The sequence below is a fragment of the Hyperoodon ampullatus genome (genome assembly GCF_949752795.1).
Source record: "Hyperoodon ampullatus genome assembly, chromosome: 1".
Taxonomy (NCBI): Eukaryota; Metazoa; Chordata; class Mammalia; order Artiodactyla; family Ziphiidae; genus Hyperoodon; species Hyperoodon ampullatus.
In genome coordinates, this window is record NC_136914.1 from 21,455,952 (window position 1) to 21,600,130 (window position 144,179).

Consider the following 144,179-nt stretch of genomic DNA (forward strand, 5'->3'; position numbering starts at 1 on the left):
AACTCAGTGAAAGATAACAAATACAGTGTGTTCATTTTGTATAGCTTCCATTCCATTTGCACTTGATTTTGAGTTACATGTATCTTTTTGGCAGGTAAGGGGCTGTACTTATGTCTTCAAAATTAGACTTTTTACATACTAATATATTTAAGTTCATTTCTTATATTTACAATAAATGGATGAAAAGACACTTTTCAAAGTTTAAAGCCCTTAGAAGAGGAAATATTACGTGATTTATAGGTTGCTATTCTTGCCTATGAGTTGTAGCTGGAATTAGTTCCTGCACTAAGGACTGAAAACATAAATTTCTAAAACATTTAGGCCTTTGTTACTAATCTGTATCGGATTATCAGCAAGATGTAGGGGAATCTTCCCCTCCAGGTTTACTTTAAACCACATGATCCTGAAAACCAAGCGAAGGGCTCATGTGCCCACAGCACAGAAAGCCAAACGCTGACAGTGGAATTTGCATCAGAGGAAGGATTTATTGCAGGGCACCAAGCAAGGGAGTGGGAGACAAGCCTCAGATCTCTCCAACTTGGTCTTTGGGTTAGGGGTTGTATTTTTTAAGGGGAAGAACAAAAAGGCTGGGATTAATAATTAATTAATAATTTTGATGAATTATTTTATAATAATTATAATGAATGCCATTTCTGTGGCTTTTTTTTTTTTTTCTGTGGTACGTGGGCCTCTCACTGCTGTGGCCTCTCCCGTTGTGGAGCACAGGCTCCGGACGCGCAGGCTCAGTGGCCATAGCTCACGGGCCCAGCCACTCCACGGCATGTGGGATCCTCCCAGGCCGGGGCACGAACCCGTGTCCCCTGCATCGGCAGGCGGACTCTCAACCACTGCACCACCAGGGAAACCCTGTGGCATTTTTTAATCGTAGTTTTGGGAGTCATAGGATGTGTCTGGCCAGGTGGTCCATGCTCGGGGGTCTGTTAGCTCACCTTGCCCTTGAAAAACAACCTTTGTTTATACGTTAATGATGATATCTACAATAGCCATTTTAGTACATTCATGATGTTATTGACAACAGCAATCTTAGTCATCTGACTCCGGTTGATGAGTGTTCTGTTAGGACAGCATTGAGGTCAGGGGGTCCAGAAGGGGAATACAGTTTTGGATTGAGAAATTAATTACAAACTCAGTCAAGGAACTTGTTTTTAGGCAGACTTAGTTTCAGCCCTTCTAAGAAAACATAGTGAAATATACTACCAGCAATGAGAATTTAGAGAGTCCTTGTAAAAATATGAATTGTGGGGAAATATACATTGGGGTCATTCATTCGTCAAATATATATTAGTGCTTATAATGTGCCTGGCACTCCTGTGGACACAACAGTAAACAATGAAGTGCTCGCCCTTGTGGAGCTTACATTCCACTGGGGGAGGCTGAAAACAAACATAAAATACCTTATGTTGTCAGATGCTGTGATGAATGACCATCGAGCAGGTAAGGGATGAGTCTGTCTGAGGAGAGCTCCAGTGAAGAGGTGGTCAGCCAAGGACTCGCCAAGCAGATCTAGTGAAGTGAGGAAGCCAGCCAAGTGTGTATCTGTAAAGAGATACACTCACGTTTTCTTTCTCCCCTAGCGCCTGTGGTTCTAAGACTTTAAAACTAAATGAACATGTAGCTATAGGCACACTTCAGCACCTATAACTTTGACTTTACCAACTGTATGCAAATACCTTAGGTTATTTCTACACAGAGATCCTATAAAATGCCAAGAATAACTAGAAGTCTTTGCACACTTGCACTTTTGGGCAGGCATATTTCATCTAAGAAATGAAGGAAGAGACTTAGGCGGCAGTAAGTCACCTCTTCTCACATTGGCTTGTGACCGTAACTTAATCGTCATATAAACCCAAGATACAGTCACGTACAAGAGCATAGAAGATACTAGAGACTCCACAGAGACACAGCCTAAGTAAGTGATCTGATTGAACTGTACAAAGATTAGAAATGAGATAGTCTTCACCCTGCATTTTAGGTTTATTTTTATTACTGTCATATGCTATACTTGTCTGAGTGACTGTCTTATAAGCTGTTATTGGATTGAGTTGTAAAATGGTTAATACTTAATTCCTTATTTGTAAGCTTTCTCTCCATCAAAATGACTCGCAAAATTCTATCCCTTTTTTCAATTATGTGCTGAAATCTTTAAGGTGCATAACAAAGTATTTGAACATTGGCCTCCTTTGCCAGAGAATTGAATTTGGATTGTTGTCACTTCTCTGGCAGAGACACTAGAATTTTTGAGACTGTGTTTTACTGTGCTCTTATAGCAATATACAGATTAAAGACTTAGCTAAAATTAAATGGTTTTATTAAGATAGTTTGTATGTTCATTGACTGCGTGAAAATTGCTTCTGGGATTAAACATTCCTGTGTTTTGTTTTTGTTAATCAGCTGAAATGTATCCATGTTATATAAAGTAAAAGGAGCCACAAACCTAGGAGAAAGGAAATACCCAAGGTAGAATTTTTTGAAAACTATTATTTTCTATGTAAAATATTTAATTTCTAAACTAGTTTAGCATATATCAAAAGCTATATTTTCTTTTGTACTTAATGACTACATTCATATGAGTTCATATGTGGAAGTTTCTATCCAGGGTATTTGCTAGTCATCCATCCATATGTTCCTTAAGAAACTGTATACCTGCTTTTTCTTTTTTTTTTTAATGATTTGTTTTATTTATTTATTTTTTGGCCGTGCCGCGTGGCTTGTGGGATCTTAGTTCCCTGACCAGGGATCGAACCCATGCCCCCTACAGTGGAAGTGCAGAGCCCTAACCACTGGACCACTGGGAAATTCCCTATATCTTATTTTTCAAAAAGAAGTCTAAGTCAGCTTTTTATTTATCTGCTGAATCAGGAACTTCACATGGTTTGCTTTAGAGTGGGAGGAAAACAGTGGTTAGTTTTTAGAGATCCTTAAGCACGATCAAACTTTTTCCTTCTTGTTTCTATATCATTTCAGGAAATAGACACAGCTTCCCCTACATGGGATTCCTAACACAGAATGACAGTGGCAGGGCTCAGAAATGAAGCTAACAGGAAGTAAGAGACCAGCATGACACTGGAATTTGCATAGGCCAATTAAATCATATTCAGGTCTATAATCCACCTGGGTGTTATTTCTATGTATTATGGGAAGTCAAGGTCTCATTATGTGTATTTTTCCTCTTTTGTCTCCAAACCATTTTAGTCTAGTCCCTTTATGCCCCCACTGTAATATCTTGTCTGTCGTATATCTGAGGTTCTGTTTCGAGACTTCATGCACCTCCCTATATCTAGTCCTGAACAAACATCACATTACCGTAATTATGTGGCTTTATATATGTCTTGCTACCTGGTAGGTCAAGTCTTCTCCTTCTGTTCTCTTAATTTTTCTTGGCTATTTTAGCCCTTAGCATTTCCATTTGAAATTTAGGATCAGATTTATCTGTAGAGTCTCTTGGATTTTGAATATAGACAATCATTTTTATTGCAAATAAGGACAATTTTGTCTCTTCCTTTCCACTCCTTGCATGCATTATTTGTTGTTGTCTAATCTTGTTGAATTAGCTAGGCCACCCAGGACCATGTTAAATAGTAGGGGTAAGAGGGGTTTCTGGTTATTCCTCACATTAAAGAAAATGCTTCCGTTTGGTTCCCCATTATGTATGACGTTTGCTCTGTTTTTTGTAGAGACTCTAATCTATTAGATGAAGGAAGTTTTCTTTTATTCCCAGTTTACTAAGAGCTTTGGGTGTTTTGTTTGTCTTTGTCTTTTGGTTTTTTGAGAGTTTTGATCACAAATGAGTGATTAATCTTATGCTTATTAATTAAGCATTTATTTAACATCTGTTGAGAAGACAATATGGCTTAGAGTTTTTCCCTTTTAATCTATTGATGTAGTATATTATACAGATGAATGTTTTCGTGTTGAAACATCTTGCATTCCTGGGATAAGCCTCATCTTGTCATTACATGTATGATGAAGCTACTCGAGATCTTTGTACATCCCCTTCTCGACCAGGCCCCACTTCCCTCACATGACTATCCAGTTCTCTTAATTATACAGCTTAATCAGAAACTCTCTAGGTGCTTGCCCCCTGCCCCTGCTGCTGGTTTCCCTGGTAACTGATGAGCCCACCTGTTGTCAATTCCCCCTATAAATGGTAGCCTCCTTCTCCGCTGAGTAGCAAAGATCGTTGCTGTGTCCTGTTGCCGTCTGCATTACATTGTGGGATGTTTCTCCAGGACCTTTCGCTTGAGACTTGTAAGATCCTCTATTCAGTAACCATTGATGTCTCTGTCACTGACCCTGGGCTCTTTCTCTGGTCTTGTAGAGGCTGGGTAACTACAAGGCTTGCAGGCCTACAGGGTGCAGCCCAACATTATATTTAATATCTTTTTATACACTACTAAATTTGAATAGCTAAGAAGTTATTTAGGATGTTTATATCTATGTTTATAAGTGAGCTTAGTCTATAATGTTCCTCTTTTAACATCTTTGCACTCTTTCCGTTTTCTATTCTTTGAAACTACTTGTAAAAGATAAGGATTATGTTTCCCTTGAGGATTAAGTAAAAATTCACCTGTAAAATCATCTGGGCCTGGTGTCATTCATGGGTGTGACTAATTACCAATTCTGTTTCTTTACTCCTTGTTAAATGTAGGATTTCAGTTTCTTTCTTTTTTTTTTTTTTTTTTTGGTACGAGGGCCTCTCACTGCTGTGGCCTCTCCCGTTGCAGAGCACAGGCTCCGGACGCGCAGGCTCAGCAGCCGTGGCTCACAGGCCCAGCCGCTCCGCGGCATGTGGGATCTTCCCGGACCCGGGCACGAACCCACATCCCCTGCATCGGCAGGCGGACTCTCAACCACTGCGCCACCAGGGAAGCCCTCAGTTTCTTTTTGGTTTGATTGTGTTAGTTTATGTGTTTCTCAGTGTTTCCATTTAAGTGTTCAGAGTCAGTGATAGTTACTGGTAGTGTTAGCTTATGATTTTTAATCTATTTTATCTGCTGTTATGACCCCTTTGTATTTGTAATTTTAATTGTCTGTGACTTTTCATATATTTTCCTCCTTATCAGTTTTGCTAGAGTTTTGCAATTTGACCTTTTACGTATTTTATATAAAAGCCTGCCAGGCTCTAGTTTCAAGCAGTATGACCCTCCAACCTGCCATCTTGTGTGGAGGGTTTTTATTCCCCTTTATTCTGAAGAAGCTAAGCTCCTGGCTGCCCCCTGCCTCTCTCAGAATGCCGCGTCCTGCTCACTGTATTTTGTTTCTGTTCATTTGGTCCAGGTAAAGTTTATCTTGCTCTTAATTCTAACTTTGTATCTTCTTTTTATGTAATTTTCACTCTTTATGTCCCTACGGTACTTTACACACAATATTTTCATTACCATCTTACAGGTGAGGAAAGTAAAGCCAGGAACAAGTGACCTGCCCAAGGCCACTCAGATAATAAGTGGCAGGGGTAACTCCAGAACTGGTCATTTCTTTCCATCACCTGCTCTACCCTGAGCTTGATCCTCACTGCATCCCTTGGCGGGGGTAGGGATATGTTTTAATTTCATCCTTGTAGTTCATGATCCTTATGAAATAAAGGCTTTAGCAAAGTGAGATTTACTGTTAACAGATATACTGCTAAATGCTATGAGGGACAAAATATGTTCTTGTACTTGTCTTTAGACTTTACTGTAAATTTCCTTATGTTTTGATTGGCCATTGAAACATTTACTTGGAATTCCTCCTGATAGTTTTCATGTGAAAGCTTATAAAATATAGGACCTTTAGAGTCAGTAAATGTTTCCAACAGTGTTTACCTTTAGTACTTATTTTTTTGTGTTATACAATGTGCACTTATATCCTAAAAAGACAAAAGTCTTCAAGTTTGGAGTTTTCTACCTTTAAAAATCAAGAAACCAGACTTTTGCTCAGTAGAAAATATAATTATGCAAGTAACTACAGAAATGTGGTGTGCAAGTACAGCTTCATTAATGAGTTATGACAGTTGAAGGATGTTCTTGAAGGAAAGATAAGCATTTGCCAGATGTCCATTGGCCTGTGGTAGATCTTAGATTTAAAGATCTATTTGCAGAGAAATATAGACAGCTACCAGCCTGTGCTAGGAATTCTTAAATGTCTTCTTTACTTGAATGAAATACAGTATAAAATAGCATGCCTTTGCAAATTAACAACAAGCAACAGCCCCTTCATTTTCATGCAGAATTATGTGGTGTTTGACCAAATGGGAAAAGTTATGTTTAATTTTTAATGTTGACCCTATGGACATATATGAATCTATATACACACATAACATTTATAAGAAATACATAATTTCTTTGGAAGCACTAACAACTTAAAAAACTCAATTAAAAATTGCATAAAATGCTTTTCAAATAAAAACTCCAACTCAGAAGGACACTTCCACTCTGAAAGCTATTTTTGTTCTTTCAAGCTTTAAAATAGATAGACCAAGGAACAGTAACAATTACGTTTTTTATTTCCTACATAAGAGTGTTCCCTTTATTCTGATTCTGTAAAATGTTTTTTTCTGAAGGAAACTTATTACTTTACATTTTTTATTGACTCTTTTTGTGTTCTCACATCTTTCCCACTATCTCTAAGCTCAGCATTTCCAAGAAACTTGGAAAACAGTCTCATTGTTCTGATGGGCACTTCATTTAGTGCCCCAGATGTGAATTTCCTATATACATATTTCTCCTCCAAAGGAATCTGGGGCCGTAAATCTTGGAATTTTTGTTAGTTTACTCTAGTGAATTCTTGACAGAGAACATCCCCTCATGTACTGATGTGTGGCCTGTGTCACAGTTCACTTGGGTGGTGACAAGACTAGCTAATGGAAGTGGACAGGACGTGGAATGTTAGGGTGACTCTGTCTCTAACAAGGTGCACCCGCTCCATAGTATCTACACATGGAAAACCTGGGCCCAGAGAAACGGATTCGCTAGGAATCACCGTCGCCATCATTTCCTGGATCCTGAAGGGGTCTAGATAGGCAATCGGTTATTTCTGGTCGTCCTTTCCGCAGACACTTGAGATACACATGTACTTGAGATATGAGCTTAGCAATCTAGATTTTTATGATGTGTGTTTGATCTTTTATGTGATGTGACCGCAGATGGAATTTTGTTTTGAGACTTGAGCTCAACTTTTTTTTTTTAAAGAAATTTATTTATTTTATTTACTTATTGCTGCGCACGGGCTTTAGTTGCAGCGAGTGGGGGCTACTCTTTGTTGCAGTGCGTGGCCTTCTAATCGCGGTGGCTTCTCTTGTTGCCGAACATGGGCTTCAGTGGTTGCAGCACGCAGGCTCAGTAGTTGTGGCGCACGGGCTTAGTTCCTCTGCGACATGTGGGATCCTCCCGGACCAGGGCTCAAACCCGTGTCCCCTGCATTGGCAGGCGGATTCTTATCCACTGCGCCACCAGGGAAGCCCTGAGCTCAACTTTTAATCTAATATTCCGTTAATATCTCTGAAAGTCTTCCTTAGTAGAGAATAAAGTATTTAATCTCACCTCTTTAAATAAGTGTTATTTATGATTTTTATTGAATTACTATAATTATTAATTTTTAGTGTGATGTAATCGTGGTGTTTATTCTTGACTATAGAATGAATTCAAAGTTATTAACAGCTAATAATTAAGTGTTTAGCATTGTGCTAAATGCTTCACATGTGTTACCTCATTAAAACCCCAAATCCATATTAGTATCTCTGTTTATAAAAAGTGGACTTTGAAATTCAGAGAGATTTTGTTGACTAGCCCAAAGATACACAAAAACTAAGTGGAAGAACTGAACTTCAAATGAAAATGTTTCCTCAGTTGCCTAATCATTATAAGATTACAATACGTTCTACTATTAGTGCTTAAAATCATTAACTGTAAAGCTTATAAACAATGGAAATGAAATAGTACAAATCACAAACTCACAAAATTATAATGACCTCCATCTAACCAATATAGCCAGTTTTAGCAAACTTTCTAAAATGTAAGAAATGTTTGCTTTCTTTCTTCCTCGCTCCTCTATAGAGAGAATAATGAAGTATGCTCACCATTGTCCCATCCCAACAGAGGTCCCCAAGATGGGGTATGTTTGTATGTGTAAGCAACCCAATAAAACCCAGCAGCATGGATGCAGTAAAAGAAGAGAGAAATATTTCCTCAAGCCTTTTTGATTCCCTGAGGGGAAAGCAACAGGGGAGGGAAGAGAGGAGACGACAGGTTGACATGGCTGGTTTTACATGCCTTGTGTGTGTATCCTGCTCTTGCAATCCTTACCCAGCTGTCCTCACAAACTCAGCTGTGTCACCAAAGCAAACAGCAAACCAAATGTCGATACCATTCATTATATGTCTAAAGGCAGGACAAAAAATTCTTAAAATGCAGTTTTTGACTCCATTCTCTGAAGTTTGGTATATAGATACCCTAATACTCTGATGTCGTTTTACAAATAAAACTTGAATTTGATTATTTCACTGGAATTTCCATCTAGTTCTTAAAGAGAGTCAAGATTTTATTTCTATCAAGTTTTCTCCATATGTTATTGGGGTAGTGATTTATAATTCTGGTTTTGAAATATCTTCTGATATGTCTGGTTATCTCAGAAGATGCCAAAAAGTTTTCGAAAAGTCCTCCAAGAAAAATGTTGAAACATCTCTAGAGGGCTGTTAAAATAATTCCTCTATTTTTCTCCTTCCAGAATCACACCATGCCAAACTACAAACTCACTTATTTTAATATGAGGGGGAGAGCAGAAATTATTCGTTATATATTTGCATATTTGGACATAAAGTATGAAGATCACAGAATAGAACAATCTGATTGGCCTGAAATCAAGTCAAGTAAGTAGCACAAATGTAGTTCATAGAAATGTATGTAGAGAAAATGTTTCCAGAACCTTTTGTCTTTCCTCAGGGAAAGGAAAATAGAAAAGTTTTTAAATCTCATGTAGCTTTACACTGAGAAACAGCAGTTCAGGCAAGTTAAATAAATGTTATGTGACCTGGAAAATTTCCTATTGAGGTGAAAACACAAACCTGACAGTGGGAGCATATAAAAATAACACAACATGAAGCTTTATCAGAAGAGCTGAAATGGAGGAAATACTGAAGTCAAACTTTTGACCAGTGGACTATCCTGGGCTTGCTCAGATATCAATAATATTTGGATGATAGATAAGATAAGCTGCTGTAACAGAAAACAAAACTCAAATGGCTTGAATAACAAGGAAATGAATTGTACCACATAACTGAAAATCCAGAAGTAGGCCAGGTTTCAAAGGATGGCTTTATCCATTTTTCCTCCTCAGTGTGTTGGCTAAATCATGAAGCTGGTAGCAATATGTTTGCCACAATTCCAGCCTCGCAGCGTTGAAAAGCAATTTTGAGAGGCTAGAGGAGAAAGCACTGCTTCCTTAAGTGTTCCCAGAAGAATGAGGAAAAACTTTCCAGGAGACCTCAGCAAATCTCTCATGTTTCACTGGCTCAGATTGGGTCACGTGTCCATCTCTGAACCAATCATTGGCAAAAGGAGTGGGAGGAACCTTAGAATCACCTAGTCCCCCTCTGAAGTAGGGGATGGAAGCAGTTTTCATGAGGCTTTGTGACCATATGAGAGAGGGGTGGGTACGTAAACAAAACTGGGGTCTGTCTCATCAGAGGAAAGAGCAAATTTACAAATTGGGCGGGTAACACAATGAAAATATGCTGCTTAGCACTCAGGACAGTGAGAAAGAATTAGAAATATTATTAAACAAAATGTGTGGTTTTCAGTTAAGTTGTAAGTCATCCTCTAGATGCTTGCCATGTTCCCTGGAAATACTAAATATTAAGTATCTAAAATTTATATTTTTATGCTAGATTATTAAAATTTCAGATAAAGATGAAGCTGAAGAAAACAACTCTATAGCATTTGTAGGCTATCAGAAGTGGATAGTCTGCAGACCCTATTTCATTTAATTTCTCTAGCACGTCAACACGGGATGTATTATTGTTTCTATTTTATAGTTGGATGAACTGAAGCACACAGAGTTTAGGTATTTTTTCCAAGTTCACAGCCCTAGCAAGGTACAGCTGATTTTCAAACACAGGTCCATCTAATACTATAGCCCAAGTTATTTGCACTAGATAATGCCAACAAAAATAATACCATGATAATTGATGTATTCACAATAAATATTGCCACTTGACTTTTGTAAGCATGAGTTTCTCTGAAGTCACTGCCCCTGTAATTACTCTTTTTCTTATCAGAGAACTCTTCTCCGATGGGATAGAATATCTTATTTCCTGTTCTTCTGAAACTTTACCTTTAATATCCAAGCATTTCTTCTGATATCAGAATTTGTACATGAGCTTCTGTGGACATAAAATAGGTGAATATTAAATTTATCCATTAAATAAGTCAAGATGAATAGCAAGTTGTGGAGGTATTACATATAACAAATTCTGCCTTTTAGTTTTTAAATATAAGTTCTTTATATTCTTTATACCCTATTCTACCTTAACTTTTCATTATGTTATTAAAAATGGAATTACTACATTTTCTTAATGTTTTCACATATTCTTAGAATTGAAACGGATCTTAAAGTTAGTGATGGTTAAGCTACAGTTTCAAATGCTTTAGCATACACCCGACATAAAAATGTCTTAAAAGAGGATAAAAATATATTTCTTTTGCATAAAAGCCCAAGTTAGTATAGCAGCTCTGCCCCATGAAGTTGTCAATGATGAGGCTCTTTCATTTCTGTTCATCTGCACCCGTAGTGGGTTCTTATTGACACAGTGTGAATAGTTCACCCTCCTTCCATATTCCAACTCACAGAAAGTGCAGAAGAGGGAAGAGAACACACCTCTTCCTTTTAACAGCCTGACCAGAAAGTTGCACACATCACATCAGTTATATCTGTTTGGCAAGAAATTAGTCACGTGGTCGTTCATTACTGCGAAGGAAGCTGGGAAACGTTGACTTTATTGTGGACAACCATTTGCCCAGCTAAAAATCCAGGATTTTATTCCTTTGAGAAAAAAAGCAGAGAAGAGATATTGAAAAGCAGTTTCTATTACAAATTGTATCTCGTATCATCTCCTGTCCAATTTAGGGATGCTCTCTGGTGTTTGAAACTCGCTGTGACCATCCCCTCTGCTATAATCTAGAATATCATTGGATATTTCTATTAAAATTTTCTTCCTGGTCAAACCTGGTAGATTGTACACATGTGTTTAATCTCTCCTTTAATAATATTAAAGTACTTTAAAAAAAGTCACCCCCCTCCAAGGACAAAGAAATCAACCTTGAATATAATAGCACAAAATTCTGGAAGCTAGAAAGCCGGTCAAAGAATGGTAAGGTAACTTACCATTAGGGCCAGTGATGCTCAAATATAAGCCTGGAGGAGGAGAAGGCAAGCTAAATCACTCCAGAGATCCTCCAAAGGGTAAGGAATTGGTTGCAAAAGATAACTTTAAGAGCTGAGTTGATACAGCGTTGCCTGGAAGAACATGAAGAAGCAGTATGACCACAAGTTCCCTCTCTCTCCCTGGAAGAAGCATGGAGATTACTTTCAAGAGGATGGACCAGAGGATTCTAGGACACCAGGCATGTCTTGGACACAATGCTATAGTAAACATGGCATTCAGTGGAAGTCTAGAAACTAGATAGTGGGACCATCAGCCCTTTCCCCTGCTCTACAATCAATGGCAACCAGGCTAATATCCCTCACACAGGAAATGGGAGGAATTCTCTCTGGGGAAACTGACCAGTCTAAGAAAAATGTCTAACAGATACTGAACAGATGGGGATCCCTCAATGAATTTGCCTAGCCCAATCTGTGGGCAAGCCCCTCCTACGCACACTGAGATTCTTTTTTACTTTACAAAGTACTTTACCTTTACTTTACAAAGATTCTTTTTTCTCTTTACAAAGAGCTTTTACTTCTTTGCCCTTTTAAATAGTAATGGCAAGTCAAAAGTTAACCCATATTTGAGAAAAGTCTCTAATATAAAACAGACCTAAAACCAAACACCTCTGGAGATGTCAAGATGGTATAGCAAGAAAAGAAGTTCAAAAATATAAAATCCTCAGAGAAAAGAGAAGATATTCTGTACAATCTAAAAGGAATGTACGGAGACAAAAAGTTCTTGGAAATTAATGTCTGATACAAAGAAATCAATAAAATGATGAAAACTAAGTAAATCCCCCAGAAAGCACAATAGGAAAAAAATGAAAAATAAGAGAAAAAAGATAAGGAAAATTGAGAATGAACCAGTTTAGGAGGTCCAACATCTCCATGAAATTCTGGGAAGGGAGAACAAAGAAGAGGGAGGAAAACTTAAAAGAATCTTCCTTATAGAAAATTGAAATTATCTCCATGTGGCTTTCATACATTGGTCTTGGACTTACCATTTTAATCCATGGAGAACAAATTATTTTTTCTCTCACATCCAGTTATTATAAGACATTTAGTATCTTTAAGCTATCATAGAGAAAAAGCCATTGCTGTATAGTCAGTTTAATGAAAATGCCCTGAAGATAAAGAAGGTCTTTGGCTGAATTCAGAATTGAGTCCCTAGGTAACTCATTACCTGTATCTCTATTTAGATGTCAACTTTTGGAGCTTCCTTGATTGTTTCTCTGATCATCGTTGTGAAATTCAGTCCACCCTTCCCACCCCTGACTCTACTTCTTGATTTAGGTACTGTTTCCTATGGACTGTCTGAGATCTGTAATCACATCTAGGGTCAAAGGACAACGCTCTTCTCTTCCTGCAGTGTTCCATTTATTTCCCGTGGTTTGGGTTTTCTCACCATCCAAGTAGAACAAGCTTCTGTTAGACTCTGTCTGCTATTTTACGTGTAGTGCCTGTGCCTACAAGCATACGAACAGCACAGAGCAGAATGGGACCATCACTCCTGGCACAAGTGTAGACATTTTTCTAAGACGTTTTACCAAGATCACAGTAGCTATGTTGGCAGCCATATCATACTGAGGCCTTGCATTCAACACCACTAAATCTCTTAAAGCTTTTTGACAGGTGCTCCTGTTAAGTTACAACTCCAACATCATGAAATTCTTTTTTTCTGGAACCAAATAAAGGACTTAGCATTTGTCTTCTTAAATTTCTTCTTGTTAGATGCAGCCCATATTCCAGTTGTCGGCAATTATTCCAAGCTTGGCTAAAATGCTTCCAGTAGCTGAAAGCTTACCACCTCATAAGAAAACACATTCCATTGTAGTAGCTCCAAAGGTAACAGAATTATTCTTCATTTTGAGTTAAAATATGCCCTTTAGGACTTCCCTGGTGGTGCAGTGGTTAAGAATCCGCCCACCAATGCAGGGGACATGGGTTCGAGCCCTGATCCGGCAAGATCCCACGTGCCACGGGGCAACTAATCCCGTGCGCCACAACTACTGAGCCTGCGCCCTAGAGCCCATGAGCCACAACTACGGAGTCCATGCTCTGCAACAAGAGAAGCCACCGCAATGAGAAGCCCGCACACCGCAACGAAGAGTAGCCCCCGCTCGCCGCAACCGGGAAAAATCCCGCACGCAGCAATGAAGACCCAACGCAGCCTCCCACCAAAAAATTAATTAATTAAAATATGCCTTTTAAAAATTTCTTCTTGGTTCTCATTCTGCATTTTAGAGATAGTCCAAATAAGTAAGAATTTTTTCCATTTGATAGCTATGCCATATTGGAGATGGTTTTTATGTTCCACTTCGTTTGTTCTGTCTTCTTCAGTGAAGAGTGGTAGGAGTTCTTCAGCCAATCCTCATATAATGTGATTTTCAGACCCTCTGTAACTTGGATACTATCCTCTGGGCTTGCTCTGATTTTTAATGTCTTTCAAAAACATGGCTCTTAGAACTAGAAAACAGCTGAGCAAGAGTTCCAACTGGATTTCACCTCTCACTTGGCTCTCACCTCTACCAGGTGTGTGATCTGGACTATTTCTTTAACCTCTCTTCATCTCATTTCCTCATTTATAAAATGAGATGGTAGTTAATACCTACTTCATAGGGTTGTTGTAAGTACCAGAAGACTGAATGGGCACATTAAATATTTAGTACAATGCTTAGCACAAAAGGAAGCACCCCTCAAAATGTTAGGCATGTTAATTCCCTCTTGATTACATACTTTGCTTCAAATAAGGCATCACAGTTTGTATCAGTTTTATCTGGGGCTTTGTTTGGCTCACTGCAGTATCTCAAACACCTGGAATAGTACTTGGCACACTTATTAGGTAAGTGTTCAAAGATGTTTTTATTCCTGATGTGAACTGTAGTTCATCTTGTACTTATTCAGTGCATACGAAAGACGCTTGAAGGTTGATTCTAGTAGCTGTGTTACAGTCATGGGATTATGAGTGGCGCTTTATTCTTTTCCCTCTTTCCAAAATATATGTCCCAACCTAAGGCACTGGTTGGGAAAATTGTGATTAATTCATATGGCAAAAGGTATGCTTTAAAAAAGATGATGTTTTATTGACTTAGATTTTAAAAGGTATTATCAAATTTAAAAAAGTGGTTTACAAACATATATACATTATGATTTTGTTTTGATATATATATGGGAAAGCAATTAAAATATTAAAATGTTTATCATTGGTAGAATTATTTTTATTTATCTCCAACTTAGAATTTTTCTATAATGAAGAATAATAAATTATTCTCTGACAAAAATATAGTAGGTTTAGATAAGAAAACAAAGTAGGATTTACAGATAAATATTAATACACCTGCTATGAGTCTGTCCTATATTTGTACAAATATGCTTGTTGCTTACTATATACTTCAAATGATCAATAAGAATTTGGCTAAATTCCTTACCATAACTCAATATCAAACTCTTCATATTCCTCAGACTATGGTTTTAAAGAATAATTAATGTAATCTCTGAGGACTGAAAATTTAATAAGGCTTTAAAAGTTTAAAAAATAATTATATAGTAAGTATGTGAGATAATATATAATATATATCGATAGTATCACTGTAAACTTGGGGCTTAGACCCAGTTCTGTCACTAACTCTATAGCAGCTCTTCTAACAACTCTTCTTTTCCCCTTTTCTAAAAAAATTGAGGTATAGTCGCTGTTCAATATTATATAAGTTGCAATGTACAGTATAGTGATTCACAATTTTTAAAGGTTATACTCCATTCATAGTTATTATAAAATATTGGCTGTATTCCCTTTGTTGTACAATATATTCTTGTAGCTTATTTTTTAACTAATAGTTTGTACCTCTTACTCCCCCACCCCTATCTTGTCCCTCCCCTCTTCCCTCTCTCCACTTGTAGCCACTCATTTGTTCTCTATGTCTGTGAGTCTGTTTCTTTTTCTAACAACTCTCTTTTTTTAAACTTGTAAAATGTAAAGATTCCACTAGGGGATGCCTAATGTCCCTTCTAGAATAAATATTCAAGAATTCTGTAATGTTACTATCATGTTTTATTTCCACAATTATCAGTAAAATGGAAGTATTATAACTTGATTTTGTTCTGGAAGTTGATTCTTTGCTCATTTTATTTTAAGCTCTTCCATTTGGCAAAATTCCCATTTTGGAAGTCGATGGATTGAACCTTCACCAGAGCCTAGCAATAGCAAGATATCTGACCAAAAACACAGGTAATATGTTTATTGTGTGTACAGTTTTTGATAACTGAAAAAAAAACACATGGCATATATTCAATATTCATTAAGTAACTTTATTACTGAATGGGATTAAAATATAGTGCAAAGGAGAGTGGGATTCAGTGCCAGAGAAGTATAAATATACCATCTCTACCAGTTTAATTTTCCCTGAGTTCCCTAGACAATTAATTTTATACTGCCTGCAGTCTCTTCTGCCCCACACTTCGTTGTCCTCAATCCCTTATTGGAATTTAGCTGAAAAATTAGACAGATGTGTCTGAACCCAAACTTTCGCTAGCATGCATATCACAAGTTATCAAAGCAGATTAATTAATGGGAAATACATGTGGCATAGGGAGGCTGAAATGACTCATACTATTTTTTTTTTTGCGGTACGCGGGCCTCTCACTGTTGTGGCCTCTCGCGTTGCGGAGCACAGGCTCCGGACGCACAGGCTCAGTGGCCATGGCTCACGGGCCCAGATGCTCTGCGGCATGTGGGATCTTCCCGGACTGGGGCACGAACCCGTGTCCCCTGCATCGGCAGGCGGACTCTCAACCACTGCGCCACCAGGGAAGCCCGACTCATACTATTAAAATCATGTACCCAATGTCTTTCATCCTAATCATGCTAAAAAAAATAGAAGGGGAGTCTCCTTTGCCTCCATAAAGTGCCATCTGAGGCCTCCTGAGTGGGTAGTTGGCTACTGGATTGTTTATTTAGCGCATGCGCTAACGTGATGAGATGAGGAGAAATAAGGGAAACTTAGTTCTCATCTTTGCCTGGTGCCTTTCCCCATCTTATGCTCTGCTGTCTTCTCTCTCCCCTCACACTCTCATAACACCCTTTTTGAGTGAAAGGCTACATTTGGCTTCTTTTAAAGGCCCTTTCTTTATAAATAATCTGCAGTATCACCATGCCCCACTCCTGACACTGACACCCTCTTTGCTACCCCCAAAACCACTATGATCCAAGCTGTAGAGACATGGTTAGCTTACCAATAAAATGGGCCATAATTACTAGACCTTCATTTTTGGACCAAAGTAATGTATGTATGTTAAAAATACAAAAATTTGTGTTACACTAACACGTTTCAACCAACAAAATGTTTTGGAAGTTTAAAAGAGATGGAGGGATTTCCTTTGTGGTCCAGTGGCTAAGCCTCTGCACTCCCAGTACAGGGGGCCTGGGTTCGATCCCTGGTCAGGGAACTAGATCCCACATGCCACAACTAAGAATTCACATGCAGCAACTTAAAAAAAAAAAAGATCCCACATGCTGCAACTAAAAATATCCTGTGTGCCGCAACTAAGACCCAGCAGAGCCAATATATATAAATAAATAAACAAATAAATAGCGAAATATTAGAGATGGAGATGACTTCTGACTATGGAAATTTGACTTTGAAGTGAAAATGACATTTGAGTTGAGCCTGAAAAGATACCTAGAATTTCAAGAGAAAGATTTGGACTTGAGCAGTGTTTCTCAAATTTTATGTGCATCAGGATCACTTGGAGGCTCATTAAAACAGATTGTTCAGCCTTGACTCCAGAGATTGTGATTCAATAGGCCTAGGGTGGGAAATTTGCATTCTTACCAATTTCCCAGATGATGCTTATGCAGCTGGTCCATGGAACTCACTTAGAGAATCTCTGGACTAGAGCATTCCAGACAGAGAAAAAATGGCAGGAGAAAAAGAGAGGAACTTCAAAATTTGCTGGGTGGAGCGGAAGCGGAAAGAGAAAGGGATGGAAAAATAGATTGGAATCTGATAAGAAAGAGCCAGAGTATTAATGTCATCCCTTAAACAACTGTAGAGTTGTTTTTATTTTTTTTTTGCCGTACGCGGGCCTCTCACTGTTGCGGCCTCTCCTGTTGTGGAGCACAGGCTCCTGGACGTGCAGGCTCAGCGGCCATGGCTCACGGGCCCAGCTGCTCCGCGGCATGTGGGATCTTCCCCGACCGGGGCACAAACCCGTGTCCCCTGCATTGGCAGGCGGACTCTCAACCACTGTGCCACCAGGGAAGCCCCTGTAGAGTTGTTTTTAAATTGAGATATAATTGACATATAACATTACATTAGTTTCAGGTGTATGACATAATGATTCAGTACATGTATATATTGCTAAATGATCACACAGTAAATCTAGTTAACACCCATCACCTCTCATAGTTACAGATTTTTTTCCTTGCGATGAGAACTTTTAAGAACTACTCTCTTAGCCACTTTCAAATATATGGTATTCTTAGCTATACTCACCATGCTGTACATTACATCGCCAGGACGTATTTATCTTCTAACTGGAAGTTTGTATCTTTTGACCACTTTCACCCATTTTACTGCCCCTACCGCTGCTTCTGCCTCTGGTAACCATCTGTTCTCTGTATCTATGAGTTAGTTATTAGCAGTAATTTTTAAAGATTCCAATATGAGTGAGATCACACAGTGTTTGTCTTTCTCTGTCTGACTTCAACTGTAAATTTTTATCTGGAAAAGCAACATAACCCTGGCTATGAGCTTAGGAAGATTATTCTGGCCATACTTTGTTTGGCATGACTGCAGAGGTGCCTATTTGGGAAATATGAGAAAGTTTGTGAAGATAGAATCGTCCTAGGGTTAGAAGACCTACTGGCATGTGGAGGGCAGTCTATGCGAGCAGGAGAGTCAGGGCCAGGCAGACGACAGCTTGTACATAGTTCCTTATTCCCATAGCTCCTTTGCCTTATCCTCTTCCTCCTCCTCTTCTTAAAAGAAAAAGTTCCAGGCTTCCCTGGTGGCGCAGTGGTTGAGAGTCTGCTTGCCGATGCAGCAGGGGACACGGGTTCGTGCCCCGGTCCAGGAAGATCCCACATGCTGCAGAGCGGTTGGGCCCGTGAGCCATGGCCGCTGAGCCTGCACGTCCAGAGCCTGTGTTCCGCAACGGGACAGGCCACAACAGTGAGAGGCCCGCGTACTGCAAAAAAAAAAAAAAAAGAAAAAGAAAAAGAAAAAGTTCCTTAACTTGCAATATCCTTTCCATTGTCTGTCTTTCCCAGTTAGCCGTAAGTGCCATGCAGGCAAGGAATTGATCTCCTTTGTTCACTGCTGTAGCCCCAGTTGGGGCCGACCCAAAAGGATACACAGAGAACTATCCAAAAGGAAGCTGAGAATATGGTTCTGGAATTTAGGACTAAACATGTTGAATGAGTCATCTGTATAAAATTGACAGCTGAAGCCTTGAGTGTAGAAGTCAAAGTAGGGATGAAAATGAGTGAAGAGAACTTAGGATATAATTCGGAGAGATTCCTCAGGGTCAGAAAGAAGAATCAGCCTTTGAACATCACACAGGTGAAAATATAGATAGTTTACAGAAGAACGCTAATTACTAAGGCATTTTCTTTCACTTTTAACAGCTTTATTGCGGTGTGATTTACATACAGTTCACCCATTGTCAGTATATACAGTTCCTTGATTTTTAGTAAATTTATACATTTGTACAAAAGCAACCTATTTTATATTTTTATTTTTTATTAAGTTACAAGTTATAGGCGTACAATATAGTGATTCACAATTTTTAAAGTTACACTCCATTCACAGTTATAATAAAATATTGGCTATATTCCCTGTGTTGTGCAATATATCCTTGTAGCTTATGTTATACATAATAGTTTGTACCTCTTAGTCCCCTACTCCTATATTGCCTCTCCCCCCGCACACACTGCTAACCACTAGTTTGTTCTCTATATCTGTGAGTCTGCTTCTTTTTTGTTATATTCACTAGTTTATTGTACTTTTTAGATTCCACATATAAGTGATATCATAAAGTATTTGTCTTTCTCTGTCTGACTTATTTCACTTAGCATAATACCCTCTAATTCCATCCATGTTGCTGCAAATGGCATATATTCATTCATTCTTTTTTATGGCTGAGTAATATTCCATTGTGTATATATATACCACATATTCTTTATCCATTCATCTGTTGATAGATACTTAGGTTGCTTCCTTATCTTGGCAACTGCAAATAATGCTGTTATGAACATTGGGGTGAATGTATCTTTTTGAATTAGAGATTTTGTCTTTTCCATATGTATGCCCAGGAGTGGAATTGCTGGGTCATATGGTAGTTCTATTTTTAGTTTTTTGACAAACTTCCCTACTGTTTTCCATAGTGGCTGCTCCAATTTACATTCCCACCAACAGTGTAGGAGGGTTCCCTTTTCCTTTTTCTCCACATCCTCGCCAACATTTGTTATTTGTGTTCTTTTTGATGATAGCCATTTTGACAGGTGTGAGGTGATATCTCATTGTGGTTTTGATTTGCATCTCCCTGATGTTTAGCGATGTTGAGCATCTTTTCATGTGCCTGTTGGCCATCTGCATGTCCTCTTTGGAAAAATGTCTATTTAGTTCTTCAACCCAGTTTTTAGTTAGATTATTTGTCTTTTTGATGTTGAGTTGTATGAGCTGTTTGTATACGTTGGATATTAATCCCTTATCGGTCATATCATTTGCAAATATTTTTTCCCATTCAGTAGATTGTCTTTTCATTTTATTGACAGTTTCCTTTGCTGAAATGCAACCTAGTTTAGAATGCTTCTACACTGAATCATTTTAGAATGATTCCTTAGCAAAATGATGGTCAGCGAATGGCAGTAAAGAAAAAAAACAACACTTCTATTATTTTAAACTTATAATTCCCAGGAAGCAAACAAATGCTCCTGACAAAAAATTATCTGCACATGTAACAGTAATTCTTTCTACAAGATAAATGATAATGTATGTACAAGTTATTTATTGTGGTATCACTTGCACTAGCAAAAGACTGGAAACAAACCTAATCAGTTGAGGCTAGTTAAATAAATTGTGGCACTTCCACTTAAAGGAATCCCATGTACCCGAAAAAAGAGCAAGGATGCCCTTAAGGGACTTGTAAGAAAAGACCTCTAGGATATATGGGGGAGGTGCGTTTTGAGTGGGATACCTATGATTATTTTCATTAAGAAACAATGGAAGAATACAAAATAAATGAATGAAAATGGTTACCAATATGGTAGGTAGGTAAGGAAGCAAAATGAAATGAATGGGTCAGAGGTGGAAGTTAGTCTTCACTGGATACTGTTTTATATTGTTTTGAATTTTTGAACCATGTTAATATATTGCCTATTTTTAAAAAAAGTTTTACTATAGTAAAATAAATTGAGCATATTCTTGGGCATAAAATGGCCTGTCTCTATTCCATAGATTTGGCTGGAAAAACAGAATTGCAACAATGTCAAGTCGATGCAGTCGTGGACACATTGGACGATTTCATGTCTCGTTTTCCTTGGGCAGAGAGAAAACAAGATATAAAGGTAATGTGATCAGTTTGCTGTTACTGCTATTAATCATATCCACTTGCCAAACATTATGTTAGGTGCTTTTAAAAGTTCCTTTTTATCAAAGTAAGACATACATCTAGTTTTAAAATATCAAATTATATTAAAAAGTTTAAAACAAATTACTGCAGTGATTCCCAGCCTTACCTCTTCATATTAACCCTTCCTCAGATGCAACCCTCATTTTAACACTTTTAGCTGTTTCTTTAGGATTTATATATCTCTATATTTTCTATAGGATATGTAAATATAGCTTTCTTTGATTCACAAATTTTAGATAGTTTTGATAGACTTATTATAGTAATGAGAATTTATCTCTTACATAGTCATTCTCTCTGCTTCCCTTCCCCCAAACTCCTAATATAATATTAAAATTTTGTGGTGAGGGGGCTTCCCTGGTGGCGCAGTGGTTGAGAGTCCGCCTGCCGATGCAGGGGACACGGGTTCGTGTCCCAGTCCGGGAAGATGCCGTGGAGCGGCTGGGCCCATGAGTCATGGCCGCTGGGCCTGCACGTCCGGAGCCTGTGCTCTGCAACGGGAGAGGCCACAACAGTGAGAGGCCTGCGTACCGCAAAAAAAAAAAAATTTGTGGTAAAATCTATATTCAGTCATTACATTAGTATGCCTATGCAGATATTGTACAAAACTGTGCATTGTGGTATACTTTGATTATATTTCCTTTCTCACTTTCCTCCTCAAATTAGTAATTGTCTTTTTTTTCATTTGTTTAATTCTTTTTTACTTTTATTGCTGAACCTTCCCACACTATCCAATGGCCTGCCAATGCAATTTTTCACAAAGTCAATGATATCAGATAATCTACTGTTTCCATTATTTTCTTGGAGCTATCAAGCCAGAGATTTCCATTCTCCTTTGTAGAGCTGTCTAGGTTTTTGCACAGCTGTCATCATTGGGCTTTCCTTGACTGCCATCCCAGAAACGTCTTTCTCTTGAGCTGGAGTTCTGTTTCCTGGATGACGTCCTCTGTTTTTATTTACTCCCTTGTTTACTTGGGGCACGTCTCCAGTATTCATATCTCTTATCCTCAAGACTTCTTCATGTAAAATTTTGGAAACTGTTGTTATCCTCATTTTCCAGATGAAGAAATTGAGGTTCATGTAGTGTAAATAACTTACCTAAGGTTACTTAGCTGGTAAGTGGTACACAAGGAATTCAAATCCCAGACACTCTGGCTCAGACTCCATGTTCTTAACCACTGGATGTAATGCCACAGGGGTAGCAGCCATTCAGAACAGCTGTGCAGGAGTATTTATGTACATGTTATGGCTTAAGGCCTGTATCCAAAGCTACAGCACAGAACAAATAGCAGTCTTATCAACTTACTTAAGCATATTTATTCTAAATACTGTTTGTTTAATTAGGACCCTCTGATTTAAATAGAGATATTTGGAACATAAAAGTATTCACATTTACCGATTCCTTGACATAGATGTAAGGTGTGTGGGGAGACACACACAGATACATATATATACAGATACCTGACTAACCAGAACAAAGTCTTAAATAAAAACTCATCTTTGAGGATAGAAATACATTTGGGCTCTGGAGTCAGACTGCCAGGCTTGAATCCTAATTCTCTTTTTACCAGTTGTCACTTAACTCCCTATCAAATTTTCACATTCTATGTCTGTAAAGTAGGGATATCATAGAATCTGCTTCAAAGTATGTTGGGAGGATTAAATGGTAGCATAAGTACCTACGGCTAGGTGGAAAGTGTTCACTAAATATTAGTTATTATAGTGCTTTTATATAATTCAGTGCTTATTGTTTTTCCTTTTATTTGTCAGACATGATATCTATATTTCACATATCCTTATAAATGCAGAGACAAGTAGATGCATAATCCTCAATTTAGAAAAAAGTATCTAAAGGTTTTTGTTCTATGTGGGCTTGCCCTTCTCTACTTCTCTATTTTTCCATTCTCCTTTTCTCCCAAAGGAAAATGTTCTTTGAACATTTATGATAAGGGGAACTCTACCTTTGTATTAGAATAACAATGCTCTTACATGCTACCTACCTCAGAAAAACAAATTCACCGGACATATTCCAAGTTCATGAATAAATCATATGAAGGGACAACATGTTGCAGAAATAATTGCGAATAGCTAGACTATCTGATTAATAAGCAGGACCTGGCCAGAATACAATGAAAAATACACAGTTCTTTTGCATCTCATTACTTAGTCTCTCCGTAGTGGTTTGCATTGCTGCCACCTTGTGGTCAGATAAAATTTTCAAAAGCAGAATATTGATACAGTAAAGATGGATGAACAGTGAAAATAGTCCTCTTCTTATATGTTCTTTAAAAATCTATCGAGTACACATAACTATAAATGTTTCATGCTAAAAATTCCATTTCCAATTTAAAATTAAAAAAAATTAATTTAAAGGCAAAATATGTCTCTGAGCATTGGTCACACTGATAATCCTTGAATTTATCACTAGTGTTTCTGTGGTTTTCAATGCGTCTGTTTCAGTTTCCTCATCTGAAGAACAGGGCAGGGAGTTGGGGGTGGGAGGGTGATGGATCAGCAGGACTGAAGGAACATCAGTGGCCCATTTCCAATCCTAAACGATTTGGGCAGTGTGGATTTTAAAATGGTGCTTTGGAGAAATATGCAAACCTCTCTAAATCCTCTAAATGTCATTTGATAGAATACAATAGCAATGACTCTTTTTTTTTTTTTTTTTTTTTGCGGTACGCGGGCCTCTCACTGTTGTGGCCTCTCCCATTGTGGAGCACAGGCTCCGGACGCGCAGGCTCAGTGGCCATGGCTCACAGGCCCAGCTGCTCCGTGGCATGTGGGATCTTCCCGGACTGGGGCACGAACCCGTGTCCCCTGCACCGGCAGGCGGACTCTCAACCACTGCGCCACCAGGGAAGCCCAGCAATAACTTTTCAGTGTGTAAAAATCTCCTTCCTTATAATTCTCTGGGGGAGGTGGGAGGAAATTTCTGAGTCCACCAAGTATAGGAATGGCTATCTAGGGTTTATCAGAAAATGCATTTTAAAAAGGATATGTAAGAAAATTTTATCTTCTTTAGGTTATTTTGGTGAGTATTCTTTAAAATGACTCTTAAATACTAATGGTTATGCTGTTTAGCAATTTACATTTCATTAGACTGATATGATTCTCACCAAACACATAAAGAGAACCTGGGCTAAAGAACTCAAGAGCGCAGAGATAAGGTTTTTATCTGGCACTGCATATACAAAGCATTGGTGTACCTTAAGCTGTGGAAATGCACAGTAGAAAAAGTAGCAGAATTACCCAGGTGAACGCACAGGAGTTTTTGGAAAGCTGTACAGCATCTACATCCTGTTCCATTTAACTCCCTCCTGTTTCTAGCTATTCTAGGACAGCCAAGCTGGTTATTACCTCCCCAGCTGATGCTGATCTAAGCTAAGCTATGGGAAATGTCACGTGTTTCTGGGCCCATTGCCTCTTAGCTCACAAATTCTGTGGAAGGAGCTGAAGGATTCACACTATTTTATTTAGAACTATGAATATATTAACCATAGACAGAGAACCTCATGTACAAAGGTGGTATAGAACCGTGGAAAGCACATAAAGTCAAAATAATGACAAACTTCCCAACCTTCAGTTCCTGAAATGTGACAAACCTATGTAAATCTGTAATGATGCTTTTGCAAACTGTGCCCTACAAATATAAGGCATTATGTTATAATAATCTATATTACCCAGCTAAGTCATAATAGTAACAGGAAGTAAATCAGTAAATTGTTGAGGAAGTTATCCACAATTTGACTTACCTTAATAGAGGCTGGATTTTATTATAGATTTTATAATATTCATTCATTTATGAATATTAATGATATATGTATATTTTATAATATTTTGAGTTTGGTTTACATTTCATATCCACAATACAAACCAGCCTGATTTTCATATATAAACAAATAAATACCTTTTACCTAGAAAGAGGCCATGAATAAATTATTTGGTCTTCAAAGATTCAAATAAAAACACAAAGATAATTTTTTTAAATGGATATATCTGTTATTTTTTCCCAAGGATTTTATTTGGTTTGTAATAATATCTTACATATTATATCAAAAGGGGGCACCTTGGATTGATTTTACAGATGATAGTCAAGGCAGAGAAATCTCACCCTAAGGTACAATGTCAAGCCAAACAGAGGAAATCTGCCCAAGAACATTAGTATTCATTATGGATTACTTCCGTTAAGTGTAACTGTGAGATGAAAGACTGCTAAACTGGAGGAATCTTACAAAATAATAATATTTTATTAATAATAGTCTTACAAAATAAATTTTATTTACAAAATAAATTTCTTTACCTTTAGTTAAATTATTTCACTTTAAAGGGAGTGAGCCTAAAGGAGGGAATTTTAGAAATGTAAAAACATAATGGAATAATTTTCATTAACAAAAATTAAGATAAAAACCATGAAAAAATTTTATTGATGAAATATTTAGTCATTATATACAAAGAAACAATAAGAACTGATGACAATATTTATTTTTTAATCCATGAGTAACAAAGGGAAGAATAAAATCTATAGAAAATCAGACCTGAATCTCCATGCCATACATTTTAAAAAACAAACAAACAAGCAACAACCACCAATAACAGGTAGCTACTTCCTTTTTGAACTGATATGGGAGAAAGAAGATGGAAAAATCTACTTCCTCTTCAACTCACTTGTTTTTCTTCTTATTATGCTTAAAGGAATCTTTTTTCTCCCTCTCTTAGGATCAGATGTTTAAGGAGCTACTTACGTGTGATGCGTCTCATCTTCTGCAAGATTTAGACACATACTTAGGGGAAAACGAGTGGTTTATTGGTAACTCTGTGAGTATGTTTTACATCTTAAAAAATACATGCATATACATATATGGATAAACCAAAAACTTTATTAAAATGTATTGAAAAAAGTGTTACTCATAGGGAGGGAGTAGGTTAGAGAGCAGGGACAAAAGCTAAACTTCTTTGAATAAAACTTTTTCACTGGAGTTAACTTTGGAAACATGAACTAAAATATTTTATATAATTATATAACAACAACAAAAACATTTTAAAAAGCTATCACTGACAAACTAAAGCAAAGTGAAACAAATGAACTTGTGTCAAATTAGTGCACAGGGTATGTGGAGAAGTACCTGTGGACTCTATTAGTGAAACACTATCTTAAGAAACATCGTCATTTTAAAAAACACAGTGATTTGACTATACATCTCATTATAGATATTTTCTCGGGACAAAAAAATAATAATTGTACACCAGTTTCAGTTCATGATATACTTTTTCTTAAGGTAAAGAAAACAAGCATTTTGTGTCTCTTTTTCTCGAAAAAATGACCAATCTAGTTGTTCTGGCCACCCTTGGACCCAGATTCTGGTCTCTAAATACTAAAAGTAACCAGAACTTCTTGGAGAAATAGCTCATTCTCAGTTTGGGACAGGAAACGTAAAACATGAGCCAGGAATACTTTGACATAATAGAACCAAATAAATGATCACAACCCCCCCCCTCAAAACACCAGAGTTGTGTCAGAAGGACTTAGCAGTCAACTTGTAGAGGCTCTCACTGGCCAAAGATGAGAAAATTCAAGCCACAATAAGAATATTAACTGCAATGGATTGAAACAATTCAAAATGAATGAATCCATGAGTTTATGACAACCACCATCACCAAATACATACACACACACATACACACATACACACACATCCCTCAAAACCAAACAAAGCTTCATTGGTGACTTTTAGAAGATGTTATGGAGCCAAATTATTACAGATTTTCCTTGACTTATGATGGGATTATGTCCCAATAAATCCATTGTAAATTGAAAATATCATAAGTCAAAAAATACACCCAACCTACTGAACATCACAGCTTAGCCTAGCCCACCTTAAATTTGCTCAGAACACTTACATTAGCCAACAGTTGGGCAAAATCATCTAACACAAAGCCTTTATAATAAAGTGTTGAATATCTCATGTAATTTATTGAATATTGTAGTGAAAGTAAAAGACAGAATGGTTGTATGGGTACAGAATGATTGTAAGTGTATTAGTTGTTTACCCTCCTGATTATGTGGTTCACTGCCACTGCCCAGCATCATGAGAGAGTACCATACAGCATATCACTAGCCTGGGAAAAGATGAAACTTCAAAATTCAAAGTGCGGTTTCTACTGAACATGTGTCACTTTTGCACCATGGTAAAGTCAAAAAATTGTAAGTTGAACCATCATAAGCCAGCGACTGTCTGTATTCTGAAAACTGTTAAAAACAAAAAAGTTGAGGGGTTTGAATAAAGCATTTATCGTGCCATTCCTATGCCAATTATACCTCAAGATAAAAAAAATGATGGACAAAGTTTGTCTACATAAAGGTATTCTAGTTAATAAGTAAGGAAAGAGGACTTCCCTGGTGGTCCAGTGGTTAAGAATCTGCCTGCCAATGCAGGGGACATGGGTCTGATCCCTGGTCTGGGAAAATCCCACATGTCGCAGCGCAACTAAGCCCATGCAGTACACCACAACTACTGGAGCGTGCGCACTGCAACTACTGAGCCCACGTGCTCTGGGCCCTTGTGCTGCAACTACTGAGCCTGCGTGCTACAACTACTAAAGCCTGCGTGCCTAGAACCCATGTCCACAACAAGAGAAGCCACCCCAATGAGAAGCCTGCACAATGCAACCTAGAGTAGCCCCTGCTCGCCTCAACTGGAGAAAGCCCAAGTGCCACACGGAGACCCAGCGCAGCCAATAAATAAATAAATAAATAGATAGATAAATAGATAGATAAATAAATAGATAAATAGATAGATAAATAAATAGATAAATCAATAAATAAACAAGGAGAGTTTAAAATAAATCATCACCAGTTTCCAACCCATGATGAATCAATGGATCTAAGCATTGACTATCAACAATTGTTAATATCACAAAAAAGGAGAGAACCAGATATTACGGGCCTACTGACAGAGGAGTGCACTGCCACCTATGAAGTAGTCTTGCCAAGAGAAAATCAAATCTAAATCTGATTTAGAAGCTGTGGTAAGTTGGGGTCCCTACCTTCAAGGAGACGCCATTCTAGGAGACAAGATATTGCTTTTTGCCACGCTCTTATGACTTATTTTAATCACTGTCTGCTGAGTCCTGAGGAGACAGAGAAGCAAACTTGCCATATCTTTTATGTTCCTTTCTCTGCCCTTATTGATTGAACAATTTCTAAGAATGTAAAATATTTTTTTCCTTCTGCTTTTTATTAAAATTCCTTTGTAACCTCTCTCCTAACCCCATCTCTTAGTGCTCTCTCCCTTCCTCAAAGTGTTCCAAACACTCTGGTGTTTTGATTTTTCCTCAGACACAAGTCATACTCCCACCTAAGAGCCTTTACACTTGCTCCTCCTTCTGCCTGAAATGTTTAATTCCCAAATCACTGCATGTCTGGATCTTTTTTTCATCATTCAAGCCTTAGCTTAAATGTCACCTCTTAAAGGACTTCTCTCCCTACCACTTGAGAATCCCTCTCATCACTCTACTTTGTCTATATCACCTTTATCACTTTTTTTAAATTGAAGTATAGTTGATGTACAATATTATATGTCACTGGTGTACAATATAGTGATTCAAAATTTTAAAGATTATACTCCATTTATAGTTATTATAAAATATTCATTATATTCCCCATGGTGTACAATATATCATTATAGCTTATTTTATACATAATAGTTTGTATCTCTTAATCACCTACTCCTATATTGCCCCTCCCCCTTCCCTCTTCCCACTGATAACCACTAGTTTGTTCTCTATATCTGTGAGTCTGCTTCTTTTTTGTTATATTCACTAGTCTGTGCTATTTTTTAGATTCTGCATATAAGTGATATCATACAGTATTTGTCTTTCTCAGTCGGACTTATTTCACTTAGCATAATATACTCCAAGTCCATCCATGTTGCTGCAAATGGCAAAATTTCATTCTTTTTATGTGATATTAATTGTTGATAGTCAATGCTTAGATCCATTGATTCATCATGGGTTGGAAACTGGTGATGATTTATTTTAAACTCTCCTTGTTTATTTATTTATGGCCAAGTAGTATTTCATTTATATGTATACCACATTTCTTTATCCATTCATCAGTTGATGGATAGGTTGCTTAGGTTGCTTCCTTATCTTGGCAATTGCAAATAATGCTGGTATGAACATTGGGGTGAATGTATCTTTTCAGATGAGAGCTTTCATCTTTTCCAGATATGTACCCAGGAGTGGAATTGCTGGGTCATATGGTAGTTCTATTTTTAGTTTTTTGACAAACCTCCCTACTGTTTTCCACAGTGACTGCTCCAATTTACATTCCCACCAACAGTGTAGGAGGGTTCCCTTTTCCTTTTTCTCCACATCCTCGCCAACATTTGTTATTTGTGTTCTTTTTGACGATAGCCGTTTTGACAGGTGTGAGGTGATAATCTCATTGCGGTTTTGATTTGCATTTCCCTGATACTTAGCAATTTTGGGCGTGTTTTCATGTGCCTGTTGGCCATCTGCTTGTCCTCTTTGGAAAAATGTCTATTCAGTTCTTCTGCCCATTTTTTAATTGTTTGTCTTTTGATATTAAATTGTATGAACTGTTTATATACATTGGATATTAACCCCTTATCAGTCATATCATTTGCAAATATTTTCTCCCATTCAGTAGGTTCTTTTCATTTTGTCAATAGTTTCCTTTGCTGTGCAAAAGCTTTTACATTTAATTAGGTCCCATATTTTAATTTTGCTTTTATTTCCTCTGCTTTAGGAGACAGATCCAAAAGATATTGCTACGATTTATGTCAAAGTATATTATTCTGTCTATGTTTTCCTCTAGGAGTCTTATGGTTTCTGGTCTTACATTCATGTCTTTAATACATTTTGAGTTTATTTTTGTACATGGTGTTAGAGAATATTTTAATTTCATTCTTTTACATGTAGCTGTCCAGTTTTCCCAGACCCACTTATTGAAGTGACTGTCTTTTCTCTATTGCATATTCTTGCCTCCTTTGTTATAGATTAATTGGCCATAAGTGCATGGGTTTATTTATGGGCTCTCTTTTCTGTTCCATTGATCAGTGTGTCTGTTTTTGTGCCAGTACCATACTGTTTTGATTACTGCAGCTTTGCACTATAGTCTAAAGCCAGAGAGTGTGATTCCTCCAGCTCTGTTCTTCTTTGTAAAGATAGTTTTAGCTATTCAGGGTTTTTTTTTGTGTCTCCATACAAATTTTTAAATTGTTTGTTCTAATTCTGTGAAAAATGCCTTGGTATTTTGATAGAGGTTTTATTGAATCTGTAGATTGCCTTGGGTAATATGATCATTGTAACAATATTAATTCTTCCATCCAAGAATATAGTATATCTTTCCATCTGTTTTTGTCATCTTCAATTTCTTTCATCAGTGTCTTACAGTTTTCCAAGTACAGGTCTTTTGCCTCCTTAGGTATGTTTATTCCTAGGTATCTTATTCTTTTTGATGTGATGGTAAAGGGGATTGTTTCCCTAATTTCTCTTTCTGATAACTCATTGTTAGTGTATAGAAATGCAACAGATTTCTGTATAATAATTTTGTATCCTGCAACTTTACCAAATTTGATGAGCTTTAGTTTTCTGGTGGAGACTTTAGGAATTTCTATGTAGAGTGTCATGTCATCTGCAAACAGTGACAGCTTTACTTCTTCCTTTCCAATTTGGATTCCTTTTAATTTATTTTGCTTATCTCACTGCTGTGACTAGGACTTCCTAAACTATGTTGAATAAAAGTGGCAAGAGTGGGCATCCTTGTCTTGTTCCTGATCTTAGAGGAAATGCTTTCAGGTTTTCCCCATTGAGTATGATGTTAGCTGTGGGTTTGTCATATGTGACCTTTATTATGTTGAGGTAGATTCCCTCTATGCCCACTTTCTGGAGAGTTTTTATCATAAATGGATGTCAAGTTTTGTCAAAAACCTTTTCTACATCTATTGAAATGATTATATGGTTTTTATTCTTCAATTTGTTAATGTGGTGTATCACACTGATGATTGATTTGTGGATATTGAAAAATCCTTGCATCCCTGGTATTTTGCTAGTATTTTGTTGAGGATTTTTGCATCTATGTTCATCAGTGATATTAGCCTGTAATTTTCTTTGTAGTATATTTGTCTGGTTTTGGTATCAGGGTGATGGTGGCGTCATAGAATGAGTTCAGAAGTGTTCCTTCCTCAAGAAATTTTTGGAATAGTTTGAGAAGGATAGATGTTAATTCTTCTCTAAATTTTTGGTAGAATTCATCGGTGAAGCCATCTGGTCCTGGACTTTTGTTTCTTAGGAGTTTTTAAATTACTGATTCAGTTTCAGTACTGGTAAAATTTTAAATTAATTTTTATTGGGGTATAGTTGCTTTACAATGTTGTGTTAGCTTCTACTGCACAGCAAAATGAATCAGCCATACATATACATATATCCCCTCCATTTAGGACACTTCAGTGCATTAAGTAGAGTTCCCTGTGCTATACGTTATGTTCCCATCAGTAGTCTATTTTATACATAGTATCAATAGTGGATATGTGTCAATCCTAATCTCCCAATTTCTCCTACCCCACTCCTTTCCCCCTTGGTATCCATAGATTTGTTCTTTGTGTCTCTATTTCTGCTTGGCAATTAAGGTTATCTATACTATTTTTCTAGATTCCACATATATGTGTTAATCTGTCATACAGAGTGAAGTCAGTCAGAAAAACAAATATCATATACCCGTACTGGTAATTGGTCTGTTCATATTTTCTACTTCTTCCTGGTTTAGTCTTGGGAGATTGTACCTTTGTAAGAATTTGTCCATTTCTTCTAGGTTGTCCATTTTATTTGCATATAGTTGTTTGTAATAGTCTCTTATGATCCTTTGTATATCTGTGATGTTGGCTGTAGCTTCTTTTTCATTTCTGATTTTATTGATTTGGGCCCTCTTCCTTTTTTTGTTGATTAATCTGGCTAGTTTTATCTTTTCAAAGAACCGGCTTAGTTTCATTGATCTTCTCTAAATTTTTTGGTCTCTATTTCATTTATTTCTGCTCTGACCTTTATGATTTTTTTCCTTCTACTAACTTTGGGTTTTGTTTGTTCTTTTCTCTAGCTCTTTTAGGTTCAAAGTTAGGTTGTTTGAGATTTTTCTTGTTTTCTGAGGTAAGCTTGTATCACTATAATCTTCTTAGAACTGCTTTTTCTGCATCCCATAGGTTTTGGATTGTCGTGTTTTTGTTTTCATATATCTCTAGGTATTTTTTGATTTTATCTTTGATTTCCTCAGTGATCCATTAGTTGTTTAGTAGCATATTGTTTAGCCACCACATGTTCGTGGTTTTTTTTGCAGTTTTTTCCTTCTAGTTGATTTCTAGCCTCATAGCATTGTGGTCAGAAAGATGCTTGATATGATTTCAATTTTCTTAACTTTACCAAGGCTTGTTTTGTGGTCTAGCATGTGTTCTATCCTGGAGAATGTTTCATGTGCACTTGGAAAAAGTGTGTATTCTGCTGCTTTTGGATGGAATGCTCTATAAATATCAATTTCTCCTTTTATGTCTGTTAATATTTGCCTTATGTATTTAGGTGCTCCTATGTTGGGTGCATGGTGCATATATAGTTACAATTGTTATGTCTTCTTATTGGATTGATTCCTTGATCACTATGTAGTGTCCTTCTTTGTCTCTTGTAACAGTCTTTATTTTAAAGTCTGATGTAACTATTGCTACTCTGGCTTTCTTTTGATTTCCATTTGCATGGAATATCTTTTGCCATCCCCACACTTTCAGTCTGTGTGTCTTTAGATCTGAAGTGAGTCTCTTGTAGGCAGCATATATGAGTCTTGTTTTTGGATCCATTCAGCAACTCTGTATCTTTTGGTTGGAGTACTTAGTCTATTTACATTTAAGGTAATTACTGATATGTATGTTTCTATTGCCTATCTGTCAGTTGTTTTGGCATTGTTTTGGTAGGTCTTTTTTCCCCCTTTCTTTTTCTTTTCTCTTGTGATTTGATTACCATCTTTAGTGTTATGTTTGGATTACTTTTTTTTTCTTATAGATTTTTTGTTTGTGATTACCATGTTTTTATATAGCAGTCTCTCTCTGTATATATTTATGATTGTTTTAAGCTGTGATCTCTTAATTTCAAATGCATTTTAACAACCCTGCAATTGTACTCTCCTTCCCTAATGATTACTGTTTTTGATATCATAACTTGCATCTAGTTGTTTTGTGTATCCCTCAACTGCTTATTGTGGACATAGATGATTTTACTAGTTTTGTCTTTTTTTAAGTTTTTTTTTTGGCCACACCCCACAGCATGTGGGATCTTAGTTCCCCTACCAGGGATCAAACCCACGCCTCCTGCATTGGAAGGCAGAGTCTTAACCACTGGACTCCCAGGTAAGTCCCCACTACTTTTGTCTTTTAACATTCCTACTAGCTTTGTGTGTGGATGATTTCCCACATTTATTGTATGTTTGAAACCAGTGAGCTTTTTCATTTTGTAATTTTCTTGTTTCTAGTTGTGTCCTTATCTTTTTTGCCTAGAGAATTTACTAACGTTTGTTGTAAAGCTCGTTTGATGGGGCTGAACTCTTTTAGCTTTTGCTTGTCTGTAAAGCTTTTGATCTCTCCATCACATCTGAATGAGAGCTTGCTGGGTAGAATATTCTTAGTTATAGGTTTTCCCCTTTTATCACTATATATATATATATATATAGGGGATTTATATATAATGTGCCCCTCCCTTCTGGCCTGCAGAGTTTCTGCTGAAAAATCATCTGACAGCCTTATGGGCACTTCCTTGTATGTTATTTTTCACTTTCTCTTTGCTGCTTTTAATATTTTCTTTATTCTTTTTGTAATTTTAAATACAACATCTCTTCATGTGTTCCTCTTTGGGAACACACATCCTGTATGGTAGCCTCTGTGCTTTCTGGACTTGGTAACTCTTTCCTTTCCCAGATTAGGGAATTTTTCAGCTATTATGTTTTCAAATATGTTCTCAGCCCCCTTTTCTCTAGCTTCTCCTTCTGGGACCCCTATAATGCGAACATTAGTGTACCTGATGTATTCCCAGAGGTCTCTTAAACTGTCATTTTTCTTCATTCTTTGTTCTGTTCAGTATCAGTGATTTCCACTACTCAGTCTTCCACCTCATTGATCCATTCCTCTGTATCATTTAGTCTACTGTTTATTCCTTCTAGTGTATTCATTTTAGTTATTGTATTCTTCATCTGTTTGGTTGTTCTTTATATTCAAACTCTTTGTTAAAAACTTCTAACTTCTCTGCATCGATTCTCCTTGAGTTTATTAATCATCTTTATGATCATTACTCTGAACTCTTTCTTGGGTAGATTGCTTATCTCCATTCATTTAGTTCTTCTGGGGTTTTATCTTGTTCCTTTGTCTGGAGCATGTTCCTCTGCTGCCTTATTTTGTCTAAGTTGCTATTTGTATTTTTATGTATCTGGTAGATTAGTTACATTTCCCGAACTTGGAGAAGTGGCCTTCTGTAGGAGACATCCTATGCATCCCAGCAGGGCACTCCACTTTTGTCACCCAAGCTATATGCTCTAGGGTTTCCCCAAGAGGGCTGTGAGAGTCTTTCTGTTGTGGCCGGCAGGCTGACTATATGGGTGGTCTGGTAGGCTTGGTTTGTTCCTAGTCTTATTGGTTGCCAGGCCCTACCTTGTATGGAGGCTGCTGACTGCTGGTTAGTGGGGCCTGGTCACAAGAGGGATGATTTCAGAACCCCAGGGGGTCCTGGGGCTAGTGCTGGCTCACTGGTGGATGGAGCCAGGATCCAGAAGACTCCGTGGCTGTTCCTGTCCACTGGTGGGTGAAGCTAGGTCCTGGGGTTAGTGCTGGACTATTGGCAGTCACAACTGGCCCTGGAATGTGGGAATCTTGCTGCAGGGCCCAGGAATCCTAGAGCTGGTGTCAGATTGCTGTGGAGGTGGGGAGGCAGTTCTTGACACAGTTGGGTATGGGGTCTGGGGTGTCCCACAGCTTGTGTTGGCCTGCTAGTGGGCAGAGCCAGGGCCCAGCTGGCCTCAGGGCAGGGTCTGGCCTGCTGTGGGCAGGCTGGGTCCATAAGCTGTGGAATTGTGGTTTTCTTGCATCTGGTCTCTGCCCGCTGGTTGGATGAATCTGGTCTAGAGGCTAATGCAGGCTTCCTGAGGGCAAGGCCAGCGCCTGCCTATTGGTGGCTGGAGCTGGGTCTTGGCCCTCTAGTGGGAAGAGCCAGGTCTAGAGGCATGTCTTGAGTGGCTCTGGGCTCAGGCAGTCTTTAGGTAGCCTGTCTGTTGATGGGTGGGGCTGTGTCCCCCACCCCCCACCCATTTAGTTCTTTGGTCTGAGGCTCCCCAGCAGTTGCCTACAGGCTGTTGGATGGGGCCAGGTCTTGGCACTCATAAGCTGGAGGGAGGATCCTACAGTGGTGCCCACATGGTAGAAAGCTGCCAAATACGGCTACTGCCAGTTTCTGTGTCTCTAGTTTGAGCTGCAGGGGCCAGGTCTTGGCACTCATAAGCTGGAGGGAGGATCCTACAGTGGTGCCCACACGGTAGAAAGCTGCCAAATACGGCTACTGCCAGTTTCTGTGTCTCTAGTTTGAGCTGCAGCTGCCTCCTTGACTCTCCGGAAGACTCTAAAAGACCAGCAGGTAGGTCAGGCCCCTATTAAATTGCTGCTTTTGCCCTGGGTCCTGGTGTGAGATTTTATGTGCACCCTTTAAGTGTGAAGTTTCTATTTCCCTTAGTTCTTTGGAACTCCCAAAATTAAGTCCTTCTGGTCTTCAAAGCCAAATGCTCTGGGGGTTTTTCTTCTTGGTGCAGGCCCCTGGGCTGGGGGGCCTGACATGGGGCTTAGAACTCTCACTCCTATGGGAGAACCTCTGCAGTATAATTCTTGTTTGTGGATTGCCCACCTTGGGGTAAGGGACTGGATTATATTGTGAGTCAGCTCCACCTACCCATCTCATGTGGTTCCTTCTTTATGTCTTTAGCTGTAGAAGATCTTTTCTGGTAGATTCTGGTCTACTTCATCGATGGTTGTTCTGCAGACACTTGTGACTTTGGTGTGCTTGTAAGAGGAGGTGAGCTCAGGGCCTTTCTACTCCGCCATCTTGGCCGATCCCCCGTACCACACTTGACGTTTGTCTTCCTGCTTCTGAAGTAAAATCTGCACCAGAGAAGGGGCTTGCATCACATCTTGCTCTCTAGTCAATCCCAGGAGCTAGACCTGTACAGGGCACATAGTAGGTACTCCATAAATATTTGTTGACTGAACTCTGAATCCTCTAACCAGTAGACTCTACTAGTTGACAGGTGTTTAGTAAGCAAGTTCATAAAACACTAGAAATCAGCATTATTAAATTCCAAACAAAAGGAAAACTAAGAATAATCCATATTTAAACTTCATTCTTTGACTGATTTATATGGAGGCAAAGTAATGTCATCCAGATTAGTATCTAGTCATAAAAGAACAAAACAAGTGTACAAATTAAAAAAAACAGGTATACAAGAGTAGGCCTATGCTGCCATCATCCTAATACTGTCCAGTGGCCAATCTTAGGGTTACAATAATGGTCAGACATATGTCTTCTGATGTGATTCAATATAATGTATGTTAGCCAAAAATATGTAACTTGAAACTATGAACTCTCTAAAGATAACTTGCACTCTCTTCCTTTTTACTCTGCCATATAAAGGAACCGATGAAATAATCATAAAAATCCTGAGGACAGGACATTCTGCAGGACTAGTGTGGAATCTTCAATAATTCAGTGACATGGGAAAAAAAAGGGTACTGTTCTGAATTGAGAGTTAAAGGACATAACCAGGTGAAATGCATGGTCCTGGAATGGATCCTGCTTTATCCTATAAAGGACGTTTTTGGAACAGATGGAAAAGTACTGATGGTGTGTTAAATAAGATGAAAATGTATTGTCACAGGGAGATGGAAATTGAATCAAGTTACAAAAGAGCATGTACTGTAAGATCTCATTTTAGTAAAAATACACACACATGCATAAAAAAATACCATATACAGAGGTGTTAATGTGAGTAACCTCTGTGTGTTGGCAGTATGGTGTTATAATTTTCTATAATACACGCATTCTGCTTTTGTAATAACATTATTTTGAATTAAAAAGAAACTATTTTTAGATTAAGAAGTTAAGCCTTTTATGTTCTAATGAAAATTTGCTTCCTTTAAACTAGGTAACTTGGGCAGATTTCTACTGGGAAATTTGCAGTACCACACTTTTGGTCTTTAAACCTGATTTGTTGGACAACCATCCCAGGCTGGTGACGTTACGTAAGAAAGTCCAAAGCGTTCCTGCCATCGCCAACTGGATAATGCGAAGGCCCCAAACCAAACTCTAGGTGATGCCTGCTGCCTCCAAACTTCGTTATTCTTCACAGCATCACTCTCATCAGATAAGAAGCTACATCAGCGTGCTGCATAACCTGCACACTCCCCTCCCCAGCTTCATCAAGACTTTCACTCCTGCCATATTCTGCTTATCAAAAAAAAGGAAAAAAGGAGGGGGGAAGAAAAGGGTTTTGTTTCCAGTATCCTTTTTATTCAGAATAGCTTCACATTATTTATAACTGAAGAAAAATAGTTTCCAATACAGGCAGCCTTCGCTTTGCACTAGTTCTGACATGCATGAATTTCAGTCACAATGGTTTAGTTACATAACACATTTTCCAAAAAAAAAAAAAAAAAAAAACCCTGAAAAGGTTTGGACTTCAGTTTCCATGCTATATTAACTGTAACTGCATAAAGTATAAACTTTGCTGCTAGCTCTTCAGTCCACAAATCACTATGTAAGTAACAGATAGATATATGAGCAATCATGCCACTTCTTTCAAAATCTGTTAGTGACTGGTTACTGCACATCTCTCATGGGTGCACAGACAGCAAAGTGTTGTTTCTCAGTGATAAACCCACTTGACATTTTACAGAAATGGATAATTGAAAAAGGGAACTCACCAACAAAGATTAAAGTGCAATAAAGAAATGAAAAGTGTAAATGGTGGAGTGAAATTCAAATTGAACATAAATGGAAAGAGCTGGCTGTGAGAATGTTGATGCTGTTGCAGTTCAAGAGGCTCTAGATATGCAGCCAGAAGAACCTGGTGAAGGCAAACTTATTGACATAAATGAGGAAACTGGTTGTGACAAAGAAGATGAAGATATCCCAGAGGAGCTGAGACTGGCAAAAAACCCTTCACGTTAAAAGAATTGAGATCAAAAGAATGAGAAGACAATGTAAAGCAACTATACTCCAGTAAAAATGAATAAAAAAACTAAAAATTGTGAATCACTATACTGTACACCCGTAACGTATATGATATTGTACATGAACTATACTTCAATACAAAAAAAAAAATGAGAAGACAAGCCACAGACAGGAAGAAAACATTTGCAAAAGGACTTTATCCAAAATACACAAAGAACTCTTAAAAGTCAACAATAAACCTGATTACAAAATGGATAAAAGACCTGGACAGACACCTCACCAAAGATATACAGATGGCAAATAAGCATATGAAAAGATGTTCAACATCATATGTCACTAGGGAATTGCAAATAGGAACAAGGAGATACCATTACCTACCTATTAGAATGGCAAAAATTCAAAATACTGACACCACCAAAATGTCCCATTCTGGTGGAGCCCCAGGAACTTTTCTTCATTGCTGAAAGGCATGCGAAACAGCACATACACCTTGGAAGAGAGTTTGGCAGTTTCTTACAAAACTAAAATGCTCTTACCATATGATCCAGTAATCACACTCTTTGGTATTTGCCCAAAGGAGTTGAAAACAGGTCCACATGAAAACCAGCACATGAATGTTTGTGGCAGCTGTATCAACAACTGCCAAAACTTAGAAGCAACCAAAATATCCTTTAGGTTAGTGGATACGTAAATTGGGGTACATGCAAACAAGAGACATTATTCAGTGCTAAAAAGGAATGATCAAGCCGTGAAAAGATATGGAGGAAACTTAAATGGATTTTTAGGGCAGTAAAACTATTCTGTATGATACTATAATGGGTTCATTTGTCAAACCCATAGAATGTACACCACCAAGAGTGGAGCCTACTGTAATGTATGGACTTTGGGTGATTATGACGTGTCAATGCATTTTCACTGATTGTAACAAATGTCCCATTCTGGTGCAGGATGCCGATAGTGGGGAAGGTGTGTCTGTGTGGGAGCAGGGGTACATGGGACCTCTCTGTACTTCCTGCTGAATTTGCTATGAACCTAAAACCCCTCGAAAAAATAAAGTCTATTTAAAAAGAAAAAAGAACAGGGATATTTCATGACATTGAAAGAGCAATAAAATGTTGGAAGCTGATCCAAATTTAGGGTTATGACTATTTACCAAGAGACAAAAAAAAAAGTGTGCTTGCAAGTTTTATAGGAAGGTACTGTTCAAACTACTCTGATACATTTTTTACAAAAATGACTTCCTCAGTGTTTCTAGTATTTTACAGTGTATTGAATATTAGTTTTACTATTTTGTTCACTTACACATTTATAATGTGCTGACAAAATTTTTAAAGGTCATGGAAGAATCATTTTCCCCAGTGATTACACACTTTCAACTTGAATAATTTCTACAGTACCACACTACTGTGCAAGAACTGCCTGTATAAACAAGCCATTTATATAGAAATCTTCCAAATAACTATATATTTAGATTATCCCAACCTGTTTTAAACCATAACTATATTGGAACATCACATTTTAGTTCAATCTACCTGTTAATACTATTAATATTGAATAGTCTAATCTTAGTATGTCATGTTGTATCAGGAAACACATTAACAAAATAGATGGCCTTATCCGTGAACTGCAGGGCAGAGGAAGGAGAATGTAGTTGAGAAGCAAAAAGTGGGGAGAGGTTGTGGGGAGGAAGAAAGAAAAGTCAAGTCCATCTAAGTGTGACCTTGTTGAAGGTGCTTCTTTCCTCCCAACAATCATCTATGAAATTCAGGAAAAGGAAGTTAAATACTGTACACATTATTAAGGATTACACAGAAAAACAAAGTGTATTTCCCAAGTACCTTGCTTCTTTGTTTTTTTTTTTGGCGGTACGCGGGCCCCTCACTGTTGTGGCCTCTCCCATTGCGGAGCACAGGCTCCGGACGTGCAGGCCCAGCGGCCATGGCTCACAGGCCCAGCCGCTCCACGGCACGTGGGATCTTCCCGGACCGGGGCACGAACCCGCGTCCCCTGCATCGGCAGGCGGACTCTCAACCACTGTGCCACCAGGGAAGCCCAGTACCTTGTTTCTTTGGATTACATTTTCTTACCGTTGTTAGTGGCTGTTAAGAAATGACAATAGGTTATAAACGAGTCTCATTTGCAAAGTGCTGAATCATGTCATCAAGGAAGTCTAAAGAAGAAAACTTACCTTTCACAGAAGAAATTCAAATAATACTCTAATGAAGGTAGAAACTTTTCTTCCCTCTTAGGCATGTTCATTTTCCTCCACATAATTACATTCTGACAAACTTTAATGAAAACATAATTTAGTAAAACTGATAGATACAATGTTTATCTAAATTATGAAAAACTAAGATAATCAGCCCCACTTGTTTACATATCATAATTATCATAATTCCAATAGAAAATGCAACCACAGCAGGTTTTATAAGGAAGTATTTCAATCATAGCATCATCATAACCTTTAGGTCATCTTTTTTTCACTGAAAGGACAACACATTCCATTACCCCATCCTATATCTAAATTAAACATCTCCTCACTGAGCAAGTAAGCAAGTGTGAGAGAACATGAATTAATCAGAGCAGAAATGGAACTGCATATTATAATCAGAAAAATAATCATACCTTTTGGGAAGTTAAAACCATCAATTCCTTAATTTTACGGACCATTTAAGTGTCTTGCTTAAGGTCACACAAATGGAAACCAAGTCTCCTGATACTCATATCTAACCACTCTACAATAACACCAATAACTAGGAGCAATATTAATGTTTCAACATAGATTATCTATTGGTATAAAGTTACAAGTCTATGGGGTGAGAAATACAGTTATGAAAACACATACGTCTTTTATCTGTGTGTGACCTGCATCAACAAAAACATAAGTTGCTTCAGTCGGCCAAGATACTACAACAACTGTGGCTTCATAGGCTCTTTACTGACAATGGATTATGATGTTTACTGACATCAGTCCAGTAAAGGGACTGAGAATACACCCAAAGTAATAAGTACCAGTTTACTGAGAAAGAGATGATATTAAGCACACAGTATCATCTCTTTTGTGCTCACTATTATGGGTTTTTTTGGGTCTTTGTTGCTGTGCACGGGCTTTCTCTAGTTGTGCTGAGCTGGGGCTGCTCTTCATTGTGGTGCGTGGGCTTCTCATTGCCATGGCTTCTCCTGTTGTGGAGCACGGGCTCTAGGCACCTGGGCTTCAGTAGTTGCAGCACATGGGCCCTAGAGTGCATGGGCTTCAGTAGTTGTGGCACGCAGGCTCAGTAGTTGTGGCGCACGGGCTTAGTTGCTCCGCGGCATGTGCGATCTTCCTGGACCAGGGCTCGAACCCTGGTGTCCCTTGCATTGGCAGGTGGATTCTTAACCACTGCACCACTGGGGAAGTCCTTTCATATTATGCATTTTTAAGGATAAAGGGATGAAAGTTTAGAAACTACTAAGGGTGTGAAAATACAACTTATGATCACAAATATTTTTATTATGCCAAAAACATAATATGGCATTACAGGGAGAACCCAACTACATTCATTAAAGTAAAAATATGGATTTAACAACAACAACCAAAGAAACAGCCTATCGTTGAAGACACATTAGTACAGGAAAGTTATGAGAAATCCATTATGCGATTTTTAGAATATTCTCAACATTTCACTAAGCGATTTGGGTACTGTGATGCAGAAGGAGGTATTAATACTATTTGCAGGTCCCTTCAGCCCATTACACTAAAATGTGTTGAGTATATTCAATACACTTGCAAGATTGGCTAAGTCTACTGACTCATCAGCTTTCAGAGTCTACAGTATCTGAAGAATCAATGTAAGAGCTTCATTAACCTTCTAAGTCGAGGGTTATATTACCTTAAAAACTTAGGAACTCAGGAGGTCTTGAAAGTATAATCTCCAATAATTAACAGATCTTTGATTTATAAATAAGTTTATTTATAATAATATTTACATAATAAAACAAAACACATGAAACTCACAAGTTATACAAAGAAACTGATGTATAATAAAACAGCAATATAGACTGACAGGCAAAAATTTAAAGAAAGACTTAATAAAGAGTTAAATATCAAGTAGACAACTTTACCTCTTCTAAATTTCACTTTGTCACCCACACTGATTTGGAATTTAACAATGGCTCTCTCTTTAGGAGGTCCCATACTGGAAATTCTGCAAACTGCTAAGTTATATTTTGATAAGAATTTAAAGTTAATGACCTATTTCCATGCAGTAACTAATGCTGCCTTGAAATGAAGTCACATTCAGTCTGCTTTGAGGTGAAACAGCCTGTTAATCTGTTCTGCCAGGCTAGAAAAATGTCACCAATATTTTGCTGATGTGCGGAGATGTGGCAGGAATAAACTACTATTTAGAGAGTAAAGAGAACTGGAGCAGAAATGACTGGGCAACAGTTTCAAGAGAAGCAAAAGCCAGGAGAGGGAAATCAATGAAAACATGCACAAGAATAGGCAGAGTAATAAGCACAGTTAGTGCAGTTGGGAAGTGAACAGAAGGAATTAATTCATGGAGCAAGATAAGGGCTTCTTTAGTTACTATTCACTGGAAAACAACTTAGTGCCTAGCCAAACAAATCTGTTTTAACAGAAGTACTTGGGAGGACCTGGGGGTGTTAGTATATGGAATGCCACCTTTAAATTCAGGTTGAGTTCTTGTTGACAGTGGTGAACATCTGTTTCAAATAGCAATAAAATGAAAGCTATATAATCTATACAGCTGCATTCTTTAACATAATAAAAAAGAACTTCAAATGAGACGAGCAAAAACAAGACATAAGCATTGTCAAATAAGGCACATGTAAAAATCTACACATATTATCCAGTGAAAGACAATATATATATATATTTGGAGGTAGAAATAATTACAAAAATACTGACATTTCTAAAGCATTAGCGTATTTGTTACAAACAATCACCAACTAATCCCCATTCAGAAAACTGTTTTGTAAAATGATTATTTAACATCTTCAAGACTACGTATCTGTGGCTTTTTTTTGAAATTTCACATGTGAGCATCTGGAGAATTCAGTTAGTGGCAAAAAAGTTGTCCATACTATGAGAAATGTAATATGGAAATTATAAAAAGTTATAAATGTTCATAAACCCCATGGTCATCATAATGTAAATGTCCTTGAGTGCACCAAGTTGGTATTTCGTCATCAGTTAGGAATTAACAATTCTTATTTCACAGGCCCATTGATGTTTTTAGTAATGTGGCTATATCTGCTGGCATACTCCCTTCGTCACCTGCAGGTCAGAAACTGGTGTTAAAATTCTGATAAATGTATTTTATGAAACGTATTTCTTCTCTCTAATTTTCTCTACTTTTGGTGAATTCTTAATAATCTTTCAAGGCCCAGTTTGATTCAGTGTCACTCCCTGTTAAAAATATTCCCGAATTCCTACATATATTAGGGCAACTTCCTCTGTGCTTGTGTTCACATTGCCAGCACAGCAGTCTACAGCTTCTGTTTTTGATTTGACAGAGATATGCAGATATAGTTTGGATCATATCCTATTCATACAGCACATAGTACTTACTCCTCAGGTTCACTAAATAAAAACATTTACCAAAAAATTCAATGCAAGATGTAAAAGAGAATAAAAGAAGATATACAAAAAAAAATTTTTTTTTTATGTAACAATCTGAATAGTGAAAATAAAGACAAAACTCCCAAATCCAACCAAACAGAAATCATTTCATCTACACTTATTTTCAGTCCAAAGATAAAATCGTCTTAAAAAAATTTTTTTTTCAATTAAACAAGACCCCATTATCTAGACACTTATCCAGGTGTCTCTCTCTCGCTCTCTCTCTGTGTCACCACAGAGACCCCAGTTACAGTCTAAACTTAAGAGACTACTTTTATCTACTCTTCTCCTTTCAGTAAAAAACACGATTAGGAACAAAAACTACTGAATAACTCTCAGGGAATTCACTGACATGCTTGCCTCTAAGCTCGTCCATAGATTTGAAAATAGCCCATGAAATCTAAACTTAACATCAAACAAAAAAAGCAAGACGCAGAAACAACTAGTCATTCACTTAAAAAAAAACAAACCCTAATGTGTCATGTTTCTGGGGAAGCTGGGTGATAGGGTGAGAAGGAGGCTTTTGTTTGCCCTTTAATATCTTAGGAATTTTGAACTATGTGAATGTATTATATATATATATATATATATATATATATATATATATATAAAATTTAAACTTTTAAAACTTTAAAAATTATTCTCTTGAAAAAGATGGAGGAAATGGAGAGGATTCTCTTATTTGACAATTGTTTCTAGTACCCAACTGCTCTTTAATCTGAAATTATTCAATTTTTGAATAAATGCATTTTACTGCACTCTAGTGAAATGAGTATTTGGCTAGTCAAAATGAAATTAATATAAATGTGAGAGTTCTTAATAACTTAATATTATGCCATGTACTTTAAATCTTTGGATTCATAAATATTACTTAGTAAGTAAATCATAAAACTGTAGATAGACCCAATTTTAATTTATTTTTGGGATATTTTGAGGTCAGAGACGGAATTTTTCAATATCAAAGTGTTTGTATCAGTTCTGGCAAAATGATCTTAGTTATTGTAGCACTTTTGAAATAAGTATGCTTATCTTCTCCCACGTTATCCCTAAACTGCACGCCAAGCTAAGGACTCAAATCATCTTTATTATCCCCTTGCTACTGCTAAGTTGATGCCTTTTCATATAAATAAAGTTTATGCTGACAAATAACTTACCTTCATCTACTGTGGTCATATCTTGTTCTAGTTTCAATTTCTGTTGATTAATTTTTAGCATGGATTCTTCGATTGTCCCTTGACCTATTAATTTTATAACTAGTACTTCTCTAAGGAAAATACAAGATACGTCCATTGGTTACATAATATATAATTACTTAATATATATAAACGACATAACTCACCTTAGAATGCAATAAGAATAATTTGAAAATTGTTTAACAAATACATCCATAAATTTAAATTCTTTCATTCAAACTACTTGAGATTGACATTTTCTGAGCACGTCACTTTTAAACATCCTCTCCTATTGATTCAAGAGATGAGAAAAAGATATCTGTACTTTAAAATTACTGGTAGAACTGTATTACAACAAACAGTTCTGGGTTGAGGTAGGGTATTCTATTTTTAAAAAGAACATGCTTTGCTTATCAGGTTCCAAGAAATAATTTAGTACATAAAGTAAGGAAGTGTAGTAAAGTATAAAGATTACATGGGAGGTTTTAGTTCCACCTTTAAGTACTGATAAATATTTGGTTCATAAATGAACTTACCAATGTCTTTTGGAAATACAGTAAAATACTCCACAAAGAAAACACTGATTGTCTGCTGTTTACATGTGAGAATAGAGCTGAATTATAGGTATTTTCACCTCTTTATGTCCTGTGACCAATGTCTAATTTAACCTTCACCTAAAATATCTACAGCTCACATAATCTATTTCCTATGAGGTAACAAGGTAGCAATCGTATGCACATTACCCAGTCTATCTGGCTCTTACATGGTGTGACAAGCAAGTTACTAATTAGTAATTACTAATTACTAATCTTTTTCAAAGGGGCTGGACCACTGGTAATACTTAGTTTTCATTTGCTGCATAACTACTTGGACTGGGGGTGAGAGGTGGTTTCATTTATTTTTTATTGTTTTGGCCATGCCACATGGCTTGTGGGATCCTAGTTGCCTGACCAGGGCTGAACCTGCACCCTTGGCAGTGAAAGCACCTAGTCCTAACCACTGGACTGCCAGGGAATTCCCTGTTTTAATTACTAGAATATGAATAGATTACATGGTGGAGTTCATATTCAACACTGGTTGGTATAAAATACAGCAGAAGCCATGCTTTGCTGAAAATATAAAAACTAAGGCAGGACATCTGACAGATCATATTCTAATGTTCTATACAAATTAAGCTGGCATTTGATTACAAATAAATTTCAACTGCAAACACTTACTTAGTCTGGCCTACTCTATGGCATCTATCTTCTGCTTGTTTGTCATTGTAAGGATTACAGTCAATATCGTGAAGTATAACAACATTTGCTGAAGTCAGGTTTATTCCTAGGCCACCAGCTTTTGTTGACAGCAGAAACACAAAGATATCCATATCGGTATTAAACTCGTCAATTAGATGAATCCTATAAGACAAATATATTAGGTTAAATCTCACAAAAAGGTATATAATTAAAACTGAAAACAATCACTTCACATGGAAAATAAACGTGAAGATGTAAATACATGCTCTTGGTATTCTAGTTATTTTTCCCGTAGCTATTTTATTGAAAAGACCTATCCAATTCACCAACTTCTTTTCTATACCATTTATCTCCCTACTAACTCTAACTTTTAACTATTCAGATTTGATTAATTGCTAAAGGACTGTTTTGTCCTTTGTTTAATGACTTCTGACTTTTCTAAATTCTGCACATGGCTTTTCAATCTTTAACCTTCTCCAAGTCTGCCAGCTGTGACTCATAGACAATATACCCGATGAACTAAGAATCTCAAAATCAAACTATAATGATGTATTCTCTTTTAGCAAGACTTCTTTCCTTACTCTAATGCAGGAAAAAAAAATTTACTCTGGCTGATAAAAAAAAATAAACCAAAGATACGATGCAGTTTAAACACACTAGAAAAAGCATTCCAACTAAGACAATTTTTTAAACTTTGGGAATTAAAAAAGAAAACAAACAAACAAAAAACCAAACTCAAACTTACTCAATTACCCTTAAAATATGAAAAGCCCAAGATTTTAAGATAACCTTGGTTTAAAGATAAAGTGTTTTAGACTTAAAATGATTTTTAAAGAGAAAACACTGACATATATATAATTCTAGTAGTTGTTTCAAAATATATTTGTATAGGATTCAGACCAAAAATTAAATTTTCTTCATCTTAAGTTAATGAATGATTTAAAGTAACCAAACGTAAGACTCAAAGCAATACAATTCCATCAAATGCCCTAGACATTTAAAATTCTAACATTTACTCTTATTTGAGGGTAAGGTGGAGAGATTTTCTGAAACTAAAGTATACCAACCTTTCAGAAATCTGAGTCTTTCCATCTAGTCTGAGGTACCTATGCTGATGATGTTTTAAGAGAACCTCTAAAATATCCAGCATCATGGTAAATTGGCTAAATAATACAACTCTATCACCCTGTGGAAATACATATATTAATTAGACACATAAAAAATAAAATTATAAGTATCTAATGAAAAACTGCTTCTTTAATAATAATAAAGTAATCATAGCTAAGGTAAGTTTCTTATTTTAGATTACATATAAGTAAATTATCTTCTAAACTTTGACCTAAAATTGATTTTTAAGACTAATTAATGGGAACAGCTACTAAAAGTACTACTTAGATTGTGATCTTACAAATCTATTTCACATATAAATTGTAGTATTAATTTATTTTACATAGTATCAATATCTTCAAAATATTAATTTTGAAGCAATTATATAGATTGTCACCTATGAAATAATGACAATTAAAATTATTTTTAAAAAATCAATATAGATATATTCTACTAACTTCTGTTAGGTGGAAGAGTAATCAGGAAAATATATGCCCAAATATATCCAAAAAATGCTCAAACACCAGTTTCTAGAAGAATGTAGAACAAAGACTAAAGCTACAAGAAAGTCAAATCATGCCAGAACTGTTTCAAAGAAGTTGAACTGGGGAAACATATAAGGAACAGTATTCTTCTTTAGTACCTTCTGTTTCAATTCAGACAAGATGCAGCCTAAAACTCGAAATTTTCCAGAATCTAAAATCAAGTCCATGTCTAACTGGAAGTTATTAATGTGTCGATACTGTTTACAAAGTACATGTAATTCAAAGTCTGTCATAACTTCCATATCTTCAAAGATCAGGTCAGGGTTAGCCTCACAATGTGTAGGTTCCTCAAAACAAAACAAAACAAAACAGTATATACTTCAAAATGAAGATAATTTATAATATGATTAGAACAACCTAATAAAATTGTTTACATCTGATAAAATATCTAAATCATAAAATATTTTAGTGCAACAGATTTACCAAAGGAAATTAATATTCATTTTTTTAGGTACAATAAAGAGGAGAAGTTCTTATTGTTTTAGAGACAACACACTGATAAATTCACAGATGAAATGTCTAGAATTTGGTCCAAAATGATCCTGGAGAGGATTCTAGGTGAAACAAGAGAGAGCAGTGTCATTCCAGATGATAACTGTAGAAAATGGGTGAAGGTTTCATATGCGTAGAAGATTTCATTATACAATTCTCTCTACTTTTACATGTCTGACATTTTCCGTAAATATAAAAAATTTTAAAAAGGCAAATGGTTGCTCTAAACACAATGATCTGCAAGGAGAAATAGGGGTAGGTTAAGGGAGAATGAGGCAAAAATAGAGAGTAACAGCTAAAACTGTAGACAAAATAAAGAAGAAATAAAATGAAGAAAATAAACGGAGAAAAATGTCTCATAATCCAGGACATATAATCTGATGAATCTTTTTGGTGAAAAATAAATAAAAGAAGTGAATTATGGAAGTCCAGACCAGGAGTTGGCAAACTTTTTCTGTAAATATTTTAGGCTCTGTAGGCAAAATAATCTGTTTTGCAACTACTCCACTCTGCCCTCGTACTGAGAAAGCAGTCACAGAAAACAAAGAAACAAAAGGGTGTGGCTGTGTTAGAACAAAACTTTATTTGTAGAAATAGCTATTGTCATATTTGGTCCTAAGGCCATAGCTGGCTGACTCTTGATGTAGACTGTCAGTCCTTCTTGGCTCTTATGTCCCCTAAATTATTTTGAACTCTGTGTTAAAAATGTTTTTCTTGGGCTTCCCTGGTGGCGCAGTGGTTGAGAGTCCGCCTGCCGATGCAGGGGACACGGGTTCGTGCCCCGGTCTGGGAGGATCCCACATGCCGCGGAGCGGCTGGGCCCGTGAGCCATGGCCGCTGAGCCTGCGCGTCCGGAGCCTGTGCTCCGCAACGGGAGAGGCCACAGCAGTGAGAGGCCCGCGTACCACAAAAAAAAAAAAATGTTTTTCTTAAATTCGTGGTTAATTAATATGCTTACTAGGTTCAATGGTCTGATTTTTAGACTATCAATGAACCTCATGTTTACTAGTGTTAATAAAGCTTAGTGTTAGCATAATACAAAATCCTTACCTTTAGCATAAGCTGAGACATTTCCTTGAGTTTTTCAGCTGTGTAATATTGGCGATGTAATAAAGGATGATTGGCCATTTTTCTCAACTGCATCATGACATTGCACATTTCTGTGTTTTTTTCTGTGACACATTAAAAACAACAACAAGCTGATAGCTGTTTGTTGAAATACATCTCAATGCAAACAAAAGGTTTTAAAACTATTTCTTCAAATTCCAACTAATTTTAAAAAATGAGCAAATTCCACTATCATAGGACTAAATAAAATGCAGCCCTAGTACAGAATTATTTTTCATATAAAATTGTGAAAATCAGGTTATACCCATGTTATTGATAGATTTTTTCAATCTGTTGAAAAGACCCAAATAGAGTTGCTCCTGCTTCTCTGACATTGCACACAACTCAATTCGATCTTTCTTGGGGGGTAGCTGCTTGAGAACCTGTGAAAGGAAAACAGTTGAAGCAGATCATTCAAATAAAGAAGAAAACAGATTTTAAAAAAAACAATCAGAATAAAAATATGCAGATAAGAGTTACCTCTTCTTTTACTCTTCTGAGAATAAACGGTTTTATAATTTGTTTTGCATGTGCTATTCTCTCCTTTTCATATATAGTTTGCTCATCTGCTGGTTTCTAAGTAAAATAAGAACATGACCTTTTAAATTATTCATTTAAATGATCACAATAACAGTATTACACAACATGAAAATCTCCCTCACTACAATCTGAGTTATTTCCCATAGAAACTCAATTCATTCTAGATGGACTTGAATTCTGGGCTGTAATGTATTTCTTAAAGCTCCACATGTATTTTGAGGTTTTGTGACATGTAATTGTGTACTCTGCAGAGGTAATGAAATTGAACTGCACTAGGATGGTGTTCAGAAGTAATTAACTTATAAGTCATCACTGATTACATAGATAACTCTCTTGAAAAAATATGTGTGTGTTTAAGATAGTTTGGGTGGAGGGGAAGAGAGAGATAAGTAGAAAACTTGTATTTATTTGTGGAAAATGGTCCCAAAAGAAAGCTAGTGCAGGTCTACAGAAATAGGACGGTTCCTAGTCAAAACCTGTTAATTTTGGAGAAGAGGAATGTTATTCTAAGAAATCCTCCACATCCTATGATCTGCTAGGCCATCAAGTGGGATGGAATACATTAGTGAAAGTTAGAAAGGCAGTCAGTTTGCAGTAGAAGATTATCACAGAAAATTCTCGCAGAATACATGTGATTTGGGTGTGTCAAGAATCTATATTACCATTGCTGTACTGGAAAATGGAAGTTCTTGAAAACTACACTCTTACTTTTTCTAAGCAATAGGGAAAAAAATAACCAGATTTTCTTTGAAATAGGATTTCTTTCTTGTGACTTTTTAGAAATTGTTACTTTTTAATTTATGGAGTTTTAATTCAAAACATATTTCGCAGTATAGGAATTTTCTGGATATTCTACTTTTGCCCAGTTTTATAGTTTACCTATTAAAAAATGCTAATTTACCTAATTTTAATAAAGAAGATGATAGCTCACATATATATCTCAGCTACCCACTAATTTAAAATTGTCATTCTTCAGAAAGTTAGGATATTAAAAACCAAAACTTTTAGACAATGATTATAGAAGCCACCTATTTATTTCCTACTGTATTCTGGCTGACTTCCCAACTCATCCGAACATAGGGATATCAACTACTTAAATTTATTTCATAGCACATATGCTACATGAAAACAAGAAAAAGAGACAAAATAGAAAAATGGTCCAGGTAAAACGCAAAGTAAGATAGTTGAGAAAAAATATGAATTTATGCTTACTGTCTTAGAAGAAAACATTCTTCGTATTTCACTGGTGCTACTACTGAACATGTGAGGCATAACAAAATTCAACAGCGACATGAGTTCTAACAGGTTATTCTGCACAGGTGTCCCAGTGAGCAGCAAACGGTTATTTGCCTGTGAACAAAGGTAAATTTTAGATTAGTATTTTTTATTTTTTTAAAGATCCACATCCTTCTTGTTTTTTCCCTCAGTGAGGGAGAGAAAAATTAAAACCATTATTAGTAATATAACATTGTCATAAAAGATAAGTAATTTAGAAAAATTATCATATATTGTACTTTAAGATAGAATGTGTAAAACTAAGTCTCATTTTATTAAGTAGGTAACTTGTGTTCCCGCATTACTTTTTGATGAGGCAATGGAAGAAGACAGATTATATCTGATATTCATGAAGTTTGTCCTATAGAACAAAGGTTGGCAAATTGAAGATCATGAGCTAAGAATGGTTTTTACATTTTAAAAGCGTTGTTTAAAAAAAAAGAAAAAGCAAAGAACAAGTGACAGAAGCTGAATGGCCCACAAAGCATGAAATATTTACTTACCTGGTCCTTTACAGAAAAAGACTGCTGGTCCCTGATATAAAATACTATATATATTAAAATACATAATCTGAAATTTTATCATAATTGGACAAATTCACAGAACACTCTCTTACATTAATTGTCATAAGGTGCTGGTAGCGGATGGAGCCCATATTCTTCAGCATATGGCCCTCATCAAAAATTGCATAATTCAATTTCAGCCGACGAAACAGACTACGATCATCAGAACTGCTGATTGCACAATTATACCTGTTGCCAAAGAAAAAACAATCTCTAAGATCATACCTTTAAGAGCATGGACTCGTGAGATTTAATGTTTTGACAAATTATTTTTATGTATATATTTCTAATAGCCAGTAGCTAAAAGATAACACTAGACACAGTTGATACTCAAATAAATATTGATGTACTTATATCCAAAATTACTGATGTACATGTAACCAAGTTACAAAAGCTGCAATATGCAGTTAAAAGACAATTCATATGTTATAATGTAATTAGACAACTTCTACACATCTAGGAAGAGGCCAATTTGGGTACAATTTATATGTAACCTGCAATTATTACACGCTTTATGAACTGTTATATTTTACGAGGCAGTAGAAAAAAGAACATGAAGCTACGACATTTCTGTTAACAACATAACACCATTTTATTAAACTAGTAGAGTGAAACCAAGAAATAACAGTTAACAGCAACTAGCAAGACTATATATGAAAATGGAGTCCATTTTATTAAGAAAAGATGAATTTTGGATGAATTCTTTTTATCATGACCTCCTATAGAATTAACAAAAGACTGCTATCATGGTATTATACACCAAACTGAAAAATGCCTGAATCTTCAACATAGCTCATTCTATTGCTTTTGTTGCATAGTTCTTAGCATAAACTCTCCTTTATTTTACTACTAATATTTTTTAAACATTTTTAAAAAATTTAGGTGGATGTACAAAATTATTTTTCCAAAACAATTTTTTCTCAATACTTACGTGGTCACGATTACATTGTATTCTTCGTATCTACTATGAATGTTATATCTAATCTGTTTACGTTCTTCTTGAGAACCTAGAAAAATGACACACACACACTGATTGTATTTATTGTACTTTACTGTATGCTAAGATTTTAAAGAAGTCTCCAAAGTTAAAAGCATGACATATTCTTACCATAGTAACAGAGCACCTTTAAAGTGGGACACCATAAATTAACTTCCCTTAGCCAGTTATCTATGAAACAAAAGAGATATTACTTGCACCTGCTACAACAGGTAGACGTGTGCACTGAAATGAACACTAAAGTCTGAGAAGTTCTAGCCAGAAATTATTTTTATAAAATAATAGAAGATAATTTTTAAAAATCACAGACTCTTCACAATTTTACTCTTGATGATTAAAATGACTTGGAGATTTTGAGGTGGCATCAAAATGAAGAGCAGAGGGCCAACCATTATATTTATAGGTGATTACTGATTTCCAATTTAAAGAGGATTTTTTTTTTTTTTGGTACATTCATACATGCATTCGCTTACTCTAGTCTACATTCAATCAACTGAGAAACAATGAAAGAGTAATTTGAGTGGGGATGAACTGCATACATTCTTTCTTAATAAATGTTTAATTATAAATTCAAAAGTGTTTCTCTTAAATTACTCATTAAAACAACTTAAAAGTATTATGAAAACAAATGATCTTTTCAAATGGTACGTGATCTATAATAATTTATAGATAATCTATATAATAAGCTGAATAACTGACTTATATTAGAGTTATTTTCTTTAAAAAGACTTCCAGTATAATCAAACACACATATGCAAAGGGGTGAAAAGTGTAAGGAAACCAAAGAAATGAATATTCACCTTCACAAACTAAGAAATCTCACACACACACACACACACACACACACACGATTTTTCTTCCCCTTGTATAAAATACTACTGAGTCAAGTAAAGTTGTCCACAGTATTACAAACCTATAGTTGATGCTGGAACAACAATCAAATGAGGACCTTTATTACCCTCCTGATAGAGGTACGCTAGGAATGCAATCGCTTGAATAGTTTTTCCCAGGCCCTAAAATGAAAAGTTTAAAAGACAATATACTAAATTTAAAAACAAACAAAAAACCCAAATAAATATTGGGAAAATGAAAGGAAAAAGAATATTTCTGGTTTTAATTATGATTCCCCATGCAACTCTATGAGAATTTCTACTATATTCTTAGTTCTCAGTAACACATAAAACAGATCATAATCTCCAAGTGATACTATAACTTAGTTAAGAGTAGGAATGTATTTTAACTGCTAGTTAATACGTAATACACATTGATATGGAAGACCTCTGCTTGCATATAAAGGATATAATTTTGGTAACTGTTAATATAAAGCAACTATTTAATACATACTGGCTGGATGGAGAATGAGGTTCCAATGACTAACTGGAGCGGAACACATACCTATCCTATTACCCAGCAATTTTACTCTTAAAAATATATTCAAGAGATATGAGAGCATATGTCCACAAAAAGACTTGGGTAAGAATATCGATGCAGTTTTACTATAATAGCCACGCACTGGAAATAATCTAAATTGCCATCAACAGGAGAACGGATAAACAAATTGTAGCATATTTATACTATGAACTACCACAAGCCAATAAAAAAAAATAAAAACCAAACTACTGATACATGTAAGAAGACGATGAATCTTAGTAGTTTTATTATGCACCAAATGAACCAGAAACAAACAGTATATACTGTATGGATCTATTTACATAAAGTTCAAAATCAGAAAAAAGTTATTCTGTAGTCATAGGTGTCAGAATAGTAGTGGTGGTAATGACTGAAAAGGAGCATAAGGGAACTTTCTGGGATGATGGAAATGTTTATGTCAGAGACAGTCAGATGGGTGTACATATATGTAAAAAGTCACTAAGCTGAAGATTTGTGCATTTTATTTCAAGTAAATTATACATCAATAAAGTATTGCATTAAAAAAAAAAAGGCTCCTGAGGAAGTGTAGCTCCTTAGGAGAACTAAACATTGCCAACTGTTAGTAAGTGAATTGCCTCCAACCCCAAACATGTTGAAGCTCTAACTCCCAATGTTGGGGTTTATTTGGAGATAGAGCCTCTAAAGAGATAAGTAAAGTTAAATAGGGTCACAAGGGTAGGGACCCAACTTCTATCATAAAAGAAGAGATGGATGTATCTAGAGAAAAAGCCATGTGAGGACACAGCAAGGTGTCCATCTGCAAACCAAACAGAGTAGCCTCAAGAGAAACCAAACCTGCCAACACCTTGATTTTAGACTTCCAGCCTCCAGAACTGTGAGAAATAAATTTCTGTTGTTTAAGCCACACTGTCTTTAGTATTTTGTTAGGGACGCCCTAGCAGACACTACCTTATCATAAATATTGTACTTTACAGGTTACAAAAACAGTTTCACATACTATACCTCATTTGATACCAAATATAATCTTATGATACAGGAATTACCTATGTTTTATTAATATTGGCTCTGAGAGATTAGGTCATTTGGTAAGGATTACACAGCCCACGAAAGGCAAATTTGGTACCCAGAACCCAGATTTGATTTCCAAGTCCAGTTTCCACAACTGTACTACTCTATATTCTATATGTAATTTCTAACTATTTTGAAATTCTACATATATTATTCACTTTTCTATTAGATAAATAGCATCTCTGTTTTAACGACAGTATGAGGTATGTGTGGAAACTGTCTTGAAAAACCAAAGATTATTTTACTAGAAGCTAGCTAGAGAACAAGGATTATTATCTTTGTTAATTTTTATTTTGGAAATCTAATATACAATGTAATACATATATTCAATAAACATTTTCTCCATTGAACATGACTCATTTTTAATAAACACTTTTTAAAAAGCATAGCTGGAGGAAGGAAGGTAAAAGTTAGATTAAAGGTCAAGTTTCTACATGACAATACTTGGACTATTGGTTGTAATGAACTTCCTAAGCTTACCTTCAAGCAAAATGTGATTTGGAAAAGAACAGAAACTCAGAAACATCTAATAAAAGTAAAATGACTGAAATGATGGTGATGATAAACGTGTAGATTTATTTACTAACAAGGACAGGTATCTATGATAAATTTTAAAGGGAGCTATAGAAAAGCACACGTAGGGCTTCCCTGGTGGCGCAGTGGTTGGGAGTCCGCCTGCCGATGCAGGGGACACGGGTTCGTGCCCCGGTCTGGGAAGATCCCACATGCCGCGGAGCGGCTGGGCCCGTGAGCCATGGCCACTGAGCCTGTGCTCCGGAGCCTGTGCTCCGCAAGGGGAGAGGCCACAGCAGTGAGAGGCCCGCCTACCGCAAAAAAAAAAAAAAAAAAAAAAAAAAAAAAAAAAAAAAAAAAAAAAGAAAAGCACACGTAGTAAAATCTCTTTTAATATGACATATATATATGTGTATGTATATATGCATACACACACACCTACTGAGGAAAATATTCTGGAAAAAGATATATACCAAAATAGTACTTACTTTAAGATGGCAGGATTATGTGTGATTTTGGTCTTTTTTTCCTGTGTATTTTTATGTAACATCTAATTTTAAAAACACATATATTTATTAATTTAATGAGAAAGACAAAAAACCTATTTTCATTTTTGAGGAGGAAGTAGGGAGGTTAGAACTAAGATAAGCAACAGAAAACTGAGAGGAGTGAGAGGGATTATACCTTGGTAAGAGCAGTAAACTAACAGGGTCAAGGGAAATTTTCATCTTTTGAATGACAGCAAGGATGCCTATTAATGATAAATCCTAGAAATTGAGTACTACTTACCATTTCATCTGCCAAAATGCCATTAAGTCCATGTTTATGTACCAATGCCAGCCAATTCAAACCAACCTTCTGATAGGGCTTGAGTGACAAACTGGTAAAGAGAGAGTTACCAGATATTATAGATTTATACCTCTATTAGTTTTCTCTACTAGTTTTCTGAGAAAAGGTTTAGGTTTACAATGCACAAAAAAACTGAAGTATCTAGGTCTAGTCTTACCTTTTAACTTACTGTTAAAAGCTATTTACACTTACTTAAGAAAATGAACCCCAAAACATAATACATTTTAAAAAACCTCTCAAATTTTATTCTGTATTTGTTGTTTCTGGCAATAAGAATTACAAAAAAATGTTCATATTCAGTCATGATGTAATGCCACCAAATTAATTCCATAAATGATCAGAATATTAACTATGATAATGTATTACTAATATAATATTTATACTCTAGAAAAATGTATTGTACTGATTTGAATATTAGCACAGTAAGGAACTTAAAGTATTAGAGCAAAAACATATGCATAATTTGCTACTTTGCCAGGCTGATTTAATAAAACTTTCTGACTGAATGCCTACCACCTCTAATATCACTGGTATGTATAATTCTGGAGGATGTATGTTTGTATGTATGTGTGTATTTATGTTTGAACTACATATAAATGTAAACTTGCTAGGCATCAATAAATACCAGTGAGTAGAAAGCAGCAGGCATGTGTCAAAAATCTTATTTAATTTGTGAACACATAAACAGACTAATCCCTGGGAGTAACTTGCTTGGATGGCAACATGCAAGGGGTCTAATGGATGAAATGGTTAGTTTTTTCTAAAAGTTCCAAGTGGTTAAAAACTAATAGCCATTATTTACTGAACATCTATTATATACAGATATACAAAAATATCATTTTCTAGCATCACCTCATTCAATCTTTTAATATTCTGTTAAGGTAGTTATTTTTTAACAGATGAAAAAACCCGAGGCTCAGTAATTTGCCTGAGGTTGCATAGCTACAAAGTCTTATGGCTAAGATTTTAACTCAGAAAAGTCTATCTCATGCAAAAGCTTATTCTTATACTCACTAGGGAAGCATAAACCCCACATTAACATAAAAACTTAGGACAAGGCCATGCTCCTCACTCTACAGCTTTTATCCTATCCCCTTAATTTCCTGTTACACAGATCCTATCTGCACATGGAGAAGGGGTCTGATAAATGGTTCTGATAAATGGCTCTGATAAGTGGTTAAGGGGTCAAATTCTGAAATCAAGACACTTTAATTAGAACAGGGATCAAAGAGGTGAGGTAGAAAGATATCCATCTTAAATCAGAATCTATGTTTCAACTGTGGGGTACGCAATCTATAAAACAATTCTCATTTGAAAAACTGAAAGTACAGGTAGGAAAAATCAGCAGTATTGCTGAAGTCTTTACAGTTCATTTTTTAAAATGTCTTTGCCTTCTTGGCCAATATAATTTCTATGCCACTATGAAAGTAATAATAAACAGAATATTATCATAGACATTTTAAGTTTCAGGTCCAAATAAATTCTACTATACTGGTAGAGTAAATGCTAATATTGGAATTCTAGACACTATACTTTACATGCATGGGCTTTACATGCATTATTACTTTATTTAATCTAAATTATAAAGTAGATACTATTGTTATCATCTCCATTTAGAGATGAGAAATGCTCTCTGGGATTCAGAGAAGTTAAGTAACTTGCCCAAGATCACAGCTATCCAAATCCATGTCTGCAGTGGCAGAGCTGGTACTCAATCCAGTTCTGATCCAGAGCTCAGCCCTTAATCACTAAACAGCAAACATGAAAGTTTTCTCTCTGACCCACCCACTCTACAGTCGACACTTTCTATTTTTAAATAGAATTTTCATTATTTTCCTGAGTCCTTCCTACTGTCTTAGTCATCCCCCACACATTAAGGTTCACATTCCATGAAAATGATGAAACTTGATACGGTAGACATATTACATTACTTATAAATGTATCCCAAGGGCCAACATGCTACCCCAATGTAAATTTATCACAAATAGCCAAGAAATATTCTTAACAAAAATTACTGAATATATGTATCACCAACACATGTTGAGAAACGAGTCTATTAAAATAGTCTTCACTATACATAAAATTTTAAAAAGTGATGAGGAAATTTTGAGAAGCACTGAATTTTTCATTCGAATAAAATTGTTTCATCCACATTCACAAAGCAGCTATGGTAGCTGTTTTGATCAGGACATTAAATACCTGTTATATTGAAGTATTTGTTTTAAAAATATAAGTGTGTATGTGTGTATACTTGCTCCTCTGCTAGATTTATCTAAATTACAAGTAACTTTCTGTTGCTTAGTGTCACAATAGTGCTGCCCATAACACATCCTTTCTTCAGAAAGCCAGAGGAGCACTGGAAATGTAGTTCTGGCAAACAGCTTTCCAATTCCCTTGTTAAGACAAGTTTTAAAACAGGGCAACTATATTCTTTCTCTAGCAGGCGCTCATATTTAGCTGCTATACAATCATACCTTCCATTACTTTTGACATTCAACAGTTTTCTAAAAATTTTTGTGATTGCATATGAACCCCACCCACTAGTTTACAAATAAGAATGTAATCTGCTCAGGGTAAGAACTATAGCCCGGGCCTTTTGAATTAGGTAAGTGATCTCTTTTCAAAAGGGGACTACAAACATCTTTAAACTGAAGGTTTTCTCACCTCCCAATACGGAAAAAAAGTGATTTTAAGATTTTCTGAGGTCATGAAAGAAAATGAGGTAGCATGTTATTTTAAAGTTCCTTGTTTTGTTGGGGGAAAAAAAAAATCCTTCCAGAGAGTTACTATAATTTCTTTTCAGAGTGAAAATTAAATTGGGTTTAAATTTCCTGTCAGAGAAAACTAGTATCAAAATTATTCTGAAAGGTGAGAAAGGCCTGAAATAGAAAACTGGAGTATATACAATGTGCTAAATTTAAGTTTAAAATGCAGAAATAGAGGGCTACAGAAACTTTTTCACAACAGATTAGCGATGCTAGTTGACCAAAAATTTGTCCCTTAAGTATGTCATGAATGCTGAAAATACTACCACAATAATAGTTTGTACTAATAGTAGTATCCAAACTACTAAAATATTTATATCATAGTACTCTGAGTTAGTCATCACATCTGCACTATTGATTTGCATTCACATCATTGTCAAATGGTTTCACAGCAGCTGTTTAGAAACAGGATATGGAATCATCCTGTCAAGCTGAGGATGAACAAGATCACAAGAACCTTAGTAGATTTAGCCCAGAAAAAGACAGGACACACATAATTAAATATTATTTTATACTGAACATGTGAGAAACCTTTCCAGTTAAAACAGTTTAAAGCTGATAAATTTTAGATCAACAGATAAAGCTTGAGAGATGGCTACATCTATGATAGGAATAAAATAGAAGAAATACTGAGGTTTTTTTTTTTTTTTTTTTACTTTTTCCTCACTGTATTATATTTTAACTTAAGGTAATTTTAGTTTTGACATTTTAACATAAACATTATGAATGTAATGGTTTTGAGATACATATGAGAATTTTTTCCCTTGCAAAGACTTTATTTTTAACAGGGAGTTACAGCATGTGTGTATTTCTTTTATCTCTAAAAGGCTATTTTTCTTCTGTTATAATTCTTAAAAATTTCTAATAGGAAAACAGTTAATATAATTTTGCTCCAAAATAAACTTTACTATAAAGAATTTGTTCTGTTAAGCAAAAGCACAACAGCTTATTCATCAGGATAGTTTAATATTTTCCTCTGTGCTAATAAATCCTTTCCCAGGGCAAGGAAAGTACTTTAAATGTTTCTATACTAAGCAGCCATTATGTTTGGCCAGTATACCAAGTAAAAATCTGCAAGTTGCTTGTGCAACTTACATTGGCTAAAAACAAAAACCAGGACAACAAATTTCACCCCCTAAAAGTGCATTTAAATAAACTCCAAAGAGTATCTATACAGGTTTTCAGAAGTTGTACTTTGGGACTAGATCCAAGAAGCACCTAAAAAAAACCCCAAACTATTTTTCTCACCTGTTTAATATTTCATTTAAAAAATCCTCAGTCTAATGAAAAGGATAGCTTTATTACATGATCATACTATTTACAAGTAATAGGACTTTGTGGATGTGGGTTTAAGAGAGAAATTTTTTAAGTGATGCAATAAAGCACTTGATTTTTTAAACTCCAAATTATGATAAAGTAGACTCAACTGGGTAAGCCTTGTAGAGTGAAGAACTCCCCATATCCAATGCTGTAGAACAAGAAGGAGCAGCTCCAACTACACTTTTAGGAGATGAATTTGCTGACATGGTCATAGTTCTTTCTATGCAACAGAGAAAAGAGCTTCTTTGTGGGAACTGCATCACGTTTCCCTACACCATCCCATAGCACCCTAGAAGGGCACAGAAAAGATTGTAGCTTACTATTAAAGGCCAGTAACCATATCTTGTTTTTTTTTCATACCTTGACTTTTAATTAACCAATGATCAGCAAATATGCTTTGATCATTAACTTAGAAAAATATCAGAAGTATATAAAATCACCAAGGTAAATAATTTTAATGAGACCCTAGTGCTAATCTTATTAAATACCTATCAGAAATATTTTGAACAGAAATAATTCATTTTAAAAATTACATAACACTGCAGACTATGGATACACCATAAATCATTCTAACTAGTCTCGGATCTTAGCAACTTCGACTATTTCCATGTTATTGCCTCTGTATGTATTATCACAGTAAACAATTTTATACTTTTTTAAAAAAGGGAAGCATTCTGAACAGTTCTGAGTTCCCAGACAACTTGAAAATAAACTTTTAAAAGAAGTTCAAAACAACCCCCCGCCCGCCATATCCCAACATCATGCAAAGGAGGGGTGTGCACAATTACAAAACGCTGTTTTCATACATTCTGGTTGTTGGACAAATTTTTTAGTGAAAATAATTTAGTGTTTGTTTTTTGCAAGAACTTGGACAAGGTATTTTACTGACAGTAGCAGTTTGGGGAATATACTTTTTATAATTTTTCCTTATATAATCTATTTAATAAAAGTGTCCTTTTCAATTTTTATGTGTTTTTACCTCAAAAAGATTAAAAATTTTGGGCTTTTGAAAGCATTTAATCACATATATAGGATACTTCAATCATTTCACTTATGATCAAAAAGAAATTGAACTAAGACAAATTTTTACATTGATGCAGTTGAGCAGCTGACTCTCTGAAGCACTAAATTAAGAGGTAGCTAAAACCACCTTTTCAGTTTCTGTGATTATATATGAAATTATATGTCATCAGACAAGGAAAACATAGGTTACATAAGACCATACTATCTCCTCCCTCTAATTTACAATGTGATAATGGAGTAAAATATCCTGACTGGGGGGAGGCGGGGTGGCGATCAATGAAAAACAATTCATATACCACTTACGTGCCATTATAGGAAACCCTGGGTTTCCCTTTTAAACATTAGTTTTCCTACCATTTGCACATTTAAGTTTCCTAGGCACAATACAGGAATAAATTCAACATTTTTATACAACTGAGATAAAATAATGAATAGGTACATACAACAAGTATTACCTTTGGTTTAGAATGGAGGGTTGTTCTATGTTCCATCCACCTCCATTTCCAGTGAGCATGGTAACTTGTTTTGTCAATTTATTTGAAATGTCTTCACATTTGTTCATAAGCCTTATAACTACATCCCTTTCTTGGATCAGTGTTTTACAGTGCCATATCAAATCTTCTGATAAGCCATTCGTTTTGGACATCTTTGTGAACTATGGCATGAAAAGAAAAATAATTTAACAGTTCAGATCTAGTAAATAGGGAGCCAATTTCTTTCTCTGTGAGGGAAAAAAGTTTGTTAAACTTTTACTAATGACCTTAATCAAATGTGAAGAGAACCTGCATTTGCATTCTCACGTTTCACTTTGATAAATCCCACTGTTACCTCAAACTCATCATGTTGAAATAAAACATACCTTTCTCCTTAAAACGCACCATCCCAAGCTTGCTACCCTGACCCTGGTAGCTGTTCTCTTATGGGAGAAACTCTAAAGTAATTGTTAATGTCTCCTATCAGGTTTTGTCTTCAAAACCTCGGATTTATGACTATTACCAAAGGTAATACTGCCAAATATAAAAACTGCATACTAGATCTCTTGCCTCCATTTTTGTCACTTCCTATGAATATAAGATTAATTTTCCTAAAACATACTTTGCTCTATGTCATCACAGTACAACCCCTCAAGCTTTCAAAACTCCAATTATTATCTGTCACTTGATATTTTCCTCTAAACTGCGACCACTACTACTAGGAAAGATATTGTGTGAATCAAAAGTATACTGTGACCAATTCCATAATTTGATAAAACTTAAGAATAGTATCAATTTCAATACAAGACTTGTATAAATAGGTTTGTATGAAAACTCAGAATTTCTTTCAAAATGTATTTGTATTTATTTTTCTAAAGGAGACACTGACTGAATACTTTACAAGGTAAAAGCTGTAACAGAATTAGAATTTTCCCAAATAGATAGCTTTAAAAAATATATCCTGAAGAACTGTACAAGAAAATATTTTTAGTGTAAAGGATTAGAAAAAAGCCCAGTAGCTATTTGAAAGCTGTTTTTTTTGGGCAACAAGAAAAATACCATAATCCAGAACAGAATAAAGGAAACTAAACTAAAACCATCTGTTAGAATAAAGCCACACATGGTTTTGATTCATGGTATAGTATTTAGCATATTCTTTCAAGTTATGACAAGAATCCATTAACAGCTCTAAATAATCCCCATGAACACAGTATTTCTAAGTTCACAGAGAAGCTCAAGCAATAGAAATTCAATACTTAGAGGATATAATAAGAAAATTTCATTAAAAATGCAGTTTATACTAACATGTATTTTTCATATTTAACCTAGAGTAGGTTGGTAGAAATGAAACTTACTCATCTATTCCAAAGCCATGTTATTACTGTACTGCAGGAATAAAAAAACAAAACAACCAAAAACTTAGCATGCCACAAAATGGCATTGTGATATATAAAGCTATTTGTACACTACTTTATATTTTCACAAGAACAACATTCATAATCACAATGTAATCTCCCACTCTGTACTTTCCAGGGAAAAGATTTACACATAAAGAACAGGATATGTAAGAATCAGTGCCTTGAAGATTTTAATGAGGTTCTACTAGAACTTTTAATTAAAATATTTTTATTTTTAAATGGAACCCCAAAATTATAGGTCAAAAAACCAATCTCATGTCTACTGTGGGGTAGTGTGTTTGCGATATGTGTGTGAGAGAACCAACGAGAATAACCAGGGAAAAAAAAAGAAGGAACATATATTGTGTGCTTTGTATGTGCCAGAAACTACTAGGTGTCTTTTATTCACTAACTCATGAAGTCCTCACAACTGCAAGATCAGTCCACCAGTTCTGGATGAATAAACTAAGATTCAATTTCCAAGGTCACTAAGCAGGATAAAAGATTCCAAAGTCTACACTCTTCTCTTTTCACTAAAACTAGTACTTCCCAAAACAAAACAAAAAAAACCTTAAAAGTTAAAAAACACAGGGGGGAAGGGTGGGATTGACATGTACACACTGCTATATTTAAAATGGATAACCAACAAGGACCTACTGTATAGCGCAGGGAACTCTGCTCAATGTTATGTGGATGGGAGGGGAATTTGGGGGAGAATGGATGCATGTATACGTATGGCTCAGTCACTTTGCTGTGCACATGAAACTATCACAACATTGTTAATCGGCTATACTCCTATATAAAATAAAAAGTTAAAAACCAAAAACCCTTTTTTCTGTAACCAATTGCCATTTATTGTGTTGGTTTTTTTTCTTTTTTCTTTTCTTTTCTTTTGTAGTTAAGTACTACCCTGGCTGGTGAAAGTACCTGGTATACAGACATAGTCCCTTGTCCTCGTGTGGTTTACAGTCATTGGGAAAGACATGCAACATACAATTTTAAGCCTTAACAACTGGTATTATAAGGGAAAAACCAAAATTTCATGGGTACTTTTCACACGGAGAGTAATATAATCTAGGATTTAGGAAGTCCAGAAATCAGAAAGAACTGTTTTGACTCAAGTAAGATCAATTCAGTATTGTCAGAACCTAGAGAAGAGAGAAACATACATTAAAAAAAAAAGAAACAACCAGCCATTACCATTTCCTGATGAAAGAACATACCACCAACCATGTAATAGTACTGATGGGAGCATTTAATTCTAATCCTTATTCCACAGAAAATATAACCAGAGAAGCCCAGACTGGGAAGCTATAGAACAAATGATCCAGTTTCTTCACCAAAGATATTACAGGAAGGGGGGAGGGGGAGGGACGGAGAGAGAGAGAGAGGGAAAGGGAGACGGGGAGGAGGGAACGGAGAGGGTAGATGAAACAAGATCAGACATAAGCTGGTAACTGAACCTGGTGATGAGTACATGAGGGTTCATTTAGCATTCTCATTTTTATGTTTGATATTTTTGTAGGGGCCATGAAGGGGTGTGCAAAGAGCAACTCTTACTCTTACTTCATGATGCTGCAACAGTTTGATTGAGACTTTTAATGACATTTTGGTTATTTCTGAAGTCAAAGTTTCAACTTAACTCCCCGAGGCTTCCCACTCTCTTTACCCTCTTTCCATACAAGCCAACCAACATTACAGATGATCCAAATTATTGCTGCTGGTTTAGAATTTAGATCTAACTAGTAGTGGTACACTGTTCATGAATGCACGACATCAGTAGACAGATTTTCGAGGAAAAAGTTTCATTGTTTGATAAATTTGCTAGAATTAAGTTCAGTTATGGCTGACAGTAAACCCAAAACATCAGGGGTTTAACTAAAACATAAGTTTATTTCTCTCTCATGTAAATGAAGACCCCAGGGGGCAGTTCAGATCTGGTACAGTGGTTCCAAAATCAAGAATTCTTCTATTTTAGGGGGCTTCCGTGGTGGCGCAGTGGTTGAGAGTCCTCCTGCCGATGCAGGGGACGCGGGTTTGTGCCCCGGTCCGGGAAGATCCCACATGCCGTGGAGCGGCTGGGCCCGTGAGCCATGGCCGCTGAGCCTGCGCGTCCGGAGCCTGTGCTCCGCAACGGGAGAGGCCACAGCAGTGAGAGGCCCGCATACTGCAAAAAAAAAAAAAAAAAAAGAATTCTTCTACTTTGTTGCTTCAATATCCTCAACATGTGAGTCCTCATCACACTGACATCTCAACCAACAGGAAGAAGAGATCCTTTAAGGCCGCTTTCCAAAAATCGTGGTATACTTCTGCTTACATCTCTGGACAGGAATTTGTCAAATTACCAAAGGGAGGCTGAAAAATGTAGTCTTAATATATTGTGGGTAATATATAATCGTTTCTTAACATTTCACTAATAATATATACAAAACTTCCAACACAAAATATTGTGGATATCTGCAGCTAACATTTTTTAAGAGACAGACAATTGAACGGGCACTTACTTTATTTAATCCTTAGCCTTCTCCAGAGGTCAGTATCATAATTACATCCCACTTAGAGAAGAAATACAGGAACAGAGAGAGAACTTGCTTAAGGTCTTGTAAGTTGCTAGAAAATGTCAGAATTGGGATTCAAAACCAGGCTATCTAGCTCCACTATATTATTTACCCACCCTCAAGTATGGTATTTATAAAACCAAGGGAATAAATAAAGAGGCAAGAATGGAATTCCGAAACAAGAGAACCAACACAGAGAGAAAAACAACATTCCTCAGGATGTTGGGGAAATGAGATTCCAATATCACAGCTGTTCCCCTACCGTAGGTCATAAGACTCCAGAAGAGACTTTTTCCAGAAGATGAAACTGACAAAATATCTGAAGTGTCTAAAAACTGAGGGGAAATTTAGACAACTAGGGAAGAATTTAGAGCTGAAGTAATAAGTGTATACAAAACTAAGAAAACAGAAAAACCAAGACAACTAATAAGTAGGGAAAACAAAATGCTGAGCAAGGAAAAAAAGTAATCATGTGGTATATTACATGGCTCAGCTATAAAAGGCATTTGCATAGTCTAACAATGTAGATACTAAAAAATGATTTTCAAAATTACCACATTATTAACATATTGATAGGACTGGGGAATGGGAAATAGGCATGTGAGGTGAGACAGACAGCGAGAAGAGAGCTAATCCTACCACAATGCTATAATGCCTATGTCATATCAAAAGATAAGGCCTGCAACTGAAAAAGTTTTAAAAAGCATTGTCTTTATATTCCTAGATATGGAAGTGATAAGAATCAGACAGAAGATGTAGAAGCAGTTATCTGTGGTACAGGAAATAGGCTGGAGGAGGGGATGGATATGGATTTTCAGGGAGAACAAGCCTGTAGAATTTTTTAACTTGATCTAAATACACGCATAAATAATAAAAAATAAAAACATTTAAAAAAGCCCAACATTTAATTCCAAAACACTTTTATTAGGTGTGTGTGGGGCAGGGAAAATGGGTGTCTGCTCCTAAGGAAAGGTGTAAGAACACTCTACTGTTATGTTACTGCTTTCTGAAGACAAAAAGCATTTAACAATCCTGTAAGTTACTTAGCTTCACTAAAACAAGACCTAAGAAATACAAAATACTCTGTAAATGCGGGATCCACTAGGAAATCTAAAGTTATTGATGAGCACAGCAAATACGATCCTAATTACATAATATGAAATATACCAACATATTCATAAACAGATGGATGCTCAATAAAGTCTTAAGTGGGGAGTATCTTTGGTAGAATTTTGGCTAAACTTGATTTTCTTCTTTGTTCTCGCATGTACTGTTTCAATTTTAGACAAAGAAAACAAATCGTTCTTCAAAAAAATGATAAAGCTATTTTCTCAGAGAGATAAAAGAGAAAAAAAGTAATTGCTACTTAACTGGATAATTACATGATAAAAGAGCATCAACATGGCCATGATTACTATCTCTTTGATTAAAAAGTCAAGTATTACTTTAAGGTCTTTATCTTTTTAAAAAGGTCACAGACTGAAGTACCTACTCTTGCCACCATGTGTCACTCTTACAGTAAAAATAATTTTGAATTTCTATAGGAAGGGGGAAATTGTTTAAAAGCAGATTTAATTCCCCACCTAAGGAGTAACATTATTGAGGACAGGAGTCTTAAATACTATAAATACCTGGGAGCAGCCTACAAAGTACTCAAAATGCATTTATAATTTCAAAATAAATATCAAACTCAACAAAAATGAAAACAAAGCCTGAATACAGTAATCACACACTTTACTGAAGCCACCCTATTAGGAAGCAGTATGCATTACAATTCTTCGAGTCACAAATTTAGACAGACATTTTACAATAAAGCAAAAAAGAAAACCTGTGGTCTAAGTTACTAGTGGGAGCAGCACAATGACGAGAGTAATGTTTCCACATGAGGTAAACCCGGGCTGCTTGGTTAACAATAAAAAAAAACTGCATTTATGCTGATCTAAATGTTAAGGAAGTAAATGTACATATGAAAAATTTTTAGATTGAGCTATTTATGAATGAACTATTCATGAATCTTGATTTGATCAGTATACACTACGATTCTGATTAAAGTACAAAGATGCAACATAATAAGATTATCATAGACATAATAACATCTCCACCCTATTTTGCACAAAGCTAGATAAAAATTCAGTAGGTGGTTGGTGAACTGAAGCCATCAAATGTGTGAAATCTGGCAATAAAAACCCCAATTTTAGCACATTAACAGTACACATTTTTAAACTAATGACATTTTGGCTGGCTTTGTTTCCAAAGTCTACATGATTTAATGATGTGATCTCTTACCATAAGCACATACTTTACTGCTATGAAGCAGAAAAATAAGAGAAATGGAAAAATTATGAAGAAAATCTGACAAACACTATTTAGATTTTGATTTTTAAAAAGGGTATAAAGCTGCAAACATAAATACCCTTAACATAAAGAACTTATTTCGTTAAATAACCAAATTTTCTTCATGTAAATAAAATAAGGGTGACTAGACTATCTCAGAGCATTTAAATTTTTTAGAAGTGTAATTCTTTGACAATGAAGTCATAATCATAATGTACAACTTTTCAGCTTTTGTTTTAAAAGGCACTGCTAAAATAATTTTCACATTCAAATTAAGTTTATAATAACACAATGAAATACCAATGATTACATTTAACCTATCAATGTTATGGAGACTTCTGTTTTAGCAAAAAGTCATAATTAAAATATGTGTTTACTTTGATTTGTTGGCTCAGTATGCATTGTAATGAAATATTAATGAGTTTTAAAGTTCTGCCAAATTCCCCAATCCTGAAGACTAAACTAATAAGATTCAACAATAATGTTAAGAGTTTATTAGACATTTGCACATTGTTCTTAATATATAATGCCTTGTAATTTTCATTAAAGTATGACTGAGGAACAAAATTAAAATTTCAATTAATTCTCTTAAGAATTTCTAAAAACAGTAGCCATGAAAACAAAAGTAAATGCTTTTTCTTTTGTTTAATTCTGAAGTAGTTCACAGGTACATTAGCAAGCCTCTCTGATTAATAGGGAAGGAGTTAATTATATAATTTTTTTTTTTACCAAAATGTACATAATACTGACCTTTCCTTTGATGACTTTAAGACATTAAATTGATCTTTAAATCAGTCATATTCAAAATTCTAAAGTAAATGAAAGTAGAAGCTGAAAGTTCTAAACAAATTAAAACTCAAAGCTCATATACACTGACTTGCTAAACTGTTCATTTCCAGGAACTTGTGTTCACTAACTTTTTCAGAATAGCTAAGCCCTGTATTCGCTAAACTCAAGTGGCAAGTTTACTTTTTAACTGTTACATAAAATAATCAGCATTTAGATGAATGGCTAGCAAAAATTGTCTCTGTATTCAACTTTCAGAAAGAGGACAAGATGCTATAGGAGGTTTAAGTAGATAATGCATAATCTCCAAATTCATGTCAAGACTAATTTAAACTATGCCAATTAATTAGTAGGGGAAATATGCTTTCTACATGTTAAGTTACTGAATATTTTTAAAAGCATCTGGCACATATAACTCTGGTATAATTCACTTTTTACTATAAGATATGTGGGCAAGTAGTCACAGTGACTGAACACACTGGTGCAGATAATTGCATTCCTTATTAAGTAAATTAAGAATTCCAACAAGCCCGAGCAACCCAACTCTGTAATGACATAGGAGACCATTAAAGATTAAAAGAAAGAAGAAAATGAAGAAAAGAAGAACAAGAACGCCCTTCAGCAAATACTTTAACAAATAAATCACTTAGGCAAAGCCGAACAAGTTTTCAAAGGGCCTGCTTTGACAGATGTTCTCTGGAAAAGCAAAGGCTTTAGGCAAAATGAGTATCTTTATTTATTTATTTATTTTTAAAGCCATGAAGTACTAGTAATGTTGTTTCTATATTTTTCAAATATTTTAATTTTTTAGAAAATGCTATTTACAATCATCGTTCAGGGACCTTCCCACCTTGCCACTTCCAGATACTCATCAAAGGGAACTTAGGTTCACATAGATTTGTCCCAAGTATAAGATTAATCACAAAGCAACTTTACTCCCTAAGTTAGGGAATAAAACTTCCTAAAAATTTATAAAACATCAAGAGTCACTATTGATGTGACTTCACATTCTAAAGCTGTAAAAAATCATCCATACTGCTTTCACAGGAGGGCCTGTTTAGAATCCATGCTATAAAACCCCCACATTTTCACAATATGAAGCAAACTTTAAAAGACAGAGTTCTTACATTTCTCTATATGAGTAAGATTTGCTGACTGTTGACATTTATGAAACTCAAAATACAGGTATTTTAGATAAAACTTGTTTATAGCAAATGAAATTCCAGAAAATGATCATGCAAAGTGTACTTACCAGTGCTTATGCCTTCCCTTCACCTAACGCTTGAATTCTAGGCTTCCACACACTTTTCTATCTTTCCAATTAAAAACGCTGCAGCCTGCTACACTCCATAAAATGGCCGTATTGTTTAACCAAGAAAAACATGTTAGAGATTGAGCTGTCACTTTTAAAAGAAAAATAAGATAAACAATTGCTTCTTCTGTGGTGAAGCATAAAACACTTAGGCTGGCATTTTAAATCATGGAACTCCCCTGGAACATACTGCTCTTCAAGTAGTTTTAGTAAAACTTCCACCACATTCTTGCTTTCTGCATTGTGTCTCAGTAGTAACAGATCAGAACAGGCTAGCAAACAACTCCTTCCTAAATGTAAGCTCTAATTTCTTCTTCTGCAGTGAAATGAACCAAGTTTCTATGCAAAAGAATGAGTGACAGTATTCCCAGCCAATCAGCTTGGGGTTTTTCAGGAAAATCACCCCTTAATTCATTCAAAATTAGGTCATATGACACTATTTGAAATACTATTGGCTTAGAATGAAAGTAATGTTTGACTCTACACAGGATAAGGCCACCCATCTATGCTTCCCTGGGCTGAAGATACCTTGACTATAAACAGTACTGTGAATTAAATACACACACACACGGGGGGGAAAAAAAAGAATGTAGCCTTACCAGAGCTTCCCAACTATTAAAGGGCCGGAGTTCTGTTATCTTCTGAGCCTTTTTCTGAGAACACTGAGGAATCAAAGTAAGTTCACCAATTGAAGCGTCTTGAAGGAAGTGAAGAATTTTACCTTTATAGCCGTCCTCCATCACTTCTTCTCCACTACTATAGTCCTCGTCTAATGAACTACCGACATCAGAACCTGAATCATATTCAGAGTCTTCAATAACTCTTTTAGGATTAAATACATTTTTCTTACGTTTCTTGTTAAAACCATTTTGTGGTTTCATGGAACATTTCTGTTTCAGTTTTGTTTTAGCTGCGTTTTTAGGATAATTTTGACTTCTTGAAGAAACTTCTTTTCCATTTGGAAACTCACTTGGTGAAGCATATTGCATATCTGCGTACAAAGACAAAAATAACTACATTAGAAAGATATAGATTAAATATAAATTAATATAAATTAAATAACTACATTAAAGATAAAATTAAATAAAACTTCAAGTAAGAAAATTATTTATACAAGTATTCATGCTTTTTTTAATACAGAATTCAACTATAATTTATTGTTAAATCTTGATATACTTTAAAGAGAAATACTGAAGTAGAATTTGAAGTTATACAATGAATTGAAATAGTTTCAAAAATAGGTGACTTTTTAAAACGAATTAAATATAAATCCTCATTTTCTGTCAAAGATCCTGAGAATATAAATGGCAGCTGCATATATATAAGATGTCCCAGATGTTATTTAGCAGGCACACCCCCAGGCCAAAACTGATGGGTGTAGCAAAAATAATGCTCATCCTAAATTAAAACTATCCATAGTATGACTAATTTTTCCATCACCCATCCCCACTATTCTAGGTTCATCATTACCAAAAATCATTTAAATATGTTATTAAAAAGCACCATTACTTCATCACTGATTATGCTATCATATTCCATGGATTTCTAAGATGCCTGTGATCGAAGGTACACTTATTTTATGTACTAGTAAGAAATATTAAGTTACTCTTTAACACAGTATTTTGTTATTTAGAATGTTTATGTTTTACTCAAAGAGCTTTTAGACTTGCATATTATCATACATTCATTCTTGTACAATATTAAAAAATAAGCAAAATAAACTGAATATTCTTAACATTTCTTCACATTCATAATCTTTCCCTTCTGAATCTTTTTTCAGACTCAGAATTGGTGATATTGGTGGTTTTCTTTTCTCCACCCAATATCATTCTCTGTGCCATCGAGAGCATTTGTTGTGTAGCATTTTCTAAAATAATTCATTAAAAACAGACAAAAAACAACAAAAAACCTAAAGCCATTGTGTTGGCCTTTTAAAAAGCTGGCTTTGCAATTAAGAAGAGCTAGTCTACTTGATTTCTTCTTAAGGATGTTGCTAAACATGTGTGATTCAACGCCTCCCCACTACTTCTCTACCCTTTGGTTCCTAACGTTAAAAATGTTCCACTATGGGATCAGGGACTTTTTTCCATGCCAGTGATAACCATCTTATAAGTTTCTGATACTGGTGCTTTTGATATTCATGTAAGTGCAGGCTAGGACATCTACGTTATAGTGATTATAAGACACCAGCAACTGTAAGATCTTTCCTAAGAGCTGTTAAAATGTAAAAAAAAAAAAAAAAAGTTTCTTTTGTACTCAATAAAACATGGTAGTTTATAAGTAGACTTAACTATCAAAAAAAGTTAGCCAAATAGAAAGAAATGTTTATTGTTTCATTCTACACTGCAGTAAAGAACAGGCCAAAACATTTGGGAACTGGTTTCTAACATCTCGTGCAATCCCATTCTCTGGTTATTAGCTAATAGGTTTACTATTTTCTTATATACTAAGATATAATATATTGGGAAGTATGAATTTTCTGTAATGACATAGAACAGATAATTACCTTGGTCTTCCGCAAACACTTTTAAAGATTCTAAAGCCTCTGTGTACATCCATTCATGTTCCTTGAGTACTTCCCTTAATTCCTAGAAATAAGTCATTGATCTTTTTATTAAAAATCTAAAATTAACAACTTGTTGAAAACTTTTATGCTCTTTTAAAAATAAGTAAATCACCTTAAAACTTAATAGAATTCATATCTGATTATTTCACACTTGTTTTTATGTTGCTTTACAAATGCTTTCTGTATATTTAATTTCACTTTTGTAAATTTCTTCAAAGGGAAGGAAGCTTGATAGTTTTTGCATTTCTACTCTTGCTATGAAGTGCTCTGAACACTAGAGTATGAAAAAATGTTTGCTCAATTAAACTGCAACATGCAGCTAGGCTTTTATAAACTGCCAACTTCAAAACATGTAATTTGAACATGCGCAAAGAACCACTATAGCAACAAGACTTTGCATTCAGCTCATCAGAATTTAGCAGATGTACTATCTGAATAAATCAATACAAGTGTAAATGTATTCCCAATGTTAAACAAATAATGTGTTTTCAAGTACAATAAGGTGATTAAACACAGGCATTTTTAGCACTGGCATGCTTGGCATGGGTCTTTACTGACCCTGAAAGTATTTTTACTATCTAGCAAATACACCAAAGCTTATTAAGACACTGAAATATAGTATTACACTTTAAAATTCTTCAGGAAAAATTTAAAGGATGAGAATATGAAGAAAGCTAAAACAAGTAACTTGGGATTATAGATGGCTTTGTAGAGGATCTGCATTTTATATGAGATGACAGTTGTTACTACAGTTATGTTTGTTATGATTATATGATGTTACCATTATAATGCTGATACTATAGTTAGCAAATAAGCTAAATAAATAATGTAAACTAGCAGTACAAAGATATTTTATAATATTGATAAGAATATTTAATCAGAACAGTGCAAAACTCACCCTAAGCTTTTCACATGGTTGATCTCAAAAGACTGTTTTGTAATACAAACATTTAGTACATACTGATTAAATTTCTGCACATGATTACTCACCTCTTTATCAAAATTAGGAAATTCCTTTTGCAATTTCAACACAATACTTTCCTGTTTTTCCCAATTACTGCTAGATTCTGCAGACTCATTTGATTCTTCTCCCTAATGGGGAGGTAAAAAAAGAGAACCAATTTAAGATATCATCAATAACAACAGTCTTAAGACAATCACATTTGTATTTTGACTTGACTTGGAAGTTTTCACATTCGATCAAGAAGAATCCAAATATGTTTCTTTTTGTTCACGTGAAAATTGACAAATTTATATCTTAAGGATAAAAAATATTACTGGTTTTAGATCACTCAAAAGACCTTGACTACATATCCAGTAACTCACACTTCACTCATACAACGCTCAAAATGAGCTAAATCTGCTAAAACAACTAGAATGATCCTCAAACTGACTCGAAATAATTCAGGTATACTGAAGTCTCTCCAAGCTAATGGCAAAAACCGAACCGAACCAAACCAAACCAAAACACCTCATCCATGCTGACAATTTCATATCCTCTACAAATTTCAAATACTGAGAGAAAAAAAGTTTACTTTTACTTCAGTCTTGAATGGTTTAAATATTAACTGCTCAGTCACAACAAAAGTGACACAGTGACAAAGAAACCTATACAAAACTAAATAATATATAAATTAAACATTAATTTGGGAACTGTGGCTACTTATAAACACTATCTCTTTCCTCTGTCACTTAACTTCATTTGAAGAAACTGGTTAAAATTCCACATTTAAACAAAAAAAGATTCCTTGGGTTCATATATAAGAGAAATCTTGCATTTTAGTCAATCTAAAAGCATTTATCTACTTTGCTAGGAACTGTACCACATGCTACACAAACATGAGAGAGAAAAGCACGGTTTCATACTTTCTCTTTTACCTCCTTTCTTACCCAACAACAATACTATTTTTTTCTTTTACTAAGAGAGAAATATCTAAATTGTGAGTGATACCTTTCTTGCACACAGGAATCAGATGAAGTTCCACACGACAGAGATATAAGATGGTATGTAAGTTAGGAGTAGGAAGAAGAAAACTAGATGTGTTTTTGTAATAGTAAGTGGCCTGTGTCGGCTGGAGCACAGAGACCGTGGATATGCTATAAAGCTTAGACCAGCGCTAATATTGCTTGAAGGTCTGGAGTGCCAAACTGAGGTCTTTACTCAGAAAGCAAGAGGATTTTGAGCAGGGGAATAATAAAACATTAATATTTGGAGAAAGCATTTTGAAGCCATCAAAAATTCATACCATAATTCTCGCTTTGCAGATGAAGACACTGAAACTCGAAGAACAATCCTTTTAAAGGTCACAGATGGGTAATAACCAGCTGAGGTACAAATAGAAACTTAGGTGTCTAACCCTAGATCAGTGTTTTTCCATTATCTAAGTGTTTCCTAAACTTTAGTCATTCACATAGCACATTCATGATTTGAAATGAGTCAGATGTCATCAAAGTATGAATAAACAAACTGTAGTATGCACATAAAACTGAGTATTATCAGCCCTAAAGAAAGGAATGAAGTTCTGACACATGCTACAACATGGATGAACCTCAAAAATATCAAGCTAAGCGAAAGAAGCTAGACACAAAAGGTCATATATTTTATGATTACATTTATATGAAATACTCAGAATAGGTAAATCCAGAGACAGAAAAAACTGACTGGTGGTTGGCAGGGGCTAGGGGGAGAAGAGAATGGGGAGAAACTGCTTAAAAAATACAGCATGCTATTGTTGGGTGATAAAAATGTTTTGGGACTAGATAGGAGTGGTAGTTATACAACACTGTGAATGTACTAAATGCCGCTGAATTTTTAATGGTTAATTTTATGCTATGTGAATTTCACCTAAAGAAAACAAGTTAAAATATTTGGAAAACAGGGGCTTCCCTGGTGGCGCAGTGGTTGAGAGTCCGCCTGCTGATGCAGGGGACACGGGTTCGTGCTCCGGTCCGGGAAGATCCCACATGCCGCGGAGCGGCTGGGCCTGTGAGCCATGGCCGCTAAGCCTGCGCGTCCGGAGCCTGTGCTCCGCAACGGGAGAGGCCACAACAGTGAGAGGCCCGCGTACCGCAAAAAAAAAAAAAAAATTTGGAAAACAGTAAATATCTTTTGGGAATTAAATATGTGACAACACAAATTAAACATTCAGTAGGTCGTGTGCCGAACTGCTCTTTGCTCTCAGACCCCACACTTCTATCAGCTCTGCTAATACCTGGTGACTGAAAATACCTTGCAGTTCAGTGGTTATGCTCGAGCTTTACAGTAGCCAGGTGATACACAACCTTTGGGCTCAAATCGTCTTAGTGGGTCCAGGGGTTATGAAGCAATCCTGTGGTTATTTTTCTGGTTTCAGAATGCAACTGACAAATTTGTTACTGCCAGAAATCCCACATTAGCTCCTTGACCCACGGATTAGGGGCCATAATTGTAGAAAATACCAATTCTAAGGCACTAGCAGTGTCCCTCGGAAGAAGCAGCAGCAGCAACACCATTTCTGACATAACTGCAGAGACTGACTCCACCATCCCAGATCTCAGGGTAATGCGACTCCGTGGCCTATACAAAAGCTGAATGGGTCATAGAGAAGTAGATTATCATAAACAAACAGGTGACGACTCCAACTGTAGCTGCTATTTTTACTAGAGAAAAATCAATATAACTATGAGACTATTACTCTAGCAGTAATTAGAAAAGACTAGTAGAAGCAATCTGCTTTTGTCTGGGCAGGGTCAGTGATGGATACACCATCACTGTTTTCAGAGCTATGGTAAATCTCCATCTCTTTCATAAAACAGTACTCAAGGACTTGGATAGTTTTGTGGACTCTGACAGTCCACAGTATATCACTTTGATCCTCTATACTGAAGACGTCACACAGACTGGACTTGATAAGCAGGAAGCAGTGGCTATTTTTAGATGGCCTTAGTAAGAAACATGCATGCTAGAGTAGAAAATAACCACCCTCAAATCCTGGGCCCACCACTTTCATGAATTATACAGGGGTCCAATCTGGAGCATGCTGCAAATTCCACTCTGGAAAAAAAAAAAAAAAAAAGACAAATGGCTGGCACTGGCGCCTCTGAGAGAGAGGCACAACACTTCAGTGGGCTTCTTTGGATCCTGGAGGCAATGTATACTTCAGTACAGTGTGTGCCGCTCTGATCGGTTTATGAAGAGCCCTTAAGTCTGTCAGGAATGGGGCCCAGATTAAGACAAGGCTCTGTAGCAGGTCCAGGGTGCAGTGCAAGGTCCTTTGCCACTTGGGTTTTGTGACCAGTAAGTAAATGCAGTGATTCCCAAAGAATCTGTGGCTCATAAGGATGTTGTATTAAGTCTCTGGAAATCCCCAACAGGAAAATCATGGCAGAGACCCACATGGTTTCAAAGAAAGGTCCTGTCCTCTTCCGCTGACAACTACAATCTGTTCCGCTATAACATGACACATCCATTTCCAAAAATTATTGCACGTGCAAAATCATGAAAATAAAAGCTACCGTGTTTGAGAAAAATTGTGTTAGAGGTATAACATTTAAAAACTTCATTAGTGACACATTTAAAAAAAGGAAGAAACCTTAAAAGAAGGGTAGCATAATTTTACACATTAAATGGTTAAGAAATACGTAAATACTACAATAAATATGAACTCAAGTTTGCTTGGGGATGTTAACATTGGAAGAGCTGTAGCTTATGAGTTACTATGAAATGGTAGATGAATGGTTATTTGAAAATGAACAGTTATGGAAAGGCGTGACTCACTGTCCTTGTGCTATCTCTGCTGTATGGCTGAAAATATAAATATTAACTTAAAAATAAACAAATAAATAAAATCAATAAATTTCTGCTAACTTTGCTAGCCTCCTCCTCTCATATTAAAGCTGCCTGGGATTTCCCTGGTGGCACAGTGGTTAAGAATCGCCTGCCAATGCAGGGGACACGGGTTCAAGCCCTGGTCCAGGAAGATCCCACATGCTGTGGAGCAACTAAGCCCGTGCGCCACAACTACTGAGCCCACGTGCCACAACTACTGAAGCCCACGCACCTATAGCCCGTGCTCTGCAACTGCAACAAGAGACTGCAATGAGAAGCCTGCGCGCTGCAATGAAGAGTAGCCCCGGCTCACCTGGACTAGAGAAAGCCCGCGTGCAGCAATGAAGACCCAATGCAGCCCCCCAAAAAATGGATAAGATAAATAAATTTAAAAATATATATATTTAAGAAAAAAATAAAACAAATAAAGCTGCCCGTTAGGTTCAAGATTCAACTGGATGCCATGAACAACTCTCCTACTATGTTCAGCATTAAAGCCACTATCTTCAGTAAAGACAAGGCTGAAGTAAAGAGTAAAACTGTTTTCAACAACATTTAAAACACCTGATAACTTTATTGTTAATCTGTCATGGTGTAAACTTTTGATTTTCATTATCACTGTCATCATCATCATCTGCATCCACATGGCCGTCAGCAGCAAATTGTTCCAAGTCTTCTGTGGTTAGATCATCAGGGTGGGATTCTAGCTCTCCAACATCTTTATTTTCTATCTCCTCAAATCCAACTTGTTTTCCTAAACCAACTGCTTGTGAATTTTAAAAAATTTCTCTGAAGCTTCAAGTTCTTCAAAATCAAAAATCAAGCCAAGAAAAATTTTCCATGATACATAATGCAAACACTCTTTTGTTACATCACTCCAGGCTTCTAAAATGGTGGTAATGGCCGCTCCAATGTTAAATCTCTTCCAAAATTCTATAACCATATCTGCATTCTCACCTTCAATTACAGTAATTGGTATCTTAAATGTTCACTTTAAATAGTAAGCCATAAATGCTGCTAACACATTTTTACCAAGAGACTGTATGAGAGAGGTGGTTTTTGGAGGCAAAAGAAAAAAAGCCTCCTTCAACCAATATCTATTGCACTTTGCAGAATTTTTTATGATCAGATAAAGTGGGAGAAAAACCTTGAACTTGTTTTACAGAGTTTACATAACTGTTAGAACCAGCTGAATGTGAACAACTGCTTACAATATAATCCCATTTAAGACGGCAGCACTGTACACAACTTCAGGCAGTACAACTTACTGTCCATTTTGTATAGAAAAGATGGTTAGAGGTACAGATCAATGATTTACCATGGACAACAGCCAAGGAGAAGAACAAGTGGAAGATCAGGGAAGAGGTACACTGTTGGACTTAGAAGTTTTTCTGAGAACAGAATGTAAGGGTAAGAGCATCCCATATGAATGTTCGGCAAATGTATCTATTGCACAGGAGTTTTTAATAATCACGTGGACAAGATGATTCATTCTTTGAACACCAAAATAAGACTGTGGATGCATGCTTGGATGCACTTGGATGCATGCTCAATGTGTCTCTATACAAACGGCCATGGCAACATGGACTAAGTCTGTGCACACAGATCAACAAGATAAGACTTTCTCACACCAACATTTATCTGGCTACTGCTACTGGTGAGTACTTGACCTGCCAAGAGCAGAGGCCAACAATGAGTTGCCATGACAGCACCATTCCTTGGGAGATGTAGTCAGCTGTCTGGTAGCAAGTTGATTACATTCGACCCCTTTCATCATGAAAGGGACAGTAACAGAAATCTACTCTGAGTATGGACTAGTCTTTCCTACCCCCCTGGATCTGGCAACACCAGTTATGGATTGAATTGTGTCCTTTTAAAAGTCTTATGCTGAATAATGCCCAGTACCTCAGAATATGACCTCATTTGGAGACAGGGTCTAACGTAATTATTACTGAGGTAATCAAGTTAAAATGAGGTCATTAGGGTGGGCCCTAATCCAATGACCGGTGTCCCTATAAAAAGAGGAAATTTGGAGATAGACAAGTACACAGGGAGCATACACTGTGAAGATAAGGCAGAGATCTACAAGTCAAGGAAGACCAAAGACTGCCAGCAAATCAGAAGCTACTCAGAGAAGGATGGAACAGCCTTTAGGAGGAACCAACCCTTCTGATGCCTTGACCTTGGGCTTCTAGCTTCCGGAACTGTGAGACAATACATTTCTGTTGTTTAAGCCACTCAGTTTGTGGTCCTTTGTTACACTGCCCTTAGGAAACTAATGCATCATATACATATATATAGAAAGCTTAACTCAGTCACAGTACACTGTGACACAACAATCAATGTTTCTGGCCAGGGGAGCTAATTTCACTAGAAGAAAAGTCCATCAATGGTTTCATGCCCGTGGAATTCACTGATCTCACCATGTGCCTCAATACCTAGAAGGAGCTGGCATACAGAACAGTGGTATCACAATGAAAATTCAGAATGTAAACCTGTTGATAACACCTTACAAGGTTAACATGCTGTTCAACAGATGTACAAGCCAAGTAAATGCTTTGAATCAGCAATCAATATGATGCTATTTCTTCTACAGCTGTTATACGTAGGTCTGTAAACTAAAACGTGGGCCTAGTCTCTTATACTAGTAGTTCCTCACACCTAAAACTCACAGAATTTTTACTTCCTATCGTTATTAGTTCTCAAGGCTAGAATACTTCTATGGAGGGACACAATAACTATCCCATTAAATTAGGGTACAGATTGCCATCTGCTATTTAGGGCTTCATGTATCACTAAATCACAGGCAAAGGAGGAGGTTACTGTGCTAGTTGGGGTGACTGATTTTGATTTGATTACCAAAAAGAAACTGTGCTGTCATGAATGCAGACAGGGAGGACTATGTCTAGATTCACTGGGAGGCCTCTTAGTACATCTACTCCATAAAGTAAAAGTTAATGGAAAACTAGAATAACCCAGTAAAAGCATAACCACTATTATTTTTAGATAAGCAGTTAAATATCAAAGGAGCCATCTATAAGAATTATAAGTAGTTGTCACTGAGGAGTAAGAAATGCTGCTGGTACTGGTAACAGCTATTTTACGTAAGTGTTGTTCAACCATATGTATCTATTAAATTTTATGAAATAAAATTTAAAGTATATTTTCCCCAAAAGGTACTTTACCACAACACTAGAATATTTTTTAAGTCAATTTTATAATGCAGAGATATGCAATTAATACTGGATAGATTAAGAAGAAAGCAAAATCAGTCACAAATGAGATGCAACCATAAATTTTCTTAGTTGTAAGAGAGAAGACTGATTCACTGAGGTGCATTTTTAGTACGTCCACAGACTCAACAAATTCCGTGCTTAAGCAACTAATTTTGATGTTGCAATTCAAATGTAACTCACTTGATCCAATCTCTTCTTTTTCATAGATTGATCATCATTAAATTCATCTTCCTCAAATGGCTCTGAAGAAGAAGATAATTTTCTTTTCCTGGGTCCACCACCTTCTAGAACAGAGAAGGAAATTCAAAGTTTGCACACATATTATAAGAATCATTAATGCAAAACAAAGGCAAAAAGGTTATTATAATGAATATACTTGTAGACAGTTCTCTTGACATCAGGCCCAATGTTATTTCTTCTACATATGACATGCATTCAATAAATGTTAACTGAATTGAAGGAAAAATAAACAGAGCCTCTTTTCAGTCTTTCAGAAGTAGAAATCACTGTAAAAATGTACTTATTTGTAAACCATCACATTATTTAATGCTAAAAATACACAACTTTAAATTGAAAGTAATTCTATAGTAGGAAGAAGAGGTTCTCCCCAATGCCTGAATGTTCCGTAGTGAAAAAAAAAAAACAAAAAAACTGAGCCCATCAGCTTATCTGAATAGCATCAGATAATTGTCAATAATTAAGTGTCTACTATGTACCAGGCTTTGCAGGGGGCTTTTATAAACTGCTGTTTCATTTACTTTCCACAACAAACCTACGAAGTAAGTATATACTCATTTTACAAATTAGGAGGAACTGAGATACAGAGAGCTCAAGCGATTAATGCTCTTAACATAAAAACAAGAAAGTATAACACAAGAGAGTGCTGTATGACAGTAATAGGAAATCTGCACATTCTGTTATGACTGAGAAAAGACCTCAATCTACATGATCTGGAGAAGCTATGCTGTGTATTTTTTATTTTGTATACATTCATATACTTCTTCAGTACCTTCGCTTTCAGAGAGCAAATTCCAGAGACATACTGCAGTGCTAGTATGAAAGCATTTGCTGAAAGCTTACAAAGGTTTAAGATTTCAGTATTAATTATATCAGTACCCTAACTATGCAGTTAGAAATAAAACTTTTAGAAATATAATATTCAAAATAAATACAGACATGACAGCTTTTAAGCTGTAAGCATGAAAATTTCGTAATATGGCTATAACAAAATTGAATGCCATAAACATTTCAATGTATAGTAATTACATGCTTTAAGTATGCATGCTTAAATTTTTCCCACTTTATTTCATAAAGTAAATGTGCATTCTGCATATGCCAACTAATTGCCAGCATCCACTTTAAAAAGGGGAAAATATAACCACCACTCTATCATCTATATATGCTGAGGTTAAGTGAATACCATTAGTAATATTCTAATATTCAAAGTCTGAATAAAAAGCTTCAAACTAGGTGATTTATGCCATTTTACCTAGACATGTTTAATTCTTTCTTAACAAGAACAAAAGCTTTTTCTTGGTCAATAAAGAATTCTTCAGCCCTAATTATCTGTTTATATATCTTTCTGTGGTTAATATTATGGCATCAAATTTTTACATGTATATAAAATGGCTACAGGCATAAATCTGCAAATATATGTGGGAGAAAACACATAACTAAAAATTTAGTACAAAAGGTTACATGAGAGCACACAATGCTTAGTTACCTACATATAAATTTATAATTATTAACCAAAAATTGTGCATATATCTAAAGAAAATAAGTTAATATTCTATGTTAAATACCACTTCCCAATTACGTGTCATACATTCCCATCATTTTTGGCGTGCACCCATCATCAATTTCAGGAAGAAAAAAAGTAAGTTAGACATGTACCTCACACCCCAAATAAAAATATATTTTACTTAAATTCAATATTTAAAAATAAAAAGTAAAACATGAAACTGCAAAAAGAAAATATGAACAAAGAACACAAACAGGCAGTTCAACAGGAAAAAAAAAGAGAAAAGATGGTCAACCTCATTAATAACTAAAGACAGGTAAAATAAAGTACGCCTTTTTTTTTCATCCTAAGATTAAAAGGACAGCTGTAGCAGACTGTGGGCAAAGAGCCACTTTTAAACATTATAAATTGTTACAGTCTTTCTGGAAGGTAGTCTAAATAACACATCTCAGAATTTTAGATGTGTGTTTCTTTCAGTCCAACAACTCTTTTTCTAGGAATTTATTTACAAAACTGATGGAGAATGTTTGCTTAGGCGTACATAAAAATTTTTTAACTAAGTAAGTGCCCATTAATAAGCTATTAGACAAGTCAGGATACACTGTTATAAAGAACTGAGTAGACGTTTAGAAATAAAAAAGGTTACAAAACAGCAAAAACAGGATGATAGTCACACAAAAATATTTTGCCTACTCTTTTTTTTATTTTTTATTTTTTTTTTTTTATTATTTTTTTTTTTTGTGGTATGCGGGCCTCTCACTGTTGTGGCCTCTCCCGTTGCGGAGCACAGGCTCCGGACGCGCAGGCTCAGCAGCCATGGCTCACGGGCCCAGCCGCTCCGCGGCATATGGGATCCTCCCAGACCGGGGCACGAACCCGTATCCCCTGCATCGGCAGGCGGACTCTCAACCACTGCGCCACCAGGGAGGCCCTGCCTACTCTTATACATATATAGAGAAATGGAAGAGATAGCTAGATTCCTGACAACATCAGTAAATTCATATTTTTACCTTTTAAAGCAGGGTAAAACTTCAGATACACATTTTTGTTTTTATAACTTAGTATTCATAAATGAAAACTTTCAGAAGGCGATGCAAAAAAGATACCCTTATTGCTTAACATGCAGGATGATACTGTCTATAAAAGATTGTAATTTGTGGTAAAACCAATGTCCAACATCAAGATTTGTGGAACTGTCCAAGATGTCTTACAGGCCTTTTGTTGGTGAGACAAAGCTGTCATTCTATACATTACCTCAAAAGTGTACTATTCTAGGGGCTTCCCTGGTGGCGCAGTGGTTGAGAGTCCGCCTGCCAATGCAGGGGATGCGGGTTCGTGCCCCGGTCCGGGAAGATCCCACATGCCGCGGAGCGGCTGGGCCCGTGAGCCATGGCCGCTGAGCCTGTGCGTCCTGAGCCTGTGCTCCGCAACGGGAGAGGCCACAACAGTGAGAGGCCCGCGTACCGCAAAAAAAAAAAAAAAAAAAGTGTACTATTCTAAAGATAAGGATGACTGATATATGACTATCCTGTCCATTCTAAGAGGAAGCATGGAAGTTTACTTAAAAAAAACAAGAAAAACCTGATTTTTTCTTTCCTTGTAATTTACCACTTAACACTAAAAAAAAAAAAAAGAAATTATATCAAAGTCTAGTATAAGAATGAGAATTAAAAAAAACTCAGCTTAAGTTCAAATTTAATAAGGACTGTAAACTTCACGAGGGCAGAGGTTTTGTCCATTTTGTTCCGGCATGTACCCTCAGTGCCTAAAATAGCATCTGGCAACCAGTAGTAGGTGTACAATAAATATCTGTTAAATTAATGAATAAAGTGGAATGATATAAATTGCTCAAGAGAAAAAAGATTAGACACTGCTGTGGAATAAAGTTATTCAACAAATTTTTCATTGGAAAGATTCTGGAATACTGAGGTATTATGAAGACAAGAAAGAATATGTAAAATGCCCCAAACCATTTAGCAACTCAACAAATGTTAACTGAGCCTACCATTTTTCAGGAACTTTTACAGTAGGGATACTGTAATGAAGACACACTCAACCTTCTCCTGTACCATTTCCTACTATCAGATGGCCCTTAAGAACAAAGAAATGCTAACATGTACTATGTACTTACTATGTGCCACTCACTATAAGAAATTTAGAATAACTTTATCACTTCTTCATAACAATCTAAGAGTTTGATACAATTATCATACTATTTTCCTGCAATGGAGACAGACAGAAAAGTTAGGTCACACTGCCCAAGGTTATACAGCTAGTAAGTAAAGGAAAAGGAAGAATTGTAAGATTTGGTTATGAATGAGAGATCATGTGGATAAAATATCATCATCTTTGGATCCACTCCAATACAATCCATTTAGGGGGGTAAATATGAGGTAGATAATTGTTGAAGAAAGATGATGGGCCCATAAGAACACATTACAGTGTTTTCTATTTTTGTATAACTACCTACTTAGATAAACGTGCGCGCATTCACACTGTCGATGGATGCATAAATTGGCAGAACTTTTAAAATTAACACTGAAGTGCATGTTCAATTTTAAAATGTGCATACCCTTTGATTCAGCATCCTAGTTTGAAGTTCAGCCTATAGAAATAATAACAAAGATTTACTTACAAGGCTATTTACTTTTGTACTATAGTTAATGAAATAATGTAACCATAAATGCTAATTAACAGAGAAACAGTTAATAAACTAATCCTATGAGTAGTCACAGAGGAATGTTATGGAGGCATTTTTTCATTAGATAAATCTGATTGCACTGACAAGTTATCCATGGTAAATCATCATATGATTTTTCTTAAAATGCAAACCAATACTATAATCATATTTTGTAATCTAATGTGTGTGTGTGTTGTATAATAGTGTGTAGGTTTGCTTTCACTCCTTAAATACTTTATTTGGTAGTGAGATTATAGGTTATTTTTACTTGTTTGGTATGTAGAAAAAAAATCTAGATAGCGTTTACTAAAAAAAACTGGAGGTGTTTTTTATAATGCAAGCTCCTTTAAATGTATTTTTGTATTCTAAGCCTGGATTACAGAGTAAATATTTACTAAATGTAGGAATGCTGATTACCAGCTAGGACATTCCTCAAGACATTATGTTCCTGATTCAGATTTATGTAAATAAAACTATAATGCAATTAGAAAGGACACTTAAGAAAGAACACATACCTCCCAAAACTTCACTGATATGAGATTTGATCTGTAGAGAACAAGCAAAATTACCAATGAAAAAACTGCCCCCTTCCCTTTTTTGGGGAAAAAAAATCAACCCAGAAAATCCAGTTCCCAAGTAGCTGTATGACCTCAGGTAATTCCCTTAATTTTTTTTTTTTAAACCTTCTTAATCTTCACAATTTTCATCTAAAAACCCTGAAGCTGTTAATACCTCCTAAGGTTCCTATAAGAATTCATGAAGGAGCTTGGTAAATTAAAGAGTAATATTAAAATGAAAAGATATTTATTATATAACTAGTTAAGTCAGCATGGCTTGAAACTAAGTCAGGCATACCTGCATCACCAAACATCAGCAAGGCAGCAGCAATTGCTCCATCCATAGTGCTCGTTGATTCAATTAACTAACAAAATGAGAGAAGATTAATGTTTTAAAAATAATACTTTAAGAATTATTTTGCAAAGTTACCAAATATTAAAGAACGAATATATTAAATATACAGAGTGGAGAAATATATACATATTAGCTTAAGTTCATTAAATCCTATGATAAATTTTCAGAAAATCTGGTTTATCTAAAAAGTCTGAACTTACCTAAGCATATCTTAAAATATATTAGATTTACTTATCACCACTTTAAAGCAAAAAATAAAACACAGTCTATGTACAGTGTATTCAAGGTTTTGTTATTTTAATTGCAAGGCTGTGCACTAAAGTCTCAAAAACTTCCTACCTATGAGTGGGTCCAGGCACTGTGTGTGTGTGTGTGTGTGTGTGTGTGTGTGAGTGAGAGAGAGAGAGAGAGAGAGAGAGAGAGAGAGAGAGAGAGGGAGGGAGGGAGGGAGGGAGAGAGAGAGAGAGAAAGGGAAGGAGAGGGAAAGAGAGAGGGAGAGAAAGGAAGGGAAGGAGACGGAAAGAGAGAGGGAGAAGGACAGAGGGAGGGAAGGAGGGAGAGAGAGAGAGACACTGACAGACATTTAAAAGAAACCACAATTCTGGTATAATTTTTTTTAAATCTAATACTTCTTGAGTGGGATAAAGGACTCTTGAAATTTGCTCTATTTCTAAATTGCTCTAAATTGCTTGAATTTGTTCAAGAACATATTAATATATGGCTTACATAATTAACAGTTTCAAAATACTATTTTTTTATACTGTTCTGTAACATTTTGGATTTCAGAAAAAACTAAATATCCCATATTTTTCTCTTGTTATAGTTTCCTGTATTTCCAATGAGCTACTTGTTTCAAAAAGATCTCACTTTTTAAAATAAGCTATTTTTGTATTAAATTAAATAGCCTCAAAACAAATTGATAATGCTCTTTTCTATACTAGTTTTCCTTATCTTGGATCATCAGATATCCTGTAAGCCCCTCTTCATTTTCAAAATAGTCAAAGCATATTCTTATCAAGCCTAGGACTAAATTTATATTTTATAACTTCTTAAATTATTTTATGTGGGTCTAAAAGCCTTTGTAGAGTAACCTATGTCACCTTTAAATCTTTTGAGATGATGGGAGATCACTTGAAATCCAGATTACTTCAAGAGAGTGCTGTTTTGAGCAAGTGATAGGCTAAATTCCCAAAATTTCAGATACTACTGAAATATACATACAAAGTTCACCTATTAATACCAATTCTATTTTTCCACTGTAATTATAAAATTAGAGATAAATGTTTCTATAGGAAATAAATCCCTTTGAACTACCTGAAAAACTGGCAATCAAGCTAAAGTATTTTTAAACTGAGATTTGTTTCTTTACGTTGAGTATTTTACTACTCCATCATGTTTATTCTGCTGAAAGTTCTTTCCAACGCTTTGAGGTGTTGCTACTAGTGGCTACATCCGTTCCTTCTTTTTCTAGGAAAAAACCCCATTGGGAGGCAAATTATGCTACTAGAAGGGGAAAATGTAGACCCAAGATACCATTAAAGTTTCATTTAGCTAACAGTAAGAAGGTATCAAAATGATCTGGGAAAAAAAGATTCATATTAAATATACCAGAGAACAAAGGAAGAATATAATCTACACTTAAAGAGTTCAAACTAGCAGGCCTAGGACCATTTTTGGTTCAAACATGTTTCGCTTGACCTGAACGGTATTTCTGGTTTTGTCTTTCTTTAGTTACCATAAAAAGGAATGAAGTTCCGATACAACATGAAAGAACCTCAGAACCTTATACTAAGTGCAAGAAGTCAGTCATAAAAGATCACACATTCTATGTTCCCACTTATATGAAATGTCCAGAATAGGCAAATCTATAAAGACAGAAATTAGTGGTTGTCTAGGACTGGGGGAGGGAAATGGAGAGTGACTGCTAATAGGTACAAGGTTTCTTTCTGGAATGATTAAAATGTTCTAAAATTAGATTATGGTGATGGTTGCACAACTCTGTAAATATACTAAAACCCAATAAAGTATACACTTTAAATAGGTGATCTTTACGGCATGTAAATTGTATCTCAATAAAGCTGTTAAATTGATGATCAACACCAAATAAAAATCTAGCCTTCTCACTTTATTTGAAAATCTGAATTATTCGATAAAAACAGGCTGTCATTGATTTCACATGGTCATATCTTACCGAAGCTAAGGAGCAGCTACCCCTCTTAGAAAGGGTATGTGCCAATGTCCACCACTTCAGAGTTACCTGCCAAGCCCACACAGATATGGTACCTCCTATGCCTCAGCTTGGGGAAGGGGAATTGTCGGGGGTGGTGGGGTGGTGGTGATGATAAATACAAAGGGGAAAAAACTATGCACCTATAATTAAATGATTCTCCGAAGATCATTCAATTACTAAGTGGCAGAGCTAGGGATAATTTACTAACCTTCAGAGATTTATTCTCTATCTAAAACTTAATGGAATGGTGAGTTTTTATTTGCTCTTATAATAAGACATAGATACCTATAACAGTCCAACTACAGCCACTTATTTTGTTTCTATAGTTCAATCAATATTTCTCGGCAAGGGTGCTATTGGCAGGCAATTCTTCTGTTATGCAGGACTGTCCTCAGTATTGTAGGGTGTTTAGCATCCCTGGTCACATGCACTAAATGTGAATAGCAACTCCTTGTTATTTTGGGGGAAAAAAAGAAAAAAAGCCCCCTGACACTTCTGAGTTTCTAGTGAGAGGTGGGGGGAGGAAGGCTGTCCCCATTTTAGAACCATTCAAACACAAAAAACTTCACAACGTATGTGAGATACAGAGAAGCCCAGATTATACTATTTATAGGTGAATAAACCTCAGCTACTATAAGACTCAACAAGTAAATCTCTGGCATTTGCCTTTATTAAATATTAAAGTTAATAATTATCTTCAAACATAAGATATCTTTAGAAAAATGACTATCCACTAAATACAGCGCTGGATATAGGAGACATTTTAATCATCAATACAACTATAATAACCAATTACTATAAAGGAGTATAACCTTAAGTAAATCACTGTCACTTCTCTGTGGAAAAAGTTCCTTCAAGGTCTGAAGTTTAGCATCTTTAAGGTCTTCCAATTCCGAAAGGTCTTCCAACTCTGAAATCTCATTATTATTTCTACCTGCCATGGTAGGAAGGCCTTGGGACTCTTCATCTTCCGATGGCTCAGAACTGAAAATATTTTCAGAGGGAAAAAAACAGTTTTAATGTATTACTAAAGTGACTTCATTATAATTGTATATATGTGTATATATAAAATACAGTATATTTGCAGTTCTTTTCTTTTCTTTTTTTTTTTTTTTTTTTGCGGTACGTGGGCCTCTCACTGTTGTGGCCTCTCCCGTTGCGGAGCACAGGCCCCGGACGCGCAGGCTCAGCGGCCATGGCTCACGGGCCCAGCCGCTCCGCGGCATGTGGGATCTTCCCGGACCAGGGCATGAACCCGTGTCCCCTGCATTGGTCAGCGGACTCTCAACTGCTGCGCCACCAGGGAAGACCTGCAGTTCTTTTCAATAATAAATGCAATCTATACCTGTCAAAGATTAAAACGACTTTTTTCATTTCAGTACAGTTGTGCATATAAATCTACATTCCCAAAGTCAGCATACTTTGAACGTATCTCAAATTATCTGGCCTGGGATAGAAAAGAACAGCAAAAACCTGCACTTATTTTGTTAAGATCCATACTCATCCATTGCACACCCACTTTCTCTTTCCTACTTTTTCACCTGTACCCTGAATAAAAGATGAGTGTTGTCATGTTGCTCCCGAGAAATTCTGAAGCATACACTAGTACAAAGATAAAAGAATTTTCATACCCTAGCTAGGTGATCAGAATCTAAGTGCTAGAATCGGAATGGCCCCATTCAATATCAGACTGTCTACCAGGAACAAAACACTTCTTCCACAGATGGGGAGCATTTATTTTATATAAGGCTTCATGCAACAACTAAATTAATCTCATTACATTTCACTCCATATGTTAATCCTATATAAAAGACATTGTGCGCCAAATTTCACTCGTGTATTTCCAAACAAAAAAAAAAATCTCATTTTGAAATTTTGATTTTCTACCACAGTAAGCATTCTGAAGATCAAAAAGCAGAAGTATAACAAATGGGCAGAAGTTATAAAAATCAAAGAAAGAAATATAGTTAAGTATATCCCTAGTGCCAGAGAATGCAGACTTTGCTATGCAGCTAATTCTATTTTTGGACAGCTCTCTTAGACACATATCCAGGACCTGTATTTTAATAACTTCTCTATACTTTATTCATGTTAGTTCAGCTGTACCTGTTAGGGCACTGGTTATGCCTAAGAATCCCCTGAAAACATATAAAAACAGATTGTGAAGGATGAGGGATATGTATTTTAACAAGATTCTAGGCTGACTTCTTGAACCTTGCTCTGAAAAACCGTTCTAAAGCAACAAGGTAAAATAAATCTCTTCTTTTAACACCCCGTCTGGCCTTCAATATTTGAAGACAATTACATGTATCTCCCTTTCCATTACACCCAGACTTTTCATTCCTTATGTACTCATCTCTAAATTTTCACTCTGCCTCACTACATTCACGCTCCCTAACTGATTCTGTGTCTTAGTTCACTGAGAACATGAAAGCTTTCAGGTTTGAATCCTTTTCCATTCCTGTACTGGATAACCACTTTAAAGGTCCTGCTCTTCTCACCATCACAACCTTAACCAAGTGATCAGATTCATCACCATTCCATGGGACAAACTTAGGTGCCCTTGATGTAGTGAGTCTTCATGTTGACAATGAATCTTATCATGCCTTGGACTTAATGCCCAATTTATAGGAAATACAAATAACAGAGGAATAAATTCCAATACCATCATGAAGAAACAATCAGAAAAGTCTATTTTGTCTAGAAGACTTGATCTCTTCAATAAGTTAAAATCCTTAAAAAAGAGGAGAGGAGGGGACTGGACTATTTTAAGATCAAAAGATAGTTAAGAGTCATGACATCCAAACGCAGTAAATGTACCTTATTTGGATTCTGTTTTGAAAAACTAGCTACAAAACACACGAAATCTGAATATAAATTGCGAATTAGATGATGTGGAGAACTGTTCACTGATAATAGTACTTGTTTTTTGGAAGTGGGATGTACAGCAAGTATTAAGGGAAGAAATGCTGGGGTATCTTTAATTTACTTTAAAATACTTCAGCTAATAATAATAATTAATGAAATAATGAAACAAGGGAAAACATTAAAAATTGTTAAAGGTAGGTGGTATATGTAAGTGTTCATTAGCTATTATTTTATTTTCTTATACGACTGAAGCTTTAAAAATAAAAGAAAAAAATCTACAACAACAAGAATGACCCTTTTGTGTTCTTTTATCTGGTCTCAGATCAAGTTACTCCCTTCTGTTGAAGTCCCTTCTCAGTGCTAAGGGATTCATTCTAGCCCTTTGTACTTCCCTACAGGGCCCTGCTGAACTGTCTACCCTCTTCTCTCCTGAATCTTTTCTCTCCTTAAGCTCTTCCTCCCAAGCCTACAATGCACTCAAGACTGCATTTCATTCAGTGTGCCAGGGGTTCTAGGCACTGTGGACACGGCAGTGAAATAAGCAGACACTCCTCTCCTTCACAGTTTTATAAGGCTGACTTTCTATTTCAGCGTTTCCTATATTGTTCTCAACTTACTGGTTTATATCTTCCGCCCCGTCACTTTGGTGAAACTGTCCTAAGGGCAATAATACCCTCTAAAATGTCAAACGTGATTTAAAAACACAAACCAGAACACCCCGAACCTTTCACTGGTTGTCTTCTCCTCTGTGTTCCCATCACTGTTGCTCTTTGAAAAGGCAGCCCTACCCTAACCCTCACCCCAGGGGTTCTGCAGCATCATTACTTCTGATTTTCCCTTGATCTCTTAGCCTGTCCTTAATCTCTGTAGAAGGTTTTCTTCCTTTTTTCCCCTCCTTGAACTGCCAGTATTACCCAGGATTCCGTCTTCAGCTCCTTCTTGTCTATTAATGCTTCCTGAGAGATTGCAGCAATTGCCAGAGTTTCTATCATCTATATCAGTGGTTCTCAAGAGGGGGGCAATTTTGCCCCCAGAGGACATTTGGCAATGTCTAGAGACATTTTTGATTGTCTTGACTAGAGAGGTGCTACTGGCATCTAGCCGGTAGAGATCAGGGATTCTGCTGAATATCCTACAACGTACAGGACAGCCCCTCACAACAAAGAACTACCTGGTCCAAAAGGTCAACAGTGTCAAGGTTAAGAAATCCTGATAACCAAAAAGGCCCGTGCATGGGTACTGACGGTAACTGTGGAACGTGCACACAATGCAGTATTATGGAGTTGTGAAAAAGAATACAGATTTTTATGAGCTGACATGATTTCCAGGATATATATATACTGCTAAGTTAACAAAAGAGAGAATAAATGTACATATATATCTATACATACACAATACAAGACACAGTGCTATCTTCTGTGTAGGAAACAAGAAGAAAAGATAAACGAAAGAAAAACAAATTATGACTAGAAACTAAACAAACTGGTTGGTTCTGAGGGAGGAGGAAGGGGTCGGAAGGAGAAGGACAGAAAGTTAATACTTCTCTAAGCACATTGCACATGAGTTTTAATTTTTGGAACTATGTTAATATTTTAAATATTTGAAAGTAAAATTTTTTTAAAAAGGGACAAGGGAAAAACCCTACAAGGAATACAAACAGAAATTAATGAACTGAACTATATTTCAAGTGAATAAAAAAGAAAAATTTAAATAAATAAGCCAAGTACTGTAACGATATACCCTCATCTAAAGACAAAATAAAACTTATAAACAAATCTTAAACTCCTAGTGAGCTTAATGGTCAAGAAGCACGATTACAGCAATTCTGAAACTATTTTATGTACGTTGAGTGATTGAACAAATTAGCAAATATAATGATATTGGTGGAAGCAGAGTTCTCACTGTCAGAGAAAGAAATATAGAGAAGAGGCAAGGAGGAGCCTTGTAGTAGTAGATTAGAATGAAATATATTATTATAAACTCATGATTTAAAAAACAAACAAACAAACAACATTCTCTTGTTCTCTTATATCCTAGCCCATTCTTGCTAAAAGGGCAATGACATACCACTGCTTCACCCAATAGCAAAGAAAGGACACAACTAGTCCACACATTTCCAAATACCATTCCTTTAAAAAGGAACCAGTGCTACTTGGAGAAATGGCTAATTCTAATTTCAGGCTTGGAGTAGGGAAAACACTAGTCTGCAACATCTTGCGCCAGAAGGGAAAGGCTCAAAAAATGATAGGAACCTCTCAAAACCAGAGGCTATGTAAAGGGGCCCTCACCTGCCCAAACTGAGCAATTTCAGCATCAAAATGAGTAATTAGTAGTAGATTATAATCAGTTGAGCAAAAAAGCACCTATAATTCCATTTTTGTATTTACTGTGCTCAATAAATATATGAATAAGTAAGGAGAAAAGGGAAAACTATCTATAGTAGAATAGCAAATAATGAAAGTATAAATTCTAGAATGCTAGTTAGAATACCACATTTCACAACTACCAGTGTAATAACGGATTCAGGCAAGAATCATCAACAGATGCTACAACTATTGAAGGGAAGTCTGCTAAGGAAGAGGATCCTTACCCAGTCTTAAAGTATCTCATCAGAGATTACTTAATCATTAAAACGGGAAAACGGTTAACTTTATAGGAGAAACCTGGCAGCCTTCTGAGTGGTTAAATTCACTTCACCAATAATGAGACAAACTGGTTATCAGTGTGCCTCCTAACATAACACACTGAGGAGGACACAAAATCATTTATGTAACTCTTATCACTTAACCTAAATTTAATCATGAAGAAACAACAGGGGTTCAGAAATTGAGAGACATCCTAAAAAACCTGGCCTGTTACCTTCAAAGGCCAATTATCATGAGAATCAAAAAGGCTGAGAAACTTTCAGATTAAACGAGACTAAAGACACATGAAAAACTAAACCCAATGTATGATGCTGGAAAAAACTTTACTATGAAGTATTGCTCAAAATATGATCCATGGACTAACTGCTAGTCCTCGAAATGAAACTGTTTGTTATCTGTCCATGACAGGAACTTAAAACAGAAGGAAAAACAACTACATTGCTAAGCACATTGCTTAGTTCAGTTTTTTTTTTTTTCTTTTCATTACAAGACTTTCTTGGTGAAGGAATGAGTACATTGATTTACATTCTAGGGCACATTCCTTACTGATAAACCAGTACTCTGAGTAGCACTACTATAAAGAACATTATTGGGATAACTGGTAAAATTTAACTACGGACTATATATTAGATGATATTACTGGACCAACGTTAATCAGTATTTGTGAATTTGAAATGCTGCTTTTGGAGGGAATTCCCTGGCGGTCCAAAGGACTCAGAGCTTTCACTCATGGGGCCCAGCTTCAATTCCCGGTCGGGGAACTAAGATCCTGCAAGCCACGAGGTGTGGCCAAAAATAAATAAATAAAAATAAAATTAAAAAAAAAAAAAGAAATACTACTCTTGTTATGTAAGAGAATGACCTTGTTCTTAGGAGATAAACGTGAAATTATTAGAGGCAAAGGTTTCAGTAATAATTCTAATTATTATTTTATGAAGAAGGTGACAAGCAAAGGTGGGGAAATGTTAACAATGGGTGAATCTTAATCTTTTTAAAAGGATGTGGAAATTGATTATTCTTGCAACTTTTCCGTAAATTTAAATTCTTTTCAAAATAAAAAGTAAAATTTGGAGTGCTAATATATCAGTTTTCCTCAGGATTTACCGCACAGGATCATCGCTATTTTTTGTTTCAGAGTGAAGTTCAGGATAAAGGCATGTTCATCAGGGCTTATGTACACAGAGAAGTTCATTTCAAGAGGAAATCCTCATCTTGGGAGTGGACAGTGTTAACCTCTTGCGCCTCTGCCACACTTTCTTCACTTAGCTTCTGATCACACAGCCTTCTGACTTTTTTCTTACCTCAATGACTGCTCCTTCTTAAGAGTCTCCTGTAAGTTTCTTCTCATCTCCTGTTCCTAAAATCCGGAGTTCTCCTGGCCTAAGCCCTTCAACTAAGAGATCTTCTGTTTTCCAGCTACACTAGTGTCTCTTACTGATTTCATCTAATCATGTACCTCTTAATATCAAGTATCCTGACCACTCATAAATTCAGACGTGGAACCTTGACCTCTCTCCAGAACCCGAATGTCACAAATCCAACTGCCTACCTGACAAGCCCACTTTGGATGCCTAAGAGTCTCCTCAATCACAGCACGTCCGAGACGGAGCTGCTGATCTTTCCTTCAAGAGGCGCTCCCCCACTGCACCCAAGGCAGCATTCCTCATCCCAGTTAGGCTTGGCTCCATCCTTCCAGTTGCTCAGGTCAAATATCTTAGGGTCATCCCTGACTCCCTTCTCTCCCATTCCATTTGAAATCCATCAATAAATCCCCTCTGCTCTACCTTCAGAGTATATTTAGAATCTAACCACTTATTATTCACTCCCATAGCTACTAGCATGGTTTAAGCTTCCACCATCTTTTGCCTTGGTTATTACAACAACATTCATCTTCTACTACGACTCCCCTACAGCCTTAAGAACTTTTAAACGTATAGATCAGATCATTTTACTCCTCTGCTCAATATGTTCCTTTAGCTTCCCATCTTGTTCAGAATAAAAGCCAAATAGCCTACGGGCTTAACATGATAAAGCTCTTTCCCTATCCCACTCCTCACCTTCTGACCTTAGGTGCTTCACTTCGCATCATTAGCCACCACTACCCCCAACCGCCCCCACCCACTTTCCTCAAAAACAGGCAAAATACTACTTCAGGGTCATTAAACAGGCTACTCCCAATGCCCCTCCCACCATATCCACATGGTTCCCTTTCTTAGCTCCTTCAAGTCTTTGCTCAAGCATCATCTTCTTAATGAAGCCTTTTCCAACCATGTGCTTTAGAAACCATGCCCTCACCCCGGCCCCAAACCCTGTATTTCCCTTCCTGTTTGCCCATCATATGTATTATTTGACATACTGCATTTTTAATTTATTTACTGTTTTTCTATCTAACATACAAAGCTCCATGCTAGCTCAATGAATGTGTCCCAAAAATGTAAAATTATTTGACTCTAGGATTCAAGAACAAATCAGAAAGCAGTTACAGGGGATTGAAGGTACTTGTGAAAATAATTTCTCTATCTATGGAGAATGAAAAACTTAAATATTTGCTCTCACTGAACTTTTCATTGAAAATCAGAACCATGGGAGTTCCCTGGTGGTCCAGTACTTAGGACTTGGTGCTTTTACTGCTGTGGCCTGGGTTCACTCCCTGGTTGGGGAACTAAGATCCCACAGTGCATGGCCCAGCTGGAAAAAAAAAAAATCAGTTATCCAGAGTCTCTCTCTCTCTCTCACTCACACACTCACACACACACACACACCCACACACCCACGCACATCTCTCTACATCTCTTAAGTTAGGGAAAAATGATGAAGATGCAGTCAGGAAAAGGCAAAAAAGGGGGGAAGTCATCAAAAATTTTCAGTTTAAGTAACTTTTTCTCAAAAAAAGTCTTATACATGCAAATATAATGAATCTATTAAGTTGCTTACACTATAATCACTGTGTCTTTGATGAATTTTTTCTCTTGAACTGTACTGGAGCAATCTGGGGAAACAACATCTTCACTATCTGAAGACAAATCAATATATTGAATTCCTCTTTGATTCTTGAAATATGATATACTTGATTTTCTTTCATTTTCTGGGGTTTCTGGAACACTAGAATCTTCTGCAAAAGAGAAAAAGCAGAAAGGGATTTTGAATAACTTGAAAATAAAGCAAATTTGTTTTTGATAATTACAAATCATGTGCTAAAAATCTTTAGCTTCATTCACTGTTTCCATCCTAAAACCAAAAATCCCTCCCAAGTTTTAAAGAAAAAATTAATAGTCAACCAGGGGTGGCATTAAATGATTTTCCAATTCACAGGTTACTTACTAGCAAGAACTTAGTGGACGCTGCAAAACAGGTTTGTATTTTATATTTTAACCCTTTTCTCTCTGTGCTTTTGCTTCCTAGTACCCAGTTCTTGCCTAAGAGAACATGGACACTAGAGCCCAAACAACTTGAATTTCAATCCCATCTCTCAGCTAAGTTACGTAACCTCTCTAAGTCTCTGCATCCTCAGATGTAAAATAGAGATGCCAATAATCACATGGCTAATGTGCACATAAAATCAGAAGACATGTATTAAGCACTTAGTTCAGTAATTGGCACACAGCCAGTATTCAACAAACATTAGCTCTTACACAAATGTTGGTGTTATGGACAAAATTATGTCCCCTCCGAAATTCCTATGTTGAAGTTCCAACCCCCAGTACCTCAGAATGTAATGTATTTAGAGATAGGTCCTTCATAGAGGTGACTAACTTAAAATGAGGCAGTTAGGTTAGTGACCTAATCCAAAAGGACTGATGTCCTTATAAGAGACACCAAGGATGTGTGTGCATGGAGGAAAGGTGATGTGAGCACACAGCGAGAAGGCGGCCACCTGCAGCCCAAGGAGAAAGGCCTTACAAGAAACTGAACCAGCCAACACTTTCATCTTGGACTTCTAACTTCCAGATATGGGAGAAAATAAACGTCTGCTGGTTAAGCCACTCAGTCTGTGGTATTTTGTTATGGGAGCCCTCACAAACTAATGAAGTTGGCATCACCCGTCTATGTAAAACAAATGAGTATAGTATTCTATTGAGGTCTCCTCTCTTCAAAGGGCTGAGTTCTAAAATTATTCTCCGTTATACACTTGAGGAGAGATCAGATTTAAGAAATTCATATTAAAGTAAAAGTAGTCAGTGCCTTGATTTAGTGAATACCATCACCCCTCAGTATCTGTGAGGTTTGAGGGGACTGGTTCCAGGACTTCCCTGCCCCCCACACCAAAACTGGGGGATGCTCAAGTCCCCCCTAAAACTCTTGGCCTCGCCCCCCATTAACTGTCATGAAATGATAACTATCATTATCATAAGGCTCCTGAGTCATATTTGTAAATAACATTAACCAAGGCCTATATAACCAATCGCCTGGAGTGAACTAAAAAATACTTTACTTCCTGCAATGAAGTCCTAGCAACATTACTGAAAAGCAAATCACAAAATTGTTCCAAAAGAACAATTTTATAAATGTTGAGTGTGCCTTAGGTGAAAAACTCTGCTCTGGAACAAATCACAGCTATGTTAACTGTCATATGTATGGAGACATTTACAAGTTCTGATAATTATGTAAAGTAATAAAATTATAGTCCAATTCCTGTAAAATAAGTATAAAGGTACTAGGGACGCTGCTTTTACATAGTATTCCTGATACGTCACAAATCACACATAAAACTAAGAACTTAGATCTTTACTATATCAAAAATTTGACCTAAACTTAATGCATATCATTTTAACAGTTTAACAAAAGTGTCCTGCTTTCTTATACTTGAAAAGGGCTTTCGCAAAACGATTTGGATTGTCTACTTTTCTTTAAAAAGCTTCTTTACTCAGGGACTTCCCTGGTGGCACAGTGGTTAAGAATCCGCCTGCCAATGCAGGGGACACGGGTTTGATCCCTGGTCCGGGAAGATCCTACATGTCGCGGAGCAACTAAACCTGTGTGCCACAACTACTGAGCCTGCACTCCAGAGCCCGCGAGCCACAACTACTGAAGCCCAGGCACCCTAGAACCCGCGTGCCGCAACTACTGAGCCTGCATGCCTCAATTACTGAGCCCATGTGCTGCAACTACTGAAGCCCATGCACCCTAGAGCCTGTGCTCCGCAACTAGAGAGGCCACTGCAATGAGAAGCCCATGCACTGCAGTGAAGAGTAGATCCTGCTCGCCGCAACTAGAGAAAGCCCACGCACAGCAATGAAGACCCAATGCAGCCAAAAAAAAAAAAAAGCTTTTCAAACTGGCCATTTAAATGTATTACTGCATGGTGGGGGGTGTCTAAAAATTCTATTAATGAGTACTAGGAGAACTAGAGTTTCTTGAACTAGATTGTATATTCATCTTATTAAAAACTACTACTTCATCAAGAACATTCTTAAGCGAAACTGGTATTTAAAAATTTTAAGGATACAATGACAGTTTAGAACAGTTTGGAATCTTGGCCTTGATTCATGCTAGGGCACTAGCAGTTTTACCTACCACTGCTTTTGCACCATCAGTGCAAATACCAATATACTGAAAAAGGCAAGTGATGTCTTAATATTATTATGAAATAGTTTTGACCTTATGGACACCCTTTTGGGTCTTAGGGACCTCAAAGGTTCACAGACCACACTTTGAGAACTAAAGGGAAACAGTAAGAGCTTATTTATATAAAATATCAATTTTCCAATATAGTCAATAATCTGGAATTAGAATAGTGCTGAAATGCTTAGATTTGTTTGGACTATTTTTGGAAGTAAACAGCAGCAAAAATATCTAATAGCCAATGGTCAAAAAGATATTCCTGATGCAATGATGCTTTCTGACCCAAAGCAAACAAGCACTTTTAAGCAGCACCACAAAGGAGACAGGAAGGAAGCAAAAAAGAAAAATATAGAAATGAAGGAAAGAACGGTGACAAGTAGAAACAATATAAAGACATGGGTTACTACGTAATTCTGACTTTGCTGAATGCCTGCTGTATTGAAGGCACTGTGCCAGGACGTGGGGGGTATTGAAGGAAAATAAAGGCCAGTCACAGTTCCACTTGCCCTAAAGAAACTAATAATAGGAGCCAAGTAGCCATGTACGTAAGTAGCAATGTTGTGAGTCATAATCTGTGCCATGCGAGAGGAATAAACAAAACGCTAAAGGAACATGAGGGAAAACAGCTATCCTTTCAAATAAAAACAATAAAAAATCCTATGTTTTAGAGACAGAAAATGGTATTTTCTCTACCAAAGGCAATGGGAACCTACATCATTACCATATGCAAGAAGATTCCAAGGTTCCAGGGGGTAATTCCAAATGAAATTCCCCATTAGTGGTATGCATGAGAAGATAATTTTATATCCCAAACTCTTCCAGTATATTTTTACCCATTCTCATATCTAAGTCTACCATGAAACAAAATGAGGATTTAAACCTGCCACTGATCCTACCTTTCTAAGTGGTCCAAGATCAAGAACCACTAAAAAAAAAAACAAAAAAATCACTACTGGGAGATTATGAAAGGTCATCCATAAATAAAGGTGATCTCCCAAAGCAGAATGAAAACACTTAAACCTTTATATCTGGGACTTCCCTGGTGGCATAGTGGTTCAGACTCCGCGCTCCCAATACAGGGGGCCCGGGTTCGATCCCTGCTCAAGGAACTAGATCCCACATGCATGCCACAACTAGGAGTTCGCATTCCGCAACTAAGGAGCCTGTGAGCCGCAACTAAGGAGCCTGCGTGCTGCAACTAAGGAGCTGGCGAAACACAACTAAGGAGACTGCAAGCCGCAACTAAGAGACCCCGTGCAACCAAAGAAAGAAAGAAAGACACCCAGTTCTCAAAAACAAACAAACACAAAAAAAACCCTTTATATCTGTCCTGCAGACTTATGTAAGTGTGCCATTTTTTTTTTTTTTTTTTTTTTTGCGGTACGCGGGCCTCTCACTGTTGTGGCCTCTCCCGTTACGGAGCACAGGCTCCGGACGCGCAGGCTCAGTGGCCATGGCTCACGGGGCCAGCCGCTCCGCGGCATGTGGGATCTTCCCGGACCGGGGCACGAACCCATGTCCCCTGCATCGGCAGGCGGACTCTCAACCACTGCACCACCAGGGAAGCCCTAAGTGTGCCATTTTTGATATTCTAATTGTATATGGCTCTACATGGTTCAATTCTCCAACATGGCAACTGACTTTCAAGGCAGTTCTTTTGAATACCTAGTAAAGCACATCATATATTTGCCTCCTTGAAAGGTTAATTACCAAAATAATAGATTATAAAATCTTGACTGTTTTAATTTGAATGCCATAGTAGATAGGGAAAGACATTTAGCATCTCAGATAAGTCAAACTACCTCTGATGAAAGCTCTTGAAAAAGACAAAGTATACACTGAATAGAAGATTGAAGGGTAGTTTCTAATACACTACTCTAAGATAAAATGAGAAAGAAGAAACATTTCAGGTTTAGGCCAAAAGAAAAGATAAAGATAAAAAGAAAAAATGTAAAGGACGGAAAGTCATGCTATTAATAATGGACAATGTCAAAGTGTTAAACCTAAAAGGTACTTTTTAATAACAGAATTTATATCTACAATAAAAATATAACTAACATGTACAACTGCATTCTAATAATGAAATGAATAAACAATGCAGGATACATAAAGCAGAAAGTCAATAGAGACAAATATGAGGCTTTAACTCTCTTGTCTAAATTCTTAATAGAGAAGAGAGAACAAAAACAATTAAGATACAGAAAGGTGTTTTTCAAACATTTTTGATTGGAACCCACTGTAAGAGACCCATTGTAGATTATGACCCTAAACACATCGATTGCTAGACAGACATATATAACTGAAACAAAGGTCTCAGAGGCTTTATTGTAAGTGATACTTTGATAATTTTCTATTTATTCTACTCCATTAAAAAAAGTTATATGCATTTAGTCAGGATACAAGAAACTGACTTTATGACATGTTTGTGATCCAGTTTGAAAAAAATGATATAAATAATAAAACATTATTATTTGACATATAATTAAATCTACAGTTAGATTATGTCTCTTTTCAAGTACACTTAGAACTTTTACAGAAATTGTGTAGTAGGCCGAAAAGAAAATCTCAGTAAATTCATCAAAGAAGAAATACTACAGACCACATTCTCCTATCACAAAAAGTGAAACTGGAAGTAAATGTTAATAAGAACACTGAAGCAAAATTTCAGTCACTTGGAAATTAAAAAAACAAAAAAGAAAAGAAAAAACAAAGAAACCACTTCTTTAAACTTTCAGGTTAAACTTTCTTCAACACTTTATTGAAGAAAAAACAACAGGGCTTCCCTGGTGGCGCAGTGGTTGAGAGTCCGCCTGCCGATGCAGGGGACACGGGTTCGTGCCCTGGTCCAGGAAGATCCCACATGCCACAGAGCGGCTGGGCCCGTGAGCCATGGCCGCTAAGCCTACGCGTCCGGAGCCTGTGCTCCGCAACGGGAGAGGCCACAACAGTGAGAGGCCCACGTACCACAAAAAAAGAAAACAAAACACAACAAAAACATACCAAAATCTACACTACAGGCATACCTTTTTTTACTGCACTTTGCAGATATTGTGCATTTTACAAACTGAAGGTTGGTGGCAACCCTGTGTTGAGCAAGTTTACTGACACCATTTTGGTAGTAATTCTTGCAGTGTTTCAAACTTTTTCATTATTGTGATATTTGCTATGGTGATCTGTGGTCAATGATCTTTGATGTTACTACTGTAATTGTTTTGGGTGCCCAAACAGTGCCCATATAAGATGGCAAACTTAACTGATACACGTTATGTGTGTTCTGACTGCTCCACCAACCTGCCACTTCCTTCATCACTCTCCCTCTCTTCCAGCCTCCCTAGTCCTTTTTTTTTTTTTAATTTATTTATTTGGCTGAGCTGGGTCTTGGTTGTGGCACACAGGATCTTCTTGTGGCATGCGGGATCTTTAGTTGCAGCATGAGGAATCTTTAGTTGTGGCATGCGGGATGCAGTTCCCTGACCAGGGATCAAACCCGGGTCCCCTGCATTGGGAGAGTGGAGTCTTAACCACTGGACCACCAGGGAAGTCCCCAGCATCCCTATTCCTTAAGACACAACAATAAATTAGGCCAATTAATAACCCTCCAATGTTCTCTAAGTATTCAAGTGAAAGGAAAAGTTGCACATCCCTCTCTTTCAAAAGCTAGAAATGATTAAGGTTAGTAAGAAGGCATGTCGAAAGCCAAGACAGGCCAAAAGCTAGGCCTCTTGCACCAGTTAGCCAAGTTGTGAATGCAAAGGAAAAGTTTTTGAAGGAAATTAAAAGTTCTATTCCAGTGGACACACAAATAAGAAGCCAAACAGCCTTTTGCTTATATGGAGAAAGTTTTAGTGGCCTGGATAAAAGATTAAATCAGCCACAGCATTCCCTTAAGCCAAAGCCTAACCCAGAGCAAGGCCCCAACTCTTCCATTCTATGAAGGCTGAAAGAGGTGAGGAAGCTGCAGAAAAGAAGTTTGAAGCTAGCAGAGGTTGGTTCATAAGGCTGAAGAAGCTGTTTCCATAACATAAAAGTGCATGATGAAGCAGCAAGTGTTGATGTAGAGGCTGCCAAGATATCCAGAAGATCTAAGATAATTAATGAAGGTGGTTACACTAAAGAAGAGGTTTTCAATGTAAACCAAACAGCTTTCTACTGGAAGAAGATGCCATCTAGGACTTCCATAGCTAGAGAGGAGAAGTCAATGCCTGGCTTAAAGGACAAGTTGACTCTCCTGTTAAGGGCTAATGCAGCTGGTAACTTTAAGTTGAAGTCAATGCTAATTTACCATTCTAAAAATCCTAGGGCCCTTAAGAATTATGCTAAATCTACTCTGCCTGTGCTCTATAAATGGAAAAAAGTCTGGATGACAGCACATCTGTTTGTAACACCAAATACTGAATATATTAAACCCACTGTTGAGACCTACTGCTCGGAAAAAGATTCCTTTCAAAATATGACTGCTCATTGACAATGCACCCGGTCACTTAAGAGCTCTGATAGAGATGTACAATGAGATTGTTTTCATGTCTGCTAACACAACATCCATTCTGCAGCCCATGGATCAAGGACTTTTGACTTAAAAGTCCTATTATTTAAGAAATATTTTCCATAAGGCTACAGCTGCCATCAATAGCAATTTCTCTGATGGATCTGGGCAAAGTCAATTGAAAACCTTTTGGAAAGGAGTCACCATTCTAGATGCCATTAAGAACAGTTGTGATTCATGAGAAGAGGTCAAAATATCAACCTAACAGGAGGTTGGAAGAAGCTGATTCCAACCCTCATGGATGACTTCAAGACTTCAGTGGAAGAATGAACTGCAGATGTTCTAGAATTACAAGTGGTGCCTTGGGATTTCCCTGGCAGTCCAATGGTTAAGACTGAGCTTCTACTGCAGGGGGTTTGGGTTTGATCCCTGGTCGGGGAAATAATATCCCAATACTGCATGCAGAGCAGCCCCCCCAAAAGAAGAAAGAAAGAAAGAAAAAAAAATTCAGGAGGAGTGGTCCCTGAAGATGTGACTGAATTGCTGCAATCTCACGATAGAACTTTAATGGAGAAGTTGCTTCTTATGGATGAACAAAGGAAGGAGTTTCTTGGGATGAAATCTACTCTTGGTGAAGATGCTGTGAAGACTGTTGACATAACAACAAAGGATTTAGAATACTACATAAACTTAGCTGATAAAGCAGTGACAAGGTTTGGAAGGACTGACTCCAATTCTGAAAGAAGTTCTGCTGTAGGTAAAATGTTACCAAACAGCACTGCACGCTATAGAGAAATCATTTGTGGAAGAAAGAATCAACTGATGCAGAAACGTCACTGTGGTCCTATTTTAAGAAGCTGCCATGGCCACCCCAGGCCTCAGCAACCACCACCCTGAGCAGTCAGCAGCCCTTAACATCGAGGCAAGACCCTCCCCCAGCAAAGACATTACAACTCACCAAAGGCTCAGATGATGGTTAAAAATTTTTAGCAATGAAGTTTCTTAATTAAGGTACGTACATTGTTTTTTTTTAAGACAATGCTACTGCACACTTAAAAGACTATAGTATAAACATAACTTTTATATGCACTGGGAAACCAAAAAATTCATGTGACTTGCTTTACTGCGATACTTTATTGTGGTGGTCTGGAACCAAACCCGTAATATCTCTGAGGTATGCCTATAATGATGACATTTCAAATATAAGAAAAAGGATTTGTCAATAAATGGTTCTGGGATAAGTGACTAGTAAATGATAAATAATGAACAAAGGAGAAAACCGTATCACCTTTTCTTTAGCCCTTATAACAAACTCCAGATGAAAGTTAAGGTTTAAAAAAATTTAAAAAAACAACTCATATCCATCAGTGTGGCTACAAAAAAACACCCCAAAAAACAAAACAAAAAAACAGAAAATAACAAGTGTTGGCAAGGATGTGGAGAGAAACTGGACCCCTTGTGCACTGTTAGTGGGAATGTAAAATGGTGCAGCTACTGTGGAAAATACATGGTGGCTTCCTGTATGATCTAGCAATTCCATTTCTGGGTGTATACCTAAAAGAACTGAAAGCAGGGTCTGGAAGAGATATTTGTATACTCATTTTCACAGCAGCATTATTCACAATAGCCCCAAAGTGAAAGCAACCCAAGTGTCATCCACAAATGAATAATAAAGAAAATGTAGGTATACATACAAGGAAATATTCTTCAGCCTTAAAAAGTGAGGAAATTCTGATACACGTTACAATGTGGATGAATCTTGAAGACATTAGAGAAAGTGAAATAAGGCAGTAAAAAAAGACTGCCACTTTTTGGCATGATTCCACTTTTATAATGTACCTAGGGTAGTCAAGTACATAGAGACAGAAGATGTAAGGGTGATTGCTGGGGGTAAGAAGGAATTGTTTAAGGGGTAAAGAGTTTCAGTTTTGCAAGATGAAAAGAGTTCCAAAGATTGGGTGTACAACAATGTGAATGTACTTAACCCTCTTTGACCTGTACACTTAAAACTAGTTATTGCATATTTTATGTGTGTACATTTTACTAAAATTAAGAAGAAAATTAACACAGATGTGATAGAAGAAAATATGGATGAATATATTTATAATGTGGTGGTAGGGAATGGCTTTCTTTTACCAAATCTTTTACCAGGTCAGATCAGGACCTAAAACCCATAAGCCTTGAAAAAGATGAACAAACTGACCATATAAAAATGTAAAACTTCTCTGTCACAAACAACAAACAGAATTAAAAGAATAAAATAAAAAAAGTATAAATCATTTATCAGAAAATGAGAAAAAGGAACACAGAAAAAGTTCAAATTGCTAATAACATTTATGAAAACATACTTAACCTTAAAAATAAAGAATAAAAATAATGCAATTTAATTGCTTATTAGCCATTTAAAGATTAAAAATGTTTGCAGGGCTTCCCTGGTGGCGCAGTGGTTAAGAGTCCGCCTGCCGATGCAGGGGACACGGGTTCGTGCCCCGGTCTGGGAAGATCCCACATGCCGCGGAGCGGCTGGGCCCGTGAGCCATGGCTGCTGAGCCTGCGCGTCCGGAGCCTGTGCTCCGCAATGGGAGAGGCCACAACAGTGAGAGGCCCATGTACCGCAAAAAAAAAAAAAAAAAACAAAAAAAAAACAAAAAACAACTCTCTTAAAAATGTTTGCAATATTTTAGCCTGGTATGAAAAAGCAGACATCTCAAAACCAAGCTGCAGTGTGGTGCAAACTGGTAAAACTTCTGTGTAGGGTGATTTGGCAGTTACTAAAATATTACTCATATTCCCTCTAATCTGACAATTCCATTTCCCAGAATTCTTCCACAGACTGTACAGAGGCAAAAATATTTATTCAAAAGGATGGTCACTACAGCATTCTTTTAACAACAACAAAAAGAAGAAGAAATAAACCAAAACAACCAATGTCTATAAACAGGAAACTGCATGAATTATAATACATCTGTGTATAATAAGATACACTGTGGTCACTAAAAAAAATTGAAGTACAGTATATTTTATATGAACTGACATGGAGAGTATAAAAAATCTACTTTTTAGTTAATAGTGAGTTGCATTACGATATGTATGTACATAATACTATTTTATCTAAAAAAAAAAAAAAAGCTAGAATATATACAGGCCGGAAAAAAATACAAAAGAATAAATACCAACACTAAACGAGGATTACAGAAGAGTCTCTCTTCATTACACACTGTTGTAATCATTTAATTCTTTTATATAACATTTTATTTTGAAGAAAATAGCCAAGCATGGAAAGTAAAAAGGTAGAGAAGGAAAACACAAATAAAAAATGTACATTTAAAATGTACTTAAGGGTTTCCCTGGTGGCACAGTGGTTGAGAGTCCGCCTGCCGAAGCAGGGGACACGGGTCTGTGCCGCGGTCCGGGAAGATCCCACGTGCCGTGGAGCGGCTGGGCCCGTGAGCCATGGCCACTGAGCCTGAGCGTCCAGGGCCTGTGCTCCGCAACGGGAGAGCCCACAACAGTGAGAGGCCCGCGTACGGCCAAAAAAAAAAAGTACTTAAGACATTTAGACTCACTGTACTTTCTATTAGAACAATCGAGCACTAACCCTTTTACCAATTATTGCTTTTCAACTAACACTAATAGAAACCAAAATTTCTATCCAAAGATATAATGATGATTCACATCTTGGCCACACACACTTTAAAAGGACTGAGGAATACCTGATGGTTACAGATCATAAGGCTAAAATGGTATATTCAGCTTCATCATTCAAAGGATCTTATCCATTTTACAGCTTGCAAGGACTTCAGAGAACATCTAGACGAAGGAAGTGAAATCCAAAAACGATAATGTCTTAATCAAGATCATACCATCCGTAAGTGGCAGAGCATTGCTCTCTGGAAATCTTTTCTGATAACAGGTATAATTTAAACCTTTTTCTCTCACTTATTAACAATGGCTACTTTCTACATGACAACCACATCTAAAGAGCAACCGCTTTATAAGGCTGAATATATTTGATCAAGAAAAGAAATTCTTCAAGCATATACTTAAACTTTCCTCCAACCCAACCTCATAATAACCTATGAACCCATCTATTTTTCTCTTTCACTCCCCCTCCCCTGGATAAAATGTGTCTTTATTCCAAGTTAAATAGTCCAGCTATGTGCACATTCCCATCCCCTTGATGTCTTTCTTCAGATACCTCCCCTCCCTCATCCTTTTCCTCTCCCCTAGCTTCTTCCCCTTGGATGCTCAATTTTCAACATTCCTCAAACATCTTTTCTTGACATTGCTTCCCCGTCAAGCTGTTTCTCTCCTTCCCGTCTTGGAAGAGTAGTCTTCACTTCCTCAGCTTTCTACTGAAACTGCTAAAGGTCAACAGGAACTTTAATTTCCAAGGAAAGTGGTCTCTCATCAGATCCAACTTGACCTCTCTGCAACATCTGAAACGGTTCACTATACACCATCCTGGACACTCTCCTATCTTCCACTTCCAGGGCATTATCATTTTCTAGGACTGTTCTAGTCATCCTTTGTATCTTTCATTGGTTCCCCTTCCTCTGTCCATCATTAAATACTGATGCTTCTTACCACGTATCTTGCTTAGGACATTTTTTGGTAACTACCACAAGGATGGCTCCCAAGTTGATTTCTCAGATTCCGACCACTCTCCGAGCTCCAAACTCCAATGTTCAACCCTCTACTAGACCTTGCTACTGACATATAAGAAGTAACCCAAATTCAACATGCTTTGGTGTCTTCCTCCTAATCCTACTGCCTAATTCAGTTGACGGTGCCAATCATTCAGCTGTCCAAGCAAGGAACATGTGAGTTACCTTTAAATCCTCCACATTTAACTGATCATCAAATACCATCAAATAAATATCATATAAAACTTCCCTAAACTGCCTCCTTTGTCATCCCTACTGTCATTTCCCTACAGGTAGGCTTCAATTATGGCAACATCTTCATTAATGTTTTTCCCATACCGAAATGCTCTGTATTGTGTACCAAATAAAGTCCATCCTCCCTGGCACAGCATATATAGGCCCCTCCCAACCCAGCAGTTTTTGTTTCTAACTCTTTTCAGCTTCATCTATACTGCCCTACACCTCCTCTTCCCTAGATAACCTCACCTATTCCATTTACATACCACACTCCAAGGCAACATGTATTGCCATCCCTAGTTCACTGAATAAGCAATGAGTCATTGCTTAGGGTCCACTCAAAGTCATCTCTCTATGACTTTTCCTGATCCTCTACAGAAAGAAGGGATAATTTAATCACTGTGAATCAGACTGTGGTTCTACACTGCTTAGTATCTTCCCTTATTATGAGTTACCACATTGTGCTATTTTAACTATATATATTTACATGTCCTTTCTTCTTGGTATCCCTTGAGGATCATGCTTAGTTCAACTTTTTATTCTTTATGCATAAAACATAGTAGGTTCTCTCCTCTCACACTCATTTGTCATTGCTTTATTCTCTCCAAACCTGCTATGCTCCCAGAAAAATCAAATAAAAAAAGAGAAATAAAGTGTAAGTAATAACCATTGATAATTCTGGGCACTGTGAGAGTAAAATAAATCTACGCAGGGGGAGGTGACCACAGGTTAAGTGTATGCCCTCATATCCAAAGGCTGGATTAAGGGAGCCTGGCCTATATCAAAAGTAGTTTCAAGTATCCATGGCTAAAGAATGACTGATGGCTATGGCACTGTTTCAAGATCATAAAGAGGAGGAGGAATATTTTTAAAATGTGTACAAAGGACTAATACCACCTAATCATCATCCAAAACTCCTTCTTTCAACACTTATTTACTGAAGGCCTACTATACACCAGTCAGTCACTGTTCTGAGCAATGGGGATGGATAGATGAACAAGGTCTTTGCTCTTACAGATCTTATATTCTAATAGGAGAGACACGTATATATAATGCAGTGTATATAAAAAATACAGTACAGTAAAAGGGGGGGAGGGGGGTGGTTGCTACTTCAGAGAGTGGTCAAGAAAAGACCTTCTAAAAAAGGGTAACACTTCACTAGGCCCTAATGGAACAAAGCAGAGTCACAAGCAGATATCAACAGAAAGCGTCTTGGGGGCAGATGGAAGAGCAAATGGGAAAAGGAACGACTGAATGGGGTTTGGCGTATTCAAGGAACAGTGTATCTGTGGCACAGTAACTGAAGGAGAGGGGTAGGAAATTAAATCTTAACTCGTATTAGGTAAAATAATAGGATTAACTGAAAAAGAGTGATTACAGGTAATTTTAACCACACACAATTTCTGTCTTATAAGCTTAGACCCTAAAACTATTTTAAATAAGCAAACATAGCATCATCCCACAAAATAACAGAATAAGTTACTAGTTGATGATAAAGAAAGTAAGGTCAATATTCATATCCCACTGACAATTTCCCAATGTCCATATCCAGTGTGATCTTAAATCCAACTTGCGTCTTGACCTCCACACAGGCCCAATGCGCAATTCAGCATCTCCCTCCCCCATGCTAAGTTAAGCTGCATTTGGTCTACTGCTAAATTGAGGGCAGGACCTTTGATTCTCATTTGAATTTTTATTTTTTCCTTTTTTTTTTTTTTTTTGCGGTACACGGGCCTCTCACTGCTGCAGCCTCTCCCGCTGCGGAGCACAGGCTCCGGATGCGCAGGCTCAGCGGCCATGGCTCACGGGCCCAGCCGCTCCGCGGCATGTGGGATCCTCCCGGACCGGGGCACGAACCTGCGTCCCCTGCATCGGCAGGCGGACCCTCAACCACTGCGCCACCAGGGAAGCCCCTCATGTGAATTTTTAAAGGCATGCCCAACGTCTTACAGTGGGTACTTCATACCTATCCTAATGACAGAACTACCTTTTTTCCCTCAATCACTTAAACTAAAATTCTTAACATGCATTTTTATCTCACTCCCACACAACGACCTAATTGTAAAATCTTGCCCTTTCTTACTGTGATCTCTCATACCTCGTTCTTCTCTATCTGTACTGCCATCATTAAGTCTAGACTATGAGAGCTTCCTAAATGATTTCTCTCTCTTTAAACTCTACCCTTTAACAATACATAGTACTCATGACTGCTAGACTGATTGTTTTTACAGAACAAGATTCTTTCATCATTTTGCCCTTCTACTTTTGCATGGATCTACAATGTAAAGTCTCAACTTTGCCTTCGTTTTCAAGATTCTCAAAAATCCACAGGATCAATTACAATAATCTTTTCCAAAAGCAAAGCTCTCTATTCCTAGTAGGATGAACCCTCACCATTCCTGAAAAAAAACCTTGACTTCCGTATTTCCCAAGTGTCATCAACAATGACCATAGGATTTCTAAAGACAATCTCAATTTTGAGAGTAATTTATGTATGAAAAGTCCCAGTAAAGAAAGATGGAGTGAAGTCTCCTTAGGAAAAAAAGAGGAACGCAGAAAAACACCTTCTGGTTAGAAAAAGCAATTAAAAATTTCACATTACTTATATTGATAAATAACTAAAACATTTCATTGAATTCCAGTTTACAAAGTGCTTTTATTTTAGAGGTGAAAAAATTGTGAATCTCAGATAATCTAAGTGACTTGCCCAATGTCCCATTTAACTAAAATGACGAAGCAGAGGCTTCCAAGGACTCAAAATCCCATGCCTACACCCTGGCCTTCCCTGCCCTAACTACATAAGAAACAGATTAAAATATTTACTGTTAAAATATTAAAGTACCTGGATGTTTAGACATTAACCACAGCACATTATGCAAACCAAGTATCTGTTCAAAGAATGCACACAGGGATGTCACTCCAGTGCTTAAATCCTCCAGTGGTTTGAAATCAGGTAAGCTCCAAACTCTTCAGATAAACAAAGCCTTTCACAATTTGACTTCTAATTACCACTTAACCCAACCTACCAAATTGTTCCACCATGTTCCAATTACACCAAAGTATTTTAAAATATTATTCTAATGATAATTTGTAGGGACTCTGCCCTCACTGCTACATTTAAGTAGAAGAATAGCAGACAAAATGGGGATATCAAAGGTGAAGACATATATTACCAATTTTGAAATTTAAAAGCTGCTTGTGAAATACTGAGTTTTGCACTAAAAAAAGGTATTACTGAATTAAACACTAAAATATAACTTGGAATTAGACTGCTTGGATTTGAGCTCCGGTTCTACGATCTTGCTAACAATTTAACCTCCCTGGGGCTCATTTCTGCAAAATGTGGATAATAATATCTTATAAGCTTGTTGTACAAATTAAATGAGAGGATGTGAAGCACTCACCGCTATGCCTAAAACACAGTAAAAGATCAAATATATTCTAATCGTTAACTGCTCGAAGAACATAGATTAAGATGGGAATGCTAATTTTTGGCTCCTTCTCCAACCCTACTGTCCGTGACAACTAGCTGAAGAGGTTAAAAATGGTTCATTCACCATGAAGAATACCAATTATTCATTCGCACTTTGGAGAGCTCCAGGAAGTCAGGTGGTTGGCAAAATCTGAACGTGATCTGCTCTTCATCTGCTCATAGAGGCTGTGTTCAGGCACCTTGAATAAAGTCTAACTCACAGCAGGTGATCAATGTTTTTTGGAGAAATACTGGAATGAATGTAAACGTCTGGCAGTAACATCCTCAAAGTGTATCATAGGACTGACTCACCGAGTTCTTCCTCCCTTAGCTACCACTCTGACCTAAATTCTGATTTTAGCCTCCATCATTGGGCCATAATCTAAGAACTCCCAAAAAAGCGGAACAACTATGGAAGGATAATCAGTTGGAGGTACATGGTGCCTTTGGCAGTCCCAAAGCTGTATGTAAAAGGGCATGGTGAAGGACAATGCATCAGTATGTATGACATCAAGCACAAAAATTAGAAGCTCTTCTGCCTTTCTTCTTAAAAAAACAAAAAAGAAAACCTCAAAAAACAAACAAACGAAAAAACCTCTCTATCTCTTGATGCTGTATCAATTTGCAACACTGTAACTCACCTGTTTTTTCAGTTATATCTGAGTCAGGGGTGCCTGCCCTGCTAACTTCCCCTTCAGCATTCTCCTCTTCAGCACTAAGAGAAATTGGTGAAGAAGGGCCAGGCAGGGAGGGCTGAGGGGTTGCTTCGGGCGCCTCCTCAATCTTATTCCTTTTCTCAAAGCGAAAACGGTCCAGGTTGAAAAGATTCATATTGGTAGAAACCACCACCTCGTGGGGATGGGAGCTTTAAATGAACTATCTGCAGGGAGAAAACAAAAAGAGGCCATGAAATCAATATAAAATACAAAGCCACAGCAGTTCATTCCGAAGGCAATTAAGAGCCCGCAAACATGTCAGTGGCTCAGGATGACTATTATGGCTGCGCCTCATTGTTAGCCCACAACAATCAGGTGGACAGGGGTATCCTTTTAAAATTTTCCATTGCTCTTTTCACTCCCCTTCGTTTCCCACCCCCCCCCCCACCTCGCCCCTCCTTCCTCGAACCACACGCTGACCCTCGTGCAACCTCCTCTTACCCCAGCACGCGCAGGCACGTTCCCCACGCTAACCCCCTGCGGGCGGCGCGCCCGCCCACAGTGAGAGGCTCCCTGCACTACGATGCTCCCTGCCTCGAAAAAGGACGTGCCAAGGCCCGTGCCTCGACACTGCGGGGACACAAAGGGGCCAAAGGAGGGGAGCGGCGGAGGCCGTGCTGGCGGGCACCCGCCCGGAAGTTGACGCGGCGCGATCCCAGCTGAGAGGAAGCTGATAGGATCAAGCAAACACAGGGAAGGTTCAGAAGTGGGAGTGTGCTGCGGCACCTCTTTTAACGCTCGCTCGCTCCTTATCACTCTTCCCTTAGTACTTACAGTCTTGCAGCCTCGGTGCACTGTAACAAAGGTTGAAAAGCGAAAATAATTCCTGGCGCGGAGCGACGGTAGCCGGGCCGGGACCTTCTAAAACGGAACGGAGAAGCCTAATGAGCGCGTAATGATGACGGAATACGCAGCCTAGGCTTTTCTCTTCCCCAGCGACGTGTGAGTGGAAAATGTCTAGGCGCGCGCTGTTGTCATGGTAACCAATACCCGCCTCTTTGCCCTGGGAGCTTGCTTGCGGCCTGTTTCTTCAGGTTAGCCAGAAAGTTGTTAAATAGAACAATAATAAATAGCACAATGACAATATATAGCCTAATAAGAATATTTAATATAATATATGATATATTATAATCTATAATATTTACATAATGTGTCGACAGTATAACACCATTGTTCTAAAGCCTTTACGTATAATCTCAAGAAAGCTGTTTTTATAAAATAAGGAAACTGAGGCCTGCAGATGTTAAGTAGTTAATTTAGTAATGAGGAAAACCCAGGTATGTTGAGCTTCAAAGCGTATGAACTGCCTCCGCACTGTTGGCTGGATTGTTCCTAGAGTGGAATATGACAATTAATTCCCATATCTTTTTTTTTTTTTTTTAGATGTTGGGGGTAGGAGTTTTTATTAATTAATTAATTTATTTTTGCTGTGTTGGGTCTTCGTTTCTGTGTGAGGGCTTTCTCTAGTTGCGGCAAGCGGGGGCCACTCTTCATCGCGGTGCGCGGGCCTCTCACTATCGCGGCCTCTCTTGTTGCGGAGCACAGGCTCCGGACGCGCAGGCTCAGCGGCCATGGCTCACAGGCCCAGCCGCTCCGCGGCATGTGGGATCTTCCCAGACCGGGGCACGAACCCGTGTCCCCTGCATCGGCAGGCGGACTCCCAACCACTACGCCACCAGGGAAGCCCTTAATTCCCATATCTTAATGGAAATATTACATTAAGAATATTTCCTCTCTTTGTTCTAACATTAAACAGGCAATTTTTTGAGTCGTAATTTGATCCACTGGTTGGCATTTACCTTGAAGAAGAATTACTACAAGTCATTATTCTGCCAAATACATTGGTCACTGTAAACTCAAATTAGCACTCTGTTTATAAATCAGTGTTTTGAATTGCAGAACACGAACCCACAATTTTATCACATGTGGGCATGCTTATAAAATTAAATGTATAGGCCCATAAAATTCAGGATCAACGATTGAACAATTGGGATTTCCATTGTACCTATCTTTAATATCCCATGAAATGCCCTAGATTTATGCATGCATGTTAAATTATGTGATCAAAGGATACATCAACTTATAAATAGTAAAGTATTTTTGGTATTGAAAAATATTTGCTTTAAGATCTGCTCCCTTAGCCACTTTCAAATATGCAATACAGTATCATTAACTGTAGTCACCATGCTGTACGTGTAATAGAAAAAAAGGAATATTTGCTTCATATTCAGAAAGATCTGGCATTGAAAATGGATTCCATTAGCTGAATGACTTTGAGCAAATTGTATATAACATCTCTAAGTCTCACTTTCCCCATCTTTTAATTGTGGTTGATGATACGGTTGACCTCTTCTCTTAGGGCAATTTTCTGCAGCAGTCCTAACTCCTTGACATTTTGTAGAGCTGGGACAAGAGTGGAAATGGAGACCCACATACCATATATCTAAATGTTTAAACATTATAAATACAAGAGCTAACAAAATGTAAAATTATAATATGTTCGTTCTATCATCCTATTTTGAAAATGACCTGGAAAGCAAGGCTGAGTTTAGAATTCCTATGTGTCAGAATGTGGGAAATTCAAAGAGCATTGGTTGGCACATGTATCCTGTCTTCCCTGTGTCACCCCCTCCCACTTAGTTTGATACCATTGGAGGCCTTGTGTTCATGCATATGGACACCCACCTCAAATGTCCAAATCTGACCCTGCCTAGGGTTGGCATATTTTTTAAAATGTATGCTGTGTTAAATTTGAATTTTAGATAAACAACTAATACTTTTTTAGTATAATTATGTCCCATGCAATATTTGGAACTTATTCATACTAAACGGTTATGTGTTGTTTGTTTGAAATTCAAATTTAACAAAGTATCCTGTATTAAATTTGGCAAACCTACTCCCACCCCACTGCTCCGTCACCTCTCTGACCTAGGTGCCTTTTTGCTACATGTTGGGTCTAAGGATATAGATACTAGAAGCACTATTGGCCCTCAGCAGAAAAGACCTGGGGAAAAAAAATCACTGTTAGCCATTTTGGAGCCTTATGAGCAGAGAATTTTGAGAGCCAGGTACTCAAAAGCATTCACCCCCTGCCCCAGGAACTGACTTTATTATTTTAACAAACCTGTATGTTTATTTTAAGGAGTAAAATATTCATTAGGTATGTGAGTTTTGCTGAAGTTTTTGGTTCATTCTCACCGACTATGGTCATGACTATTTAATTATTTTTTTTATGTTTATCTTTTGTTTTTTTAAAACTTTTTTTAATTTTTAATTTTTAATTGAAGTATAGTTGATTTATAAGTGCATTAGTTTCTGGTGTACAGCAAAGTGATTCAGTTATACATGTGTGTGTGTATTTATATATATATTCTTTTTCAGATTCTTTTCCCTTATAGGTTACTACAAAATGTGGAGTACAGTTTTCTGTGTTATGCAGTAGGTCCTTGTTGGTTATCTATTTATATGTAGCTTTATATGTGTGTGTGTGTATATATATATATATAGATAGATAGATAGATATAATGAAATATTACTCAGCCATAAAAAAGAATGAAATAATGCCATTTACAGCAACATGGATGGACCTAGAGATTATCATACTAAGTAAAGTAAGCCAGACAGAGAAAGACAAATATCATATGATATCACTTATGTGTAGAATCTAAAAAAAAAACGATATGATACAAAAGAACTTATATATGAAACAGATCCACAGATGTAGAAAACAAACTTATGGTTACCAAAGCGGAAGAATAGGGGGAGGGGTAAATTAGGAGTTTGGGATTAACGTATACACACTACTATCAAAAGCATTTTTTAAACATCAAGGCACAGGTTCTGAGTAAACATCTATCTCCCTCACAGATTCCTTGCCCTTCGGGACTGGATGTAGCTGAAAAAGAGCCAAATTGAGCCCTGTAAAGCACTAGGTCCAGTATAGAAAGCATTCTGTCCCAGTTCTAAGTGTGGGGTGTTTCTGCAGCATTCATTGACCTGGGAGAATTACAATGATGATCCAAGATTGGGAGTTTGATTGATGATGGATCAAAAGATTAAGAGAGTATATAACAAAGTAACACAGACTGCCATAACGAAGTACCACAGACTGGGTGGCTTGCACAACAGAAGTTTATTTTCTTACAACTCTGAAGGCTAGAAGTCCAGTTTCAAGGTGTTGGCAGTGTTGGTTTCTTCTGAAGATCATGAGGGAAGAATCTACTCTAAGCCTCTCACTTTGGCTTATAGATGGCTGTCTTCTCCCCAACTTTACATAGTCTTCCGTCTGTACTTGTCTGTGTACAAGTTTCTTTTTTTAAGAAGGACACATCCTATTGGATTAGGGCCCACTTAATGACCATACTTTAACTTAATTACGTTTAGATAGGTTTAAAGAGCCTATCTCCAAGTGTAGTCACATTCTGAGATACTGGGGGTTAGAATTTCAACGTATGAATTTGGTGTGGGGGGAGGGGGATGGAGACACAATGTATCTTGTAACAGGCACAAGAGAGTGGAAGGACTCTCTATTTGGACCTGAAATCTTCTTCTAGAATGATAGCAGGAGTTGGGGCTGAAAACCAGCCCTCTGATTTTTCTTCTTTCTGACCCTAAATATGGTCATTCTCCAAAGTTCAGTCCTTGGTCCTCTGCTTGTCTCACTCTGCTCTTTCCCAGAGAGGTCTGATTATGGTGGTGACTAATTTGCCAAATCTTACTCAACTATAGACTTAAAAAAAGTTAATCTTACTGTTTATAAATTATAACTCAGTAAACATAACAATTTTAAAAAAGTGACTATAAACATTTAATTATTGATATGGAAGAAAAATTTGAAAACCACCTTCTCTCCTAGAATGCATAGGAAAAAAACAAAGAGATGAAATCAATAAGATTTAAAGAAGTGATAAATACAAGAGTCAGAAGACTGAGAAACAACCTTTGATTAATTAATATAATCAAAGAAAATGACCAGAATAAATAATGAAAAATATAATAGAAAATGTTCAGGAGTCTTCATTAGTCTGCAAGTGGAAGAGTGCGTTGGGTTCAAGACAGCAGCAATTAAAAGAGACTATCTACTAAAAATATCCTAAAGAATTCTTTTTTAATTTCAGATTAAAAATGACGTCTTGGGCTTCCCTGGTGGCGCAGTGGTTGAGAGTCCGCCTGCTGATGCAGGGGACATGTGCTCGTGCCTCGGTCCGGGAGGATCCCACATGCTGCGGAGCGGCTGGGCCTGTGGGCCATGGCCGCTGAGCCTGCGCGTCCGGAGCCTGTGCTCCACAATGGGAGAGGCCACAACAGTGAGAGGCCCGCGTACCGCAAAAAAAAAAAAAACAAAAACGACGTCTTGCAAGCATTTTTTTTTTCCACCATAAAACCCCCTACAGCCTACAAAGGGACAAAAAAAATTAGTCAAAAACTTGTTCGTTAAACTAAATGCCTGAAGGTAATTATGCAATATCTACAAAGATTTGAGGGAAAAGATTGGGACTCAGTAATTTTCTAGATCTCATATATATTGTTAATTAATGCAAGAAAAAAATTTCAAATTTTATTTCTTGGGAATACATCTTCCTTAAAATGTTCCTAAAGACATAAATCCAGCTGACAGGGTAAAAAAAATGAAGGTTTCAAGAATGGACAATTCATGGTGTAAAAGTATTCTGTTGAGACTAAAGACAGTTAGGACTTAATAATTATAAATATGGTGTACTAGTCCACTTTTTGTTGCATAACCACTACAAAATTTTAGTTGCATAAAACAATAAGCTTGATTGGCTAATGTGGCTCAACTTCAGGCTACAATAACTGTCTGCACATAGTACATACTCAGTAAATACTTGTTGAGTGAGTTAAAGATATTAATAACTAGACCAAATGTCTAAGCATACAGATAACCAGAAATAAATTTTAAAATAAGCTGAATATCTTCAAAATGATACATGCTATGGAAGAACAACATGAACCAGAGTTTACAAATCTCAGGAAAGAGGTGACATACCTCAAGAAAGGAAGAGAAGTAAAAGAAAAAAAAATATTAGAAAGGTAGATTAAACTGGTTGTAACACATAGATAAACAAACATAACAGATAATGCCTTAAGAGAAATAGAGGGTGAAAAGGATTAAAAAAACTAAAACTAAAAATATACAGGCAAATATATTTCAAGAGAAAATAATAAATATTGAAGATAAATGAAGAAGATCCAACATAATTATAATTGAAGTCACTACAGAAGGAAACCAAAGCAAAGATGTGGAAGAAATAACTCAAAACTATAATTCAAAAAACATTTCCTGAAAATTACAAGGATTTGAAACTATGTATTGAAAGAGTACATCATTTACCTAAGAATATCAACCCAGATGGCCAACACCAAGACATATTCTAGTAAAATTTAGACTTTAAAGAAAAATTTTAAATATTCCTTGAACATTTAGACAGAAGCAAGCAAGTGACCTATAAGGGAAAGAAAATTATATTATAGACACACTTTTAACGGCAAGTCTTCATGCCAGAATAAAATGGAGTATTGTATTTAGGATGCTCATGGAAATAAAATGTGACCCAAGAATTTTATATTCAGCAAAAGTGCCTTTCAAATATAAAGACACAGGTAAGCTATCAACGTCATGCCAGAACTCTGTGGATATTGTTCTCTTGAGCACTCCTGAAGAATCTGTTAGAAAATGAGCTTCATAAAACCAAAATATCAATAGAGACAATGAAGTGAGGACAGATATCAAGCACTAACTACATAGTTATTTATAGAACAAAGACAATATGAAGTTTCAAAGGCAAAGAGTATAGTATTTAATGGCTGTATGATCTGTCAATGCATACCTCTTAAAATGGGGAGAGAATGGTAGGAACATGAAAAAAATACTTTTTTAGCTTTTTAGTAATTGTATTGCAGTAAGTGTATTAGTATTAGACTGTTATGTGTATATTATTGGGTAAAGCAAATGAATAACTCTATCATTTCCTGTTTCTTTGAGAACCAGAACCCTCAAGTAGAAGAAAGGAGCTAAATGTGTTAGAGGTTAGAGTGCAAATCCTAGAGTGCAGAGTGGTCCTTTATTTGAACTGAAAATATCTGTAGGAACTTATGAGGTTTGATACACACTATATATATATAAATGCATTGTATGTGGGTTTCCTATTTGTGTTCACTGGAAAGGCCTAGGAACTGATTAGGCTAGTACAAATCCCTACCTCCAAGACTGTGGTCTTGAAATATCATTTACCACTGAAGGAAGCCAGGACTTTTTGGAAAAGGGACAGATTCCAGTCTGGGACAGGAAATGTACAGAATGAGCCTGGAATGTCTTCATATACCAAAAAGCAAGGAAATTATCAAAGACCACTAACATCATGTCGAAAAGATTCAAGAGTCAACTTGAAGAGGCTCTTACTACAGGCCAAAAATGGTGCAATTTGAACTTCAATAAGATATAAAAATTGCAATTATTTGAAAGCCATTAAATATGTTTAAATCTATGAGTTTTTTCTGATATTAAAAAACACTGGTTATCTTTAGAGAATGAAAGGAGACAATTATCATGAGAACTAAAAAGTATGGGAAAAGAATCATGCTTTTATCCTGCCTTTTCTCTATAAAGGTCTCTACTAAGTAATCAAATAATGATTGAAGGAAAGTGTCTCTTTATAAAAGTATTCGAACTAGTAAATGAGAAAGAAATGATAAAATTGAATCACTGCATAAGCCTGGCTGAAATTTCCGACCTACAAAATCGTAAGATATAATAAAATGGCTAACCACTAAATTTGGGGGTGGGTTTGTTATGCAGTAATAGATAACTGGAACATATCCAAGCATTTTCCTATATTTTTGTTTCAAATGTACTGATTCTCTCAGTTAGAACTAAAAGGTTCCTTATTTTCCCTTCTTAAAATACCAAGATTCAGAAACTGTCTAGAAATCATAGGCTCATTTCTTATTCACCTCAAGTTTGGAGTAACTGAGTGCAAAAGTCAACATTTGATAGATTTTATTTACGTGTTGTCACGTTTTCTCTCTGCCTTCTTTGCCAGAAGAATTATTTCCCACAGTAGTATATAATTCTTCTTTCTCAGTAATGTAAATGAGATTAAAGGCACCTCTTCTTTAGAAATATATACTTAGTCATAGAAAGGCATTATCATTTCTAATTTGTATTAAAATGCTTTTTATGATTCAACATGGTAGTTAAGATAAAGTTCCTAGAATACCGACCATAAAATAAAATTTTGTCAGCAGGACTATTCAAATGTGGTGACTAAGATGTTGGAAATAAATTATCACTTCAGGGGTCCCTATGGGAATAGAATTTACCTTTTATATTGTTTTGTCTTTTTTTTTGTTTTTGTTTACTTTGGTCGTACCGTGTGGCATGCAGGATCTTAGTTCCCGACCAGGGATAGAACCTGCGCCCCCTGCAGTGGAAGCGCAGAGTCTTAACCACTGGACCACCAGGGAAGTCCCAGAATTCACCTTTTAAATTAAAATAAATATTTTCGTAGGGCTGCTGTGATGGTTAATTTTATGTGTCAGTTTGACTGGGCTAAAGATGCTCAGATAACTGGTAAAACATTATTTCTGGGTGTGTCTGCGAGGGTCTTTCTGGAAGAAATTAGCATTTGAATTGGTAGACTGAGTAATGAAGATTGCCCTCAGCAATCATCCAATCCATTGAAGGTCTGCACCGAACAAAATGGTGGAAGAAAGGCCAATTCACTATCTGCTTGAACTAGGACATCCATCCTTTCTTTCTTTCGCATCTGTTCTCAGGCCTTCAGACCTGGGTCTTGGACTGGAACCACACCACCGGCTTTCCTGGACTTCCAGCTTGCAGAGGGACTTCTCAGCCTCCAAAATCGAGTGAGTCTATCTCTCATAGTAAATCTCTTCCTGTATACTTATATGTATATCCTATCGTTTCTGTTTCTCCATAGAACTCTGACTAATACAGCTGCCAAAATCCTGTTAATTACTTGTTAGTTTTGAAATGGGCTCAGTGAAAATGTTTGCTACAGTCTTCAAATTTCTTCATTAAATAAGAGGAAAGCCTTTGTCGGAATTTTTATTTTCTTTTTGCTTTATATTTACCAAAATAAAACTATGAAGCAATTTGAGGAAGGAGCAACCCTTCCAAATTTGAATTGAATTGATTAAGAAACCAAACAAAATAATAAACAGCAACAGAGATTAAAAATGGGAGTTGCAAACCTGACATCTTAAAAACGTAAATCAAACCTGGTTGGTAATGGAAACTTGTGTAAATTAACCTCCCACATGCAAATATGAAACAGAAAAGACAAGATGCCAAGTCATAAAACTAAATATATTTTTCTTCCTTGGTAACAGGAAAATAAGACAAATATTACCACTTTGTAAGCAAATACTTCTTTTCCTAGATTAATCATTCTTAATTTGGGGAGGTGAAGGGGATGGTAATGAACCTCTTTTGAGAATCTGAGTTTTAAAAAACTATGGAATGCCTTCCAGAAAGCTGCATAGGCACATGATGGACTGACTGTACATAATTTCAGGAGGTTCACGGACACCCTAGTACTCTGTGGTCTTCACATTAGGAAATTCTGTCAAAGAGGTCCTCAATCCTAATAACTCTGGAGGAATCCATGGTGATACCATCCCTGTATGTGCCTTTTAGAACACAAAACCTCTAGTAACTGCCATTACCTATTTAGGGGATTAAAAATATTGAGCATTTTTCACCTTTTTGATAATTACCTGCTATATTTTGTTAACTATCGTCATTGTTTTTCTGGGAAAAGGTAGGATTTAAATTCTAAATAAAGTACATAATGCTTGCTTTTCAGTAACTTCCCATTAAGGAGCAAAGCTCATGTTGTAACTTTTCCTTACTTGATTATTTTCATCCTAATTTCTTCCTCTTCTTTTTTCTACTTAGGCATGTCTTACAACTGTCAGGATACTCTCAACTGGAAATTGAGTTCACACACACATACACACAAGACCTCACTTTTTCTGCCAGTGTCCTTGCAATTCAATTTCTTCACAACACTCTGTAGTAACTGTTTTGTTGTTGTCCATACCCACAATGTCAGGATGGTGCTTGATACTTTGAATCATTCAACTCACACATCCAAGTCCAAATTTTACCATATTTGTACTTGCAGCATCTCATTTTTGTTGTAGTAATTCTTACTTAGAAATTATCCTTTTATATCTGCCACTCTGCAGATGTCATGTCTCACAATGTATTTAAGTCATACCAGATCATTGTAATCCATCCTGTACATATATTTTTTTTCTTCTTGAATTGGTCTTTACAAAGAGATTCAAAAAAAAAAAGTTCTTTCCTTCAGCCATTTCAAATTCAATAAACATTAAACATAATTCAAAATTCTTCTTACTGCCACATCTACTTGGACTTAGTCAAAACATAGTTCTGGGAATAGATTACGTGTTAATGTTTTACATTTTTGGGCAGTGTATGTTGTCTGTGGACTGTTCCTACTTAGGTATTTGATAATATTATAAATGCCTTACATCATACATGTCTGTATTCTTGAAAGTAGAAACTTTACTGAACCAAAAACATGGGCTTCAATAAATAGTCATGGATGATAGATTTATAGTCAGCTATAATGGGGAAGATGAACTCTTCATAAGAAAGTAATAAAAATTACAAAGTCATTGTGAAATTAAAGACACCTGGGTTCAAATCCCATCTCTTTTGTTTACTAGCAGTGTGATATTCTCTCAATTTCCTTATCTATGATATAGAGAAAATAGTACCCACACCAGAGGATTTCTGTGGATTAAATTTGAACTAATCCATGCTTAGGGCAGGAGCTGGCCAATAGTTAATACCAAGTAAATATTTATTGTTTTTAGAGTGGAATTCATCTTACCTAATGGCTTAGGCTTCCAGTGAGCAAATTATGTGAAAGATAACTTTTAATTAAAATTATCCTTATAAATTCTATAAATTAGTCATAAATTATAGTATACATAGATTTGTATATACTACATAACTCCCAGTAATTAATTAATCATTATTTTTTTTTCTTTTTTCTTTTTTGTGGTACGTGGGCCTCTCACTGCTGTGGCCTCTCCCGTTGCGGAGCACAGGCTCCAGACGCGCAGGCTCAGCGGCCATGGCTCACAAGCCCAGCCGCTCCGCAGCATGTGGTATCCTCCCGGACCAGGGCACAAACCCGTGTCCCCTGCATCAGCAGGCGGACTCTCAACCACTGTGCCACCAGGGAAGCTCCTAATTAATCATTATTGTGTGCCTACTCTGTACCAAAGGACTATGAGAGGTGCTAGGAAATATAAGAATGAACAAGACTGATGTGATTCTTATATTTTTTCAGATAGCTTAAAGTCTGTCAGTGAGATAATTAACCATAAATTGCAAAGTAGTATAGTATATGCTATGATAGTGAAAGTAAAGTATACAGTGCTAGAGGGGCTCTTATGATTTGTTGGAGAAAGCTAGGGAGAAAGTGACAGCTGAGTCCTGAAGGATGATTACAAATAAACCAGTAAAGGAGATAGAGTGGTGACAAGGAGGGAAAAGGCTGAAGTCCTTTAGAGGTCATATAAAAGAGTATGTACTTAATCCCCAGGGCAGAAGAAAGGATCAAAGGTTTTTAAGCAGTTGCAGTTAAGGAAGTTGACTCTGGTGTTTATAAACATTGAGCTGGAGTGCAGCAAGAATGAAGGCCTATCTTTACAAAAGAATGACAGCTAATAAATGTAGAGGAACGATAAAATTGTTAAACCACTACTTTGCAGGCTTAACATAATAGTGTAGGCAAGAATCATGAATGGGTGATGGCCAAATGAATGGGTGAAAGGTTGGTGAGGAATAGGATAGTCACAAGGGATTCAAGTTTTCATCCCACAGGTGATTTGCTAATTACAAAGGGAAATTTGTATCCTTACAATGCAGAGACCTGGTGAACTTGACATTATGTGCCTCTTGACGTAATGCAATAAGTTGTCATGGGCTGCTGAACTGTGTCTCCCCAAAATTCATACGTTGACATCCTAACCGTTGGTATCTCAGAATGTTACTATATTTGGAGATAAGGACTTTAAAGACGTAATTAAGATAGAATGAAGTCATATGGGTGGACCCTAGACCAAGGAAGTGATGGTTAAGAAATACATAAATGTACTTTTAACAAGTTGATATATAAACACTTTTAATATTGCACTTAGGGTTGAGTTCTGGGATTAAACTATAGGGGGAAAATAGTTATCAAAATGTAATTGGTTAAATGTGAGCTTTTAGTGAAAATTCTGGGAAAGGTGTGTTAACAGCATAATCCCAAATCTATTTTTGCCATATTCAGCCTACATAAGTGAAACGATTTAAGTGTACTTATTTACTTGATGAAGGATTTCAAAAGTGAAGGGAAAAAAGTCATTATTCCAGCAATGATTTGTCATTACAGGTCTGAACTGCCAGAGGCACCAAGCCACCCAAAATCTATATAGCATGAGTCACAAACCAAACAGGTCTTACTGTGTCTGAATTCCAGTTCCTAATCATGCAGTTAACTGTGAATGTGACAACATTTTGAGATAAAAGAACTGATTCTGCAAGGGACATTTCATCTCACCCATTTCTGTAACTTAGGAAAGAGAGTCATAGAATATAAAGGTACGTTAAAATAACAAAATAATTCGCAATTAATATGTATTCATATCTAAAGAAGCTCTAAGCAATAAAAAATTTAGAATCATTTTAAAATTTATTTTATTTATTTATTTTTGGGTGCGTTGGGTCTTCATTGCTGCGCACGGGCTTTCTCTAGTTGTGGCGAGCAGGGACTACTCTTCGTTGCGGCATGTGGGATTCTCATTGCGGTGGCTTCTCTTGTTTTAGAGCACGGGCTCTAGGCGCACGGGCTTCAATAGTTGTGGCACGCAGGCTCAGTAGTTGTGGCTCGGGGGCTCTAGAGCGCAGGCTCAGTAGTTGTGGCGCACAGGCTTAGTTGCTCCATGGCATGTGGGATCTTCCCCGACCAGGGTTCGAACCCGTGTCCCCTCCATTGGCAGGTGGATTCTTAACCGCTGCTCCACCAGGGAAGTCCCTAGGATCATTTTTAAAACAATTTTCTCCTCAAAGCATTTTATATGCCCTATAAGATAAGGAGCAACTGGGCCTAAGGATGGATTCTGTTGTGGTGCATGATAGGTGCACAAATATTTGACCGGATTGATTCGCTCAAATGGGTATAAGGAAATCTAGTTTCTAATCCCAGCTTGGGCTGCATGAAAGTAGATAAATCACTTAACACTAGACTAATCGATATGTAAATTGTGTGGTATATTAGAAGGTGATCATTGCTTTTGGAAAGAAAAGGGTAAAGCAAGATTGAGAAGATCAGGAGTAGGGGTGGGTGTTTAGGTGAGTGCATATGCTTGGCATATATGAGCCTTCAGTAAAATACTGTCTACCATTATTATGACTTTGGTTCTTATCTGAAAATGAAAACATTAAGTTGAGTGATTCCTAGTGCTTGAAAAAATATTTGTGTTCCATTTCAGGATTTTGTGGCTAACGGGCTCTGTTGCAGACTTCTAAGTTTTGTAAAGTTATTGTACTTCTATTTGTTGCTTAAGAATTTTTTGTGTTTGTCTTCCTTGTGATTTCTATAAAACAGTATGGCTTTAATAATGTAGGGATTATTTTTAAAATACACTGATTTGTTTAAAACAAACTCAAAATAAAAATTTTAGTGCATTTAAGAAAAAATATGTAACAGTATGAGATAGTAGTTTTTTTGTCAGGCCAGTTTCCTTTGAATTTTATCTTTTTGGTCATTGATTCATGATTGTTTTAAGCTTTTCAACAAATACTGGCGCAGAGCCTCATTCTAACAAATTCCTGTTTGAAATTGACATAGTTATCATTATTGTCTTGGAAACAAACATTTGCAGCACATATGTTAGGACCTGTCCCCAAAGTCTGTTGAATGTCATTAAAAGTATGTGTTCTGCATTGCTGTAAATCGTAAGCTAGAATCCATATGTCAGTCCCAGATGAGTTTCTACCTGAATATTAATTTTTTTTTTTTTTTTTTTTTTTTTTTTAGCGTTATGCGGGCTTCTCACTGCTGTGGCCTCTCCCGTTGCGGAGCACAGGCTCCGGACGCGCAGGCCCAGCGGCCATGGCCCACGGGCCCAGCCGCTCCACGGCACGTGGGATCCTCCCGGACCGGGGCACGAACCCGTGTCCCCTGCATCAGCAGGTGGACTCTCAACCACTGTGCCACCAGGGAAGCCCCTGAATACTAATTTTTTTAAAAATGAAATAAGGAAGAAAAAAAGAGACATCCTTAAATGTTTAAGCCTGCTTAACCATCTATAGTAGAGGACTTGAGAAAGGGTGATGTATAGCAATCTTACTTGTTTCTATAGCAATCTTACTATTTATTCCTTTGCTTGCACAAGTATCTAGAGTCCAGCAAAGGAAAATGTACAATAGTTCAAAGTACTCTAATGTTCTAATAATCTTCCACTCTTCATCCTCTTCTATTTATTTTAGCTGAATTAAATTATACTTTTATGAGTTCCAGAAGCCTTGGTAGAAAATTTTCAATAACTTAAAATATATGTGTACTATTACCCAAATAACAAATTATCCTCCAAACATAGTAGGTTAAAACTACAATCATTTACATTGTTTCTGAGGATCAGGAATCTGGAAGTGACTTAGCTTAATGATTCTGGCTCAGTATTTCTCATGAGAAAGCAATCAGGTTTTTATCTGAGGCTGTAGTCATTTCAAGACACAAGTAGGCCTGGAGGATCCACTTCCAAACTCACTGATGTGGTTATTTGCAGGCTTCAGGCTCTTACTGATGAGCCTGGCCATGGTAGCTAGCATCCCCAGAGCAAGTGATCCAAAAAGAGGGAGATGGAAGTGTCTTTTATAACCTCATATCATTCCTGTCATGCCATCACTTCTGCTGTATTCCATTGGTCCCACAGACTAATCCTAGTACAATGAGGGTATGAGAACCAGGAGGCAGGGATCATTGGGGGTCTTCTTGAATCATCAGCTACATATATATATATGTAGTTTATTAGTTAAATATATATATATTTTAACCAATAGTTAAATCTACCCAGCTGACTGCCAGATTAGAGTCTAATGACCTTATTATACCAAACAGTTTTTTGGTGGAGTGTTTAGGCAAACAATTACTTTCAGCCATTTTTTACTGAGAGACCAGCTTTGAATTGGCTTTTCCCTTGCAGAAAGATTATAATACAACTTTGACACACTCATCATTAAATTATCAGAAAAAAACTTTAAAAAATAATCCTGAAGATGAGAAATAAAGGGATTTTATAATCTTCTAAAGAAATTATAAAGAAATTAAACAAACAAGAAGCTGAAATTAAAGAAATAGTAATAAAACACATTCGATAGAAAAAAAATTCCAAATCTTTTCTTTGATGAGACCATTAAAACAGAACCTGGCCACGGAAAAATGAAAGAAAGCAAAGGTATACAAGGTTAGACATGAAAAGGAGATATTGCCATAGATCAGGAGGTAGAAAAGTATTGAGACCATTATGTGAGATGTCATGGCTACAAATTTGAAAACCTAGAAAAAATGGATTATTTATGGAGACCAATGGTTCTCAGAATGTAGCCCCTTAGTCAGCAGCATTAGTATCACCAGGGAACTTGCTAGAAGTAAAATTCTCAGACCCAGAAGCCCTGGGAGTGGGATTTAGTAATCTGTGTTTTAACAAGCATGCTGAAGTACAGGAAACACTGAAAAGGACAACTGCCATAAAGGTGATTGGAAAGGTGATTTAAACTCTTACATTAAACAAAGCACCTGGATCATATGAATTCACAGCTGTGTTTTATCTAACCGTTAAAGGATGCATCAATATTTTTATGAACAATTTCTTTTTTTAATATTTTAAAATTTTATTTATTTTATTTTTGGCTACGTTGGGTCTTTGTTGCTGCGTGCAGGCTTTCTCTAGTTGCGGCGTACGGGGGCTACTCTTCGTTGTGGTGCACTGGCTTCTCATTGTGGTGGCTTCTCTTGTTGCGGAGCACGGGCTCTAGGCGCGTGGGCGTCAGTGGTTGCAGCACGCGGGCTCAGCAGTTGTGGCGCACGGGCTTAGTTGCTCCGCGGCATGTGGGATCTTCCCGGACCAGGGCTCGAACCCATGTCTGCTGCATTGGCAGGCGGATTCTTAACCACTGCGCCACCAGGGAAGTCCGCTATGAATAATTTCTAAGCATTAAAAATATATTGGGGCAAAAAAGAATGATGACAGAGGAGAATGTGATTGGGTGGTCACATAAGGATTTTCAGGAGTGCTGATAATGTTCTATTTCTTGACCTGAGTGGTTAGTAGTTATTTGCTTTTTAATTATTTTTAAACTGAACATATGTATGCCTGTATAGATAGGTTGACTGATAGATAACTTATGTTCTCTTCCGTATGTTTATTTATTCAACCCACATTTATTTAGTGCCTCCCATGTGGCAGACACTGTTCCAGGCACTTGGGATACTTCAATAAACGAAACAATGTTCTCTGTCCTCATGGAGCTTACATTATAGGGGGAAAATATCAAAAAAATAAATACAACAACAAATTATATCATATTAGAAGGTGATAAGTCTATGGAAAAAAATAAGGTAGAGGAGTTAAGGGGGACAAGGAGGGCTAGGATGAAGGGCTCATTGTTAAAATTAGATTTTATTAAAGACAGGAAGGCAAGGTGGTAAAACATGAGAGCATCAGGGAGAGGCAGAGGGAACAGCTAGTAAAAAGCCTTAAATTACAAACATGACTGATATTTTTAAGGAAGAGCAAGGAGACCAGCATAACTGGGAGCAGAGTGGGTGGCAAGGAGAAAAGAAGTTAGAGAGCTAACCGGACCAGTCGTTTAAGTCCTTGTAGGCCACTGTAAAGGTTTTGCTTTTACACAGAGTATAATAGGGAGAAATTGTAGGATTTGGTTATGAGAAGGTATATGATCTGACTTATGTGTTTAGAAGTATCACTCTGCAGCACTGAGAATAAACAGAAGGGTAGAAGGCTGAAGACCATTTAGGAGGCTTCCATTGCCTTACTGACCATTGCAGTAATTTAGGCAAGAGATGTTGGATTGGACCAGGGCTGTAGCAGAGCAGGTGATGAGAAGTAGTTGGATTCCAGATGGATTATAAAAGTATAGCCAACAAAATACCTGGACGGAATGAAGGTGGGGTATGAGAGAAAGAGAGGAATCAAGGATGCCTCATTGTTTTTGATCTGAGCAACTGAAGTATGGAGTTGCCAGCAACTGAAATGAAGAAGGCTGAGGGGTTTTCGGGGAAGACAGATGTATAGCTTGCAATTAAAAAGTTTACAAACCAGAAATTGAGTCCCTGATGTAGAAAACAAACTTCTGGTTACCAAGGGAGAAATGGGGGGAGGGATACATTGGGAGATTGGATTTGACATATGCACACTGCTATATGTAAAATAGATGACTAATAAGGACCTACTGTAGAGCACAGGGAACTCTACTCGTACTCTACGATAGCCTATATGGGAAAAGAATCCAAAAACAAGTGGATATATGTATATGTACAACTGATTCACTTTGCTGTACACCTGAAACTAACACAACACTGTAAATCAACTATACTCCAAGAAAAAATTAATTAAAAAATAAAAAGTTGACAGAACAGCATATATAATATTATCTATTTTGTACAATTATAAATGTACATACACACATATTTAGGGAGATGTATGAAGTGATGGGCTCAAAAAAGGCTAATGATAGAAAGGTCCTTAAGTATCATTATGAAATAAAAATGAGAAGGTACAGAATATTAAGTCCAGTAGGTTTATGTGTCAACAAAAGGGTGGGGAAAAACAATTTATATTTGTGTTTGCTTGTATGTGCGTGAAATACCTTTGTTAATTTACTGGCACCATTAGTTACTTCAAGGAAGGGAAACTGGCCTAAAAGGCCAGGACTAAAAGGGGACAGGACTAAAAGGCAGATTGTTTTACTGCCTACTGTTGTATATCTGCTCAACACTGAACCATGTGCATGTGTTATCTGCTCAGAACTAATTAATTAATTAATATGTAAAAATCTAATTTCCATTGCTGGTGGAAATGAAAGGATGTATTGTTATATTATTGATAGAAATGTGAAATTATACAGCTTTTTTTGTAATGCAGTATGACAACATCAGTTATAAATAAAACTACATATACATATTTATTTATTTATTTCAACTTGGTAATTCCACTACTGGGATCTATATTACAGAAACAAAATACCAGTAAGTAAGAGCATAGTAAAAGAATGTTCATTGCAGTATTGAAAATATGATGACTGCTTGTATGCAAGAAATACAAAATGTAGGAAAGTGTCTCTATAACCCTATTTTTTAGCAAAACCACACATTCCCACTCATATATGTATGTGTATATTAGTATTGTATGTACACGTTTATATATATTTGCTTGTGATGACATGAGCATTAGAGACAAAAACGGAAGGCCATGTTAATTTGAGAAGGGGGGCGGTTAGAATAGTGGCTAGCACATAGACTGTAGAGTCCAACTGCCTGGGTTCAAGTGTGTCCCTGCCACTTAACACCTGTGGACCTTGGACAAGTTACTTTACCATTGATTGTCTCAGTTTCCTCGTTTATTACATCTGGACAATAGTATCTGCCATATGGGATTGGTGATATGTATAAAGCACTCTGAACTGTTCATTATAATGTAAATGTTTAAAGTGTTAGGTCTGGAATTACTATTCTGTAACGCTGATTTTTGCTGCAAGATAAGGGAAGGATGTGGAGAGAGCAGCAAAAATAAAAGCAACACAGTCAGCATTAGGGAAAAAACCTAGTGAATTTATGATTCAGTTAATGCTTTTCTGTAAAATTGCATATGTGTGTATGTATATACACATAAAAAATGGTTGGCATTTTCTCTAATAAACATGTTTTATAAGAATAATGAGAAAAATAAAAGTAATTTTTATACATTAAAGGTAATTAATATATATTAATATCTGTTAAATAGCAGTTGTAGAAGGAAAGGAATATGCCACAAAAATCAAAATTCTGGTATGTATGGACAAACTGGAGATGCCTTAGATCCTCACTTTCAGTAATTAGGTGGCTGATTGTGAAGAAAAGAATAGGTTAGTAATGTAGTAGAGTCATTTGATAATTTAAAGGTGGGCAGAATATATATGTATATTCCCGTTCATTAAAAAATCAGGACTGATCTGAGATTCCTAGTGGGGGTTGGGGTTGGTTGATGGGGTTCTTTTTACTTCTTTTTTGTTTTGTGCAGTGAAATGTGTGCTTATATAAGAATATAGCAAAAGGAAATGAGAACTAAATGAGTAAGAGTGAATTTCGTCAGCTCAGATCCTGTGATAAAGGCTCATGTTACATTGTATTCAACCATATATAAGCTTGTACCTACATATGTTAATATACACATACATATATATAGTGGATGTCATGGTTTATCAAAAATGGGTTTATGGAGATATTTACCTACATTTTGTGTTTCTTATCAGAATTACTCCTAGAGTCCTTTCTGTGTCAATAGCTCTAACTCATTATTTTTAGTGATTGCATAATATTCCATGGTGCATATGTGCCATTATTTCTTTAAAGGAGAGCATTCCACAAAGTGAGAGTTTTAAAAAGGGTTGCTCTTACTCTCTGTCCTTGACCCAGTTGCATCTAGAAGCCTTGGCCAAGAGAACTCCCCATGCATATTGATTGCTAGATAACAGATCTGATTATTGCTTTGAGATAGCTCTTTTTCAAGTGGGAAAAATGTCAAATATTTGGAAATAATAGCTGAAGTCCATAGGAATCATGATTATAAGGATTTTGGAGGTTTCCTGGTTTTGAGAAGTACCTTAAGGAAAAAAAAACACAACAAGCTACTCGATCTTTGTAAAACACAGACCTTATCTTGTTTTAAAGTTTGAAACTCTTCAAAGACTTCCATTGCCCTTAGGAGATCCAAATTCCTTAAAACAGCTAATTAGGCACTTGAAAACCTTTTTCGTTTTCTCTAGCCATATCTCCTTTGCACTCAATTCTTAAACTATTCTGAACTGTGAGAAAGTTACCTTGGAAGCTTGATGGTGTCACTAATTTCTGAACTTTTTTATATACTTTTTTTCTTTGAACTACCCTACTTATTAATAGCTTCCCTAATTTCTGTTCATTTTTCAAGTCTCAACTTTGACATCTCCTTCTTTGAAATGCCTTAGCCTGACTCCTCTACCTGTTGAGGTTTCCCTGCTATGTGCTCCTACAATACCTACACTATTTTAATTATTCTTTAAATTATATATTTTACCTGGACTCTTACCTTCCAGAGGTAGTACATTTTCACTGCCTGTCACGTAAGAGCTGCTCAATAAAAATTTGTTGAATGAATGAATGCATTAAAAAGTAAGACTGCTAAGAAGAATGTAAGTAAGGTTGGCTTGGAAACCTGATTTGGCCCTAGTATGTAGCAGTAAAAAAGCCCCGAGGAGATGAGGAGATGATCTGTCCAAATGGCTGAGGGACATCTTGAAGTTAATGGTTGGCAATCCATGCTGAAGAAAATTTTAAATCTTTGATGAAATGATTCAGCAGTATTTTGTAGTTAAAATAACCAATAGCTTCAAAATTTTGTAAGTATGGTCCAAACAGAGGTTAAAGTATTAATGTCACATTAAACTATTAATATAGAGCAAAATTCAATACAATTGGTGTTAAATCAGTTAAATTATAGAAGTACAAGTAACATGAAATAAATTGTAAGGCAGTCTCCATGATAACATGTTTCCAAGAAAAAAGATCAGACTGTATTATATCAAAATATCATAGTATTTTAAAAATAATATTGCTAAATCAATTACATATATAACTGATTTACCACCTTCTCATGGTATGACTAATAATTATTATTTTTAATAGAAGATACAGGTTCTGTAATATTTCATTACACATTTTATTAAATTGTTAATAACTGTCATATTTTTGAATTGTTAGTACATTTTCATCCTCTTAAACATTGCATGAATAAAAATTTTCAAAACAAAGTTATTGATATGCAATTCACGTTTCATATAATTTAAGCAATTAAAGTGTACAATTCAGTATTTTTTAGTATATTCACAGGGTTGTGCAGCCATCACCACAATCTACTTTTAGAACATTTTCTTCTGCCCTAAAAGAAACCCTGACCCCATTGCTTGTCACTTCCCATCCCCTTCCCTCTTTCCTCCAGGCGTACGCAACAACTAATCCACTTTGTGTCTCTATAAATTTGCCTCTTCAGGACATTTCATGTAAATGGAATCACACAATATGTGTCTGGCTTCTTTCACCTAGCAAACTGTTTTTTAAAAGTTTATCCATACTGTAGTATGTATGAATACTTCATTCTTTTTTATTATCAAATAACACTCTATTGCTTGGTTATACCATATTTTATTTATCCATTCATCAATTGTTGGACTGAATAAACTTTAAAAAGCATGCTTGAGTAAATTACCCTAATCATTAGGTACTGTGAGAGCAGATCCATCTACACTATGGAATTATAACAAAAGCGATTGATTACCAAAATATCCTCTGACCTATGTTGGTTCAAAAGAGTTTGTGTAATAAAAATTGCTAGGAAGAATATTTTTCTCAACAAAATCTAGGATTCTACAGTTTCTGAAATATGCCACTTTACCTCACAGGGTTGATGTGAGGATTAAGTTATGTAATACAATGACCTGTTTGTAATGTTTTACGTTCAGATTAGGAGCTGAAATGGTCCTATCCTTCAGCTATTTCATAGCGTCCCACCGCTTCTGCTATTAACTGCACCAAATCCACTACTCTGATTCCTCCTTAGTTTTGTGATCCTTCAGTCCAGTCCAAATCTTAGGTCTTTCTATACTCAGCCACAATCTGCCTTCTCCACCCAGCACCGTGGCTCTTTGACCCTGCTAGAGAAGGTTGTATATAGTGCTGATGGGTGCCTCCAGAAGTATTTTATCTTCAATATTACTAGGGGAATCACTGCCAATAGAAAGTCCTTTTACAATCTTTGGACAGTTTTCTTTTTCTTTCCTGTTTTCTTTGGCAACTGTTTCAAACATACTTCAAATGCTCTAATTCCTCTATGAATCACAATGAATCACATTCAGCAGATGGCCTCACTAGTGAGAAAATTCTACTGATTAAGGAAGAATTTACCTCCTACTTTATCTACATTTAACTCCCCTCTTGTATTTCAGCGTTCTTGATCTGTGCTCTTGATTTCAGTCTCTTCAAGGATCGTGTTTCTTGTCGACAGCTTCATCACCTTCCTATCTATTCACTCCATTAGCTCTTTTAATAGAAGTCTACACAGATTCTTTCTTCTTCTCCTGTTCACTGTTCAAACCACTGAGTTTAGGGATCATTTGTCCAAGGGCCATATGTAAACCTTCATCTGTTTCCCTTTTCTCATTCTCCTCATTCCTCCCCAAGTTGGACACAGAAAAGCTAGTCTGTGCTTCCTTGACTCTCATCTGGGTATTTTCCCCACTAAACTGTAAGACAAGGATTTCTGGAGACAGCCGTTGTGTCTTGTTATTTTTGAATCCCCAGAGACCTCATTTGTTCTTGGCATATAGTTGCTGAATGGAACGTGGGGTTGGAGAGGGGAAATGGCCAAATCAGAAAGATGCTTAGCCTTCCTTAAATTAAATTTGTATGGTAAAATGTTATTAATATAAATATTTTAGAAATTTTATGCGATATGGGAAGTTCAAAGAGAATTGTCAATGCCTTCACTGTCCATGATATGTTTCTATTTATCAGAGTTATGGTATAGCTTTGCCTGATATTAGACAACAACAATATAGTATTATTAGTCTAATTTCAGTTATTTAATTTATTTTTATTATTTTATTTTATTTATTTTTTTTATTTTTTGGCCACACCACGTGGCAAGCATGTGGGATCTTTGTTCCCCAACCAGGGATTGAACCTGTGCCCCCTGCACTGCAAGCACAGAGTCTTAACCACTGGATCACCAGGGAAGTCCCCTAATTTCAGTTATTTAAAAAAATGTTGGCCACAACTTTACTTCTTTAATTTGAATCTGGCATTTTCTAGGCAATTGGTTTTCAACTGGGGATTCACATCACTTACTGATGAGTTTTGGGAGGTCCCAATCATTATACAGATGAATAGGACCTACTCTAGACTTATAGAATCCTTTTACTTGATATTTTTGATATATTCTTGGTATATTCTGGAACTATATGCTTGGTGTATTCATGGTATCTTATGTCTCAGAATTGTATATTCAAAGTTTTTTCTTTCTTATAAAGATTATGTTCAGCCATTTTCATAAATTAGATGTAATATCCACTCTTCTTTGAAAATAGGTTAATCATTATGTTTATAGATATTTTGTCTAAAATATTTTTTTCTGGATTGATTTTATTATCTTATTTTACATACCACAGAAACAACCAAATTTCTTTGTCAGTTGCATAATTCTTAAGAACTCTCATCTGATCTTTCACTTCAGAAAATTATTAGTAATAATTTAACCATAGTCATTTTAAATGTGTCATATACAGATAGTTCTTTGTTTTTCTCTAATGCTCCCCTGAAAGTTCTTACAATCAGCTACAGGCCTTAATACGTCATCAGCAAAGGACTGTCTCAGTGCTCTGTGGAAAAAGATGATGCCAGGTATCATTGGGTACAGGCTTCTGGTGGCATTCCTTACACAACTTTGGCACCATACCAGACTGAGTCAGGATTTCCAGAACTCCAGTCAAGAAGCAGAGGGTATATGAGACTGGTAACCCTAGATCAAGCAGTACAAGAATTGGTTACATAGGATTAAATGGACTAATGAGAGAAGACTGTAATGTTTATATGGAATACTGTTTATGTTTTAATATTCTGTTTTTTGGATATATAAGAAACTGCTTTTTGTTTTCTCCTAAGCTGTCTATAACTCATAACAGTTTAGTAGACTCTGCTTTTTTTTTTTATTGCAGTATAGTTGCTTTGCAGGGTTGTATTAGTTTCTGCTTTACAGTGAAGTAAATCAGCTGTATGTATACATCTATCCTCTCCCTCTTGGACCTCCCTCTCTGCCCCACATCTCACCCATTTAGGTTGTCACAGAGCACCGAGCTGAGCTCCCTGTGCTATACAGCATGTTCCCACTAGCTATCTGTTTTACACATGGTAGTGTATTTATGTCAAACCTAATCTCACAATTCATCACACCCTCCCCTTCCCCTCCATGTCCACACATCCATTCTCTACATCTGCGTTTCTATTCCTGCCCTGCAAATAGGTTCATCTGTACCATTTTTCTAGATTCCACATATATGTGTTCATATACGATATTTGTTTTTCTCTTTCTGACTTACTTCACTCTGTATCACAGACTCTAGGTCCATCCACATCTCTACAAACGACCCAAATTCATTCCTTTTTATGGCTGCATATATTCACCACATCTTCTTTATCCATTCATCTGTCGATGGACATTTAGGTTGTTTCCATGTCCTGGCTGTTGTAAATAGTGCTGCAATGAACATTGGGGTACATCAGACTTTTTGAATTATGGTTTTCTCTGGGTATATGCCCAGTAGTGGGCTTGCTGGGTCATATGGTAGTTCTATTTTTAGTTTTTTAAGGAACCTCCATACTGTCCTCCACAGTGGCTGTATCAATTTACATTCCCACCAACAGTGCAAGAGGGTTCCCTTTTCTCCACACCCTCTCCAGCATTTGTTGTTTGTAGATTTTCTGATGATGGCCATTCTGACTGGTGTGAGGTGATACCTCATGGTAGTTTTGATTTGCATTTCTCTAATAATTAGTGATGTTGACCATCATTCATGTGCCCCGTGACCATCTGTATGTCCTCTTTGGAGAGATATCTATTTAGGTCTTCTGCCCATTTTTGGATTGGGTTGTTTTTTTTTTTTTTTTGCGGTACGCGGGCCTCTCACCGTTGTGGCCTCTCCCGCCGCGGAGCACAGGCTCCGGACGCGCAGGCTCAGCGGCCATGGCTCACGGGCCCAGCCGCTCCGCGGCATATGGGATCCTCCCAGACCGGGGCACGAACCCGTATCCCCTGCATCGGCAGGCGGACTCTCAACCACTGCGCCACCAGGGAGGCCCTGTTTTTTTGATATTGAGCTCCATGAGCTGTTTGTGTATTTTGGAGGTTAATCCTTTGTCTGTTGCTTTGTTTGCAAATATTTTCTCCCATTCTGAGGGCTGTCTTTTCGTCTTGTTTATGGTTTCCTTTGTTGTGCAAAAGCTTTTAAGTTTCATTAGGTCTCATTTGTTTATTTTTGTCTTCATTACTCTAGGAGGTGGGTCAGAAAAGATCTTGCTGTGGTTTATGTCAGAGTGTTTTTCCTACATTTAGGTTTTTAACCCATTTTGAGTTTATTTTGTGTATGATTTTAGGTAGTGTTCTAATTTCATCCTTTTATATGTAGCTGTCCAGTTTTCCCAGCACCACTTATTGGAGAGGCTGTCTTTTCTCCATTGTATAGTCTTGCCTCCTTTGTCATAGATTAGTTGACCATGGGTGTGTGGTTTATCTCTGAGCTTTCTACCCTGTACCATTGATCTATATTTCTGTTTTTCTGCCCGTACCATACTCTCTTGATTACTGTAACTTTGTAGTATAGTCTGAAGTCAAGGAGCCTGATTTCTCCAGCTCCATTTTTCTTTCTCAATATTGCTTTGGCTATTTGGGGTCTTTTGTGTTTCCATACAAACTGTAGAATTTTTGTTTCTAATTCTGTGAAAAATGCCATTGGTAATTTGATAAGGACTGCATTGAACCTGTAGATTGCTTTGGGTAGTATAGTCATTTTCACAATATTGATTCTTCCAATCCAGGAACATGATATATCTCTTTGTCTGTTTGTGTCATCTTTGATTTCTTTCATTAGAGTTTTATAGTTTTCTGAGTACAGGTCTTCTGTCTCCTTTGGTAGGTTGATTCCTAGGTATTTTATTCTTTTTGTTGCAATCGTAAATGGGATTGTTTCCTTAATTTCTCTTTCTGATCTTTCATTGCTAGTGTATAGAAATGCAAGAGATTTCTGCATTAATTTTGTATCCTGCAACCTTACAATCAAATTCATTGATTAATTCTAGGAGTTTTCTGGTGGCATCTTTAGGGTTTTCTAGGTATAGTGCAATGTCATCTGCAAACAGTGACAGTCTTACTTCTTCTTTTCCAATTTGGATTATTTTTATTTCTTTTTCTTCTCTGATTGCTGTGGCTAGGACTTCCAAATTATGTTGAATAAGAGTGGTGAGAGTGGACATCCTTGTCTTGCTCCTGATCTTAGAGGAAATGCTTTCAGTTTTTCACCATTGAGAATGATGTTTGTTGTGGGTTTGTCATATATTTTTTGACAAAGATAGCTGTTAGTTCTTCTCTAAATGTTTGATAGAATTCACCTGTGAAGCCATTTGTTCCTGCATTGTTTTTTGTTGGAAGATTTTAAATTACAGTTTCAATTTCATTGCTTGTGATTGATCTGTTTATATTTTCTAATTCTTCCTGGTTCAGTCTTGGAAAGTTGTACCTTTCCAAGAATTTGTCCATTTCTTCCAGCTTGTCCATTTTATTGGCATATAGTTGCTTGTGATAGTCTCTTATGATCCTTTGTATTTCTGCAGTGTCAGTTGTAATTTCTCCTTTTTCATTTCTAATTTTATTGATTTGAGTCCTCTCCCTTTTTTTCTTGCACAAGACAGATCAATAGGAGAAAATTAAGCAAATTCTAATTCCTGTGCATGTAGGTCTCAGAGAAGTGGCACCTACGAAGCGGCCAAAGCAGGCAGCTTTTATATTTTTTAGACAAAGAAAGAATAAATCTGTGAGAAACTGACAGGACAAAGAAACTTAGGCTTTGGATGCTTGATTAAGAATCTAAACAGAGTTTGGGCTTGGGGTAATAAATTAAAGAAGTAACAAGGTTTGTTTATAGAGTGATCTCTACAGAATTCCCTAACTCTGGTGATAAGAGTGTTCTTCTACTTCCAGGTGCAGGGAGTGTAACTTTCATATCAGAGATTTATTTCCTGCTTTCAAGGAGTCATAGAGGAGGGTCAAAGTGTCCCTCTGGCATCAGGTCTTTCATAGGCAACTTTAACTCAAAATAATGTCATTGAGGCACATTTTGGGGTGTCCTGCCCTGGGCCTCAACACCCTCAAGGTTCAACTCTTGGCTCTTTATACTAATATTTTTCTTTTTCCTTAAGGCATCCCTCTTTTAAAATGCTAAGTCTTTAGGGCCTCCAGGGCCCTAAAACAATTGACATTTGCTACCACCTCTCAACAAATGGTTCAGCTGAGTTTACAGAAATAATACCAATAAGAATCATTGAGAGACTATTTCTCAGACCTTGCTTCATCCTACTTAGGAGGTTTATGATCAGCTCTAAGTTTTTCAGGATGAATGACATTCATTTGTCTTGAACAATTGTCATTGCCTTGAAAATATTGAGCTTCATCTGAGTCCTGAGTTACTGGACCCTTCCATCCCACTCTTTTGTGTTCCGAGAAATGGCTGAAATAAAAGACTACCTGCTGTCACATACTCCTAGATAAGACCCATCCCGCCTCCTCCCTCAGTGAATCCTTTATCTATTTTAGCTGTGTAAAACCCCATTTCCTTTTCCTTCAGGTATTCCTTATTTGGGTTTTTTTTTTTTTTTTTGCGGTACGCGGGCCTCTCACTGTTGTGGCCTCTCCCGTTGCGGAGCACAGGCTCTGGAGGCGCAGGCTCAGCGGCCATGGCTCACGGGGCCAGCCGCTCCACAGCATGTGGGATCTTCCCGGACCGGGGTACGAACCGTGTCCCCTGCATCGGCAGGCGGACTCTCAACCACTGCGCCACCAGGGAAGCCCCAGGTATTCCTTATTAATGAACGATCTATTATAGTAGCCTGAATAAAACCATCTCCTTAATTGTCAGGTATGTTTTAGCTTTCACACTAGGCTTGATTATATGGGTTTGACATCAAAATTGTGATAGAGCTGAAATGTGGCTTTATAGGGCAGGACAATTATAACTCAGCCTAAGCAGAAAGGCAGCTCACTAGTTTAAAGAATGTTAATTCACCTTTATTAAGTTTACTGTTATTAAGCACTTTTTGGTTTAGGAGATCTGTATCAAACAAAGAGGAGTAGCAGTAAAAACGTAATGTTATAATTCCTAAAATAGAGTAGACCTTGAGCATCCAAAATGCTGCATGACTGCCCTGAGATTTTAAGAAAAGAAATCAAGCACAAAACTTATTAAGGAATAGGGCATTCCATCCAAAAACAACAGAGTACACTTTCTTCTCAAGTGCTCATGGAACATTCTCCAGGATAGGTCATATCTTGGGTCACAAATCAAGCCTTGGTAAATTTAAGAAAATTGAAGTCATATCAAGTATCTTTTCCAACACAACGCTAGGAGACTAGATGTCAATTACAGGAAAAAAACTGTAAAAGATACAAGCACATGGAGGCTAAACAATACGCTGCTAAATAACCAAGAGATCACTGAAGAAATCAAAGAGGAAATCAAAAATTACCTAGAAACAAATGACAATGAAAACACAATGACCCAAAACCTATGGGATGCAGCAAAAGCAGTTCTAAGAGGGAAGTTTATAACAATACAATCCTACTTCAAGAAACAAGAAACATCTCAAATAAACAACCTAACTTTACACCTAAAGCAATTAGAGAAAGAAGAACAAAAAAACCCAAAGTTAGCAGAAGGAAAGAAATCATAAGGATCAGATCAGAAATAAATGAAAAAGAAATGAAGGAAATAATAGCAAAGATCAATAAAACTAAAAACTGGTTCTTTCTGAAGATAAACAAAATTGATAAACCATTAGCCAGACTCATCAAGCAAAAAAGGGAGAAGACTCAAATCAGCAGAATTAGAAATGAAAAAGGAGAAGTAACAACTGACACTGCAGAAATACAAAAGATCATGAGAGATTACTACAAGCAACTCTATGCCAATAAAATGGACAACCTGGAAGAAATGGACAAATTCTTAGAAAGGTATAACCTTCCAAGACTGAACCAGGAAGAAATAGAAAATATGAACAGACCAATCACAAGTAATGAAATTGAAACTGTGATTAAAAATCTTCCAGCAAACAAAAGCCCAGGATCAGATGGCTTCACAGATGAATTCTATCAAACATTTAGAGACGAGCTAACATCCATCCTTCTCAAACTCTTCCAAAGTATAGCAGAGGGAGGAACACTCCCAAACTCATTCTACGAGGCCACCATCACCCTGATGTCAAAACCAGACAAAGATGTCACAAAGAAAGAAAACTATGGCCAGTATCACTGATGAACATAGATGCAAAAATCCTCAACAACATACTAGCAAACAGAATCTAACAGCACATTAAAAGGATCATACAACATGATCAAGTAGGATTTATCCCAGGAAAGCAAGGATTCTTCAATATATGCAAATCAATCACTGTGATACACCATATTAACAAATTGAAGGATAGAAACCATATGATCATCTCAATAGATGCAGAAAAAGCTTTTGACAAAATTCAGCACCCATTTATGATAAAAACTCTCCAGAAAATGGGCATAGAGGAAACTTACCTCAACATAATAATGGCCATATATGACAAACCCACAGCCAACATCATTCTCAATGGTGAAAAACTGAAACCATTTCCTCTAAAATCAGGAACAAAACAAGGTTGCACACTCTCACCACTATTATTCAACGTAGTTTTGAAAGTTTTAGCCACAGCAATCAGAGAAGAAAAAGTTTATAAAAGGAATCATAATTGGAAAAGCAGAAGTAAAACAGTCACTGTTTGCAGATGACATGATACTATACATAAAGAATCCTAAAGATGCCACCAGAAAACTACTAGAGCTAATCAATGAATTTGGTAAAGTTGCAGGATACATAATTAATGCACAGAAATCTCTTGTACTTCTATACACTAACAATGAAAAATCTGAAAGAGAAACTAAGGAAACATTCCTATTTTCCATTGCAACAAAAAGAATAAAATACCTAGGAATAAACCTACCTAAGGAGACAAAAGACCTGTATGCCGAAAACTATAAGACACTGTTGAAAGAAATTAAAGACTATACAAACAGATGGAGAGATATACCATGTTCTTGGATTGGAAGAATCAACATTGTGAAAATGACTATACTACCCAAAGCAATGTACAGTTCAATGCAATCTCTGTCAAAGTACCAGGGGCATTTTCCACAGGACTAGAGCCAAAAATTTCACAATTTGTATGGAAACACAAAAGACCCCGAATAGCCAAAGCAATCTTGAGAAGGAAAAACGGAGCTGGAGGAATCAGGCTCCCTGACTTCAGACTACACTACAAAGCTACAGTAATCAAGACAGTATGGTACTGGCACAAAAACAGGAATATAGATCAATGGAACAGGATAGAAAGCTCAGAGATAAGCCCACAAACCTATGGTCACCCAATCTATGACAAAGGAGGCAAGA

At 36.6% G+C, this 144,179-nt stretch overlaps 2 protein-coding genes across 5 annotated transcripts; one reads left to right on the plus strand and one right to left on the minus strand.

The window, feature by feature from the left end:
* Positions 1 to 1,882: 1,882 nt before the first annotated feature.
* HPGDS (hematopoietic prostaglandin D synthase) lies at positions 1,883 to 37,447 on the plus strand (the record flags this gene model as incomplete). The annotated part of the gene is made up of 6 exons (XM_079718588.1): positions 1,883 to 1,930; positions 8,722 to 8,863; positions 15,551 to 15,643; positions 20,874 to 20,983; positions 25,768 to 25,866; positions 37,283 to 37,447. The coding sequence occupies exons 2-6, from the start codon at positions 8,731 to 8,733 to the stop codon at positions 37,445 to 37,447; spliced, it is 600 nt and encodes a 199-aa protein (XP_079574714.1). The 5' UTR covers positions 1,883 to 1,930; positions 8,722 to 8,730.
* A 6,082-nt stretch (positions 37,448 to 43,529) lies between these two features.
* Positions 43,530 to 113,678, minus strand: SMARCAD1 (SNF2 related chromatin remodeling ATPase with DExD box 1; the record flags this gene model as incomplete). 4 transcript variants are annotated; one of them, XM_079703253.1, is made up of 23 exons in its annotated part: positions 43,530 to 43,591; positions 45,091 to 45,200; positions 46,326 to 46,508; positions 47,414 to 47,532; positions 48,097 to 48,285; positions 49,541 to 49,662; positions 49,863 to 49,980; positions 50,078 to 50,173; positions 51,350 to 51,487; positions 52,029 to 52,164; positions 52,907 to 52,982; positions 53,084 to 53,143; positions 53,886 to 53,985; positions 56,735 to 56,825; positions 62,358 to 62,557; positions 71,362 to 71,753; positions 73,269 to 73,350; positions 74,319 to 74,420; positions 81,552 to 81,652; positions 86,648 to 86,714; positions 89,747 to 89,918; positions 97,382 to 97,556; positions 113,489 to 113,678. In XM_079703253.1, 23 exons carry the CDS (start codon positions 113,676 to 113,678, stop codon positions 43,530 to 43,532), a joined length of 3,081 nt encoding a protein of 1,026 aa, XP_079559379.1. The 4 variants fall into 4 exon arrangements, with proteins under 4 accessions (XP_079559379.1, XP_079559380.1, XP_079559378.1 ...); XM_079703254.1 differs by having other exon boundaries at positions 52,029 to 52,143; positions 97,382 to 97,559; XM_079703252.1 differs by having other exon boundaries at positions 97,382 to 97,559.
* Between the last annotated feature and the right edge of the window lie 30,501 nt (positions 113,679 to 144,179).